General features: G+C 38.7%; 2 protein-coding genes across 4 annotated transcripts; both read left to right on the top strand.

The window, feature by feature from the left end:
• The first annotated feature begins 11,197 nt into the window (after positions 1–11,197).
• TBC1D8B (TBC1 domain family member 8B) lies at positions 11,198–87,325 on the top strand. 3 transcript variants are annotated; one of them, XM_042242586.2, is made up of 21 exons: positions 11,198–11,455; positions 30,103–30,213; positions 33,543–33,661; positions 34,807–35,032; positions 35,721–35,961; positions 39,442–39,601; positions 40,252–40,419; positions 52,703–52,852; positions 53,373–53,523; positions 56,923–57,137; positions 67,412–67,529; positions 68,571–68,856; positions 69,744–69,873; positions 70,411–70,509; positions 76,416–76,484; positions 76,650–76,890; positions 77,619–77,684; positions 79,171–79,254; positions 80,327–80,383; positions 81,818–81,915; positions 84,136–87,325. In XM_042242586.2, exons 1-21 carry the CDS (start codon positions 11,326–11,328, stop codon positions 84,529–84,531), a joined length of 3,315 nt encoding a protein of 1,104 aa, XP_042098520.1. In that variant the 5' UTR covers positions 11,198–11,325; the 3' UTR covers positions 84,532–87,325. The 3 variants fall into 3 exon arrangements, with proteins under 3 accessions (XP_042098520.1, XP_011962995.2, XP_042098521.1); XM_012107605.5 differs by having other exon boundaries at positions 39,394–39,601; XM_042242587.2 differs by lacking the exons at positions 81,818–81,915; positions 84,136–87,325 and having other exon boundaries at positions 39,394–39,601; positions 80,311–80,382.
• Positions 33,816–34,433, top strand: LOC105610402 (large ribosomal subunit protein uL22). The gene has a single exon (XM_015105112.4). It carries the CDS (start codon positions 33,851–33,853, stop codon positions 34,403–34,405), a length of 555 nt encoding a protein of 184 aa, XP_014960598.1. The 5' UTR covers positions 33,816–33,850; the 3' UTR covers positions 34,406–34,433.
• Positions 87,326–113,156: the final 25,831 nt, after the last annotated feature.

Here is a 113,156-nt window from a genome sequence, read left to right as displayed (position 1 = left end):
TATGTATTAGACTATCCATATTGTGGCTATTGATAAAATTTCATCCTGTGTAATAGCTGAGTAATCATCTTACTAAAGATATATAAGCCTACATTTCTGCTAATAAAGCACCCTTGCTCCATCAGAGCTTGGGTCCCCATGTCTTTCCTTCTCTTTTTCTTTCTTTCTCTCTCTCTCTTTCTCTCTTTTACTTTCTTATTATCGACTCTGGACCACCAGGTTCCGGTCCATTAAAGGACCACAACAAGTGGCCCCCAGAACAGGGACCTGGTATATGTGGCATTTCAGACGGAGTGACTCAGGGCCTGTTGAGGTCGGTAAGTACTCAGACATGGATTAAACGGCTGAAAAGCCCCACCATTTCTCTACTTTACTTCACCATTTGTTTAAAGCTCAGGGACTTTTGGTTTCATGCAAACTAATAGAGGCTTGCCTTCAAACAGTGGTTGAGTGTAATCCTTGGTTCCCTGATAAAAGCAGTTTTGATTTAGAAATTTGGCACTGGGTCAAAGAAAATGTTGAATGAGCCACCAGACGGATAAAAAATATTCCAATTGATTTCTGGCCCTTACAAGCTCTCATTAAAGCTGCAATTCTGCCATTTCAAGGTAATTCTAGCCCTCATGATATTCGACAACAGACATAAAATTTGTTACATAAATATGAATTAGATGATGAAACTTTACAAAAGGCCCAATTAGAACAACATAAAATATTTCAGAACTTTCCTACAAATCCTTCCCCGGCTGCTCCAAATGTTCCTCCTCTGCCAGCAGACACAAATCCAAAAGTCTCTCCTTTGCTAGACTTACTGGCTCTCCTTGAAATTCTCCTATTTTTGTTATAAAAAAGAAATCTAACAAATGACGTCTCTTGACAGACCTTAGAAAAGTTAATGAAAGGAGATCCTAATTTAAAGAGCCCTCATTCACTTTCTCAAGAGACACAAGAGGAACTCTATTTAGTGCAAAATAAACTAGAAAAACAGTTTCTTACTCGCATCAGACTAGATTTACCTCTAAAATTATTTGTACTCCCTCTCTTCATTCTCCCATGGGACTTCCTGACCCAACAGCTCCAACCTTGATACAACAAAAACATGCCTAGGTAAAAACATGCCTAGGTAAAAGCTTATATCTTATCACATTATTGAAATAGACAACCCACTTCGCCTGAGATGTCAGCCTTAGACAGATGAGTACAACTTCAAGCCAGAAAAAAAAGTGGGAGACAAACAGACCTTTTAAATCTTAAAGCAGAAAACTATGAGATCTCTGTCTGTCTAGATATGTATGTATGTCTTTACCTCTGGATAATATTGCTGAGGTTAATTTATAAATGAGCTAAACAACAGTTCATGGTTTCTAAAAAAAAGGTACAATACATATTTTCAGTAAAAAAAAGGTATAAGAAATGAAACTACATTTTATTAAGAAAACAAAGAAGTATGGCTTATAGATGGCTATTCTATGAATGGACAAATAAAGTGATGAATACAGAAAGTGTAAAAAAGGTTTGTGGAAAATGTAACCCAGAAAGAAAGTTCTATATGAGAAAAAAAATGTACAGATAAATACAAAAAGTATACAAAAGGTTTATGACAAGTAGAAAAGTGTTTTATGCATGATACGGGTTTCTTAAGACATGATTTTACTAATAAGTGCTAACTATAGCTATATTATTTTCTATGTCACTTGTTTCAGAAGAATTTCTTACGTTAACAAATGTATGACTGAGCCTGTGATATAATGCTGATATGCAGTTCCATATGACATCAATGATTGTAACAATGTAACTCTAGATATGGGAAAAAACAACAAGAGAAAATATTTTCCTGGACCGAGAGGCTAGTAAGACAGTGGTCTAGAGACTTTTGCTACTTGCAAAGCCTGGTCCAATAACAGCACACTGAGTGGCCTATCAATGGAATCTTCCCTAAACCTGGGAATGAGCTTTCCCAACACCGTGAGACACAATGGCCATAAAATGCCCCCCAAACACGGTCAAATATGTGGCTATGAAGGGACCCTACTGACTGAAAGTTGATACTCACCAGCTGCCTCTACAAAGATTACATCATGACCACTGCAAGCTGCTGACCTTCAACACCCCCTGAAAGGAGTTCAGGGCAGAAATCAAAAATAAGACACTCTATGCTCTGGGAAAAAAAAAAAAAAAAAAAAAAACAGAAAAACCAGCTTTCAGACAGTCAGATGTTTTCAGATAAAGATTTTATGAGCCCAAATTCTTGCATCTTCTCATACCTAGAGAAACATTAATGTCATGAACCCAATGTCTGGTCCTAGTTCTCCTGGTAGCCCCTAAACAGCTTTTCTACTTCTCTTAATCTTTGGGCCATATACCTTTAACTTTCTTGTTAAGTGTTTCTTCCAGAATACAACAAATTTCCAAATGGTAGTATGACAAAAATATTCCCTGACCAACACCTAGACAATGCTGAAAAAAGTCACCTTATCATTCCATGGACTCTCATCTCCCTCTGTTAATACACCCTGACAGAAAACAGGCAAAGGAAACTCAAAACCCCATGATGCCCCTGTACAGCCTGAAAAAGCCAGAGTGGTCATCACCCCCTTTCCCCTGAGACTGGATTCCCAAATGCCTAAAAAGGAAAATAGGTAGACAGTTAGACATGAACAGGATATCAAAAGGGACCAAAATCCAAAATCAAGAAAATTAATGTTTATGGCTAATCATACAATTGTCGATTGGAGACCCCATGGTATGTGGTTATCTAACTGCTCAGATGATATTAACAGTACTATGTATGACTGTGCTACTCAAGTAACATAAAAAGTTACTAATACTATGATAAAACATTACCATGACAAAGGACTTCTTGGCTGGCTTGACGATAAAATGACACCCCCCTCATCCTCGAATTGTCGTCGATAAACAGATTGGGCCTGAACAATGAGACATCTGAAAACTTGCTGTGAACACCAAAGAACTTAGAACTTAGACTGGACATTTCACAGAGAGTAATTATAGTCATAGTAACTATTTCTTTCATTATAATCAATCATATTTCATACAAGCTTGTATTCCCCTTCCTTTTGTTACAATTATATTTGTTGTTTACCATTGCCTTTATGCAAAAATTGTTAAAACTAAACAACCTCAATTAGTCAAGACCCTTTTAACAAATATAATAAATAAGGGTAAGTTGTCAGGGAACATTTAACAGGAGGATTCCTGCATGCTGTTTTCTATTTCTCAAGGATTCTCTGTTCCTTATCAGTTCCTGTTCTGAGAACGAGTAGAGCTGTGTGCAAGTCTCAGGACTGAGGTCGTGGGAAAGGGTATCTGCTTGGATTCCTTTCAGTAACTCCCTTCAGTGACTCTTTTCAGCGTCAGCGAGCTTGTATGTATTAGACTATCCATATTGTGGCTATTGATAAATTTCATCCTGTGTAATAGCTGAGTAATCATCTTACTAAAGATATATAAGCCTACATTTCTGCTAATAAAGCACGCTTGCTCCATCAGAGCTTGGGTCCCCATGTCTTTCTCTCTCTTTCTCTCTTTCATTTTCTTATCGTCAACTCCAGACCGCCAAGTTCTGTTCCATTAAAGGACCACAACATAGAACAAATAATTTTACAATTTGTATGGAAACACAGTTTAGTTCAGTTCAGTTGCTCAGTCGTGTCCGACTCTTTGCAACCCCATGAATCACAGCACGCCAGGCCTCTCTGTCCATCACCATCTCCCGGAGATTACTCAGACTCATGTCCATCGAGTCCGTGATGCCATCCAGCCATCTCATCCTCGGTCGTCCCCTTCTCCTCCTGCCCCCAATCCCTCCCCAGCATCACAGTCTTTTCCAATGAGTCAACTCTTCGCATGAGGTGGCCAAAGTACTGGAGCTTCAGCTTTAGCATCATTCCTTCCAAAGAAATCCCAGGGCTGATCTCCTTCAGAATGGACTGGTTGGGTCTCCTTGCAGTCCAAGGGACTCTCAAGAGTCTTCTCCAACACCACAGTTCAAAAGCATTAATTCTTCAGCACTCAGCCTTCTTCACAGTCCAACTCTCACATCCATACATGACCACAGGAAAAACCATAGCCTTGACTAGACGGACCCTAGTCGGCAAAGTAATGTCTCTGCTTTTGAATATACTATCTATGTTGGTCATAACTTTTCTTCCAAGGAGTAAGTGTCTTTTAATTCCATGGCAGCAGTCACCATCTGCAGTGATTTCGGAGCCCCCCAAAATAAAGTCTGACACTGTTTCTACTGTTTCCCCATCTATTTCCCATGAAGTGATGGGACCAGATGCCATGATCTTCGTTTTCTGAATGTTGAGCTTTAAGCCAACTTTTTCACTCTCCTCTTTCACTTTCATCAAGAGGCTTTTTAGCGCCTCTTCACTTTCTGCCAAAAAAGTGGTGTCATCTGCATATCTGAGGTTATTGATATTTCTCCCAGCAATCTTGATTCCAGTTTGTGCTTCTTCCAGCCCAGGGTTTCTCATGATGTACTCTGCATAGAAGTTAAATAAACAGGGTGACAATATACAGCCTTGATGTACTCCTTTTCCTATTTGGAACCAGTCTGTTGTTCCATGTCCAGTTCTAACTGTTGCTTCCTGGCCTGCATACAGATTTCTCAAGAGGCATGTTAGGTGGTCTAGTATTCCCATCTCTTTCAGAATTTTCCACAGTTTATTGTGATCCACACAGTCAAAGGCTTTGGCATAATCAATAAAGCAGAAATAGATGTTTTTCTGGAACTCTGCTTTTTCCATGATCCAGCAGATGTTGGCAATTTGATTTCTGGTTCCTCTGCCTTTTCTAAAACCAGCTTGAACATCTGGAAGGTCACAGTTCACGTATTGCTGAAGCCTGGCTTGGAGAATTTTGAGCATTACTTTACTAGCATGTGAGATGAGTGCAATTGTGCAGTAGTTTGGGCATTCTTTGGCATTGCCTTTTTTTGGGATTGGAATGAAAACTGACCTTTTCCAGTCCTCTGGCCACTGCTGAGTTTTCCAAATTTGCTGGCATATTGAGTGCAGCACTTTCACAGCATCATCTTTCAGGATTTGAAACAGCTCAACTGGAATTCCATCACCTCCACTAGCTTTGTTCGTAGTGATGCTTTCTAAGGCCCACTTGACTTCACATTCCAAGATGTCTGGCTCTAGATTAGTGATCACATCATCATGATTACCTGGGTCGTGAAGATCTTTTTTGTACAGTTCTTCTGTGTATTCTTGCAACTTCTTAATATCTTCTGCTTCTGTTAGATCCATACCATTTTTGTCCTTTATCAAGCTCATCTTTGCATGAAATGTTCCCTTGGTATCTCTAATTTTCTTGAAGAGATCTCTAGTCTTTCCCATTCTGTTCTTTTCCTCTATTTCTTTGCATTGATCGCTGAAGAAGGCTTTCTTATCTCTTCTTGCTATTCTTTGGAACTCTGCATTCAGATGCTTATATCTTTCCTTTTCTCCTTTGCTTTTCACCTCTCTTCTTTTCACAGCTATTTGTAAGGCCTCCCCAGACAGCCATTTTGCTTTTTTGCATTTCTTTTCCATGGGGATGGTCTTGATCCCTGTCTCCTGTACAATGTCACAAACCTCTTTCCATAGTTCATCAGGCACTCTATCTATCAGATCTAGGCCCTTAAAACTATTTCTCACTTCCACTGTATAATCATAAGGGATTGATTTAGGTCATACCTGAATGGTCTAGCGGTTTTCCCTGCTTTCTTCAATTTGAGTCTGAATTTGGTAATAAGGAGTTCATGATCTGAGCCACAGTCAGCTCCAGGTCTTGTTTTTGTTGCCAGTATAGAGCTTCTCCATCTTTGGCTGCAAAGAATATAATCAAACTGATTTCAGTGTTGACCATCTGGTGATGTTCATGTGTAGAGTCTTCTCTTGTGTTGTTGGAAGAGGGTGTTTACCCTGACCAGTGCATTTTCTTGGCAAAACTCTATTAGTCTTTGCCCTGCTTCATTCCGCATTCCAAGGCCAAATTTGCCTGTTACTCCAGGTGTTTCTTGACTTCCTACTTTTGCATTCCAGTCCCCTATAATGGAAAGGACATCTTTTGGGGGTGTTAGTTCTAAAAGGTCTTGTAGGTCTTCATAAAACCATTCAGCTTCTTCAGCGTTATTGGTTGGGGCATAGACTTGGATAACTGTGATATTGAATGGTTTGCCTTGGAGACGAACAGAGATCATTCTGTCGTTTTTGAGATTGCATCCACGTACTGCATTTTGGACTCTTTTGTTGACCATGATGGCTACTCCATTTCTTCTGAGGGATTTCTGCCCGCAGTAGTAGATATAATGGCCGTCTGAATTAAATTCACCCATTCCAGTCCATTTTTGTTCGCTGATTCCTAGAATGTCGACATTCACCCTTGCCATCTCTTGTTTGACCACTTCCAATTTGCCTTGATTCATGGACCTGACATTCCAGGTTCCTATGCAATATTGCTCTTTACAGCATCAGATCTTGCTTCTATCACCAGTCACATCCACAGCTGGGTATTGTTTTTGCTTTGGCTCCATCCCTTCATTCTTTCTGGAGTTATTTCCCCACTGATCTCTAGTAGCATATTGGGCACCTAATGACCTGGGGAGTTCCTCTTTTGGTATCCTATCATTTTGCCTTTTCATACTGTTCATGGGGTTCTCAAGGCAAGAATATTGAAGTGGCTTGCCATTCCTTCTCCAGTGGACCACATTCTGTCAGACCTCTCCACCATGACCCGCGGGCATGGCTTGGTTTCATTGAGTTAGACAAGGCTGTGGTCCTAGTGTGATTAGATCGACTTGTTTTCTGTGAGTATGGTGTCAGTGTGTCTGCCTTCTGATGCCCTCTTGCAACACCTACCATCTTACTTGGGTTTCTCTTACCTTGGGCGTGGGGTATCTCTTACCTTGGGCATGGGGTATCTCTTCACGGCTACTCCAGCAAAGCACAGCTGCTGCTCCTTACCTTGGATGAGGGGTATCTCCTTACCGCCACTGTTCCTGACCTTCAATGTGGGATAGCTCCTCTAGGCCCTCCTGTGCCTGCGCAGCCACCACTCAATTAGAGAATCTAAAACTTTAATATTCCTACAAATTACCAGGATCTTGTTAAAATGCACGCTCTCATTCTAAGGCCTGGAATGGGTTCTGAGATTCTGAATTTCTTTCACTTTTGCACCAACCTAGTAGCAAGCTCCCTGGTAATGCAGATTTTGGTGGTCCAGGGTCTGTACTTTGAGTACTAAAGTTTTAGATGGCTCTCCTCTAGCAATGCTCCACCTGTTTTGAATCTTACTGCTTCTAAACCTGCTTCAGACTGTAAAATATCAACTAAGCTTGTGAAATTCACTTCAAATAAGAATCCAGTGGAATCTTGAGTGACAGCCTAAGCCTTTGCATGGCACAGGGTTTGGAAATGCTATTTGGTGTTTCCCAGTACCTTTCACATAGGTGTTTGAGACTCTGATTTAGAAGGCTGAGTCAGCTGGGAGACTGAATTTTGGATAAATGGGGTATTCAGCCCTGCATTGTATAACATTGTGTCCATAAATATGTGGCTTGGATAAATCAGAAAACGAGCATGGTAGTAGACAAATGAGTTGGGAGACTATTACAGTGCAGCAGAAAAGTGATGTGAGGCTTATCTGAAGTGATAATAGGAGGGTGGAATGGACTTTTGAAAAGAAAAAGAGTAGTGTGTGTGTGTAACAGTGCAGGTGGTGAGAGTAGGAAGTTTAAGACTATTCTCAGTGCACCCCTTACATGCACCCCAGTGTTCATAGCAACACTATTCATAATAACCAAGATGTAGAAACAACCTAAATGCCCATCAAGAAATGAATGGATAGAGAAGATGTGGTATACATATATATATAAATAAACACACATGAGAGAATATTACTCAGTCATAAAAAAGGAATGGAGTAATACCATCTGTAGTAACATGGATGGACCTATAAAATATCGTACTAAGTGAAGTAAACCAGACATAGAAAGACAAATATAGGATAACAATAAAAATGAATCTATTTACAAAACAAATAGAGTCACAGATACAGAAAACACTTTTCTCCAAAAAGAAAGGGGGATAGATAAATTAGGAGTATGGGACTAACAGATCCACACTATTATATATAAAATAGACAAGCAATAAGTATTTATTGTATAACACAGGGAACAAGGTTCAATATCTTATAGTAATCTATAATGGAAAATAATCTTATGTATATAAAACTGAATCACCTTGCTGTACACCTGAAACTAACACCTCATTTTTTTAAATGTAAAAAAGGTGGGGGGAGGGAAGACTATTCCAAGGTTCTTAGCTTGAGCATCTTGGTAAACAGTGGTGCTTGGAACTATGAGAATGTAGTAGAAGAGACAACTTTGGGGAGGGAGGATACTAGAGAAAAAAATTACGCTTTGGACATATTGTCTTTGAGGTATCTATAAACCATATTATCAGACATATTGTACTCAGACAAACCCAGGTTCAAACCCTAGCTCCACCATTTATTTAGTTATCTGATTTTAGGCAAGTTAATTTCTTTGAGCCTCCTGTTCATCTGCAAACTAAGGATGTTAAAATGTACAAGTTTATTAATGAGGGTCAAATGACTATCTGTGCATCCAGTCATAGATAGATATAGATATTACCAGCACAGTACCAGCAGTGATATCCATGGCAGTTTGTAATTCTTGTCCTTCTTCTCTAAAAAATAATGTACACTAATATACACAATTGAATAGTGACATGGTCTATTTTTAAAGTCATTTTAAGAAAAATACTTCTATTTGCAAAGGCTTGAAATATAGTAGATGATCAAGACAAAATGTTATATTCCAGGAGTAATTTAAACGTGTTTTATTTTATTCACAACAGCGGGAGCTCTCTAAATGCCCTGCTTCAAGCCAAAAGTGGGTCCACTTCTGTAACAGGGAGCATGTGGGTTTATCTGAATAGAGTTGCCCAGTAAAGAGACAGAAGAATCATCCAGCTCTGCACAGCCCTTGCCACAACTCTTATAGTTTAAGGGTGTTGGAAAAGAATGTGGCTTGATGAGGAAGTAAAAAGGAGAAGGAAAGGTAAAAAATAAAGGATACTTCACACCTCTTTTTATTTGCCACATTTACTGATCTTTCACCAGGAAGATTTAAGAAATTATCTTCCTTAATACATATCCAAATTAGGATGGCTTTCCCCAAGGATACATTGCAGTTCCGGCTCTGGGAAGATTGCTGTCCACTGCCACCACTCCCCCCACACCGACCACCCCTGCCCCCCGCCTCCAAAAAGCTGCCTTGGGACTAATAACTGCATTTTAGAAAAAAAGAATCCCAAATTGGCCTTTTTTTCACTTTCAAGAAAAATCCCTGCTTGTAGTACACACCTGCTTTCTTTGAACTGGCCCACGTTTTGTGAGGGTTAAGCCACAGATGCTGCTCTGAGGCAGAGTTTTATGGCTCCTTGGCATCTGGGTGTGCCCCACCCCATTTTTTTTAAGTCATATTTTTGAGGCTTCATTCTCAATATAGCTTGCCAAGAGACCCCCCCTTTTTTTTGTACGCTGCCTCTCAACTCTTTCCTTCCTATAAACGTTTTCACTTTCAGTTGTTGTGTGTTAGTCGCTCAGTCTTATCTGACTCTGCGACCCCATGGACTGTAGCCTCTGTCCATGGAATTCTCCAAGCAAGAATACTGGAGTGGGTTGCCATTTTCTTCTCCAGAGGATCTTCCAGACCCAGGGATTGAACCCAGGTCTCTGCATTGCAGACAGATTCTTTCCCATCTGAGCCACCAGAGAAGCCTCTTTAATTCTGGTGGGCTTAGTGACAGCAGTAAATAAAAATGTCCCTCAAATAATTTCTCATAATGATGTTTCACAAAGTACCGACTTCAAAGTGTTTAGGCAGCTGCATATCATTAACAAGGTACAGGCTGCCCTGAAAGGGATTCTTAAAGAACTGAAGAAAAAAATTGCTCAAAAATTATTATATCCAGTAAAGCAAAGTTGGACGACATTTTCTGTGGCTGATTACAATATTTAGAACAAATCTGGGAAGGAAGGAGCACACGGTGTGAAAAACACTATATGGTTTCTGGAGATTTTATATTTTTATTGTATGGGCAGAAAATTCAAGAAAGATTTTTCAATCAGACAATGAATAGTATCAGGCTCCACTTTCTGTGTAACTCTGGCTAAGTCACTCCAGACTGCACATTTGTTTATGTACAGAGTGGGGAATGAGATATACATTGTGAGACTTCTGTAAGGATTATGTCAGACATTGTAAGTGAAATCGCTTTAGTACACGGTAAGAGAAGGCAATGGCAACCCACTCCAGTACTCTTGCCTGGAAAATCCCATGGACGGAGGAGCCTGGTGGGCAGTCCATGGGGTCGCTAAGAGTCGGGCAGGACTGAGCGACTTCACTTTCTCCTTTCACTTTCATGTATTGGAGCAGGAAATGGCAACCCACTCCAGTGTTCTTGCCTGGGGAATCCCAGCGACGGGGGAGCCTGGTGGGCTTCCGTCTATGGGGTCGCACAGAGTCGGACACGACTGAAGCGACTTAGCAGCAGCAGCAGCAGCAGCAGCAGCAGCAAGAGCTCATTAAACGTTAGTTCTGGAGAAGGAAATGGCAACCCACTCCAGTATTCTTGCCTGGAGAATTCCATGGACAGAGTAGCCTGGTTGGTGGGCTACAGTCAATGGGGTCGCAAAGAGTTGGACACGACTGAGCTACTGAACAACAACAAAACGTTAATTACTGCTACAGCTCCTTCCCAGAATGGCCGTTCGTTACTCCCAAATTCCAGAAACTATTTACTACAGTTTAACACCCTCAGCTGTAAAAGGATGAGAAGAAACAACACCTCTCTACCCGGGCCTCACTTATTCGCTCCAAAAACCGCTTTAAACTTTCGATTGGCAAAAGCCACTTAACTGGTGCCTGGACTCGCTTTGAAAGGACGCGCACCCAGTTCTCACCCCAATGGATTGTGGGAAGTGTAGTCCCGTGCTCCAGGTGCTTGAGTACAGAAAAGCGGAAAGCAAACTACAATTCCCAGAAGGGAAAGGAACAGGACTATTTCCCAGTCGGGCGTTAGCGCTGTGGGAGGGAATTGGCAATCTCGCTGCCTACGTGGGAGAGAAGGGAGGGTTGGGGGAAGTGTGGAAAACCAGAACTCCAGCGGCTGCCGCCTGAGGCAGATTTAGTGGGAGGAGAAGTAGAGGGGAGGAAAAGAGTGGAGGGGTGAGGTGAGGAGGGTATCTGGGTGGCTGCTCCAGGGCGGCATAAAGTTCTTCGCGATGTGGCTGAAGCCCGAGGAAGTGCTCCTGAAAAATGCGCTGAAGCTGTGGATGATGGAAAGGTCCAATGACTACTTCGTGCTGCAGCGGCGTCGGGGCTACGGGGAGGAAGGCGGCGGGGGACTCACAGGTAAGCTGTGGCCGTTACCCCCACCGTCGCTGGTACTTAAAGGAGGTGAGGGACAGTTACTCGTCGCCGCCCGCCGCCTGGTTCTCAGCCCTGGGCGGGGAGGGTGGGGGTGGGTGGGACTCGGATTCTTCTCCCCCTGCCACCACCTTTGCGTCGCCCTCACTGAGTCCTAAGAACGCCTCCCTGGACCAGCAGTCGCTCTTTGGGTGGGACGGCGAAAGGGAGCAGGGGGTTCTTTCTAAAGCCAAGGAAGAATCTGAGGTAAAGGAGGGGCTCTTGCAGAGGCAGAGTACCCATGCGGGAGGGGGCTGGTGACAAGCGTTAGACGTGGGCAGATCGCTTTCAGGCTAGTGATCAGGGCCAGTTCGCAGTTGTGCACTTAACTTTTTCCCACAACCTCCCCTCCTCCCCCATCTTTAGCCACCATCCTGGGGGTTGAGGTGGCGGGGGGGTAATTGTGTGGGAAGACGGATGAGGAGAAAGGGAGGAACTCCAATCACATCTAAGGGGATCGGCGTCAAAAGAGAGATTCGGGAGTCGGGGTTGAGCTGGGGGGTGGGTGGAGAGAGTCTGAGTGCGGGGGGAAGGTGAGGAGTAGGTCTCAGAATTGCTAATTCCTCCCCATTTAGCGTTTTTCACTTTGTCTCCAAGTTTTCGATCCTTGGGATCCCCTCCCAAAGTAAGTAACTGTTCTCTCTTGAGTGTTTGGCGCTGGCTGCCCTTTCTTTCAGAGCCAAGGTTGTAAAGCAAACCGATTGAACTAACGGAAGTTTCTCTTCCCGCCTAATTCATCCTGCCTTCACTTCTTTGATTTACTAATCAAGAACTCTATTTATGTCTAGTCTGGGTACTTTGCTTTGAGACCAGCCTTCTTGGGCAGGTGCAAACTTTTGGTGCAAACTTTTGGTCACTGGAGAGACCAGAGCTTATTTTCGTGACAACTTCTAGTTCGATATTGTGGCCTTGAAGTGATGGTCCAGGATTAATTCAGCAGCGAGATGGAATGAGAAGGAAGTGTCTCAAAACCTGCTTGTTAGTCCCATCATAGTCTCCTGTTGAATGATGTTCAACAAATTCTTTCATTCATTCAACCTTAAGAGCCTACTGTGTGCCATATGGAATGCTAGTATACAAAGATAATTAATATTCAGATCCCTGTCTTTGAAGTGATCATAATCGAGATAAGTGGCAGAGGGTCGGGTTTGAGGGAAATAATCAGCAAACCAGGCAAATTATAATTATGACCTGTAACTGCTAAACCAGGCAAATTGTAATTAGAACCGAATAACTGAAGGCATTGCTTTTTTTCTTCTGTTAAATGGTGTCTACCTCAGAGTTGAGAGGATGAAATGAAAGATTATAGGCACCAAATCAATGTGTATTGTTGAGATGGTGATGAACATGTGCTATTATTTCCTTTTTTTTCAAGATCTGGCTAGTGTGGTGAGAATTGAGGTCCTATGGGACATTTAAAAAAATATCTTGCAGGACCTATTCGTCCTATTCAGCTGCTAAAAGAGCCCTCTTGAAAATACCACCACAAAAATTGCCTGATTAAACTTCATGTTTTGCCACTTTATAATTTTCAAAAATTAGAAGTGTTATTTTGCAGAGGAGTCTTTCCATTTAATAGATTTATATATTTTCCAGATTAAAATTTGAGAATCAGTGTTCATAATTACCCAGTGATGTAATTTGCCCATTTGAGTCCATTGAAAACAGATCAGAATATATTTAAAATATATTTTCCAGCCCAGTGTTACAGCATAAAATTTTGTTTCCCCATAATTTTATTTGACCAGAAATTTTCTGTTGCTCCTGTTATGTCACTTTGTTACAACTACTGTATTCCTGAAAAGTAATAGGTAAATCAGATTTTTGAGAATCAAATCACTATTATGTAGTAGTAAATATGTTTTTACTTGTTGCAAATTTTCTTTATATAATCACTCTTTGTTTTATTTGGGTTTTCATTTGACACTGTAGTGTTTGTTTGTTTGTTTGTTGCCGCGTGACTTGTGGGATTTTAGTTTCTTGACCAGGGATTGAACCCAGGCCCCTTGGCATCTAGAGCCCGGGAGTCATAACCACTGGACCACCAGGGAATTCCTTTGACGTGCTTTTTCTTAAAGCATGCATCAATTGCACCAATTTCTTATCTGTCTCCCACCCATTCGCATTTACTCTAGCCCCATCTCTGTAAAAGAAGAGAGGGTTTGTCTGAAGAAATAAACCAAGATTTCTGCCATACCTGTATGATGAGAACAGATATAGCCCCATTTTTGTGATCAGTTCATATCTGAGCATATTTGTCTTTATCTGTGGTGTGGTAGAATGGTTGAAATTACCACATGAGAGCTAACACTATTATATTTCATGTAAATTAAAATGGATCAGAATGGAGCAAGGAGTTGTTTTTAAGGTTTATTTGGTTCTTTTTGGTCCAGAGCAAAAGTGTGTGCTGATTTCCATGGCTGCTCAATTACTGTATTCTTAAAATTGTGAACCCAACAGCTTTGCTGTGCTTTACCACAAATACACATTTGGATTCACTCTCATAGGAGATTGATTCTGTGCCAGTATAAGCTTGCCTTTGTCCATTTTGTTTGCTAAAATCCAATGCTACATGTTCCCCCTTTAAGAGTTTCATTTATACATTTTATTTTAATGAAGAAAATGAACACCTAGAGATGCTGATATTGTACTTTTTTTTAAGATTTCATTTCTTGGCCATGTGATAATTGGCAATAAGCACCACCAATGTAATGAATTTAGCTGTGGATTTGGAGAAGTTAGTTGGCTCTTTTTAAAAAAATTCTAGTAATGGAATTGGATCAATAGAGAACCCTAGGATGGTTTTAGCAGGTGACTAACTTGGAAGTTAGAATTCTGAAGTCCTTTTCTAAATTTTCTGAAACACTTCTAGTGGATATCTTAGCATTTGGTAAGATTACTTGCCATTGTATCATACTTAATTGTCCTAGTTCCCAGCAGGGTAGAATATCTTGTGAAAAATTTTTTATACATAAGATTATTTTTCAGATAAAGTGATTTTCATTTAGAGAAGTAATTCACCCTTCTAGATTTTTGCAGTTACCTTGCAGTATTCCTTGTTCCTCCTGGATGATAAGGGTAATGACTTTTCTCTGGCACTTACCACTTGGCTTGATGTAATTAAAAATAATTTATGCATATTTGGCTTATTAAGCACAAATCAACAATTTGCTTGTCAGATGGTAGCTACTACATGAGTGAAATTATGGGGTTACATTCTATTAAGTACTCTAGTATGGGACCTAGGAAGGTCTGCCAATTAGGAAGCTTTAATTTATATAGTTTGTTGAGAGTATTTTACTCTTTTTTAAAAATTTTTATTTATTTGGCTGCACTGGGTCTTAGTGGCAGCATGTGGGATCTAGTTCCCTGACCAGGGTTTGAACCCTGGCTCCCTGCATTGGGAGCTCAGAGTCTTAGTCACTGGACCACCAGGGAAGACCCAGTATTTTACTCTTGAATTTTCCATATCTGAATAGTGTGAGCAGGTTCTTGTGTGTTGACTGACAGTCTCCTTCAGTAGACCTTACTTTTTTGTGATGTAGAATTAGACTAAGAAATAAAACATGAAAATGGAGGATGTTTCCTTATCCCTTTTTGCATCTTGGCACCACTACTTTGAAATTAAACCATCTGTAAACACTAGAACATGATAATATTTGAAATGAGCTTCCCATTTTATGATATTTATATAAACTTAATAAGTCACTATGTGAGTTATCATAAATAAACACACACATAAAAATCAATTAGGTAGCCTTTAAAAAAGTTCTTCATGACCATCCCTCAAAAATACAAGGTTTTTCTCTCCCTTTTCCCTATTCCCAACTCAAGGACCCAACTCTGAAAATGTTCTCAAGTTTTCCTTAGCAAAATATTCCTGCATTCCATACTCACAAAGGAACCAGCTGATAAAATTTTGGCCTTCCAGATATCTCATTATTGGGACCTGGGTGCTAAATAGTGGCCTTGACATTTCATTTTACATAAGGAAAGATCAACCCTCCCACCCAGTCCACCGCCCCCGCCCCACCACAGTGTAAATTGATAAATATCATTTTGGCTTATTAAAGAGAAAAATCCCGTGGGGCAACCCCTAGGGAGGCAAATCACACTGTATGCTCCCCTCTCGTCTTCCCTTCCTGGAACGTGTATCCATGTGAAATCCAGCAAACAGTTGCCTTTAAAGATCTCGTAGAATGATGAAGGACAGCTTTGCAGGAGGTTTTGAGACATAAAGGATTGTCAGTGTCATCACTTTTTCTAGGTAGTAATGGAAGGATTATTGAGTGCATACCTGTGAGCTTCAGGCCTTTCTTCACATACCTGTTAATATACTGCTCTCTTGCCCTTTTCCCTCCTCTGCTTGCTGCTAGGATCTTTCCTCCCTTAAGCATAGCCTGGGAACCACCACTCCAGTTCACCTTAGGGTCATGAATCCTCAATCCTCAAGAGTTAAAGTGATAATGATGTGGATTGTGTGCAAAGAGGTTGATTTCTTTTCTTTTTTTTGGTTAAGATATTGGAGGTTTATAATGTAAGTGGGAAATTAATATTTAATGTCAAGTAGATTTTGTTCTAATGAAAACAGAATACTAAGAAATGATGACACTGACCAACCTTCATTTTTTAAAACCTACAGACCTGTTTGTTCTTGTCATATCATCCAAAGAAATCTTTGAAGGTAATTTTTACTTAATTTCACCTGTATCAAAATGTCCTAGAAAGGGAAGTGAGCACAGTGTGATTTGCCCTCCCCACGGGTTACCCTCATGAGATTTTTCTTTTAAGTAAGTCAACTACAAGCCAAAATCCATAAAGGCATGAATGCACCACCTAGTCCGGTGATTCCATGTACCCCATTAACCCTATTTCCTTTATCTTTCCTGATTCTTTAATATTTTTATGTGTCTGTTTAGTTGTGATTGTTTTATAAAAGCTTTGTCACGTGTAAACTGGGAACAGAACTTATCTTCAGTATCTCATGGCACTGTTAGGTGAGTCAATTGCGTTTTGAAACGTGAGCAACTGATAAAAAATTTGACACTCATTTATCTGTTGATAAAGGAATGATTTGTTTAGTGACATTTTTTAATTAATTAATTTAAATTGGAGGATAATTTATTTACAATATTGTGGTGTTTTTTGCCTTACTTCAACATGAATCACCCATGAGTGCACATGTGCCCGCCGAATCCCCCTCTCTCCCTACTCCATCCCTCTAGGCTGTCCAGAGCACTGGCTTTGAGTGCCCTGATTCATGCATCAAACTTACACTCTCCGTCTATTTCACATATGGTAATGTACATGTTTCAGTGCTATTCTCTCAAATCATCCCACACTCCCCTTCTTCCACATAGTCCAAAAATCTGTTCTTTACACTTGTGTCTCTTTTGCTGCCTTGCATATAGGATCATTGTTACCATCTTTCTAAATTCCACATATATGTATTAATATACTGTATTGGTGTTTCTCTTTCTGGCTTACTTCACTCTGTATCATAGGCTCCAGTTTCATCCACCTCATTAGAACTGACTCAAATGCATTGTTTTTTATAGCTGAGTAATACTCCATTGTGTATATGTACCACAACTTCCTTATCCATTCATCTGCCGATGGACATCTAGGTTGCGTCCAGGTCCTAGCTATTGTAAACAGTGCTGCAGTGAACATTGGGGTACATGTGTCTCTTTCAATTCTGGTTTCCTTGGTGTGTATGTCCAGCAGTGGGATTGCTCGGTCATATGGCAGTTCTGTTTCCAGGTTTTTAAGGAATCTCCACACTGTTCTGCACAGTGGCTGTACTAGTTTGCATTCCCACCAGCAGTGTAATAGGGTTCCCTTTTCTCCACACCCTCTCCTGCATTTACTGTTTGTAGACTTTTTGATGGCAGCCATTCTGACCAGTGTGTGATGATACCTCATTGTGGTTTTGATTTGTATTTCTCTAACAATGAGTGATATTGAGCATCTTTTCATGTGTTTTTTTTTTTTTTCATGTGTTTATTAGCCATCTGTATGTCTTTGGAGAAATGTCTGTTTAGTTCTTTGGCCCACTTTTTGATTGGGTTTTTCGATTTTCTGGTATTGAGCTGCATGAACTGCTTGTATATTTTGAACATTAATTCTTTGTCAGTTGCTTCGTTTGCTATTATTTTCTCCCATTCTGAAGGCTGCCTTTTCACCTTGCTTATAGTTTCCTTCATTGTGCAAAAGCTTTTGAGCTTAATAAGGTCCCATTTGTTTATTTTTGTTTTTTTATATAAATTTATTTATTTTAATTGGAGGTTAATTACTTTACAATATTGTATTGGTTTTCCCATACATCAACATGAATCCGCCACAGGTATACACGTGTTCCCCATCCTGAACCCCCCTCCCTCATCTCTCCCCATACCATCCCTCGGTCATCCCAGTGCACCAGCCCCAAGCATCCTGTATCATGCATCGAACCTGGACTGGAGATTCGTTTCATATATGATATTATACATGTTTCAGTGCCATTCTCCCAAGTCATCCCACCCTCTCCCTCTCCCACAGAGTCCAAAAGACTGTTCTATACATCTGTGTCTCTTTTGCTGTCTCACATACAGGGTTATTGTTACCATCTTTCTAAATTCCATATATATGCGTTAGTATACTGTATTCGTGTTTTTCTTTCTGGCTTACTTCACTCTGTATGATAGGCTCCAGTTTCATCCAACTCATTAGAACTGACTCAGATGTATTCTTTTTAATGGCTAAGTAATACTCCATTGTGTATATGTACCACTGCTTTCTTATCCATTCATCTGCTGATGGACATCTAGGTTGCTTCCATGTCCTGGATATTATAAACAGTGCTGCGATGAACATTGGGGTACACGTGTCTCTTTCAATTCTGGTTTCCTCGGTGTGTATGCCCAGCAGTGGGATTGCTGGGTCATAAGGCAGTTCTATTTCCAGTTTTTAAGGAATCTCCACACTGTTCTCCATAGTGGCTGTACTAGTTTGCATTCCCACCAACAGTGTAAGAGGGTTCCCTTTCCTCCACACCCTCTCCAGCATTTATTGCTTGTAGACTTTTGGATCACAGCCATTCTGACTGGTGTGAAATGGTACCTCATTGTGGTTTTGATTTGCATTTCTCTGATAATGAGTGATGTTAGCATCTTTCATGTGTTTGTTAGCCATCCGTATGTCTTCTTTGGAGAAATGTCTATTTAGTTCTTTGGCCCATTTTTTGATTCGGTCATTTACTTTTCTGGAATTGAGCTGCATAAGTTGCTTGTATATTTTTGAGGTTAGTTGTCTGTCAGTTGCTTCATTTCCTATTACTTTCTCCCATTCTGAAGGCTGTCTTTTCACCTTGCTTATAGTTTCCTTTGTTGTGCAGAAGCTTTTAATTTTAATTAGATCCCATTTGTTTGTTTTTGCTTTTATTTCCAATATTCTGGGAGGTGGATCATAGAGGATCCTGCTGTGATTTATGTCAGTGTTTTGCCTATGTTCTCCTCTAGGAGTTTTCTAGTTTCTGGTCTGACGTTTAGATCTTTATTCCATTTTGAGTTTATTTTTGTGTATGGTGTTAGAAAGTGTTCTAGTTTCATTCTTTTACAAGTGGTTGACCAGTTTTCCCAGCACCACTTGTTAAAGAGATTGTCTTTTCTCCTTTGTATATTCTTGCCTCCTTTGTCAAAGATAAGGTGTCCATAGGTGTGTGGATTTATCTCTGGGCTTTCTATTTTGTTCCATTGATCCATTGATTTCTGTCTTTGTGCCAGTACCATACTGTCTTGATGACTGTGGCTTTGTAGTAGAGCCTGAAGTCAGGCAGGTTGATTCCTCCAGTTCCATTCTTCTTTCTCAAGATTGCCTTGGCTGTTCGAGGTTTTTTGTATTTCCATACAAATTGTGAAATTATTTGTTCTAGCTCTGTGAAAAATACCATTGGTAGCTTGATAGGGATTGCATTGAATCTATAGATTGTTTTGGGTAGTATACTCATTTTCAGTATATTGATTCTTCTGATCCATGAACATGGTATATTTCTCCATCTATTAGTGTCCTCTTTGATTTCTTTTACCAGTGTTTTATAGTTTTCTATATATATGTCTTTAGTTTCTTTTGGGAGGTGGGTCCTAGAGAATCTTGCTGTGATTTATGTCAGAGAGTGTTCTGCCTGTGTTTTCCTCTAAGAGTTTTATAGTTTCTAGTCTTACATTTAGAACTTTAATCCATTTTGAGTTTATCTTTGTGTATAGTGTTAGAAAGTGTTCTAGTTTCATTCTTTTGCATGTGGTTGACCAGTTTTCCCAGCACCACTTGTTAAAGAGATTGTCTTTTCTCCATTGTATTTTTGCCTCCTTTATCAAAGATAAGGTGTCCATAGGTATATGGATTTATCTCTGAGCTTTCTATGTTGTTCCATTGATCTATATTTCTGTCTTTGTTAGTGCCATTTTTTTTACCCGAAGAGCAAATAAAGATCTATATTTGTACCATTTTTTTCTCGTAATTACTTTTCCCATGTTGTATCCGACAAAGGTTTGTATAGTCAAAGCTATGGTTTCTCTAGTAGTCATGTACGGATGTGAGAGTTGGACCATAAAGAAGGTTTGAAAGTGAAAGTCACTCAGTGGTATCTGACTCTTTGCAACCCCATGGGCTGTATAGTCCATGGAATTCTCCAGGCCAGAATACTGGAGTGGGTAGCCTTTCCCTACTCCAGGGGATCTTCTCAACCCAGGAATCAAACCAGGGTCTCCTGCATTACAGGCAGATTCTTTACCAACTGAGCTATGAGGGAAGCCCTTAGTGCTGAACTGTGGTGCTGGAGAAGACTCTTGGGAGTCCCTTGGATAGCAAGGAGATCAAACCAGTTAATCCTAAAGGAAATCAACCCTGAATATGCATTGGAAAGACTGATGCTGAAGCTCCAATACTTTGGCCACCTGATATGAAGAGCTGATTCACTGGAAAAGACTGTGATGTTGAGAAAGATTGAGTGCAGGAGGAGAAGGGGGTGACAGAGAATGAGATGGTTGGATGGCATCATTGGTTCAATGGATATGAGTTTGAGCGAACTCTGGGAGATGGTGAAGGACAGAGAAGCCTGGCACGCTGTAGTCCATAGGGTCACAAAGAATCAGGCATGACTTCATGACTGAACAACAACTTATAGAAATTGATTTGGAGTAGTTTTCGTTCAGTCACTCAGTCATATCCAACTCTTTGCAACCCCATCTGCACCATCTCCTGGAGTTTGCTCAAACTCAGGTCCATTGAGCCAATGATGCCATCCAAACATCTCACCCTTTGTCACTCCCTTCTCCTCCTGCCTTCAATCTTTCTCAGCATCATGGTCTTTTCCAGTGAGTCACCTTTTCATATCAGGTGGCCAGAGTATTGGAGCTTCAGCATCAGTCCTTCCAATGAATATTCGTGACTAATTTCCTTTAGGATTAACTGGTTTGATTTCCTTGTTGTCCAAGGGACTCTCAAGAGTCTTCTCCAACACCACAGTTCGAAAGCATCAATCCTTTGGTGCTCAGCCTTCTTTATAGTCCTACTCTCACATCCATACATGACTACTGGGTGAGCAATAGCTTTGACTAGACGGACCTTTGTCGGCAAAGTGATGTCTCTGCTCTTTAATATGCTGTCTAGGTTTGTCATAGCTTTTCTTTGATGGAGCAGGAATCTTTGAATTTTGTGGCTGCAGCCAATGATTTTGGAGCCCCCAAGAAAATGAAATCTGCCACTGTTTCCACTTTTCCCCCCTCTATTTGCCATGAAGTGATGTGACTGGATGCCATGATCTATACAATATGCAGTGATAACACTGCAAAATCAAAACAGTGATATTTAACAGGACTTAGACTAAAATAGCAGGACAGCGTTTCTTTTTGATCTGTTATTGCCCCAAACCCAGAAGTCCTCAAACAGTCCTTATGTAGATACAAGCATCACTTGTCTTTCTGAGTGGTGTCAAAGAGTGTGTGTAACTCTAGTTGTCTTTGTTATATTTTTCAAAACATAATACTTGAAGAAGAAATAACCATTCAGCTGGTGAAAGGCCATGCTTCTGGTGGGCAGCTGTGGAAGGAGTATGGATGTAAAATAAGCTAAAAATTAATAAAATAAAGGGGACTATACTGTTTCCCATGTTGCTGTACAGCTATGACATGGATTTTATATTACTTTTATGTTAGAAAATCTGCCCAGTTTTCCTTCTTTTGCTGCTGCTATATGAGCACCACAGATAAGAGTGAATCCTAAATATGATATTACAAGATGCATTCACTCAACAGATAATTATCAAGTGACTTCTAAAAATCAAGCCCTGTTTTAGGTGCTACAGATAACAGCAGTGAGCAAAACAAAATCCCCGTTTTCATGGGGCTAACATTTTAGTTGAGGGAGGCAAATTAATAATGGCTGGTAGCAGTAAACGCTATAAAAAAAATAAAGTAAGGTATAGTAATAGAGAGGGGAGAGGATTGATAGTTTAGATAATTGTGGTTTAGGAATGCTTCCTTAAGGTGACCTATGAGTAGAAACCAGAGGGACTAGAGTACATGAGCCAAGCCGATAATTTAAAACAGACTGAATATACATAATTCTGTCTAGGAATTTCACTGTGAAAAGAAGCAGAGAAATGGATGGTAGCTGGCTACTGGTTTGGATGTTGGGTATACAGTGGTGAATAAAACAAAAATAGTTTATACCCCCGCAGACTTTATAATCTGGTAGGACAGACACATAATAAGTAAGCAAGCAAATATATAATTATTGGGATAGTCAGTAATAATATCTGCCTGATGTGAGTGGCTTATGAATAGTCATGCATGCCGAGTATTTGAAACTCCCAAAGCAATTTTCCAGGGCCAGATCTGGTGTAAAGTATGCTTTATCTAATTTCCTGTTAAATGATACAAAGATTTCCTAAAAGCAGTGATTAATAACAATAGGTGGTATTTTGGTAGCAGAATTCCAGCATGACATCTGTGGAGCAACTTGTCAAAAGCCAGTTTGGATTGTTTTTTAAAATTAAATCAGGGAACGCATGTAAGAATTAAAGATTTTAAAATTAAAAAATAAATAAATAAATTAAAAAAAAATTAAATCAGCCATCTCTCAGCACTAACAAGATCTGGGATGTGGCTTGGTAGAGAGGAATAATATGCTAGTGCAGAAGCAAAAGATGGCAGTTGTTGGGGATACAGAAAGTACTCCAGATTCACTTATTTGTGGCTGAAAATAGGAAACTCAAGATATATTGCCCTTAGCAACCAGACGGGTCTGTTGAAGAGCAATGTCCTCATCTATAGAAGAGGAAAACCTGGAAAACTGGAGATAGAAAATCAAAAGGACTTGAGAATGAAACCTTTGTTGTTTTTTGTCTCCACTGCCCTTTGGATTCAGTCTAGATAGTTTTGTTTTTTCTTTCACTCCAGTATAAAAAAGTGAACTTTTAAAACAAGAGGTAATCACATTTGTTGATTTTTATCCTTAAATTAGTTGCCCTCTTGTTTTAAACTGACCAAAATCATAGCCAGCTTTAGATCTTCTAAACAATGTTTTTAAAATACTGTACTATATATGAGTTTCCATTTGCTGCCACACTTGCTTTTTGCTTTGCCCCTAGGAATTCAGATGTTGTTATTTTCTTTAATTTTCTGAGGGTGATTCTTTTTGCGCCTTGATGCATAAGTTTTGAAGTGTATTAAGGTGCTGTAAATAAAGATGGTAACAATTCTCATATTTCTCTGATTTAGTCTTTAGAAGTATAACTGTTTTTAATGGATAGTTCTTATATTCTTTTTTTCCCTATGACATTATAATCTGCCATTTATGCTCAGTTACTTACCTTTACAAAATTCTAAATCCTTTAATGAAACAAAGCTTTATTTTCAGTTAGGGAAGGAAATGAGTGCTTATGTATATCTAGTTTTCAAGTAAATGTCTGTAAAAAATGCAAGGAGAGGGAAAATAAGGCAAGATAATTATTTTTATTAACTTTTCTAAAGCTTTTAGTGTAAAGTTGACAGCTTTCAAAATGTCAACTATGTCTGTTGGATTACTGTAAAAGAAGAGTTCACAATCTTGTTTTAAGGACTTAGAACTGGCAGCAAAAGCAGTAGAAAGAGGAAGACCTATGGCCTTTACTGAGAACATTACTTTCTCCTATTTGAATGTATTTCCTACTAAGTTTACCAGTTAGTTTGTTCATCAACATTTAATGAACCCGAGATTATAAAAAATTCAGTAAAGGTGTACTTGTTTGACTTTGTAAACCTGGCAACTGAAGACAAGATACAGAATCCATTATAAAGTTTCAACAGTCATTTCTATGGCCAAAGTTTATAATTGAGTGTTTTACTTAGAATGGAAATTAAATGTTCTTTGTATTAGGAAGTGCATTTTAATAACTTCTGCAGCTGGAGCAGTGTTGCCTTACACAATGTCCTCAATCTAGTGTACAGGCAGAAAAAGCCACTTGTCAAATGAAAGTGTACTAAACTAGCACATTGATAATGAGTGCCAAGCTTTGGCTATTTTATAGCGTCCCTTCCTCCAACACTCAGCCTACTTGTTCATATTATTATTAACCTAATATAAGAAAAAAAATGTTTATCAAATTTGCAGGTGGCTGAAAATTGAAAGTAACAGTTAATACCATAGATCAGTTTTCTCAGTACTGACTGCATGTTAGATTCAATTGAGAACCTTTTTAAACAAACTAAATGACACTGGAGTATTTATGGGTAAAATGATATGATATTTGGGATTTACTTTAAAATACTCTAGGAGGGAATAATGATAGAAGATTGGCAAACTGTTGGTAATTATTGAAGTTATGTCATGGGCACCTAGAAGTTTTAGTTTATTATTCTCTTTTTGAAAGTTTTTATAAAACACAGTTAAGGAAAAATAGAATGCCTGGGCCCTACCCCAGATGAATTAAATTAGAATCTTCAGGCTTTAGTGGTTTTAAAAGTTGAGCTTGAGTAGTTTGTAAAACTCCTCCAGGGCTTATCTGGTGCCTCAGTGGTAAAGAATCTGCCTGCCAGTGCAGGAGACATGGGTTCAATCCCTGATCGGGGAAGATCTCACATGCCCCAGAGCAACTAAGCCCCTGTGCCACAACTATTAAGCCTGTGCTCTAGAGCTACTGCTGCTGCTAAGTCCTTCAGTTGTGTCCGACTCTGTGCGACCCCATAAACGGCAGCCCACCAGGCTCCCCCGTCGCTGGGATTCTCCAGGCAAGAACATTGGAGTGGGTTGCCATTTCCTTCTCCAATGCATGAAAGTGAAAGGTGAAAGTGAAGTCACTCAGTCGTGTCCAACTCTTCGAGCTAGGGAGCTGCAACTACTGAGCCCACGCACACTAGAGCTTATGCTCCGCAACAAGAGAAGCCACCACAATTAGAAACCCTCAAACCACAACTAGAGAGTAGCCCCCACTTGCCGCCACTAGAGAAAAGCCTGTGGAGTGATGAACACCCAGCACAGCCAAAAATAAAATACATTAAAATAAATAAATCTTAAAAAAAAACCCTCCCCCAAATGATTCAAACTTGCAGTTATAGTTGAGAATCACTATCATGGAAAATAAAGTCAAGATTCAGATATATCTGGACAAGTTAAAAGCTCAGTTGAAATCAATGAGATGAAATTTAACATAGGTAAATGTAAACTGTATTTATGTTGTTTTTTTTTTTTTAATCAACTGTAGAGGACAGAGAATACCTAGGTTGGTGCTTGTGTTTGTGAAAAAGGTCGAAGTAGGTTGATTTATCACAAGGGTAGTATGATAATATGACATCATGACTAGAAAGCTAGTATGATCTTTGACAGCATTAATAGAACCATGTAGCCTACAGTATAAAAAACCTCCGTTTGTTCAGATCTTATCTCATATTCAGATTTGAAAGACACATTTTATGAGACTTTGACGAATAGGTATGTTAAGAGAAATAATAAGAGACTCAGACAATCTCTTACAACAAACAGATGAAAGAACTAGGTATATTTTAAGCCAGGAGATGAGAAGAATAAGCACAGGGAGACAAGAGAACTATAATCATATTAATAATATTTGAAGGCCTACCGTATTGAATAGAGCATATATTTTGTATGGCTCCAAAGTTGCAAAAGTAGTATTTACCCTAAGGAAGACCATCATTTTCTATTTTTTTTAAAGTGTGTAAGAAATACTTTCATTTTTCTATCTTAAAGGTTAAAAAAATGTTCATTTCAGAAAATATGTATAGGTGTGAAAAAGAAAATAATGACCACCTATCATCCTGCTGCCCAGAGATAACCAGTCTGGGCTCAGTGCAAAATGATAACAGGGGGAAGAACAAGGAAAATGTACAGGGCTCTATGTTAAAAAGTATTAAAGCAAGCATGGGGCCCTTCTGGCATGAGGCCCTATGGATAGGTCATAAGCTCATGAAGCCAGCTTTAATTATATAACATCTAGAAATTTACAGTTCACCCCTGAACAACATGGAGTTTCAACTGAATGGGTCCACTTTATGTGGCCTTTTTCCCCAATAAATACAACAGTATTATGCAGTCTTCAGTTTGTTGAATCTGCGGATGTGGAGCTGCAGACATGGAGGGCTGACTATGAAGTTATATGCAGTTTTGACTTGCGTGGGGGTCGATACCTCTAACCTCTGCGTTGTTCATGGGTCAATTGTAAAAATATGTCAGAAATAAGTTTCTAATTAGTAGAAATTCCCACCAATGCAATAGGCTGCCTTGGGATAACTCTGGAGTTAAAAAGGGAAAAGCTAGGCTTCCAATCAGGGATACTATAGAATAGATGAATGTGTCAGTGGTTGGACTATATGTATGACATGCTAGGATATTTTTTCATCTCTGATATCAATCATGCTCTATCTCTATCCATCCAAAAATAATTGGTTCATGAACAGTTCATTACCCGCAAGTTGTCTGTTTTTTAAAATCATAGAACTTTGCTTTTTGTTATCTTGCTGTATCATTTAATAAAAATATTTCATATCAACTATGGTGATGGTTTCTTTCAGAAGTTTGTTGCTATTTATCTGGCAGAGTGCTATAAACTGCACAGACCTTTAACAGGGTGTAGAACATTACCTTAATCAGCTATAGACATTCAAAAAATGATTTGACTTTCTTGATATTTTTAACTCTCTTGTTCTGTCCTGCAGCTGCAGTATTCTTTTCCCAATTTACTATTGCTGTGCATGCGTGCTAAGTCACTTCAGTCATGTCCAGCTGTCTGTGACACTATGGACTGTAGCTCACTAGGCTCCTCTGTCCATAGGATCCTCCAGGCAAGAAGACTGGAGTAGGTTGCCATGCCCTCCTCCAGGGGATCTTCCCACCCAGGAATTGAACCCATGTCTCCTGAGGCTCCTGCATTGCAGGCAGATTCTTTACCTCTGAGCCATCAAGGAAGCCCGTTTCTATTGCTATAGATCTTCCCATATGTAGGCTGATTCATGACCTTGGATGTTCAGGCTGTCAGATGATAAACCTCTGTTTATATGGAAAAGCAACCCAAAGTTCTCTGCTTATTTTCTTGTACTTCTAGAACCCAGACATTGGTACATATTAATTCCTGAATGACTTGCAGGGACTTGATGATGATTATAGCTTAATAAGCTGGAAGACTTCCCCAAGTGACTTAAAATTTATTGCACTAGCTTCCTAATTATTTGTTGCATGGTTTTGCACTAGCTGCCAGATTTAAAGCACTTACCAAAACTGACCAGTTTCCTTTCTGCATAGTGTAAAGCACTTATAATCTTGCAAACATTTCTGTTGCAAAAACAGTGACCTTTCATGCCAGTGATTTTGACTACTTTGTTCCCAGTCTCAAACTTTCTGTCGAAAAACTAATTTTTCTTATGTTACTCAGAAATAATGATCTGTAGTCTCTCCTTTCCTTTCTGCCTCCTCATACATCCACACTCCCATGCTAACTTTCAGCTGAGCCAAGCTTTTCTTTACCTCTTTGTTCTTTTCCCCATTCTTCTAATACTGCTTTTTCTAGTATATATGAAGAAGGAAATAGACTTTGAGCTCCTTTTCTTTGAAATGTGGCAGAATGTGCAATAAATATTTTCCTTGCAAATTTGCAAAAACTTTTTTGAAAGCTTTTTTAGAAATTAAATTCATGGGAGCCAAATCCAGAAGCTTAAATAGTGCTGTTTTTAATGAATGCTTTTATTTGAACTCCTTGTTTTGACAATTTTGTTAAGTCATTGCATGTTTATTTATATAAACAGGCATTCATATACTTGACTCCACTTTTTCAACCTGAAGATAGCTTCCTCTTTTGGTTTTCTTTCACTGCCTCTTTTTAGTATTTTTACTTTCCCATCTTCAAAATGAAAACATCCTCCTTTTTTTTCTATTTCCGGAATAATTTCAGTTATGTTGCTCTGAAGAGGCTATCTCCCACTTTTCTTTCTCACCAGCTCCCACTTTTCTTACTTTATCCTAATCTCTTAGCCAGATCTCCAATTTCTCACAGTCACTTTTTCATACTGAGAGTGATAGACTTATTTTTCCTTTTATCTCCAACCCTTCAGTAATTCCCTCATTAGTTGACATAGAATCACTTCCTATATCTCGCGTCTTCATTCCTATTCTCTCTTCCCCCATACCGTCTCTTTCATAATATTTGTTTGGGTGTTCATATTTTTTTTTCTTAGTCTTCAATTGATAGTATAACTTTTTCATATCAGATAATTGCTTTTTTCTATAATCTGCACATGTTATGATTGCCAAAATCTTCTTTCTAAGGCTGCTAATTAATATGCTGCATTTGTGACCCCTGTTTTTACTTTTTACCAATTCCTACATCTCTCTCCCACCCTTTCCTTTCACCTGAGCCAAGTTTCTCTTTATTTCTTTGTTTTATCTTCTACTCTTCTAATTTACTTCCCTCTATGCTTATAATAACTCCCTACCTCACATCTGCCAATGTACCTATATTCTCATTCAAATCTTGCTTGAAATCTTAACTCCTCTTAAGTGGGTAAAGATAGGAAAATAGCCAAAGGCCTGTTTTATAATTGAGTTATTTTTTTCTCAAGTCTGTATGCTAAATCAAAGAGGAATGCCTCATAAAGTAAAACCAACACTCAACCAGTCAAAGCTTCCAGAAAAGAAAGATTGATTTATGTTTCTCAGCCATCTCACTGATTTGCTTCTGAAAGTTAGGGATAGAAACTTAGAGGTAGAAGACATGGTTTTTGTCCTCAGAGAACTAATAATCTAGGTAAGGAGACAAAATTAATATACATGAAGTACTTAGAAAGTAGTTGTAATAACTAACCTAATAATCAGAATGCTGGGTTGTATCATACAGACTTTAAGTGCTGTGTATAATCAGAGACAAGGGAAGGCATAATTGCTTGGGGTTGCCAATGAAGATTTCATAGGGGAATTGGGTCTTGAAGAAAACATAGAATTTGGATTAGCCACACTGGGCTACAAGACTTGCATTAACATTTCTAGGTAAAAAAGACTTGCTTAGCAGAGACTTTTTAAGTTTTTATTGATTTACTTATTTTGGGCTGTATTGGATCTTTGTTGCTTTGCGTGGGCCTTTTTTCTAGTTGCAGAGAGCCCAGGCTGCTTTCTGGTTGCAGTGCCCAGGCTTATTTTGTTGCTGAGCACAGACTCTGGGGCACATGGGCTCAGCAGTTGTGGCTCTCTGGCTCTAGAGCACTGGCTTAATTGTTGTCTCACGAGCTTAGACGCTCTATGGCACGTGGATCTTCTGGCACCAGGGATAAAACTGGGGTCTCCTGCACTGGCAGGTGGATTTTTTACCACTGAGCCACCGGGGAAGCCCAGACTTGCTATGCAAAGACTTTATGGGAGAAATTAAGAAAACAGGAAACTTACTGTAGGAGGAGTAGGAAATATCAAATAACTAAATTGAAGCTAAATAATCAAAACCTTGAATTTGAAATTGAGGAATTAAATGTTAAAAAGAAAAAAAATCCCCTTTAAGCATTTTAATTAATCAAGATTTTTATCTTGTTAAAATCCATTGTTTTTCTTATAATATTAGCTAACATTGAGTCTTTTACTATGTGCTAAGCATTGTGCTAAGTGTTTTATGTGTAATAATAACTCATTTTATCTTTCCAACAACCTTTTGTGGTAGGCTCCAGTTTTACCCCCCTTATTTTACAAATGAGGATGAAGAAAAGGTAAGTACAACTGGGTCAAGTTGACACAAGTTAGTACTAGGATTCAAACCTAGGAAATCTCTGTTACTAGAATCTACATTCTTATCTGCTCTAAACATAACCTTGTAAAGGAGGTAAATAAGTGCTGCAAATATATCATGAGGTTTAGACAAATGAATCTGACTTATTTTATTGAAAGATAATTTTTTAAAGTACTACTGACATTGGAACACTGTAGTCTCTTCATCCCGATTGTATTTTTTTCTTTAAGAAAAATCTCTGTAAGGAAGCTTTGAGTTAGAAATTAAAAAAAAAAAAATCCATTGGTTGTTAGTCGTGTGAAGCAATATTGATTTTATCTCTTGTAAGATCCTTGTTTCAATGGTCTCTCTATTACAACAGGACTTTTGGTTGGGACTCTTGATTCAGTCTTAGACTCTACTGCAAAAGTAGCTCCATTTCGCATCCTACATCAGACACCAGATTCTCAAGTTTACCTGTCAATTGCATGTGGTGAGTATGAATTTTTTTTTCTTTTTTCTTTTTTTTTGAGTATGAATTTTAAAACATAGAATTCAAACAAATAAGGATCTTAAGAAACTGAATATTTAAATTTATTTATACTCCCCAGTTTTTAAAAATTAATTTTTATTGGAGTATAGTTGATTTACAAATAGAGTCACAGATGTAGGAAAAAATGAGGTATATGGGAGGGTGAAGGATAAATTAGGAGATTGGGATTGACATATACACACTACTATAAAATAGATAACTAATAAGAACCTACTGTATAACACAGGGAACTCTACTCAATACTTTGTAATGACCTATATGGGAATAGAATCTCCCCAGTTGTTTTGATTTAGAATTGAGGTAAATGTGCAGCTCTGCTTTGAGAGACTAGAAAAATATCTATTTAAGAAAGATTACAGACTTTTTAAAAATCCATTAATATGTGAGACCTGAAGCATGTGTTCTGGCAGTGTTGATTCTGAGCAAATTTTGATCAGTGCTACTGCTAATCTGACTCCTTTCTTCAACTCACCTTTCCGGCTTAACCCAACTGCTAGGAAGATGAGAACCTCCCCCATGAAGTTCTTTGTTTCATCTCTAATAATTCAGATGAGGAGAATCAAGCCCAAAACTTAAAGGCTGATCTCTAAGAAAATATAAGCCTGAAAACCTGAACAAAGCATCATATCCTTGAAATATGAAGGGATAATTTACACGTAGTGCAACATATTCATCCATGAATATGTTCAAATGCGTCCTTCAGGGGGTTCAGATTCTTCAACATGTATCTATTGTGGTAGAAAAGGAATTAGGATGATTCTTAACATAGCAACTCAAAATTAAGAAAAAATACAGTGATAGTTGTTACTTCTTTAATGATGCCATTACAATGTTGGTCTAAATTAGAATCTGAGATTTATGGGTTTTTTAATGTTGAAAGGTTGCCTTTTTCTGATTCTTTCTCTCTTCTCCCCCTCTCTTTTTTAAGTAGATATACTTAAAAAATACAAAAGCATGTGAACTTCTGGACAGTTCATGTGTGTGAACATATAGCATACAATTAATTTTTAAAACTGTGTGGCTTGTTTTTTGCATCTCCCTCTCAATTTCCTTTAGTGTTTCTGATGAGTGTTTTCTCTTGACTCTTTCAAATTGAATACCATTTAAACTAAATATGGAAGATATTATACTTGCTGATATCATGAGATGTCTATAACCTCAACTCTAAGTTGAGTTGGTAGAAATTATATCCTCATTTCTTAAACAAAAAGGATGATCATACAACTTACTTCCCAAATTAACTTGATGCAGAAACAGTGCATGCGTGTTCAGTTGCTCAGTCATGTCTGACTCTCTGTGACCCTATGGACTGTGGCCTGCCAGGCTCCTCTGTCCATGGGATTCTCCAGGCAAGAATATGGGAGTGGATTACCATTCCCTCCTCCAGGAGAGCTTCCTGATCGAGGAATTGAACCTGCATCTCCTGCATTGGCAGGCAGATTCTTTACCTCTGAGCCACCTGGGAAATGCACAGAAATATGGTACTTACCTATTAGTGAAGCTTCTTTTTACCTAAAGGGCCACAATAAAGGCCTTAAAATTTCCCCATGGCTTTTATTTGTGGTTCATTAAAGAAAGTTATTACACATGGTGTGATGACTTGAGTAACATGAATACAGTTCTAACTGATCTGTAGGAAATAGGCAGTTTTGAAGTGTCAATACTTTTTAAAAAATTATTTTTGGCTGCCACTGGGTCTTTGTTGCTACTTATGGGCTTTCTCTAGTTGCAGTGAGCAGGGGCTACTCTTCATTGCAGTGCAGACTTTTCGTTGTGGTGACTTCTGTTGTTGTGGAGCACAGGCTCTAGGTGTGCAGTCTCAGTAGTTGCAGTGCATGTGCTCAGTAGTTGTGAGGCATGAGGTTAGTTGCTCCACCGTATGTGGTATCTTCCCCGACCAATGATAGAACCCATGTTCCCTGAACTGGCAGGTGGATGAATTCTTAACCACTAGACCATCAGGGAAGGCCATCAATACATTTTTTAGTGTATCACTCTCCATATGTCATAAAACATACTTAGAAGTCAGAATATTTCTTTTGAGTGAGATTTGTATAATCTACAGTGCTGGGGAGATCTTAAACGTATGTTGGTTATAGGGCAGAATTGATAGATATTAAAATGTTCTTCAAACCAAAGCAACCCAGAGTTAAGCATAATACTGACCGTCAGTGCAAGTACTCTGACCCTCAGTAAACCACCTAACCTTGATTCAGCAGATCACAAGGATTTAACCTTGCTATAGGATTTCTAATCTCTTTCATAAAATTTCTGTAAGTTGACTAGGCTTTTTAATGAAAGAGTTGACTGAGAGAAAGCTTCCTACTCCTGAGGGATGCCACAGATGAGATCCATGTTTATGCAGTGTGCATAGGATTGTCATATGCATGCTGCTTTCAGTCATACAGTATTATTAGAAGACTGTATTATTTGAAGAACAAAGATTAAATTATGTATATTTATATTCTAGTACCCTGTATATTTGGGCTTCCCTGGTGGCACAGATGGTAAAGAATCCGCCTGCCATGTGGGGAACCCAGGTTCAATCCCTTGATTGGGAAGATCCCCTGGAGAAGAGAATGGCAACCCACTCCAGTACTCCTGCCTAGAGATTCCCATGGACAGAGGAGCCTAACAGGCTACAGTCCACGGGGTCGCAAAGAGTCAGACACGACTGAGCGACTAACAAATACACACATACTCTATATATCATGGCTTCCCTGGTGGCTCAGCAGTTAAGAATCTGCCTGCAGTGCAGGAGCTGCAGGAGATGCAGATTCGATCCCTGAGTTGGGAAGATCCCCCGGAGGAGGGCATGGCAATCCACTCCAGTATTCTTGCCTAGAAAATCCCATGAACAGAGGAGCCTGCGGGCTACAGTCTGTGGGGTCACAAAGAGTCAGATATGCCTGAGCAACTGAGCACACACTCGATATATTCTCTTAAAAGAACTGGTTACTATAGGTACCAGTTACTGGCACCTTGTTTTCAAAATTTTATATCCTTTCTCATGAGTTGTATTTACTTTTCTCCACTTTCATTAAATATTTTATTCTTTCTATTTATAACGAAAACTAGTGTTCATATTCACATTTAAGGATGACATGGAGAGTAAACATTGTATCCTGTTCCTTTATGATGATCATTTTTTAAAAGAGCAAATATTATTTTATAGCTTTTTAAACTAAGCTTATAAATATCAAGAGCAGTTTTTTTTTGTGTGTGTGAAGTTTTCTTTGAGTCTCTCTTTCTCTTTTATTATTAATCAGGAGCCGACAGAGAAGAAATAACCAAACATTGGGAGTGGTTAGAAGAAAATATCATGAAGACCTTATCTGTGTTCGATTCAAATGAAGATATTACTAATTTTGTACAAGGAAAGATAAGAGTAAGTGGCATGGATATAGTTTGTAGATGGAATACTAAACTCTTTGACCCATTTATTTGAGGATGAAAGTTGCATGGAAGCTCATTGTTTTATTGGCACCTTTCAGGACTGGCAGAAGCACACATAGAAATATCAGAATCAGAACTAAAGAGAGCTTTTCCGGTAAGCGGCCTGAGGTGACTCCTAAAAATGGTGCGCTATTCACTTGACCCAGAAAACCCCACAAAATCATGCAAATCAAGAGGTTCAAATCTTCGTGTACACTTTAAGAACACTCGTGAAACCGCCCAGGCCATAAAGGGTATGCATATCCGAAAAGCCACCAAGTATCTGAAGGACGTCACGTTAAAGAAGCAGTGTGTGCCCTTCCGCCGCTACAACGGTGGAGTTGGCAGGTGTGCACAGGCCAAACAGTGGGGCTGGACTCAGGGTAGATGGCCCAAAAAGAGTGCTGAATTTTTACTACACATGCTCAAAAATGCAGAGAGTAATGCTGAACTTAAGGGCTTAGATGTAGATTCTCTGGTCATTGAGCACATCCAAGTGAACAAAGCCCCCAAGATGCGACGCAGGACTTACAGAGCTCACGGTCGGATCAACCCCTACATGAGCTCTCCCTGCCACATTGAGATGATCCTTACTGAAAAAGAACAGATTGTTCCTAAACCAGAAGAGGAGGTTGCACAGAAGAAAAAGATATCCCAGAAGAAACTGAAGAAACAAAAACTTATGGCCCGGGAATAAATGCCGCAAAAAATAAATGCAAATAAAAGTAAAAAAAAAAAAAAAAGAACTAAAGAGAGTTGTAAACGTAGTGGTTATTCTTTGGTGCCCTTGTGAGTGCAGTTAGGGATATTTTCATTTCAGAATCTCTTTGAAAGAACCCTTCACTCAATCAAAATAATATTTAGCACCTGTATTTTTGGTAGGTTCTTTTGAGGCATTAGGAAAAGATTAAATGATAAAATTGCAAATTTAAAGAAATTGAATTACAAAATTAAAGATCTGCTCACTACTGTCGTAAGAGATGTAGGTATGTGTGTATGTGTATACACAGTTTTATTCAAGGAACTGTTTAAACATGTGAGGTATATTTTTGTTGATGGGTAATTATTAATTTTCAGAAATTATTTTGTCTCCTTTAGGGATTAATTGCTGAAGAGGGAAAACATTCTTTTGCAAAAGAAGATGATCCTGAAAAATTTCGAGAAGCCCTTTTGAAATTTGAAAAATGTTTTGGTTTGCCAGAGCAGGAAAAGTTAGTTACCTATTACTCGTGCAGTTATTGGAAAGGACGAGTTCCTTGTCAAGGTTGGCTATATCTTAGCACCAATTTTCTGAGCTTCTATTCTTTTTTGTTAGGATCAGAAAGTAAGTGGTTTCTGTTGTTTACTATGACTTTGAATTTACAAACTTACCTATCAACTTTGTGATGGTATTAGGTTGCATGTAAAGTAATAGAATAGATATTAAAGGTAATTAAACTATACATTTAAAAGTTCACTTCATCTGGGGAAGAATACTTTTAAGACTGGTTGTTTAACATAACCATTTGAATTGTATATAGATGCCTTGCCTGTTGTGGGAAGCAAATGAATATTAAACGATGATGGTGATCTGACTTCAATCTATATTTAAATAATTGTTTTAAATATGCAATACACATATGTGTAGTAATCATAGTACCTAATGTCCTACAGCTACAAAGAAGAATCAAGCAGTACTGTTCATAGCACATGTATAGCTTTTACACCAATAGTTATATAATTGTATAAATTGAAATACCAAATTTAATATCAGGTTTAAATATTAAATCAGAAAAAAAGATTAGAAATTATTTAAAATTAGGGACTTCCCTGGTGAATTATATATCTGTTCCTAAAATCAGTTGTATGTTCATTGTTATGCTTCAAAATTTAAACTAATCTTGAACTCAAAAGCATTTTAATTGTTCATAGCATTTTTTAAGTGACTGTTGTTTGTTTTGAAAGACCTGATTAATAAACATTAATCAACATTGAGAAACTTAATCATATCTACTTATAACTCTAATTTGCAGTAAAACTCATTATCTCCTGGGATGCAGTCTCAAAACTTGAAAAGACTTCAAATGTCATACTGACAGAGAGTATTCATGTGTGTTCCCAAGGAGAGAATCACTACTTTTCGATGTTTTTGCATATTAACCAAACATACCTTCTTATGGAACAACTGGCAAACTATGCTATAAGAAGAATTTTTGATAAAGAGACATTTGATAATGACCCAGTCCTTGATGATCCTCTACAAATCACTAAAAGGTATTCAAAGCTTAATTAATATTTATTTTTTAAAGTATTGTTTGACCAAAGAACGGTGGCATTGAATAACATTAAAAGACGAATGGATAAAAAAGTTCTGATACATATACACAATGGAATATTACTCAGCTATTAAAAAGAACACATTTGAGTCAGTTCTAATGAGGTGGATGCAACTGGAACCTATTATACAGAGTGAAGTAAGTCAGAAACAAAAACACCAATGCAGTATATTAATGCATATATATGGAATTTAGAAAGATGGTAACAACGACCATATACGTGAGACAGAAAAAGAGACACAGATATAAACAGACTTTTGGACTTTGTGGGAAAAGGTGAGGATGGGATGATTTGAGAGAATAGCATTGAAACATGTATATTGCCATATGTGAAATAGATGACCAGTCCAAGTTTGATGCATGAAACAGGGCACTCAGAGCCGGTACACTGGGACAACCCAGAGGGATGGGATGGGGAGGGAGGTGGGAGGGGGGTTTGGGATGAGGGACGCACGTACCCCCATGGCTGAGTCATGTCAATGTATGGCAAAAACCACCACAATATTGTAAAGTAATTAGCCTCCAGTTAAATAAATTAATTTTTAAAAAGTTAACTGTTCTATGTTATATGATAGTTTTTCTTTGGAGTAATCATTGATGTGTGAGTTTTTAAAGTTTATTCATTTGCATTTCACAGATAGTATCCTCTGTGAGAAATTTAATGTTAAGAAGTAATAGAAGTTAGATTTGAAAATTATTTCTTAAGATCTCAGTAGGATTTGCTCTGGAGTGTTTTTAGAAACAGAAGTTTTTGTGTGCATGGTTAGCCTGAGGAGTAGCCTAGATAGATTTAAGGCTGAAATTGTTAAATGTATTGTTTATTTTTAAACACATTTTATAGGTAGGTTCATTTTTTCTTTGTTTACAAAATTTTATTGATATATAGTTGATTTACAATGTTGTGTTAATTTCTGCTATATAGCAAAGTGACTCAGTTGGCTATACATATATTCTTTTTCATATTCTTTTCCTTTATGGTTTATCAGAGGATATTGAATATAGTTCCCTGTGCTATACAGAATGATCTTGTTTATCCATCCTATATGTAATAGCTTGCATCTACTAATCCCAAACTCCCAATTTTTCCCTCTCCCAACTCTCTCCCCCTGAGAGTTTCACATTTTAGTATAAGGATAATTTAGTAGAATCAATGGAACATGAGCTTTAGAATAAGATTAGAGCAACCCTGGGAAAAGTTGTAACCTCTCAGGACCTCAGTTTTCTCATCTGTTGTTTGTACCTCAGAGAGCACTTGTAAGGAATGAGCAATGTAACTTGTGAAAGCACTTTGTAAAATATTAAGCACTAGATAAATAGTTACCATTATTAGTGCCTGCATCAGAAGTATCTGTCTTATAGCTGTTTGCCACTATATTTGGTTTGCTGAAACCGACCAGAGCCCTTTCATCCTGCTCAACACTCAGAACAGTTGACTGAAATGAGTATGCCAAAGGGGAGAGAATCCAGAAATAGCTAGTGAGAACCGCTTCTGGCAAGAAGGATGAGGGTATAGACTGTATGGGGAAGTGTAAATAAGAGAAAGCTAAGCTGCAGTCCTGTGGATAGACCAGAACTAGTAACCTGGATGCTGTGTGTTACATAGCCCTAACCTGGGTACAGTTGTTCCTCTTACCTATTCTTAAACCATTCCTAAAATCTATATACATAAGGGTTCCCTTTGTGAGCCTGCTTACTTTTCTGGAAATAGATCGGCAAGGTGAATTTGTTTTACACCTTACTATCAAAATTAGGTCCCAGTGTGCATGATTTATCAGTAGAACTCCATAAGGATTAAGAATATAATTTAGCATTTGTTTATATAGGTTGTTTTGATTAGCCACCCTAAGCATAAACATTTTAGCTATTTTATTTCCCTTAAAATATCCTAAAAGGCCACTTATAAATAAGTTATTCATTACCAAGTCTGTATTTAAATGAGGTATAGTAGATTCATTTTTGTCTATGTGCATGTTTAAAAGAACCTATTGAAAATTAGGGCTTCCCCTGCAACTCCGCAGTAAAGAATCTACCTTCAATGCAGGAGACATGTGGGTTTGATCCCTGGGTCTGGAAGATCCCCTGGAGGAGGAAATAGCAACCCACTCCAGTATTCTTGCTGGGAAAATCCCATGGACAAAGGAGCATGGTGGGCTGGTAGTCTATCGTGTGACAGAGAATCGGACATGACTGAAGTGGCTAAGCACATGCATTGAAAATCATATATATCTAAATCCTTTTCCCTAGTACATTAAAAAAATAGATTATTTAGACTTCGTCTCCAAATGACATTTTAAAAATGGAATATCTATTGCTTTGGTTTACTGTTTTTACAAATATGTATTATAGTAGCTAAATTCAGTATATATCCTTCCAGACCTTTTAATGCATGAATTAAAAAAATATTTGCCAAAAGCATGAATGGGATTAAACATCACATATTATGCTACAGTCTACTTCTCCTCTTAAAATAATATATCACAGACATCTTTTCATTCATATAAAAAGATCTTATGTTTTTCAATAATAGTGGAAAAACCCACCAAATTGCAATTTAAGTGAGGTAAAAATTGTGAGTCTCTGTTCATATTTATCAGAATTACTTTTAAAAGACATGGTGAACTGCCACATGTTCAAACAGTATATGCTGGAAGGATAAATTTAGTTTTAACTTTTTTGGCTTAGAATTAGAACTTGCATAATTTACTCACTACCCCAGATGGCTTTGCTGCTTAGCACAAGTGTTTAATGCCTCTAGAAAAATTGTGCTACTTTAAGCAATTGTTTTTTATTTATATATTTATGTGTCAGTTAACAAGTCATCTGTATTTATTGACACCCATCCTGTGCCCAAAACTGTGCAAGCACTGTTGTTTTATTGTGTCTCTACTTTGAATTTTTTAAACATTCATTTAGATTTTTGCTTCATTTGATTTTAATGTTATTTTTATGTACTGGTCTTCCCATCTAAATTTTGATACTGTAAACTTTCATCATTTTGTTTGAACTGGGTAACTCTCTTGATTTTCCTGATAACCAAGTGTAAAAATTATTGTCTTCCAAGATTGGTTTTAGCCATATTCACATATGAATATAATAATAGAATAGTCTCCTAGCAAATCACCCTTTAACAGATGGTTTGAAGACCTACATCATCTCTAACCATTGTGTACTGGAATCTAATAATACAAAACTGGAAAAGAGAACAAACAAATTGATTAGGAATCAATGTGTTTCTTCCATTCCATAATTTGTTGAAGAGCATAACATGTAGTGTTTAATCGTTCTGTTTTACAGTGCACTTAATGAGTGTAGACATGTGTACACTTTAGAAGGCATCATTTGAGCCCCTTCTTTTTTTTCTTTCCTATAGAGGTCTGGAAAACCGAGCCCACAGTGAGCAATTTAATGCTTTTTTTAGGCTGCCCAAAGAAGAGACTTTGAAAGAAGTACATGAATGTTTCTTATGGGTACCATTCAGCCACTTCAACACTCATGGAAAAATGTGCATATCGGAAAACTATATCTGCTTTGCTAGCCACGATGGCAATCTGTGTAGTGTAATCATTCCATTACGAGAGGTAAAGTAAGTTTAGTTGCATATCAGTTTTTAGTTCAAAAATGTGATCATTCACAGAGTAAAATACCCTTTAATTTTGTAAATTATTAAAAACAATGTGCAACATCTTTTTAGTAATTTTTAAATAATCTTTTTTAAGTTCCATAATATTCTCCAGGATAAAAGTACCATTCCTAAGGATGAGAGTACTAGGATAAGAACCTTATAGCTCTTATTGAAAATGAAAACAACTAAAAGTTTATGTACAACATAAGGGTTTGGGGTGATGCAACATGGAGTGTAATCACTCAGACATTTATGACATGAATACCAAAACTTACACTATCACATTTGATATATATACATGGTCAGAAAGAATAGAATTGATAGCTTTTCTGTAAGTCAAAATCAGTTATCAGTATTGCAGCATTGAATTTTTACATTTGTCATTTTTAAAGGTTACATGTTAACCTTTTCCTAAAGAAGTGAAATAACTTGCGCTGAGATTGCTTGTATCAGTGATACTACTAGTACCCAGTCTATTCCCTACTAAGTCCTACCACAGACCAAAACTTGTTGCCACAAAAAACAGATAATAATAAGCTAAGCCATTTTGCCTGACTTTGTCAAAAATGAGAAAAAAAGTGATTCACTTATGTTTTCATCCCCCAGGTCTTAGCTATAGATAAGACAAATGATTCCAGCAAATCTGTCATCATTAGCGTCAAAGGAAAAACAGCTTTTCGCTTCAGTGAAGTAAAAGAATTTGAGCAGTTGGTGGCAAAACTCAGGCTCAAGTGTGGGACAACTTCAACTCAATATCACGATATTAGCACAGAGGTAATTATATACCAATCAAATCATTTTGAAAAAAAGATTTATGTTTGTGTGGTCCCCTCTTTAAAAGGAACTCACAGTACCTTTCCTATTATTCTTATGTTTAGTTTTTATAAGATGAATACCAAAGAAATTGTATTCTCTAAGTCACATCATAAAGCAGAAGTGAAAATTAGGGACGTTATCACTTTTTAAGAATTCAGACTTTTAAAAAATTATCTTGTTATTTTTCTTGACTATATTTGTTGTTTAATCATATATACATACCTTGTACTTTGCATAGCATGGCTTTTAACAACTCAAACTATGAGAATTCAATGGGGCATTAAAAAAGGACTCTTATTGCTGTAGGGAGATGGTCTGATAATCTTTTTATTTAACATCAAGCAGGTGACCTTATTTATATAATCTGGGCCAAAACAAAATAGTGACATATCTATTTACTTGTAAAATATTAGACAAAGCAAATATTCTTGGCAAAAGATAATTAAAAGCCTGATTTTGATGTTTATCTTTTATGGAAATGTAGTTTCAATTCAAATTAGTTTTTCTTTTTCAATCTCATATTTTAATAGATTGATAAAACATTACAACTACTTTTATTTTAATTAAAAATTTAAAGAAAAAATCAACATTGGCTTCACTGGCTATATTATTTTACTTAGATTGGATTATAGAGGCTTTTACTTCTTCCCCTAGAGCAGAGACTGAAAATATTATGCTAAGTCAATTTGAATGCAGAATTGACAAGACTGACTCTCTACTTGATAAGAGAAAAGTGCAGTGAAAGCATATAATTTAAAAATATTTATATATTTCAGTTTAAGAGTTGGACATGACTTAGCGACAGAACAACAACAATCTCTATTCCAGACACAGAACCTTCATGTTGGCCATTAAGAGTTTTTGTGCTCCAACTTGCTAATCTTTCATTCTTGTCAAATATATATACCCACAGTATACCACAGTTTGATGTGAGGACATAAGTAAACTGATCAGTCTTGCTCACATATTCTTGCTTATCTCACTTTTGTTTTTCAGTCCTAAGTCCATTTCAGATTCAGTCTCTGTGTTGGATGTAATGCTCTGCTTATCTTTCCCTTTCCTTTATCTGTTTCTCTTAAACCTGAATACCTGGAATTTTTTTCCCTTGAAAATTCTCAGATGCATCTTAATAGTTGGATATGCTCAATTGTCAAGAAAGGATTTTGTTTTAAAATGAGTTTGCCGTCTTTTCAGATGTATGTCAAAGTTCTAAGGTTTTCTAGTTTCTCTTAGCCATTTTTAAAGGTTTTAACAAAGATATGTACAAAATACCAGTAAGTAAACTGGCTTGCTTGGAAATTTTTTTTAATTGACATAACATTCTATTTTCACTTAAGATTTTTATCTTCACAATGAGGAGGAATATTAACTTGTTTACTATAATCTGTATATGTCTAGCTTTATTTTTATACTACATTTTTAAAAATAGTAAAGAGAGCTTTTTAAAGAGGAGCTGGTTCCATTTGATTTCTAAATGACAGACATTGTAGTTATTTTATAGCTACACCTAGCATACTGAAACAAAGAAAAAATTATATTAAAAAATTATACACAAACAACAAGACTTTTTATTCTAAATCTCAAGGAAGTCTAAATCAACAAATCTAAATATGAATACAGGAAGAACTAGGAAATTTTTCCCATGAGTATATAAAACGGTGAAACAAAGAACAAATGCTCCCAGAAACAACTGGGAGTATGGGTAAGTATCAGTTCTGTCTAAATTTTTAAATATGTCAATTAAAATTCTCCACATTTTGTTAAGTTAAAATCCCGGTACATACACAGGTTTTGAAATTTTCCAATCAAATGCTTAGAAAACACATTAATCTTTTATTTTTTATTAACATGTATACTCAAGAAATATTACCAGATACGATAATTTTTCAGAACTATAATAAGTGAAAGAAAAATGGGCCCTTTTAGGTTAGTTTTAAGCAAAGTGACTTAAGAGGGAAAGTACTGCTAAAGATCCTTTACTTGATGCTTTGCAACTACATTGTAAGTGGATCATAGGAACTATAGAATGTCAAGAAGAGGTAGAAATTGAGCTATGCATTGGAATGTTTAAAAGAGCAAAATCTACAGATTATTGAAGTGTTTATAAATATACTTGTTTCATTAGTTTTCATAACCAACCCTATCTAACGGCTTCCTTATCCTCCATGATAATGCAGAGAAGAATAATACTTTAGGGCTTCCCTGGTGGCTCAGTGGTAAAGAATCTACCTGCCAATGCAGGAGACAAGGGTTCAATCCCTGATCCAGGAAGATCCCACATGCTGTGGAACAACTAAGCCTGAGCTTCATGACTTTTGAGCCTGTGCTCTAGAGCCTGGGAGTTCTAGAACCCATGCTCTGCAACAGGAGAAACCACTGTAATGAGAAGCCCAAGCACTGCAACTAGAGAAAAGTCCATGCAGCAATGAAGACACACCACAGCCAAAAATAAATAATTTCTTAAAAAAGAATAATCTAACCCACACAACTGATGTTTTCTTTGCCTTGTCAGAATAAAGTAATATATTTTCTGTAGCTATAATGTAAATTAGAGATGCTTAAGCTGTGTGGAGTAGCTTTATTTCAACATTTCTTGTTGTTCATCTGCTAAGTCATGTCTGACTCTTTGTGACCACATGGAATGCTGTATGTTAGGCTTCCCTGTCCTTCATTATCTCCCAGGGTTTGCTTAAACTCATGTCCATTGAATGCCATCCAACCATCTCATCCTCTGTCATCCCCTTCTCCTGCCTTAAATCTTTCCCAGCTTCAGGGTCTTTTCTAATGAGTCGGCTCTTCGCACCAGGTGGCCAAAGTATTGGAGCTTCAGTATCAATCCTTCAATGAATAATCAGGGTTGATTTTCTTTAGGATTGACTGGTTTGATCTCCTTGCTGTCTCAGGAGCCTTCTCCAGCACCACAATTCAAAAGCATCAATTCTTCGACACTCAGCCTTCTTTATGGTCCAACTCTCAAATCTGTATATTACTACTGGGAAAACCATAGCTTTGACTATACGGACCTTTGTTGGCAAAATGTTGTCTCTGCTTTTTGATATGCTGTCTAGGTTGGTCATAGCTTTTCTTCCAGGAATAAGCTTCTTAATTTCATGGCTGCAGTCACCATCCACAGTGATTTTGGAGCCCAAGAAAATGAAGTCTGTCACTGTGTTCATTGTTTCCCCATTTATTTGCCATGAAGTGATAGGACCGGATGCCATGATCTTGCTTTTGAATGTTAAATTTTAAGCCAGCTTTTGCACTCTCCTCTTTCACCCTCAGCAAGAGGCTCTTTAGTTGCTCTTTGCCTTCTGCTATTAGTATTATCTGCATATCAGAGGTTGTTGATATTTCTGCAGGCAATCTTGATTCCAGGGTTGTGATTCATCCAGCCTGGCATTTTGTGTGATGTACTCTGCATATAAGTTAAATAAGCAGGATGACAATACAGGCTTGACGAACTCCTTTCACAATTTGGAACCAGTCTGTTGCTTTATGTCTAGTTCTAACTGTTGCTTCTTGACCTGCATACAGTTTTCTCAGGAAGCAGAGGTAAGGTGGTCTGGTATTCCCATCTCTTAAAGAATTTTCCACACTTTGTTGTGATCCACAAAGTCAAAGGCTTTAGCATAGTCAATGAAGCAGAAGTAGATATTTTTCTGGAATTCCCTTCCTTTTTCTATGATCCAATGGATATTGGCAATTTGATCTCTGGTTCCTCTGCCTTTTCTAAATACACCTTGTACATCTGGGAGTCCTTGGTTCACATACTGTTGAAGCCTAGCTTGAAGGATTTTGAGCATTATCTTGCTGTCTTGTGAAATGAGAGCAGTTGTGTAATAATTTGAAAACATTCTTTGGCATTACCCTTCTTTGGGATTGGAATTTCAACATTAGGAAATCAGAAGTTTTATTAAAAATAAAATTAACACTAATTTAAAGTTATGTACAATGTACAGTCAAACCAGTCAATTCTAAAGGAAATCAATCCTGAATATATTCATTAGAAGGACTGATGCTGAAGCTGAAGCTCCAATACTTTGGCCACCTTGTGTGAAGAGCCAACTCATTAGAAAAGACCCTGAAGCTGGGAAAGATAGAAGGCAGGAGGAGAAGGGGGCAACAGAGAACGAGATGTTGGATGGCATCACCAACTCAATGGTCATGAGTTTGAGCAACCTCTGGGAGATAGTGAAGACAAGGAAGCCTAGTGTGCTGCAGACCATGGGGTTTCTAAGAATCAGACACGACGGAGTGACTGAACAACAACAATGTACAGGAGCATATTTTAAGATAAGCTTGTGATATCTAAGGGAAGTATTTCTTTGTATTTTGGTTGTAGTTTTTGAATTTACAGATCAACTGTGGCCCCCAGTTGTCATTATTATACTGAGTTTAATGAGATATTTTAATTTAAATCTAATTGTGGAAAAGTTAAAGTTACATATACAGAAATATTTGTCTTTCCTCTGCCTTTTCTTCACTTTTAGAAGCCATATGCTGTTTCTAAAGTCAATAGCAGATACCAGAAACCAAACCAGTCTAAGAATACCCTTTATAAAGTCAGCAACCTACGTAGCTTCTTCATGTGATTGGATTTTGCTCAGGCACTAAATGTCTGAAGAGTGCCAAATTTATAATCATCACAAGTGTGAGTGTATATTTATATACAGCATATTCTACATATCTATATAGCTATATGGATATATAGAATTGTTATGGCCTTGGCGTAAAATCCTCCCATTCAAAGTGCCAGAACAAAAATAAAAGTTAAGAAATTTAAGCTTATCTTCCTAATTTTTTATTATGCTCTTCAAACCAAATATTAAATTGATTTTTAAACAAACATCTTTGAAGGTAAATATGAAATACGAGATGCAGGTTCAATCCCTGGGTTGGGAAGATCCCCTGGAGAAGGGAATGGCAACCCACTCCTATATTCTTGGCTGGAGAATCCCATGGACAGAGGAGCCTGGCAGGCTACAGTCCACAGGGTTACTAAGAGTTGGGCACAACTGAAGCAGCTGAGCAGCAGCAGTATGTTAATGTGACTTTTGTGAATACTTAAAAGGTAATGATGGAGAGAAGCAGCACACTTGCTGTCTGTTTTATATGTTGATATTTGGCATTTTATAAGGGTTATTTTTATTTTCCTTCTTGGCTACTTTTACTATAGTTTAGATATACAACTAATAGATAAGCTGGAGTCTCAGTCATATGTCCTAAATTAAGAGAATGCACTTTACTTTGAGATCCAGACTACAACCACGACTTTTTGAGTTGGCTTTGGAAAAACATAATCTCTAATTAGAACATCAAAATTTAGCATTAATAGTAAAGTATACTTGTCAAGTAGAGAGGGAGATGGCAACCCACTCCAGTATTCTTGCTTGGCAAATGCCATGGACAGAGGAGCCTGGCCAGCTGTATTCCATGGGATCGTAGAGTCAGATCCATACTTGTCAAAACAAGCTTTTTTAAAAAAGAAAGTGTTGTAACACAGGACATATACTCACTAATGTTTTTTTTTTCCCCTTTCTAAGATTCTTCTGTCCTACCCTTATATTCAGACGTTGTTTTGAATAGTCCTTTTAAACTTTCCCTGAATCCTCTTTAACTTTCAACCCTTCTGTGTTGTGTGTTCAGTTGCTTAGTTGTGTCCAACATTCAGACCCCATGGGCTGCAGCATGCCAGGTTTCCCTGTCCTTCACCATCTCCTGGGGCTTGCTCAAATGGATGTCCACTGAGTGCCTGGCCCCTTCTCCTCCTGCCTTCAATCTTTCCCAACATCAGGGTCTCTTCTCATGAGTTGGCTCTTTGCATCAGGTGGCCAAAGTATTGGAGCTTCAGCTTCAGCATCAATCCTTCCAATGAATATTCAGGGTTGATTTCCGTTAGGATTGACTGGTTTGATCTCTTGCAGTCTGAGGGACTCTCGAGTCTTATCCAGCACCACAGTTTGAAAGCATTCGTTGGCGCTCAGCCTTCTTTATGGTCCATCTCTCACATCCATACATGACTACTGGAAAAACCATAGCTTTGACCATGTGAACTTTTGTCAGCAAAGTATTGTCTCTCCTTTTTAATATGCTGTCTAGGTTTGTCATAGCTTTTCTTCCAAAGAGCAAGTGTCTTTTAATTTCATGCTGCAGTCACCATCCACTGTGATTCTGGGGCCCAAGAAAATAAAGTCTTTCACTCTTTCTATTGTTTCCCCATCTATTTGCCATGAAGTGATGGGACCAGCTGCCATGATCCTAGTTTTATGAATGAAGGGTTGCCTTTTCCAAAATTTTATATAACATATGTATTCTTTTCAGAGTGACTCCTTGGCAGTATGCATTTAAGGTTCCTCCATATCTTTTTGTGGTTTGATATCTCATTTTTTAAATTAAAAAAAATTCAACAGATACTTGTTAAACTTCAACAATTTATGTAAGGAACTGCTAGGTTCTTTCCCCGCTCCCCTCCAGATTTATTGTGATAATTGACAAATTGTGTAAGAGATATATGATGTGATGATTTGATACACAGATATATTAAAATGGGCCTTAATATATCTGTGTATCAAATCATCACATCATACATCTCAAACTTATACAATTTATATATCAATTAAATGATTATCACAGTAAAGTTCTTTCACTTACCACCCACTCATGTAATTACAATTTTGTAGTTATAGTGAAAACATTTAAATTCTACTCTCATAGCAACTTTCAGATATACATTATCAATAACTATAGTCATCATGCTGTACATTAGATTCCTAGAACATTAGATTCCTAGAGTTTATTTCTCATATAAACTAGAAGTATGTACACATTAACCAACATCTCTTCATTTCCCCCTTTCCTAGCCCCTGCAAACCCCCATTCTACTCTGCTTCTGTAAAGCTGGCTATTTTAGATTCCACATATAAGTGAGATCATACAGTATTTGTTTTTCTCTGTCCGATTTATTTCACTTAGTGTAGCGCCCTTAATGTCTGTCAATATTGTTGCACATTGCAAAACTTCCTTTTTATGGCTGAATAATATTTTGTTTATCTGTATACCGCATTTTCTTTGTTGATTAATCTGTCAATAGTTAGGTTTGTCTTAGCTTTTGTGAACAATGCTGCAGTGAACATATGGGGTGCAGTTATCAACTGAAGATAGTGACGTCATTTCCTTTGAATATATACTGAGAAAAGGCTCTAGAGGACAGGCTCAGTAGTTGCTCTGCAGCATGCAGAATCTTCTCGGACCAGGGATCAAACCTGTGTCCCCTTCCTATGTTAAGACAGGCAGATTCTTAACCACTGTACCATCAGGGAAGTCCCCAAGTGGTAGTTCTAGTTTTAATTTTTTTGAGGAACCTTCATACATGTTTTCCATAGTGCAGCACCAATTTGCATCATCACAAACTGTGCTTGTGCTCTCTTTTTTTCCATATTCTTGCCAAGACTTAACTCTTGTCTTTTGATAAAAGCCATTCTAACAAGTGTGTAGTTATATCTCATTTGTTTTTCTTGCTTAGTTTCTCTGGCCCGGATGTATGGTACTTTGTTAAATAGTAGTAGTGACAGTGGGCACCCTTTTCTTGTTCTTAATCTTAGAAAGCTTTTAACCTTTCACCATGGAGTATGATGTTTGCTTTGGGCTTGTCACACATAGCCTTTATTATATTGAGGTATGTTTCTCTGTATACAGTTTATTGAAAGTTTTTATTGTGAGAGGATGTTGAATATGTGTCAAATAATTTTTCTGCATCTATTGAAATGATCATATGGTTTTTGTCTTTTATTCTAATTCATTTTATTGATTTGTATATTTTGAACCATCCTTGCCTTCCAGAGATCATAGTTGATCATGGTGTATGATCCTTCTAATGTGCTGTTGAATTCAGTTTGCCAGTATTTTGTTGAGAATTTTTGCATCTGTATTCATCATGAATTTTTGGCCTGTAGTTTTCTTTTCTCGTAGTGTTCCCATCTGGCTTTGGTTTCAGGGGACTGCTGGCCTTGTAAAAGAAGTTTGGGAGTGTTGACTCCTATTTAATTTTTTGGAGGAGTTTGAGGATTAGCATTAATTCTTCTTTACATATTTGACAGATTTCACCCATGAAGCCAGGGATTTTTATTGTTATTGTTGGGAGATTTTGTATTGGATTCAGTTTCCTTACATATCATTGGTTAAGTTCAGATTTCCTATTTTTTATGATTATATCTTGGTAGATTGTATGTCTCTTGGAATTTGTGTGTTTCTTCAATGTCATCCCATTTATTGGCATATAATCAGTCATAGTAGTCCTTATGATCATTTTAATTTCTGTGTCATCAGACAAAGTCTCTTTCATTTCTAATTTTGCTTGAATTCTCTTTTTTTCTTGGTAAATCTAGCTAAAGGTTTATCAGTTTTGTTTCTCTTTAAAAAAAAACCAGCTCTTAGTTGTGATGATTGTTCCTGTCTTTTTATTGCTGAAAAGTATTCCTTTTTTGGATATATTTGGATATATATAATATATGTATAATATATGTATAATAGCAGTGTTTATCCATTCACCTATTGAAGGATACCTTAGTTGCTTCCAGGTTTTGGCAGTTATGAATAAAGCTGCTATAAACATTCATGTGCAGATTTTTGTGTGGATGTAAGTTTTCAGCTTATTTGGATATGTCCCTTGGAGCACAGTTGCTGAATCATAAGGTAACCCTATGTTTAGCTCTATAAGAAACTGTCACACCATCTCTTAAAGTACTGTACTGCTTTGTATTCCCATCAGCAATGAGTTCTTGTTCCACATCTTCAGTAGCCCTTGGTGTTACCAGTATCCTGGATTTTAGCCATTTTAATAGGTATGAAATGGTATCTCACTCTTTAACTTTGCAGTTACCTAAAGATATTAAGGGGCTTCCCTGGTGACTCAGAGGTTAAAGCATCTGCCTCCAATGCGGGAGACCTGGGTTTGATCCCTGGGTCGGGAAGATCCCCTGGAGAAGGAAATGGCAACCCACTCCAGTATTCTTGCCTGGAGAATCCCATGGACTGAGGAGCCTGGTGGGTTGCAGTCATGGGGTCACAAAGAGTCAGACACGACTGAGTGACTTTACTTACTTACTTACTAAAGATATTAAAAGACGCTTGCTCCTTGGAAGAAAAGTTATGACCAACCTAGATAGCATTTTGAAAAGCAGAGACATTACTTTGCCAACAAAGGTCCATCTAGTCAAGGCTATGGTTTTTCCAGTGGTCATGTATGGATGTGAGAGTTGGACTGTGAAGAAGGCTGAGCGCCGAAGAATTGATGCTTTTGAACTGTGGTGTTGGAGAAGACTCTTGACTTGACCCTTGCACTGCAAGGAGATCCAACCAGTACATCCTAAAGGAGATCGGTCTTGGATGTTCATTGGAAGGACTGATACTGAAGCTGAAACTCCAGTATTTGGCCACCTGATGCAAAGAGCTGACTCATCGGAAAAGACTCTGATGCTGGGAGGGATTGGGGCAGGAGGAAAAGAGGACAACAGAGGATGAGATGGTTGGATGGCATCACTGACTCAATGGACGTGAGTTTGAGTGAACTCCGGGAGTTGGTGATGGACAAGGAGACCTGGCATGCTATGATTCATGGGGTCGCCAAGAGTCGGACATGGCTGAGCGACTGAACTGAACTAAACTGAAAGGTATATGATATTGAGCATCTTTTCATATGATTGTCATCTTTATATATATATATATATATATATATATATATATATATATATATATATATATATATATATATAGGTGAGGTCTCTGCTTAGGTCTTTTACCTACTTTTTAACTGAGTCCTTTATTTGTTTTTTAAACAGTTTCCTTTAGTTCTTTGAATATATGTATAATAGCTGGTTTCTATTCTTAGTTTAAAAAAGTCTAAGAAGTGAGGCCCTTCAGGGACATTTGTTGGTTGTTGTTTTTCGAAAAATAATTCTTGTTTGTATTTTAAGAAATAATTTAATTAATTTTTTTTTTTTTTGGCTGTGCTAGGTCTTCGTTGCTGCAAGGGCTTTTCTCTAGTTGTGGCGTGCAGGGGCTGCTCTCTAATTGCAGTGTGTGGGTTTCTCATTGTGGCACAGACTCAATAGTTGTGGTGTACAGGCTTAGTTGCTCCACATTATGTGGGATCTTCTTGGATCAGGGATCAAACCCGTGTCTCCTGCATTGTCTTCTGTTTCTCCTTTACCACTGAGCTACCAGGGAAGCCCCTTGTGTGTATTTTTAAGCCTGGCTTCTTCAGATCACCCCCTCAGTCATTATAAATGAGTGGTCAGCCAATGATGGGTCAGAGATGTCCTTAAATGCCTTGAACCATTAGGTTCTCCACCTTCTACCAAGGGGATCTTTGTGTAAAGGTATTCCTCATACTTTAGGCAGTTTATAGTCAGCCTTAGTTTTCATTTCTTATTTCCAAGATCAGCCTGAGTTGAGTAACTGGGGCCTTCTCCTGTCCCATCTTGTTCCTGGGCAGGTTCACAGTCTTGTATACTCATGCATACTTTCAGATTCCCAATAATATGTTGGAATCTTTCAAAGTTCCCTTATGGCCATCTGGTTTTCAAAGCCTTTCTTTAACATTTTAGCCAGGCTCTTGTTTGCTCCAAATTGATATCATAGCCTTAGGCAGCTGTGACATTATCAGCAGATTGCCCTGAGGAAAGTACTTTTTACAAAGAGCTGAGCTCTGAATATGCAGGTAAGGAACAACAGACTGGTTCCAAATAGGAAAAGGAATACATCAAGGCTATATATCATCACCCTGCTTATGTAACTTATATGCAGAGTACATCATGAGAAACGCTGGGCTGGAAGAAGCACAAGCTGGAATCAAAATTGCCAGGAGAAATATCAATAACCTCAGATATGCAGATGACACCACCCTTATGGCAGAAATTGAAGAGGAACTAAAAAGCCTCTTGATGAAAGTCAAAGAAGAGAGTGAAAAAGTTGGCCTAAAGCTCAACATTCAGAAAACGAATATCATGGCATCTGGTCACATCACTTCATGGGAAATAGATAGGGAAACAGTGGAAACAGTGTCAGACTTTATTTTTTGGGCTCCAAAATCACTGCAGATGGTTACTGCAGCCATGAAATTAAAAGACGCTTACTCCTTGGAAGAAAAGTTATGACCAACCTAGATAGCATATTGAAAAGCAGAGACATTACTTTGCCAACTAAGGTCCATCTAGTCAAGGCTATGGTTTTTCCTGTGGTCATGTATAGATGTGAGAGTTGGACTGTGAAGAAGGCTGAGCACCGAAGAATTGATGCTTTTGAACTGTGGTGTTGGAGAAGACTCTTGAAAGTCCCTTGGACTGCAAGGAGATCCCACCAGTCCATTCTGAAGGAGATCAGCCCTGGGTGTTCTTCGGAAGGAATGATGCTAAAGCTGAAACTCCAGTACTTTGGCCACCTGATGCAAAGAGTTGACTCATTAGAAAAGACTCTGATGCTGGGAGGGATTGGGGGCAGGAGGAGAAGGGGACAACAGAGGATGAGATGGCTGGATGGCATCACTGACTCGATGGACGTGGGTTTGGGTGAACTCTGGGAGTTGGTGATGGACAGGGAGGCCTGGCGTGCTGCGATTCATGGGGTCGCAAAGAGTCGGACATGACTGAGCAACTGAACTGTACTGAACTGAGCTCTGAGTCAAATCCAATGGTAACAACACCCTGGGAATGGAGTTTTCTGGGTAGCTACTAATTCGGTGAAAATATTAACTGTGTTCTGGGGATGGGGCTTTTAATGAACCTCCAAGAGATCCATTGGCTGTGATAGTGCTGACTTTCATGACTACCATACCTTTGAACTTGGAAGGGAGGGAGGATGGGAATAACCTCCAGTTAAAACTTAACAGACTGGTGTTCTTACTGAGGTTCAATAATTTTTTTTTAATTGATACTTTTCAGTTCATTCTGTACCTTTGGTTAATTTCCAGTGTTCTGAACAGTTTTTGCTCTTTAATATTTTGCTAGTATTTTATTGCCCATATAGAGGAATTGATTCACTAAGGTCCTAAGTTTGATGTTCTTGACATTGGTTTGTTGACATCTCTAATTTTGATAGAAAAACAATGTTCTTCTGAGACATTGCATTAATACTTATTATGTATATAAATCATGGTTCTTAAATGACAGATAGAACATTAGCACTTTTTCCTCTTGCAGAAACTTTTAGGCATACATTTGGAACAATTATATTCTTTCTTTTCCAGGTTCCTGTTAGTTCTGATTCTATAGACCCATCTGATGATACTGACGTACAGTCTTTGACATGTCAGAGAGAATGCAGCAAAACTGTGAACACTGAAGCTTTAATGACAGTATTTCACCCTCAGAATTTGGAGACTCTTGATTCCAAAATGGTAGGAAAACAAAATATTTAAATCTATGGATTGAAACAATTGATTAAAAGTAAAAATATTAGACTAGAAGGTATTGCAACTGAAAATTCTTCTTTTAGGGCTGGAAAAGATTTTCTAGCAGATACAAAATATGACTATTGTCTAGAATTAAGATGGAAGTTGAATCTTGGGTATATTTGCATTGATTTCTGACAGTCAATCCTAATTGGAGTGATTGGTGAGAATGATGGTTCAAAGTTTTACCTCCTAAGTGTCCTGATTTTCCCATTTTAACGTGAGTTTAGCTAAGAACTAAAATAGTAAATTAAAGCTGTTATGCTCACATGGGTTTAGAAGATTTTTGTGATGACAGTATTCCAGTGGTTAGCCCATCTGTGAATACCGATTTTGACTTTCTATGTTCTTATTTTTCATAGGTGTTGTTTCTTGGTGAAGAAAGTTGTCAAGTTATTTGAAACTTAATTTCAAATTAAGTTGATTTCTCACCATGTTTAATTGCTTTGATTTTTTTTTTTAATAGTTGAAAGAAAAGATGAAGGAACAGTCCTGGAACATTCTATTTTCAGAATGTGGACGTGGTGTTAGCATGTTTCGGACCAAAAAGACTCGAGATCTGGTTGTAAGAGGGATTCCAGAGACCTTAAGAGGAGAGCTCTGGATGCTTTTTTCAGGTATTACACTTACTTACTTTATTCATTTAACAGACATTAACTATGCCCCAATAAAAATAATTACAAAGGTAGCTAGAACAAAGTCTTACTCGTCATCCCATCATGAGTTCAGACTAGTCAAACAGAGTACAATAGTTATGTGTACTTACCTTTATATACACACATCCAGTGCCTGAGCAGATTAGTTTATGAGGCAATATATAGCTAACTGGAAGGGATGGAATGGGAACCTCTAGTGTCAGAGGAAAGTTAAGGGGAAATGACATTTCATGAAAATGTTACTCTTTTGGATAAGATTGGTGTCCTGATGTTAGAGGTTTTAGTGTGAAGCTTTTCCTTTTTTTTTTTAAATTTATTTTTTGTTGAAGGATAATTGCTTTACAGAATTTTGCTGTTTTCTGTCAAACCTCAACATGAATCAGCCATAGGTATACATATATCCCCTTCCTTTTGAAACTCCCTCCCATCTCCCTCCCCATCTCACCCCGCTAGGTTGATACAGAGCCCCTGTTTGTGTTTCCTGTGCCATACAGCAAATTCCCATTGGCTATCTATTTTATATATGGTAATGTAAGTTTCCATGTTACTCTTTCCATACATTTCACCCTCTCCTCCCCTCTCCCTATGTCCATTAGACCATTCTCTATGTCTCTTTCTCCATTGTTGCCCTGTAAATAAATTCTTAAATACTGTTTTTCTAGATTCCATATATATATGTTACAATATGGTATTTATCTTTCTCTTTCTGACTCACTTCACTCTGTATAATAGGTTCTAAGTTCATCTACCTCATTAGAACTGACTCAAATGTGTTCCTTTTAATGGCTGAGTAATATTCCATTGTGAATATGTACCACAGCTTCTTTATCCGTTCATTTGTTGATGGACATCTAGGTTGCTTCCATGTTCTAGCTATTGTAGATAGTGCTGCAGTGAACAATGGGATACATGTGTCTCTTTCAATTTTGGTTTCCTCACAGTATAGGCCTAGAAGTGGGATTGCTGGGTCATATGGTGGTTTTATTCCTAGTTTTTAAAGGAATCTCCATACCATCTTCCATAGTGGCTTTATCAATTTACATTCCCATCAACAGTGCAAGAGCATTCCCTTTTTCTCCACACCCTCTCCAGCATTTATTACTTGTAGACTTTTTGGTGATGGCCGTTCTGACCAGTGTGAGGTAATATCTCATTGTAGTTTTCATTTGCATTTCTCTAATAATGAGCGATGTTGAGCATCTTTTCATGTATTAGCCATCTGTATGTCTTCTTCGGAGAAATGTCTGTTTAGGTCTTTTTCTCACTTTTTTATTATGTTGTTTGTTTTTCTGGCATTGAGTTGTATGAGTTGTTTGTATATTTTAGAAATTAATCCTTTATCAGTTGTTTCATTTGCTATTATTTTCTCCCATTCTGAGAGTTGTCTTTTCACCTTGCTTATAGATTCCTTTGCTATGCAAAAGCTTTTAAGTTTGAACAGGTCCCATTTGTTTACTTTTGTTTTTATTTTCATTACTCTAGGAGGTGTGTTATAGAGGATCTTGCTTTGATTTATGTCATCAAGTGTTCTGCCTATGTTTTCCTCTAAGAGTTTTATGGTTTCTGATCTTACATTTAGGTCTTGAATCCATTTTGAGTTTATCTTTGTGTATGGTGTTAAGAGGTATTCTAATTTCATTCTTTTACATGTAGCTGTCCAGTTTTCCCAGCACCATTTATTGAAGAGGCTGTCTTTGCCCCATTGTATATTCTTGCCTCCTTTGTCAAAAATAAGGTGCATGGGTTTATTTCTGGGCTTTCTATCTTGTTCCATTGGTCTGTGTTTCTGTTTTTGTGCCAGTACCATACTGTCTTGATGACTGTAGCTTTGTAATATAATCTGAAGTCAGGAAGGTTGATTATTCCAACTCCATTCTTCTTTCTCAAGACTGCTTTGGCTATTTGGGGTCTCCATATGAATTGTGTTTCCATATGAATTATGAAATTTTTTGTTCTATTTCTGTGAAAAATGCCATTGATAATTTGATAGGAATCACATTGCATCTGTAGATTGCATTTGGTAGTATAGTCGTTTTCACAATATTGATTCTTCCTACCTGGGAACATGGAATATCTGTCCGACTCTTTGCGACCCCATGAATTGCAGCACACCAGGCCTCCCTGTCCGTCACCAGCTCCCGGAGTTCACTCAAACTCACAGCCATCTCATCGGTGATGCCACCCAGCCATCTCATCCTCTGTCATCTTCTCCTCCTGTCCCCAATCCCTCCTAGCATCAGAGTCTTTTCCAATGAGACAACTCTTCACATGAGTGAGGTGGCCAAAGTACTGGAGTTTCAGCTTTAGCATCATTCCTTCCAGAGAAATCCCAGGGCTGATCTCCTTCAGAATGCACTGGTTGGATCTCTTTGCAGTCCAAGGGACTCTCAAGAGTGTTCTCCAACAGCACAGTTCAAAAGCATCAATTCTTCGGCGCCCAGCTTTCTTCACAGTCCAACTCTCACATCCATACATGACCACTAGAAAAACCATAGCCTTGACTAGATGGACCTTTGTTGGCAAAGTAATGTCTCTGCTTTTGAATATGCTATCTAGGTTGATCATAACTTTTCTTCCAAGGAGTAAGCATCTTTTAATTTCATGGCTGCAGTCACCATCTGCCATGATTTTGGAGCCCCAAAAAATAAAGTCTGACACTGTTTCCACTGTTTCCCCATCTATTTCCCATGAAGTGATGTGACCAGATGCCATGATCTTAGTTTTCTGAATGTTGAACTTTAAGCCAACTTTTTCACTCTCCTCTTTCACTTTCATCAAGAGGCTTTTTAGTTCCTCTTCGCCTTCTGCCATAAGGGTGGTGTCATCTGCATATCTGAGGCTATTGATATTTCTCCCGGCAATCTTGATTCCAGCTTGTGTTTCTTCCAGTCCAGCATTTCTCATGATGTACTCTGCATATAAGTTAGGCAAATTTATTCCTAGCTATTTTGTTTTTGTTGCAGTGGTGAATTGGATTGATTCCCTCTTTCTGATTTTTTATTGTTAGTATATAGAAATGCAAGTGATGTCTGTGTATTGATTCTGTATCCTGAAACATTGTTAATTTCACCGATTAGCTCTAGTAATGTTCTGATACTATCTTTAGGGTTTTCTATGTACAGTATCATGTCATCTGCAAACAGTGAGAGCTTTACTTCTTCTTTTCTGATCTGGATTCCTTTCATTTCTTTTTCTTCTATGATTGCTGTATACTGTGAAGCTTTTCATTTTATTTGTACTCAGATAACAGTTGAGCATAGAGCTAAATTTAAAAGCAATCCAGTTCTTCATGTATATATGCAAATAGTAGTTTTTTTTATATTACTCTTCTTTTGTGTGTCAATGTAATCATCTATACAGGTGCTGTTAATGACATGGCTGCTAATCCTGGCTATTATGCTGAAGTGGTTGAGCAGTCCTTAGGGACCTACAACTTGGCTACTGAAGAAATTGAGCGTGATTTGCGTCGCTCCTTGCCTGAGCATCCAGCTTTTCAGAGTGACACTGGTATATCTGCTCTGAGGCGGGTACTTACTGCTTATGCATTCAGAAATCCCAAAATTGGATACTGCCAGGTATGCTGTCATTATGAACTCAACTATTTACATGTTCCAAATGATAAAATCACATCAAATCCAACTCTACTAATAAGAACAGAGGTTGGGCTGCGATTGATAGTGGATATTATTAATCTAAAAATGGTAGTAGAAATATTTAGAATTGATATTCCATGAATTCATTTTTCTTTTATATTTAACAAATATTTATTGAATTCCTGCTCTCTGAAAGATACTGTGCTGGGTACTCAGGACTACATAAAGCTGAATCAGATAAGAATCCTCCCCTTAGAAATATTTGGACTGGCAGGTATTAAAACAGATTCATTGGCAAATGAAAAACAAATGAGACAGTTTATTAGAGAATATTAAGTCTCACCAGGATTCATAAAAGGAATAAGTTGGAGGAACAGAAAAGACTTCATGGAAGAAGTGGCATTTGTAGGTCTTGAAATCCGTGAATTTTGGATATATGGAGAAGGAATGAAAGACCATTCTAGATGAAGGGATCAGTATAACCAGGCGCAGATAGAGGTAAATATGGAATATATGTAGGACCATATTCTGTTTTGGAGGAAGAAATGGCAAACCACTCCAGTATCCTTGCCTGGAAAATCCCATGGACCGAGGAGCCTGGTGGGCTGCAGTCCATGGGGTCACAAAGAGTTGGGCACGACAGTGACTAACAGACAGATGTTCTCTTTAGTAGAAGTGTAGAGTTAATGAAACGAAGTAACTGGGCAATTGGCCGGTGGAGGAGGGATCAATAAGGTAGATTGAGATAAGTCAGGAGTTTGATTTTACTTTGTAGACAGTGGGGGAATCATTGAAAAAAATCCTTTAGGAGGACACTAAAGGGTATTCTTGACTGCTAACAAATAATTTCAAACAGATAATAGCTCAAACACAGAAGTTTACTTAAAGGAATAAACAATTCCTTTAACAGAGCAAGTTTTCAGGTCAGTAGGTAGCTCTACTCCATGTGATTATTCAGAGGTATAGGATGACAGCAGGCTCTGTCATCTTCAAAACATGCCTTCCACGGTGCTCTTTCATTGCCATTACTACTCACAGGAAGAAGGGAGAAAGCATAGAGAAACAATTATGGGAAATTATTTTGACCAGGCCTGGAAGTTGTATACATCACTTCACCCACATATTATTGGAGGATCTTGGCCTCAGGCAACACATATTTATAAAGAAGTCTGCAAAAATCCAGCATGATTACACGCACGTACATCCAGATACTATGGGAGAAAGGGAGACTGGATTATGGTGACTAGCTAGCACTCTTAGCCACACATTTATTTATAATGAAGGCTCATCCAATACTCATCACAATGAATGGGAATGGACCAAGTTATATCTCTGTGAAATTTGAGAATTCCAAAAGTGAAGAAAAAATCTTTAAACTTCCCAGAGAAGGGAGAAATACATCACCAGAAAGGAAATAAAATTAGAATGTCACCAGACTCCTCAGCAGTAACTCTTAAGGTAGTAAACAGTGAAACGATGCCTTTAAATCTTGAGGAAAAAAAATCTTTAACTTGGTATTCTATATTTAATCAAATGGTCAATTAGATGTCAAATGCAAGCATTTAAAACATTTTTCTTCCATGTGTCCTTTCTTAAGAAGCTACTGGAATGTATGATTTTATAAAATAAGTTGTGTGCCTGCGTGTGTACTCAGTTGTGTCTGACTCTTTGCAACCCCATGGATTGTAGCCCAGCAGGCTCCTCTGTCCATGGAATTCTCCAGGCAAGAATACTGGAGTGAGTTGCCCCAGGGGATCTTCCTGACCCAGAGGTTGAACACATGTCTCCAGTGTCTCCTGCATTGGCAGGTGGATTCTTTACCACTGAGTCCACCTGAAGAAGCCCACAAAATAAGCTGAGGAGGATGAAAAAAGGAAGAGATGATTCTCAGAAAGAGGACATCAACCTAGGAAAGGAACTGAAGGAAACATGCCTTGAGAGCAGCTACTAAAGACTGAAGCAAGAGGCTAGATAGTTCTGTGAAGAAACCAAAAGAAAACTTGAATCAGTACATACTTGTATGTTCAGATATTTGAAAATTACAGGCCTTTTACAGAGTTAATTACAGTGTTTTACAGTTTCTGGTGGCTCAGTGGTCAAGAATCCACCTGCCAGTGTGTAAGACATAAGTTCAATCCTTGGATTGGGAGGACCCCCTGAAAAAGGAAATGGCATCCTACTCCTGTATTTTTGCCTGGGAAATCCCACAGATACAGGAGCATGGTGGGCTATAGAACATGGGGGTCTAAAAGAGCTGGACACAACTTATCAACTAAACAACAACAACAACAAACCATTATGACTACATATAAATCCTATCTATCCATTGAAACTTATCAATAGAGAGGAAAGTTTGAAAAGTAATTTAAGTGAATGGATCATCTAAATGATAAGTATTTAGCCTGTTTTAGAAGGCAATGGCAAGCCACTCCAGTACTCTTGCCTAGAAAATCTCATGGACTGAGGAGCTTGGTAGGCTGCAGTCCATGGGGTCGCTACTAGTCAGACACAACTGAGCGACTTCACTTTCACTCATTGGAGAAGGAAATGGCAACCCACTCCAGTATTCTTGCCTGGAGAGTCCCAGGGTCGGGGGAGCCTGGTGGGCTGCTGTCTCTGGGGTCGCACAGAGTCGGACACGACTGAAGCGACTTAACGGCAGCAGGGTCTCTGAAAGGTAAAAAAGAAGCATAATGCTTCTTTTCTCAAAGAGCTTACACTCACAAAGCCTGAGATATTATCTGTATGCAGTAGTTTAGAGGCAGCTTCAAAGTAGGCATTACTCAATTTTTTACTTCTAAAAAATGAAAGCAAAGTTAGAAACTTGGAGGGCCAGAGGAAAGTTACTGAGTTAGGTAACACTATGAGCACTATCATTCAGGTGAAAATAAGTCGGCCATGGAGTTCAGACTGACTAGGTTCATGCTGGACTCAAGAAGTAAGTAAGTTTGTGTGAAGCAAGATCGTGGTGAATCTTTTAAGTTTGGGGAAAGTTTGAATTTAATATGGTAAGCAGGTTTTATCGCTTGTTATCAAAAACCCAGGTGAACAATACTGACTCATTATGGCTGGCTGACTGGCTTTACCTCTTCTTTATCATCTTAAATTTTGTTTGTTATTGTTGAGTTGTAATGATTCTTTATATATTTTAGATACTAATCCTTTATCAAATATAGTAGTTGCAATTTTTTCTTCTATTCCATGAATTGCCTTTTCATTTTCTTAATGGTACCCTTTGAAGCACAAAAGTTTTAATATTTATTTTTATGTTTTCCTTTTGTTGTGTGTGCTTTTGATGTCATATCTAAGAAGCCATTGCCTAAGCCAAGGTTAAAAAGATTTATTCCTATGTTTTTTCCTAAGGGTTTTATAGTTTTAATGCTTAAATTTCGGTTTCTGGACGCTTTTGTGTTAATTTTCATGTGTAGTGTATGAAAAAGGTTCAGCTTCATTCTTTTACTTGTGAATAGCCAGTTGTCCCAGTGTCATTTGTTGAAAAAAACCAATCTTTTACTCACTGAATTGCCTTGACACCCTGCTGAAAATCAATTGACTATAAATGTTAGGGCTTACTTCTTGACTCAAAATTCTGTTCTATTATGTTTCTGTTCTTATGCCAATATCACACTGTCTTTTTTACTGCAGCTTTGTAGTAAGTTTTGAAATTGGGAAATTTGAGTCCTTTAACTATTTTTCCAAAAATTATTTTGGCTTTTTTAGATCTCTTGCGTTTCCATACGAATTTTAGTATCTGTTTGATAATTTCTGGAGAAAGCAAGAAAAAGCCTGGTCTTCTAATCCATGAACACAGGATTTTTTTCTTTTTCCATTTAATTCTTTTTTAGATTTTATTCAAGGTTGTTTTGTAGTTTCCTATGTGGAAAGCTCTAGATTCTTACTTCCTTTGTTAATTTTATTTCTAACTTTTTTATCTTTTTGACATTACAATAAATGGAATTTTTTTCTTGATTTTATTTTTGGATTGCTCATTTGCTACTATATAGAAATACAGTTGATTTTTGTATATATTGATTTTGTATCCTATAATCTTGCTGAGCTTATTAGTTCTAGTGGAGTGTTGTTGTTGTTTTTTTTTTCTTTTGTGGATTCCTTACTTAGGATTTTCTGTAGACAAGATCATGGAATCTGAATAGTGAATATTTTTACTTCTTCCATTCCAACCTGGATGTCTTTTTCCCCTCTTTTTTTTTTGCCTGGTTGACTTGGCTATAACCTTCAGGTACAATGTTGAAGAAAAGTGGTGAGAATGCATATTCCTTTCTTGTTATTTATCTTAAAAGGAAGCAATCAATCTTGCATCATTAAGTAGATGTTAGATGTGGGCGTTTTATAGATTCTGTTTATCATGTTGTGGAAGTTCCCTTATATTCCTAGTTCATTAAGTCTCTTTATCATGAAAGGGTAGTGGATTTTAAGTAATTTTTTCTGTCTGTTGAGATAATCATGTGACTTTTTCCCTTTATTTTAGTAATATCATTGTTGACCTGAAACAAATAGACCACCAGATATTTCTTCAGCAAAGATGGATTTATTTAGAATGAGCAGAGAATTGGCAGTTTGGTGTCTACAACCATGGTGAGCCATAGGCAAGTCCCCTCATGGCAAGGGGAGGAGAAAACTTTTATAGAGAAGAAAAGGAAGTTGGAAGGGCTATAGTAAACTAAGAGTCCATAGCTTTGCATTGGCCTTGCCAGGAAAGAAAACTCTTATTCCTGTTAGTCTCTGCTGTAGTTGCAGGGCATGAGAGCACCCCCTGCTGGTCTCCAAACTCTTTAAGTGAAGTTTCCATTTGTTAATTTTTTACATCATGTATTACTTTTGTTGTCATATTTCACCACACTTGTATTGCCAGGATAAATCTTACTGCGTCATTATGTGTAATCCTTTTTTATAGGCTATTGTGTTCAATTTTCTAGTATTTTGTTGGAGATTTTTGCATTTATATTCATAAAATGTATTGATAATAATTTTCTTGTGATGTCTTTGTCTGGTTTTAGTGTCAGGGTGTGTCAGGGTGTCAAAAGAATTGTGCTTCCCAGGTGGCGGCTAGTGGTAAAGAACCAACCTGCCAATGCAGGGGACATAAGAGATGGCAGGTTTGATCCCAGGGTCAGGAAGATCCCCTGGAGAAAAGATTGGCAACCCACTCCAAAATTCTTGCCTGGAGAATGGCCGTGGACAGAGGAACCTGACAGGCTGTAGTCCATCGGGTTGCAAAGAGTCAAACATGACTGAAGTGACTTAGCACGCATGTACGCACGTCAAAGAATGAGCTTGGTAATGTTTCTTGCCCTCCCATTTGGTGTTAATTCTTCTTTAAATTGTGATAGAATTGGCCAATGAAACTATCTGTTCCTAGAGTTTTTTTTGTAGAAAGTTTTTTAAATTATTATTAGTTCAATATCTTTACTTATAATAAGTGTTGTCAGATTTTTCTGTTTCTTCTTAAGTTGGTCTTGGTTTTTCTAGGACATTGTCCATTTTATCTAGGTTGTCTAATTTGTTAGCAGAGTTATTCCTTGTATTCCCTTAATAATCCTTTTTATTTCTGTTAACATTGGTAGTAATGTTCTCTATTTCTTGATTTTAATTTGAGTCAGTCTCTCTTTCTATTTTTTGTCCTTTTGGTTAGGTTACCTAAAGGTGTTTCAGGTTTTTAAATCTTTCTAAAGAATCAGCTTTTGATTTTGTTGAGTTTTCCATATTTTTTTCTATTCTCTATCACTTCCTGTTTGTGCAGAGCCTCAAGATTAGCCAGAGATAAGAGCTTAGGGCTTTTTCTGTTCTTTCCTGAATGTGCCTACAACTCTGGGCAGGCAAAAAGCCATATCATGCACTTGGCCTTCTAGATTCCAGGAATAAATTAGAGCTTTCCAAAGCCCCCCATGGATGTCTCATTCTGCAGCTTTTCATTTTCACCCCTTATTAGCCTGTTGTTTGGCCCAGTTGTTATCCATTACCTCAGGAAGCCACATGTTCAACAACTGCTTCTGATTGTTTAAAGGAAAGGCTCTTTGCCTTGGGTAAGCTCTGTGTTGGGTCAAATAAAGACAGCCTTGTGAGTGCAGTTTTCTAGGGAATGACCAAATAGGTCATATAATGACAGTTCACTGGGAATGTGATGTTGGAGGCACTTCAGCCCCATTCTGTTTCCTCCCATGGCTGCTAGGTGCTGCTTTTCACCATGATTCCTGAGTGTTGGTTTTTCAGGCTTCTGTGAAGCTCAGGAGGGGTGGGACTTGGACAGTTTAAAATGCCACAGGGTTCACTGTTTTTACTGAGATTCAGCCATTTTATTAACTAATGCTTCCTGACTTGCTGTAAGCTTTTGGTGAACTTTCAAAGTTCTGAAAAATTGATTTTGATGATTTTTGCTTGTGTTCTTATTGCTTTTACTGAGGAAAGCTTTTTTCAGAGGGCCTTACTCTGCCATTTTCACTTATGCTGCTCCCATTATGGCTTCTTGAACAGGAAAGTGATGGAGTGAAAACTGAACTTGAAATCAGATATTACTCCAGATCTGACAAAGATTGATATACTTAATATACAAATCTATAAGAAAAGTATTGAGTTATAAAAATGAGCAATGGACATGAAAAGATTAGTCACAGAAAGAAAATATAGATAATAAAGTTTTAAAAAGAAGGCTCAACCTCAAAGAAAGTCAAATTCAAACCATGACATACTATTTTCACTATCAAATCAGCAAAGACAATTATAATTGTCACAGTTCTTAGTATTGGCAAAGGCACTGGGAAGTAAACATTCAAATACTATAAGTCAGGAATATAAATTGGTACAGTCTTTCTGGAATACAATTGGCAGTAATATCAAGTCATTTAAAAGTATTAATTGACCAAATAATTTAATTTCTATGTATCTTTACTGAGAAAATAGTAAACCACTTGGATGAAGATTTACATACAGAGATATTCATTAACAGTGTTATATATAATACTGAAATGCTAAAATCAGCCTAGATGTCCAATAATAGTAGAATAGCTAAATCATTTATAGTATATTACACTTATTAGATTTTTTACAGTCATTAAAATACTATTTTAAAAGAGCTATTTGATGATTTGATGGCATGGAAAATGTATAATATAATGTTAAGTGAAAAAAAACAAACTTTAATATAGTTTGGTCTAAATTTTAGAAGGGGAAAAAGTAAAATAAAAACAAAAACAAAAAAAAGTACATCAACTCATTAACAGTGGTGATCTCTGGCTAGGTAAGATGCAAGAGGTTTGATTTTCTTCACACCTTTCCATTCTTTCCAGATTCTATACATTATATTACCTTTATAAAAGGGGCTATGACCAAATGTTATACAAAAGTAATGATCTGACATTAGTATGGAAGATAGGTTAGAAGAAGGAGAAATTTAGGGAGAATGGAGAGGTTGAAGCAAATCTAAAAGACATTTTAGGAATTCCCTGGTTGTCCAGTGGTTAGGGCTCTGCAGTCTCACTGCAGGGGGCACAGGTTCAATACCTGATGGGGGAAGTAAGATCCCACATGCTGTGCAGTACAGCCAGAAAAATAAATACATAAAAATAAAAGACTTCTTATAAGAAGAAACTCTAGGATGTGAAGACAAATTGGATGTGGTAGATAAAGGGTTTCTAGCATGATCAAATTAAGGTAGCATAGAAAATGCTATTTAATAGAAGAAATAAAATTTAGTTTTAGACACAATAGAGAATGACATTTAAGGGATGTTACCCTGTGGGTAGATGAAAATACAGATGAGGTTTGTTTTTCCAATCTTAATATGTCCTCAGTTCAGTTCAGTTCAGTTGCTCAGTCATGTCCAACTCTTAGCAGCCCCATGAATTGCAACACACCAGGCCTCCCTGTCCATCACCAACTCCTAGAGTTTACTCAAACTCATGTCCATTGAGTCAGTGATGCCATCCAACCATCTCATCCTCTGTTGTGCCCTTCTCCTGCCTTCAATCTTTCCTAGCATCAGGGTCTTTTCAAATGAGTCAGTTCTTCGCATCAGGTAGCCAAAGTATTGGAGTTTCGGCTTCAACATCAGCCCTTCCAATGAATATTCAGGACTGATTTCCTTTAGGATGAACTGGTTGGATCTCCTTGCAGTCCAAGGGACACTCAAGAGTCTTATCCTACTTATATGCAGAGTTCAAAACATCAATACTTCAACCCTCAGCATTCTTTATAGTCCAACTCTCACATCCATACATGACTACTGGAAAAACCATAGCCTTGACTAGATGGACCTTTGTTGGCAAAGTAATGTCTCTGCTTTTTAATATGCTGTCTAGGTTGGTCATAACTTTTCTCCCAAGGAGTAAGCATCTTTTAATTTCATGGCTGCAGTCACCATCTGCAGTGATTTTGGAGCTCAAGAAAATAGTCTGTCACTGTTTCCATTGCTTCCCCATCTATTTGCCATGAAGTGATGGGACCAGATGCCATGATCTTTGTTTTTTGAATGTTGAGTTTTAAGCCAACTTTTTCACTTTTCTCTTTCATTTTCATCAAGAGGCTCTTTAGTTCTTCACTTTCTGCCATAAGGGTGGTATCATCTGCATATCTGAGGTTATTGATATTTCTCCCAGCAATCTTGATTCCAGCTTGTGCTTCATCCAGCCCAGTGTTTCTCATGATGTACTCTGCATATAAGTTAAATAAGCAGGGTGACAATATACAGCCTTGACGTACTCCTTTTCCTGTTTGGAACCAGTCTGTTGTTCCATGTCCAGTTCTAACTGTTGCTTCCTGACCTGCATACAGATTTCTCAAGAGGCAGGTCAGGTGAAGAATTTTGAAGAATTTACTTGAAAAATGTTCCACAGTTTGTTGTAATCCACATAGTCAGAGGCTTTAGCATAGTCAATAAAGCAGAAGTAGATGTTTTTCTGAAATTCCCTTCCCTTTTCTATGATCCAATGGATAGTGGCAATTTGATCTCTGGTTCTTCTGCTTTTGCTAAATCCAGCTTGAACATCTAGAAGTTCACGGTTCACACACTGTTGAAGCCTGGCTTGGAGAATTTTGAGCATTACTTTGCTAGCATGTGAGATGAGTGCAATTGTGCTATAGTTTGAGCATTCTTTGGCATTGTCTTTCTTTGGGATTGGAATGAAAACTGACCTTTTCCAGTCCTGTGGCCACTGCTGAGTTTTCCAAATTTGCTGGCATATTGAATGCAGCACTTTCACAGCATCATCTTCTAGGATTTGAAATAGCTCAACTGGAATTCCATCATCTCCATTAGCTTTGTTTGTAATGATGCTTCCTAAGGCCCACTTGACTTCGCATTCCAGGATGTCTGATTCTAGGTGAGTGATCATACCATCATGATTATCTGGGTCATGAAGATCTTTTTTGTATAGTTCTTCTGTGTATTCTTGCCACCTCTTCTTAATATCTTCTTGCTTCTGTTAGGTCCATACCATTTCTGTCCTTTATTGTACCCATCTTTGCATGAAATATTCCCTTGGTATCTCTAATTTTCTTGAAGAGATCTCTAGCCTTTCCCATTCTATTGTTTTCCTCTATTTCTTTGCATTGGTCACTGAGGAAGGCTTTCTTATCTCTCCTTGCTATTCTTTGGAACTCTGCATTCAAATGGGTATATCTTTCCTTTTCTCCTTTGCTTTTTGTTTCTCTTCTTTTCACAGCTATTTGTAAGGCCTCCTCAGGCAACCATTTTGCTTTTTTGAATTTCTTTTTCTTGGGGATGGTCTTGATCCCTGTCTCCTGAACAATATCATGAATCTCCATCCATAGTTCTTCAGGCACTCTGTCTATCAGATCTAATCCCTTGAATCTATTTCTCACTTCCACTATAACTGTAAGGGATTTGATTTAGGTCATACCTGAATGGTCTAGTGGTTTTCCCTACTTTCTTCAATTTAAGTCTGAATTTGGCAATAATCTGAGAAAGTATGTAGTTTTTCAGACTTGTGATAATTTATACTTCTTACTCATTGAAATTAGTCTAAATTAGAGAGGTTTTACTTAACTGTGTTCTATGTTCATGATATTACTGTTTCATTTTCCTGTGTTTACCATGTAAAATAACTGATTATCAAATCATAGACTGACTTCAACTTGTTTCGCTTTGGACTGGCTCAGAGTTCTCATGTTTCCGTTATGATTACTCTCATAGTTGTTATTGCTGAAAACTACTATATTTGAAGAAGAGATGTAATTATTACCCAAGCAACATTTATGTTTTATTTTTCTATGAATTTTAGGCAATGAATATTTTGACTTCAGTGTTGCTTCTGTATGCAAAAGAGGAAGAGGCTTTTTGGCTTCTGGTTGCTGTATGTGAACGAATGTTACCTGATTATTTTAATCGTCGAATCATTGGTAAAAAAAGCACACACACATGTATACATATACAAACATATATTTCTTTTCTAAAGAATTTATAGGCCTCTTGTCTATCCAGTTACCTATCAAATGGAAGAACTGATCAATTAAGTTTTTGAAATACCACATTCACTGACATCCTCAAGAGAAGAGCTTTTTGCACTCGACATATGATTAGAAAGATTGCTTAATATATTGCTTTTTAAAAAGAAAGTACCTGGCCTGTTTCTTTATACAATCAATGTTTTAAGTTTACTTGAACGAGATTTTAATCAGCTTAAAATCTCCACATTTTTATTAATTGTATAGATATATGAAAGCTTGGAAAGAAGGATCAAGTTCTTAGTTAATTATATAATATTTTCTTCAGTCATCAAATATTTATAGATCTGTTATCCCTTACTTTAAAACCGTAAGTGGTCTTTCCTTTGTACCTTCATAAGCCTTCTATTTGCTTCCCTTGTGACTCAACTTGTAAAGAATCCGCCTGCAATTCAGGAGACTGGGTTTCGATCCCTGGGATGGAAAGATCCCCTGGAGAATGGAAAGGCTACCCACTCCAGTATTTTGGCCTAGAGAATTCCACGGACTGTATAGTCCATGGGTCGCAAAGTCAAACACAACTGAGCAACTTTGACTAAGCCTTCTGTATCATGGCTAGGTCACTGATTATATTATCTTGTGTTATAGTTATTTGTATATTTATCTTAATTTCTATTAGAGATTAAACTCTCTGAGGATGAGAACATTTTAATTAATTGGTATATCTCTTATAGCACCTAGTACAGGTTTCTGGACATAATAAAGATTCTATAAGTAACTGTCAAATGAATATAAATTGAGTTTCTCAAGTGCTTCTTTATGCATGATACTGCTATCAGATAAAGAGTTGTGTGATATATAGAAAAGGCACTGAAGAAGTTCATAATTTAAGGAAGAGAAATGAGATAGATCAGCCTACTAATAGTAGTGGGAAGGTATTGAAAACAAGTCCTTTTGAAAGGTGTTCATTTTTAAATTTCTTTTTATGTTCTCCAGGTGCCTTGGTGGATCAGGCAGTCTTTGAAGAACTTATCAGAGATCACCTTCCCCAGCTGACTGAACATATGACTGATATGACATTCTTTTCCTCAATTTCTCTCTCATGGTTCCTCACACTTTTTATTAGTGTGCTACCTATTGAAAGTGCAGTGAATGTGGTGGACTGTTTCTTCTATGATGGAATAAAGGCCATTTTACAACTGGGATTGGCAATACTTGACTATAACTTAGACAAACTGCTGGCATGTAAAGATGATGCTGAAGCCGTGACAGCTTTAAATAGGTAATGCGAGAACCATAACATAGAAATCTGGAGAGCCCCTTAGAGATTATGTTGCTCAAGCCCTTCTTTTATAGGTGAAGAAACTGATCCCTAGAAACATTAAATAATTGGCCCAAAGTCACAAAGCTAGCTAGTTGAATGAAAAAGCTAGTCCTAAAGTCCACTCCTCTGTTTCCAAATAGAATATAACAAAAATCAGTTTGAAGGAAACTGCTAGGTTATATACACATTTACACTAATATTGTTGATTCAATATGCTGAGACTTTCATAGTCCCTGTTTGAGCTATAAAGTCTGTAAGAGTAATTTGAGGGGGGAAAGTTGGTTGATAATATTAAATATACAGTGGGGGAAATTGTTCTGGTTTTTTAGGTATTTTCAATTGCATAGGCTGAGCTTTATTTTCCTGGTGCCTTTTCTGTGAATTCTATTTTGTATTAAAGCACATATATGGATATGTGTGTGTGTGTGTATACACTATGTATATGTTAAATGAATGAATATATGAATATTTGGGTAACTGTTGTAATGATGCATCAGATCCCATTTATGTACAGAATAAAGTATAAACACCTCACTCTGGCATTTAGAACTCTCAATGTTAAGGCTTCAATGTATCTTTCTTAAATTATTTCTCCTTACATGCTTCTACATGCCCTAAATTCCATCCTAGTAAGTCTACCTCTGAAGTCTTCATCACCATCCCATCTCTCACTCCCATGTCCTCCTAATTCCCAACTATCTTTAAATTCTACTTCTTCATCAAACTGTCCCTTGTCCTCTCAGTTGAAATTAACCTTTGACTAACTAGGGAGAAATTAGTTGTCATTTTCTCTGCATTTCTCTGCATACTTCTACTAATTCTGTATTATTGTCACTTTTGGATAGGTTCTTCAACAATGTCACTAATAAGGATAGCCCGCTGCCTTCAAGTGTGCAGCAGGGTTCAAATGTAAGTGATGAAAAAAGCAGTCATATTAGAGTGGATATTACAGATTTGATTAGAGAATCTAATGAGGTAAGTTTTTCTTATTCCATAAATATAATTAAATAGCATATTTAAAATGATAGATACTATAGCTATATCTCTAGAGTAGTATATTGAGAGTAAGATAATAATACAAGTAAAGTAGTAATTTAAAATCTGACTTTACTTTAAAAATGAGTTCTGTGAACTGTTCCTCAGTTATGTAGCTTCCTCTGCTTCAGTTTGCTTTTCATTAAATGAAATTACTCATATGATTTCACAAATAATGACCACTCTTAAATATTCATCACTATGTTTAAAGGTGAAAAATATTCTCTTCTTAGAGCCTAAGAATTTTACCAATGTTCTTGTACTTAGTCTAGGCCCATAGTAGATGGAATGCTCCCCTGTGAATATATAGAAAAACTGAAATGTGGGAGGTGGAAATTTGCATAATCACTGAACAAGTTGGGAAAATAACTAGAAATAGAACCAAAGCCTCTGAGAACTGAATCTGATGAAATTCAACTGTAAGAGAAGTGGGTATTTATTATGAATGAGTATCCACTGAAATCATATTTCTTACAGAAATATGGTAATATTTGCTATGAAAATATACACAGCATGCGCTGTCGAAACAGGTTGTATGTGATACAGACCCTAGAGGAAACGACAAAGCAGAATGTGGTAAGTATCCACCAAATGGGGGAAACCAATTGGAATAACATTTTTTTTTCCTCAACTTCTTTTAAAAAATTATCATTTCATGTGAAGAAAATAGAATAACTATACACTTGAGCTAGAGTCTGGTCACAGCTTAGCTTACTGTAAATTTTTTGAGAGGAAATAAGTGATTTTCTTCTGGTTGAAACGCATTGGTTTCTCCAACATGTTTTGTATTATTTGACCTTTAATATTGAATGCTATGATGCTGGCATTTAAGCATAACATATTTGTGATGTACTTTATCAAGAAGAACAGCTGACCTACATAATAGTCTAGGTTGCTAATATATATTATTATCCTTGGATACTCAAGATAAAGTATAAAAGGTATAAAACAATGTGTTTTAAGTACTCTTTTTTAACATTTGGATGACTACATTAGAAGCTGTTAATATTGATTGCTTCTAGTGAGTGGGATTAATAGATTGCTGGTTGAAAGAGGGAGCGTTTTACTTTGTTGAAAGAATTCTTCTGGAGTAGGACATGGCAACCCACTCCGGTATTCTTGCCTGGAAAATTCCATGGACAGAGGAGTCTGGCGGGTTACAGACCATGGGGTCACAAAGAGTTGGACATGGCTTAGCAACTGAATACGCACACACATGAATGAGAGGAGCCTGGTGGGCTACAGTCCATGAGATTGCAGGGAGTCAGTCATGCCTTAGCAACTCAACATGCACACATGCACGTGAATCTTCTGTATTGTTCGAGCTTTTATCATGAGAATATATTGTTTTTGTAAACCTACTTGCTTAAAGGTTAAGTCATCAGATATATAAATCTGGGAAAATTCACATTTCTGAATACATACTCATTATGAATAATTCAAATGTAAAGAAATGTAAAAAAGTAGAACTTACCTACTCTAGGAGTAATCAACATTTAAAATGATTTGGCATGTATCCTTCCAGATCTTTTTTCTAAATATCTATAGACATGCATGTCTATGTGTGTAAGGAAGGGGTGAGAGGGACAATATAGCTTTCTAAATGAGATCATACCATTTAGTTACATGTTCTGTAACTTACTTTTTTCACTCAGAAATATATCACAGTCATTGCATATCATTGTACAACTCACTTTTCTTAATGTGCTGAATAATATACCACAGTATGGATATGCTATACTTAACTATTTCTTGTTGATATGCATGTAGTATGTATACCCTCCTTTCATTTTATTTTATTCTTTGCTCTTACAAGTAATACCTTATTTAAATCACATGGATTTGAACTGTGCAGATTCACCTACATGTGGATTTTTTTCAATGAACATGTACTTTGGTACTACAGGATCCATGCTTGGTTGAATCTGCAGATACGGAATCATGGATATGAAGGGCCAACTATAAAGTTATATGCAGATTTTTTAAAATTTATTCATTCTTGACTCTGCCAGGTCTTTGTTGCTGTGTGTGAGCTTTTTCTAGTTGTGGTATGTGGGCTTTTCATTGCAGTGGCTTCTCTTGTGGAGCATGGGCTCTAGGGCTTTCAGGTTTTAGTAGTTGTGGCACATGGGCTAAGAAGTTGCAGTTACTGGGCTCTAGAGCACAGGCTAAGTAGTTGTGGCACACGGGCCTAGTTGTTCTGAACATGTGGGATCTCCCCGGATCAGGGATCAAACCTGTGTCTCCTGCATTGGCAGGTGTATTCCTTACCACCGAGCCACCTGGGAAGCTCTATGTGCAGATTTTTGACTGTGTGGAAGGTCAGCACCCTTAACCCCCATGTTGTTCAAGGGTCAACTGTATTTCTAATCTTACACATTTGTAAATATATTTCTATAAGGTGGATTCTTAGAAGTGGCAGCTGGGTCAAAGGGTGTGCCCATTTAAAAATTGACAAATCCTGCTAAGTTGTCTTCTAAAGGATTTGTATCAAATTATAATCCCACTGACAGTATGTAAAAATGCCCTTTTCCCCACATTCCCACTAGTGTTACTTACTAAAAAATGTTAGTGGTGTTAATTCTTTGTCAGTTATATTTGTGGCTAATATTTCCCCCCAATCTTGTTTCTTTAATTTTTTATGATGTATTTCAGGGTGTGTAAGTTTCAAAATTTTATGTAGTCAAATCTTTTTCTTCTTACATATTGTGTGGGTTTCATGTCAAACTTAGCAAGGCCTTCCCCATATAAAATTATATAATTTATAAACACAGTTTCTCATACTAGCTTTTAATACTGGCATTGCTTTTTTTTTTAAACATTTAGATCTTTAATACACCTAAAATATATATTTTGTTAATAGTGTGATACAGGATTCTAATAGTATTTTTTCCAGCTGAAATAATCGATTTTTTGAATACCATTTATTAAATAGTCCATCCTTTCTATACTCTGCCTTTTTCATATGCTAAATACTTATATACATACATGGATTTATTTCTGGAGTTTCTTTTTTTCCCTATAACACCACACTGCTAATTATTGTGGCTTTATAATCCATTTTGAAATCTGGTAGTGTGCTTAGTCACTCAGTCATGTTTGACTCTTTGTGGCCCCACGGACTGTAGACCCCAGGCTCCTCTGCCCATGGAATTTTGCAGGCAAGAATACTGGAGTGGGTTGCCATTTCCTATTCCAGGGGATCTTCTTGACCCAGGGATAGAACTCGTGTCTCTTGCATCTCCTACATTGGCAGGCAGATTCTTCTCCAGTGAGCCACCAGGGAAGTCCTTTTTAAAATCCATTTGAATTACGTCTTTTTAAATGTCCTTTAGTATAAAATTTTATTGTTTTCATCATATAGATCTTACACATATATTGTTGGGTTTGTCTCCTGTGTAGTTTACGGTTTTGTTACTAATATGAATGAGATCTTTTTTTCCTTTATATTTTCTAATTCATTTATTATCTTATATATAAAACCTATTGATTGGTACATGTTGCTTTTTTAATGACTGTGTTACTGACTCTCACTAATTCTGATTTTTTTCAGTTGAATTTCTGAATAGTCAGGCATATCTTTTCTAGGCTTAAGAGTTTTGACCCTTCCTAATATGTATACCTCTTTTAGATTTTTATTTGTATTATTGTAGTGGGTAGAATCTTCAGAGAAGTATTAAATAATAACAGTAGAAGCAAGCTTCCTTATCTCATTCTGGAATTTAATAGAAGTGCTTCTACTATTTTATTAAGATGATGTTTGCTGTTAATTTTTGAAGGACTCTTTTTAATCAAATTTAGTAGTTTCATTTAATTTCTAGGTTAAGAGATTTGGGACATTTTAAAAAATCAATATTGAGTGTTAACTTTGATCAAATAATTTTTCTATTTCTTGAGATTATATATTTTTCTACATTAATAATATAGTAAAGTACATTAAAGAATTCCTAGATTGAACTTCTGTTTAATTCTTGAGATGAATCCTATTTGTTCATGTTGTGTTATTCTTTTAATATTCTGCTTTGATAGTTTTCCTGAATAGTTTAGCTAGGTTCTTTACATATGTTAAAGTGACATTGACTTACAGTGTGTGTGTGCTAACTTTATTTTTTCATATTAGAATTGTACTCTTGTCATAGAATGGAGTTTTGAACTAATCATATTTTTCTATGTGCTGGGATAGTTTAAACCACATAGAAATTACCTGAAAGTTTGAGATGAACCTGTGAAACCATCTGGATCTGCTGCCTTTGGTGGGCACTTGATTACTTTTTCAGTTCTGTCTATTCAGAACTTGTTCTTCCTGAGTTAATTTTAGTCATTTATATTTTTATAGAGATTACCCATTTCATCTAGATTTTCAGATATGTTTTACAGCTTGTGGAATTCATTGAACAGATAATTAATGTTACTTTCTATATGCTAGACACAATAATTTATATGTCTATATTTATAGTATTCTTTTACTTCTCAATGATATTTATTCATGATTTCTTTTATCAAACCTGCCAGATATTTATTTTACTTTTTTGGTTTAACAAACTGTTTTATTTATGAAGTATACTTTTTTTAAAAATTTACTCCTGTTTCATTAATTCTAGCCTTTATCTTTACCCTTGCTTTAAAATGTCTTAAATACCAAAATCATTGTACCATAAGTGCTTATTCTTCCTGGAGTAGAATGATATTGCATATTTTCTGAGATTATTCATTCTTGGGTTATGTTTTTTTGACACAGAGAGGGAATGTACATCTCCCAGTGCCTTTGAAGTCTTTAATGACAACCCCACAGGGTGACTTGACAAATTGCCTATGTAGTAAGACAGGAATATATGGAAAAAGACATAGAATACTGTGGCTTATATTTCAGTTAATTCAGTTCAGTTGCGTCCGACTCTTTGTGACCCCATGAACTGCAGCACGCCATGCCTCCCTGTCCATCAACTCCTGGAGTTTACTCAGACTCATGTCCATTGAGTCAGTGATGCCATCTAACCAGCTCATCCTCTGTTGTCCCCTTCTCTTGCCATCAATCTTTCCCAACATCAGGGTCTTTTCAAACGAGTCAGCTCTTCACATCAGGTGGCCAAAATATTGGAGTTTTGGCTTCAGTATCAGTCCTTCCAATGAACACCCAGGACTGATTTCCTTTAGGATGGACTGGTTGGATCTCCTTGCAGTCCAAGAAACTCTCAAGAGTCTTCTCCAATACCACAGTTCAAAAGCATCAATTCTTCGGTGCTCAGCTTTCTTTATAGTCCAACTCTCACATCCATACATGACTACTGGAAAAAGCATAGCTTTAACTAGATGGACCTTTGTTGGCAAAGTAATGTCTTTACTTTTTAATATGCTGTCTAGGTTGGTCATAACTTTCCTTCCAAGGAGTAAGCGTCTTTTAATTTCATGGCTGCAGTCACCATCTGCCAGGATTTTGGAGCCCAGAAAAATAAAGTCAGCCACTGTTTCCCCATCTATTTGCCATGAAGTGATGGGACCGGATGCCATGATCTTAATTTTCTGAATGTTGAGCTTTAGGCCAACTTTTTCACTCTCCTCTTTCACTTTCATCAAGAGGCTCTTTAGTTCCTCTTCACTTTCTGCCATCAGGGTGATGTCATCTGCATGTCTGAGGTTACTGATATTTCTCCTGGCAAACTTGGTTCCAGCTTGTGCTTCCTCTAGCCCAGCGTTTCTCATGATGTACTCTGCATATAAGTTAAATAAGCAGGATGACAATATACAGCCTTGACGTACTCCTTTTCCTATTTGGAACCAGTCTGCTGTTCCATGTCCAGTTCTAACTGTTGCTTCCTGACCTGCATACAGGTTTCTCAAGAGGCAGGTCAGGTGGTCTAGTATTCCCATCTCTTGAAGAATTTTCCACAGTTTATTGTGATCCACACAGTCAAAGGCTTTGACATAGTCAATAAAGCAGAAATAGATGTTTTTCTGGAATTCTCTTACTTTTTCAATGATACAAGGGATTATATTTACACTTATTAACTGGCTCTCCTCTGGTGGCTATCTCTGTGTATGAAGAGACAAAGGTCAAATTACATATCAGAGTAGAATTGAACTGTACTCTATGCACAGTTTTTTAAAGGACAAAATAGGTACATTTACCTTTTGTTACTCCTAAAAGTTTAAAATGACATGCTTCCCTGATGGCTCAGATGGTAAAGCGTCTGCCTGCAATGCGGGAGACCTGGGTTCGATTCCTGGGTCGGGAAGATCCCCTGGATAAGGAAATGGCAATCCACTCCAGCACTCTTGCCTGGAAAATCCCATGGACGGAGGAGCCTGATAGGCTACATACAGTCTATGGGGTCGCAAAGAGTCAGATGTGACTGAGCAACTTCACTTTCAAAGTTTTAAAAAGTATTTAAAAGTATTCTGGCAGAGGGAGTTTTCTAAATGGGTTCAAAGAGAATTTCTATACCCAAGTGTTAAATTCTAAATTGCTTTTAATCTTTTTAAAGTTGCGTGTTGTATCACAAGACGTGAAGTTGAGCCTGCATGAACTGGATGAACTTTATGTCATCTTTAAGGTACTCTTTTCCTTCTTTAAACGAAAAATAATATTCTTAGCAGAATTTTATCACAGCCACCCAACTATTTTATCTTTAATTATTTTAGTATACAGGTTTAAAAAATGTTATGAAGTTACTTTTTCTGATTTAATGACTTTTGTCTTTTTTCCATTTTTTAAATAGAAAGAGTTATTTTTTTCTTATTATTGGTGTTTGAGTTCTCCAGTATTGAAGCACCATGATCCCAGTCTGCCATATTTGGAGCAGTATCAGATTGACTGCCAGCAGTTCAGAGTGTTGTATCACTTGTTGAGTCCCTGGGCTCATTCTGCAAATAGAGATTCACTAGCTTTATGGACATTCAGATTGTTGGATGAAAACTCCGACTGCCTTATCAACTTCAAAGAATTCTCCTCTGCAATTGGTAGGATGATGTCCAATAACTTTTCTTTTTAAAGCAGAAAAATAAAGGTACCACTTAGTACTGCCTGTCATTGCCAATTTAGTCAGATTTTATCAGCCTGATTTACACTATTCCAGCTTTAGCAATAACTGGACCATTTTCTTTGTTTGTTACTGAATCTAAATATTTCATCTCATCTTGCCCCAACCCTCCCAGAAAAAACAAGTTGTTAGATGTGGTTGTTTTAGTGGTTAACATGAAGGAAGATAATGTCCTGATTTCCCCACCTTCAGGCATATAGATTCTTCAGGAGGATGTTCTACCTCAGCAAAAATGCAACCGCATAGCCTAGAAAAGTGGTAAAGAAATAGTCAACAAACATTTTGTGCCTGTAAATAGTCCGCCAGTTATATCGTTCCTTTGCTTTTCCAGGCACCCTAATGTGCTTTCTTATCAGGGATTGCCCCTTGAAGAGGAGTTCTCTCCTCTGATGAAGCGTTCAAAAGAAAAAGTAAATTTTAGATTGGGGTTGGGGAGAGAGTTCAGTAGGAGAGCATTTTATTTATCCCTTTATTTTGCTTATATACTTCAAGGAGAGAATCTGGCCTACTGTGTTTTGGTTAACTGATAGTTTAAGTAACAGAAGGTTTCTGAATCCTGGCTCATATCTGTGTCAATTAATCTGTGTTGCTGTAATTGATTGAATGTTCTTTGGCTGTGATTATTTGCAATTTAATTTTATTGAACAGATATAATGTACAATGGAAGTTTTACTGAGAAGCTTAAGCTGCTTTTTAAGCTGCATATTTCTCCAGGTAAGAGTTTAATAGTTGTTAGTGATGTATAGAAGTTGATTCTATACATCAATTATACTTTTTAACAAGTATAATTACAGATATCATTCCATTTTAACGAATAATATAATTTTCCATATGATATAAAGTCGTTGCTTAAATGTGGCCTATGGATCATGTTAGCAATATTTTTGCTAATATATAGTTACACTGAAATCTGTAGAGGAGATTCTGTGCAACAGATAGGTTCATAGGTTTCCTTCCTGTTAGTGGTCAGTCAATTTAATAAGTAGTTTATGTGTAAGAACTGTCTATCATTTGAATATTGGCATAATGTTGAATTTTTATTGTTGTTGTCATTAGACAGTAGAATTTAACTTTAGACAAACCGCCAAACTTGTGAAATACTACAAATTATTCAGAAAAGTGAGACTGGGCAGCAAGGGATATTAAACATTTGGAGGAGGAAACAAAAACTACCATTTATTGAGCACTTGTTCTGTTCAGGCATTTATATGCGTTCTTTTATTTAATTCTCATGATATCCTTGAAAGGTGGTATTATCTGTCCAATTTTGGCGATATGGAAACTGAGAGAAAGATTAAATTTTCTGAAGACAGCATATCTAATAAATTGCTTAGCTGAAATTCAGACTAAGGTATGACTCCAAAACGCAGGTTTCTTTCTGTTCTACCATACTGCCTTACTGTTACCACATCGGTTCTACTTAAGTGTTTCCCTCTGAGCTCAAGAGGCTGCATTTGCCAGCCTGATCCATAATTGGGAATCTAGTCTTAAACTTTAAAGGAACATTGCAAAAGTACCTTTTAGCTTAAATAGGGTGATTCACCAAAGAAAAAAAAAAAGCACCTCATAATTTGTCTAAAGCTACACCTGAGGTCTCTTTTAAAGTCTTCCCAGGATAGCTGGGAACCATTCTTTACCACACCAAAAATCTAAAACTCATGTTTAACCTTCACAAACTAAAATCACAAACACAGTGTTAAAAACCAAAGACAAATCAAATAATAATTTAACCATGAAGGACTTTACATTGTCAAGTCAAATTGTCATTAGATTGTCTAATATTGTAATGGAATGAATATGATTTTCCATAGAAGGATCAAAAATAGAAAAAACACTGTATATCTGTTAGAGCACTCAGTTTCATGTTTTCCTTATTATTAATGATGTTTTTAAATGACTGTGGTCACATTTTCAGAGATTCCCAAGTGTCATATTTTTAAATTTCAATTTGTAATGGCTCTTGGAAAACTGTTAAAAAGCAAGTAATTTGGAGAAATAAGAGAATTCAAAGTGATCAAATACTTCTTGTTAAAATATTTGCTATACAGTAGAGTAGTACTACTTCCATACTTCTTCACATAGGTCTTTCTTTTACAGGGACCCTTTGTTTAATTCTCTGTCCCCAGATTTAATTGATCCATTATAGGACCTGTTTCTGTCTCTCATTGTTACAAATATGATCTGGGTTATCTATTTTCAGCTTATACTGAAGTGCAGTATAAAGACCCTTCAAAGGGAGATGAACTTTCCAAGGAAGAATTGCTGTACTTCAGTCAACTCCATGGTAAATATCTGTTTTGAATATATCTGTTTCGTTGATTAATCTCTTAGAGATCTTTCTGGTTTAAACATTCTTTACCCAGCTACTACTAGTAAAATATGAGTTAATTATACCTTACACTTCTTTTGTGCTGCCTAGCACTTAGCATAGTCCTAAATGCATGGTAAGTATTCCATAAATATTTGACTGATTAACTAAACTACATTTTGGATTTTGATTTATGGAATTTCTTGTTTACTGGGGAATTTGAAAGAAAATGCATTTTGTTTCTACTTTTGTAGCAGAAATTTCTAAAATGTATCAGACTTTTTTAATGCCTTGTTAAAATGCAATGAAGACAATAGAATCTTTGATGATAGAAGGTCATAGCTATTATTCAAACAGTGAATACTTATTATAAATCACTGGTGTAGGTGTAGGAGATAGGGATGAGTCTGTCTCTGAGACAAAATTTGGAAGTATTATGGGCTTATTGTTGTGTCTTTTGCTGCTTTTTCATAAATAGAAGTATCTTAGAGAGAAGTCCTTATGTAACCTTGTGTATGCTTACTGTATGATGGTATTTGAACATTAAGTTTGAAGCAACCTTACAAATCATCTAGTCAAATCCCTTAATTATATAGAGGGCACTGAGGCCTAGAAGGGAGAAGTGACTCGTGTGAGATTTTTCAATGAGGTTTTACCACAGTTAGGACTAGTAGCTCAGTCTTTTTCTTTTGGTTTTTTTTTTTTTGGCTTAGTCTTTTGGCTCTCAATATGTTTTTTTCCTAATAAAAGAAGTAATACTATTCAATTTGAAGAAAATCACAAGGAAAGAAATATCACATACCACCCAGAAATAAATTAATAATTTGTATATTTCTATCTTAAGATTTTTTAATGTGGATTTTCCACCCAGTGTTCTTTTTAAAGTTCTTGAATACTTTGTCTTCTCGTGATAGGAGGTCAGATTAGCTATAGTTGGTTTGTTGAATTGAAGAAAATAATGTGTGCTTATAAGTGTATCAAAATACTATTTTACTTTTAAAAGGTATTTTTTAAATATTTTACAAAATGCAGTTGTCCTCTTCTCTAGTTTCCAAGCCTGCAGAGGAGAAGGAAGCAAAGTCAGCAAAAGACAGCCCTGAAAAAGGTATATGATTTAGGAGTATCATTTAGTTTAAGTTATTGTTTTTGTAAATAAGGTTAACTACACAAGGGGGAGGCATGGATTCCTTTTAAAATCTTTTGATTTATCCTTAGAGCCTTTTCAGTTCCTTTGTGTAAGTCGAACAATTTATTCTTCTCTGGATACTTCAGTCTCAGAAGTTATAGAAAATGTAACAGTAAATGAGCCATATTTATTTATTATTTTAAAAATATTTATTTTAATTGTATAAGTAATAATTCATGTAAAAGAAATTTAAATGGCAAATGCTCATATCCCCACCCAACCCCACCCTGAAGTAGATATGATCTTGTATTGTCATTTATTTCAGTAACTAGCTCAATATTGATGAACACTTAGGTTATTTCCAATTAATTATATTGCAAACTATGCTCCAACAAACATTTTTATACTTACCTTTAATGATACTTTGGGGCATATTTCTTTAAGATAGGATAAATTCATAGAGGTATGAGAATGCTGGGTCACAAAGAATATGCACATTTAGTATTTTGATAGAGACTGTCAATGGCACCCCACTCCAGGACTCTTGCCTGGAAAATCCCATGCATGGACGGAGGAGCCTGGTGGGCTGCAGTCCATGGGGTCGCTAAGAGTCAGACACGACTGAGCGACTTCCCTTTCACTTTTCACTTTCATGCATTGGAGAAGGAAATGGCAACCCACTCCAGTGTTCTTGCCTGGAGAATCCCAGGGACGGCAGAGCCTGGCGGGCTGCCGTCTATGGGGTCGCACAGAGTTGGACACAACTGAAGCGACTTAGCAGCAGCAGCAGTAGCAGAGACTGTCAAATTGTTCTGCAAAAGTCCATCATTCTTTTTATGTTTTTGAGTAACAGCTAAAAAATAATTTTTGAAGATCTGCTTAGATATGACCACTTCACCAGGTTGTTCAGTATATCCTAGTTTTCCAATAGATCTGAATAATTATTGATAAAGTCACATTAACATCATTGTGGTTAAACTCTTCAAAGGAATGAATGAATAAGTACTGTTTTGAATTTTTCAAAGAGTCACCATAGACCACTTTGGTATCTGCATATTAAGAACATCATATAGAAGCTATTTTAAACTTAGTGGTATACATGAGAACATCTACATGAAATTTACATCATCAAATCAGGGTGTACTGTTTAATCTAAAAGGCATTCTTCTTCCCCTCACCTTATATCTTCTCTAGTCCCCAACCTTTTCAAAGTAAAAATTTTAGTTTAATGGAAATGGAGAATATTTTGAGAACCAGTAAGTGAAAGAAAAGGTATAGTCAGATCAATTTCTGGAGAAAAAAGTGGAATCTTATGTTTCAATGAAATATCTTTCAATAATAATTGTTCTTTTGAGGATTTGGGAAAATATAGTGGGCTGTTCATTATGAAATGATTTTATTCCCCTCATTTAGAAAAAGAAAAAGTCAATATTCAAGCATATCTAAGTCAATGGCAAGATGAGCTTCTAAAAAAAGAAGAAAACATTAAAGATTTACCAAGAATGAATCAGGTATTCAGTTCATAAATTCTGGTTTTCTTATGTGTTTTATTAAAATGAATGTGGGTGTTTCCAAATCTAAAATAGCTAACATGCTATTACAAAAATAATCTCTGCATCATCTCTGTAAGTTTCAGATGAGTATAGAAGAGTGGGAGTAAATTTTTAAATGATTTTCTACTTTAAACACTTAAATGCATCTAGAGTTTCAGTACAGTCCTCTGCTGTGACATTTGTACCTATAGAAAAGATGTGTTTATAACATATATTTCAGTGTTTTCTACTTCTAGCTTTATTAGAAATGTTCATTTATTCAGTAAATATTTTTTAGTGACTACTAGATGACATGCCCAATACTAGGTAGTAGGAATAAGAAATAACTAAAATAGGTTATACCCTGGTTCCTAATCATCTTGAATCTGCTCAGATAGTACTAACAACTACTGTTAACACAACTTTTGTTTTTTGGCCATGCCATGTAGCATGTGGGATCTTAGTCAGGGATCAAACCCGCACTCTGCTATTGAAGCACAGAGTCTTAAGCTGTGGACCATCAGGGAATTCCCTATTGACACAATTATAAATCCATCTCTTTCTTGCACACTATTCAGTCATTGTATGTTCTTATATTTTTTAAATAAATTCTTTTGGTACAGATACTGAGGATTCTCAGAACTTAACCAAAATGAGAAATATGAAATAACTTCATTTTTCTCAGTGGAGTAGGTAATTTGATAGTTAAATAAGTACTTCTTAAAATTAATATATTAATACTAAAATTTTAATAGTGTTACAGACTAAGAAAGAAAAATAAAGCTTAAAGTTTGGTATAATAAATTTTTATAAAGTGTATCTTTTAGGGGGACTTCCCTGACAGTCCTGGGGCTTCCCTGATAGCTCAGTTGGTAAAGAATCCGCCTGCAATGCAGGAGACCCCGGTTCAATTCCTAGGTCAGGAAGATCTGCTGGAGAAGGGATAGGCTACCCACTCCAGTATTCTTGGATTTCCCTTGTGGCTCAACTGGGAAAGACTCTGCCTGCAATGCGAGAGACCTGGGTTCAATCCTGGGTTGGGAAGATGGAGAAGGGAAAGGCTACCCACTCCAGTATTCTGGCCTGGAGAATTCTATGAACTTTCTAGTCCATGGGGTCGCAGAGTCAGACATGACTGAGCTACTTTCACTTCCTCTTTCCCTGGCAGTACAGTAGTTAAGAATCCATGCTTCCACTGCAGGGGGCATAGGTTGGATCCCTTGTTGGGGAACTAAGATCCTGCATGCCATACAGTGCAGCCCCCACCCAAAGTATATCTTTTCTATTTGGTTTTTATTTACAGATAAACTTTTCTAGAAGGATGATTGACTTATAGGACTTTTGTGTTGGAAAAAATTTTCTATATTGGCAAGGATCTTCTAGGAATGTCTATGGATTGTCTAGGGACAGTTAGCAAACAATCCAGTTTATTTCTTTACTAGGGCCCCTCCTTAGTCTTTAAAAAGAAACATGTCCACATGACCTCCTTGTATTACTGGATTGATTCCAAAACATTCTTCCTTAAATTTGAGTCATCCTAGTCTGTTCATTAAGATTGATTAATAAGTGAATTATTTGTATGTAGGCAAATATGGGACTTTGTCTAATTAAAAGTATCACCTAACATTGAAGGAATGCTGGCAGATACTGTCCAGGAATTATTGTATATATAAAATATGTACATATATATTGTTTGGGGGGCTTCCCTGGTGGCTCAGATGGTAAAGAATCTACTTGCAGTGCAGGAGACCCAAGTTCAATTCCAAGGTCAGGAAGATCCTCTGGAGAAGGGAATAGCAACCCACTCCAGTATTCTTGCCTGGAAAATCGCACGGACTGGCGGGCTATAGTCCATGAGGTCACAAAGAGTCAGACATGACTGAGTGACTAATGCTACACACTACATACATACATACATACATATATATATATATATATATATATATATATATATATATATATAAAATTTACTGTCATTAGGCAACAGATGAGAAAACTTAAGTGGAATTTTCTTTCATAATTCATACCCGTTTTTCTAGAACCAAAATTTACTTGGGGATTGATCATCAGTTCTTAGAACTTCTATGGTGAAGGTTATGTGGTGCAGATTCTCAATAGAAAACTATTCACTTCTAAGTTCTTGTTATATATTTGCTAAGTCTAATATCAAATGTGATATTTCTAACTTGTGTCTTCTAGTCACAATTTATCCAGTTTTCAAAGACACTATATAACTTATTTCATGGGGACCCTGAAGAAGAGTCGTTATATCAAGCCATTGCTGTTGTAACCAGCCTTTTGCTCAGGATGGAAGAGGTTGGAAGGAAACTCCATAGCCCTACATCTGCAATGAAAGGACTGTCTGGTGCAGTCTGTGTTTCTGGAGTACCCAGTGAGGGGCAGGCAGAGAAACCCTTGGAAAAAGAACCCTCCTCGCCCAGGGAAGAACCTCAGTGGTCATTTGCGTTTGAACAGATTCTTGCCTCTTTGTTGAATGAACCAGCATTGGTGAAGTTTTTTGAGAAATCCATAGATCTAAAAGCCAAACTAGAAAATGCGAAAACCTCTCAGTTAAGTTCTAGAACCAAGAAGTAAAGCTCTTAACAGGCATTTTACCAAGATTTCTTATAACCGTCAACTTGATTCCTGGAAATGGGGATCAGGGATTTATCTTGTCACCAATGTATTTTAAGGTTAAAAAAAAGATATTGTAAGCACAATGATTTATTCCTTTGGGGTAATATCTAATTTTGATATTCTGTAATTCGAATATACTTTTTATATTTCGCAAGACATGCAGTATCGGGGGGAGTATGCTAAATGTCACCACCAGAGGGCACCACCATATCACTTTTAGTAAGGAAATAACTAGTTTGTGCTGCTATTTACATATGAATGAGTAATGATTTTTGAAAATGTGGTGTTATGTTTGAGTATTAGTGATGCTGACATGCCATAATGATAAATCTTACTTTCCAAATTGCCTCAGTCCTATTACAGTGCTTTAGAAAATCAGACTCTTAGATCTGTAGCCTTAATTATCTGTAAGATTACCACATGGGAACCTCATTTTCAAGTTATCTAACTGAAATAATATTAACTTCTTAAAGTTAATCTCATTCAGTCTTCTAGTATTACGTGTTTTTTTTTTAAGTAAATTCTACCTTCTTCCTAACCTGAGCAGTTCAGAAGCTACTGACACACTTCCAGCTCTGTTACTGACAAAAATAAAAAACTCAAATACTGGGCTGATATGAGGAAAAACTATATTGGATTTGGATTTGAGCTGGTTAAAATGAGCCAATTCAGAAGGGTAAATAAATATACAGTTAACTGTGTACAGGTCTCTCATTGGACTGAGAAGTTACTTGAAATTCCAAGCATTGCTCTTTGTGGTATTTTTCTCAGAGTAGTTTGGTTCTAATTTTAGATTTTGGATTTTCACCAGTCATATTTTAAGTTATAGTAGATAGCTTGAATTATTGTATTAGTCTGACGAGTTCATAAAGTATACAAGCATACCTTGATTTATTGCACTTTGCTTGACTGTGCTCAACAGATACTACAGTTTTTGTCTTTTTTTTTTTTCTGCCACTACATGATTTGTGACTGGTGGGCTTGTGGGATCCAGGCTTACAGGATGGTAGTTCCCCACAGGGATTGAACCCAGGCCCTTGGCAGTAAAAGTGCAGAGTCCTAACCACTGGATCACCAGAAAGTTCCCACAGATACTATATTGAAAATGAAGGCTTGTGGCAACACTGCATTGAGCAAGTCTAATCAGTGCCATTTTTCCAACAGCATTTGCTCAGTGTCTCTGTCACGTTTTGGTGATTCTCACAATATTTGGAACTTTTTCATTATTATTATGTTTGTCATGGTGATCCGTGATCAGTGATCTTTAATGTTACTAATGCAACTCACTGAAGGCTCATATGATGGTAGCATTTTTTAGTGGTAAAATAGTTTTAATTAAAGTTTGTTCCTTTTTTACACACAATGCTATTATTGTACACTTAATAGACTACACTATAGTGTAAACATAACTCTTGTATGCCCTGGGAAACCAAAAAATTCATGTGACTCGCTTTATTGCAATATTTGCTTCTATCCCAGTGACCTGGAACCAAACCTGCAACATCCAAGGTATGCCTGTACTTGTGCATAAGGATTGTTAAGATAATGTATAGAATTTTGGCATCTATCTAAAAAGCTGTAATTTATCTGATTTAAATGTGTAATTTCTATATACTTTATGCTGCTTATATTTCAGTCATTACAGTGAAAGTTCATTTAGAGATAATGGGCTTTGTTAGCACTTTAAAGAGAAAAAAAAAACATAGCTGTCTGATATTCTGTGCTGTTTCTGATAAAAACAATTTATAAATCAGTTGATTTGGAAAACTCAGAAGAAGGCATCCATTGGAACTTCTTTCTTCACAAAAGACTTTGGTTTTAAACCTTTTGACTTTTCAGATTTGAAATCATGAGAAGGCAGACATCCTTTAAGAATGACCCAAGACGTCTCCCTTTGTGGAAAAGAATTGGTATAATCAGCTTTTGGCAAGAATCCACTGTGAACAAGGCTTAACCCAGAGGGTTTCATCACCACAAAATGTGTTATTTTCAGAGGGATTCAAGAATTTTCAAGTTGACCCCTTGAAAATTTTTGTAAATTGGACTTGGCCAAACACTTACTAGTAATGTCTTTAAAATGATTTTGTCAGCTTTGTCTTTTCAAGGAAATTACCACTTAAAGAGATAATTGCTAAATAAACATCTGTGCCTTTTCTCAGAAATGATTTGCCTGAAATGTGTCCAAATTTTAGAATTCAGTTAATAGTTTGTATGTGAACTATCACACATCTGCTTTTAAGCAATGATTGTTATACTGTAGTAGCTCTATAAGACACAAGGCTCTATGCTTATATTCAAATGCACTGTTGCACATTGTTCAATATTTTGTCAGTCGTATTTACAAAAAAAGATACTTTCTTAAGAGCATATGTTATTGATATTTGATATGATTTTAAAATCAGAATATTGAAGATTACTTAGTATTGTATTTTAGCCTAGATTAGTTAGAATCGAGTACCTAAAGAGATTTTTGAGTTGCAAAAAGATTATAAATGCAAGTTAAAAAGACAAACATTTATTTTCTGAGTCTGCAGGAGAAATAAACTGAACACATAGTTTTGTAGTCACTACCTTGTTGAACAAATGGGTTTTTCTTACGTAGTTGTGTCACACTGAACCAGTGCATTGTACCTTATACATTAAATTAGGTGTTATAAGGTGGGCTTTACTTGTCTTTATAAAAATAAATGTTATAAATCTATAAAAATAAATGTTATAAATCTATTAAATAAATATGAAAATGGCTTACTTAGAGATCTTACTATTATTTATTATGATTGAATAATAATAATATTATTATTCACTTGAGGACTTCCCTCCTATATTAGTTAAGGTTCAGTTGCAGAGAACAGAATTCACTCCAATTAGTTTAGGCAGGAAAAGATTTATTACCGGACATTAAGTGACTTACAGAATTATCAAGAGGACTGACTCTAAATTGAGCATTCAAGAACAACTTCCAAAGCTATACCACAGCATCAGGTCACCAAGGGAGTTGCTAATTCTTCTCCGATTAGGAAACTGCCACTTCGTACTCCATGATGAAAAGCCAGCTGTATGGCTCCTGTCCCCAGAACCACACCCCACCTACTACTATTTACACCAGCGAAATTGATGCCAAGCATCCTGCCTCTCAGCACCCACAAGCTAGTGACTAAATTGCGGTAGAACAACCAAACAGCTGCAAAACCATGTTTACCAGCAGAAATGGCAGAAGCATAGCTTCCACCTCCCTTCTGCCAGTTGTCTCACACGTGTGTATCTGACTGCCCTGTAATATGTCCAGAGTCCTGGTTATGAGGGAATCTGGGAAATGTCCTTAGTTTCTTAGCCCCGGCAGTACAGAAAGGCACACTTAGAGGCTGGAATGGACACTGAGCACTGTGTTTCCTTTCTCTTGCTGGGTACCAAATTATCTCAATACACATTATTTCACCATTGCAATGAGTCAGGACTCCAGGCTCAGCTTAGCTGGGTTCTCTGCTTAGGATCTGACAAGCTGCAAAACCAAGGTTTTTTCCAAGGTGGTTCTCATTATAGAGGCTTAACTGGGGAAGAATCCACTTCCAGCCTAACTCAGACTGTTGACAGGAGTTATTTCCATATGGTTATAGGTCTGGAGGCCCCAGCTTCTTGCAGGTGGTGGACTGGAAGTCACCCTCAGCTCCTAGAGGCTTTACTCAGTTCCCAGAAACTGCTTCTTCAGGCTTCCTGACCTTGCCTTGTGGGCTTCACTCAGATGGCCACTTACTTCATCGATACAGCAAGGAGAGTCTCTGAAGCAAGTCTGCTAGCAAGACAGTGTCTTATATAATGTCACATGATCTCACAGTGTGACATTTCCACTTTGCCATATTCTGTTGGTTAATTAAAGGTAAGCCACAGGTTCTGTCCACTCTAAAGGGGGGAAGATTACACACGAACATCAGGAAGCAAAGGTTCTAGGGAGTGTACTGTGGATTCTGTTCACCACAAGAATCCATGTTACCCACCTCTTTTCCCACATAGCCATACCCTTCTCATACTTCTGCAGAAGAGCTAATAGCATCTGACTGTCGCAACAGAAATCCTCATAGCAAAAAATGCACTAATCCTCTCTTCTAAGGGAAAATCCAGGTTTTTAGTCTTAATTCAATCTCCATCCCATCTTACATGTGAACTACAAAAAGTTAGCTACCATCAACTCACCTTATATAAAGTAGAGAAGTAGGGAAAGAAATTTAAGTATATAATTCAGTTCAGTTCAGTCCCTCAGTCATATCAGACTCTTTGTGACTCCATGGACTGCAGCTCACCAGGCTTCCCTGTCACCAACTCCTGCAGCTTGCTCAAACTCATGTCCATTGAGTCGGTGATGCCATCCAACCATCTCGTCCTCTGTTGCCCCCTTCTCCTGCCTTCAGTCTTTCCCAGCATCAGGGTCTTTTCCAATGAGTCAGTTCTTCACATCAGGTGGCCAAAGTACTGGAATTTCAGCTTCAGCATCAGTCCTTCCAATGAACAACCAGGACTGATTTCCTTTAGGATGGACTGGTTGGATCTCCTTGCAGTCCAAGGGACTCTCAAGAGTCTTCTCCAACACCACAGTTCAAAAGCATCAATTCTTCAGTGCTCAGCATTCTTTATAGTCCAACTTTCACATCCATACATGACTACTAGAAAAACCATAGATTTGACTAGATGGACCTTTGTCAGAAAAGTAATGTCTCTGCTTTTAAATATGCTGTCTGGGTTGGTCACAGCCTTTTTTCCAAGGAGCAGGTGCCTTTCATGGCTACAGTCACCATCTCCAGTGATTTTGGAGCCCCCCAAAATAAAGTCTCTCACTGTTTCCATTTTCCCCCCATCTATTTGCCATGAAGTGATGGGACTGGATGCCATGATCTTAGTTTCTGAATGTTGAATTTCAAGGCAGCTTTTCCACTCTCCTCTTTCACCTTCATCAGTAAGCTTTTTAGTTCTTCACTTGCTGCCATAAGGGTGGTGTCATCTGCGTATCTGAGGTTATTGATATTTCTCCTGGCAATCTTGATTCCAGCTTGTGCTTCATCTAGCCCAGCATTTCTCATGATGTACCCTGTATATAAGTTAAATAATCAGGGTGACAATATACAGCTTTGATGTACTTACTCCTTTCCCGATTTGGAACCAGTCTGTTGTTCCATGTCTTGGTCTAACTGTTGCCCCTTGACCTGCATACAGATTTCTCTGGAGGCAGGTCAGGTGATCTGGTATTCCCATCTCTTGAATTTTCCACAGTTTGTTGTGACCCATACCGACAAAGGTTTTGGCATAGTCAGTAAGCAGAAGTAGATGTTTTTCTGGAACTCTCTTGCTTTTTCCATGATCAAATGGATGTTGGCAATTTAATTTCTGGTTCCTCTGCCTTTTCTAAATCCAGCTCGAACACCTGAAAGTTCTCGGTTCATGGACTGTTGAAGCCTAGCTTGGAGAGTTTTGAGCATTTGCTAGCGTGTGAGATGAGTGCAATCGTGTGGTAGTTTGAACATTCTTTGGCATTGCCTTTCTTTGGAATTGGAATGAAAATTGACCTTTCCCAGTCCTGTGGCCACTGCTGAGTTTTCCAAATTTGCTGACATATTGAGTGCAGCACTTTCACGGCATCATCTTTTAGGATTTGAAATAGCTCAACTGGAATTCCATCACCTCCACTAGCTTTGTTTATAGTGATGCTTCCTAAATCCCTCTTGACTTTGCACTCCAGGATGTCTGGCTTAGGTGAGTGATCACACCATCGTGGTTATCTGGATCATGAAGATCTTTTTGTATAGTTCTTCTGTGTATTCTTGCCACCTCTTCTTAATATCTTCTGCTTCTGTTAGGTTCATACCATTTCTGTCCTTTATTGAGCCCATCTTTGCATGAAATGTTCCCTTGGTATCTCTAATTTTCTTGATGAGATCTCTAATCTTTCTCATTCTATTGTTTTCCTCTATTTCTTTGCATCGATCAGTGAGGAAGGCTTTCTTATCTCTCCTTGCTATTCTTTGGAACTCTGCATTCAAATGGGTATATCTTTCCTTTTCTCCTTTGCCTTTCACTTCTCTACTTTTCTCAGCTATTTGTAAGGCCTCCCCAGACAGCCATTTTGCCTTTTTGCATTTCTTTTTCTTGGGGATGGTCTTGATCACTGTCTCCTGTATATAATTACGTACCTAAAAAAGAACGGCAGACACTATGGATAGGTACAGTAGTCATTCCTACAACACAACCATAGTTATGTTTCATTTTTGTTTTTGTTTTTTTAATTATCATACAATAAATTAGCTTTTTTTTTGAGGTACACCTCTACGATTTTTTTTTTTTTTTGGCGGTGCAGGGTCTTTGTTGCCCCACATGGGCTTTTCTCTAGTTGCAAGGAGCAGCAGCTACTCTTTGTTGTGTTGCACAGGCTTCTCATTATGGTGGCTTCTCTTTGTGGAGGGCAGGCTCTAGGCGCACAGGCTTCAGTAGTTGCAACGCATGGGTTCAGTAGTTGTGGCTCGTGGGCTCAGCAGCTATGGCACACGGGCTTCGTTGCTCTGTGGCATGTGGGATCTTCCTGGACCAGAGATAGAACCTGTGTCCCCTGCATTGGCAGGCAGATTCTTATCCGCTGTACCATCAGGGAAGTCCCACTTATATGAATTTTTAACACAGATATGTGTTCCTGTAACCATCACCACAATTAGAATACAGAACACAATTAGAATTCCATCACCCCCAAAACTCCCTGAAGCAGTCTGTCTTTTCATAGTCACATTCTCTCCCCACCCCTAATAACCACTTATCATCAGGGTTTTCCCCAACATATTAAAGACCAGATGTTTGCTGACCCCAAATCCCTACCCCTTGTAGCCATGTGACAAAGAACTGGTTAATGACATGCTTCTGCTTGAATTTCTCAGTCCATAGCAGAGCAGGAGAGAAAGTAGAGAAGACACTCTGGTGGCGGTAGTGGCATCTTCACATCAACACCCTGGTTCTGAAGTAGGACTTCAAGTGCTTATGGATGCACAGACTTTATCCCCCCTTTTTGAGGGAGAGAAGCTTCTTAGTGCATCTCTTGCAGGGCCCAAGAATGGGCTCTTGTTTGACCTTGGAAATGAATTAGCCAAGGAGACACACATGCTGACAAAGCAAAAACGTTATCGAGAAGGAGCACCCAGGGAAAGAGCAGCAGAGTAAGGGAACCCAGGAGAACTGCTCTACTACATGGCTCACAGTCTCAGATTTATGGTGATAGGGTTAGTTTCTGAGTTTTCTCTGGCCATTCTGCCTCAGGCACCTTGCTGGTGGCATATCGCTCAACCAAGATGGATTCAAAGGAGAAGGACTCTTGGAAGTTGGTAAGACATAGGAACTAGCATCTCCTCTCTCCTTTTGACCTTTCCTGAATTCTTCCAGTTGACGGTGGCTTGTTAGTTCCATGTTCCTTACCAGGATCTCCTGTTGTAATTCACGCAAGTGGTTACTGTGGTGCCTGGCCAGGGTGGGTGGTTTCAGTCAGCAATTCCCCTAACACATCTGTCATCCCAATAAAGTTCAATAAAGTCTTTCTCCTTTTGCCAGCCAGAATTCATTTCATTGGCTATCTAAGGTAAGGTTGATACATGTGACCCTGGGAGCCCTATTGCACCATCTCCCTTGAGGCCAGGCAAACAAATTATCCTGGTAGCTACATTCCCAGGCTTACACTCACTGGCAGAAGGGCATTTAACCCTTAATCTTACAATTTACTGCAGCATCCATTTCTGTTATCAGAACTACAGTTTTTCCCCCATCCCCAAAGCGCCAAGCAGTAGATTTCCTATTCTCTTAATTCTACTTGTCTTCCTTTGAGAGTAATGTCTTTTCTTTATGGCTGCTTTTAAGATCTTGGTGTTGCCAATGTTCTGCAGTTTCTTATGATTTATCTACCTTTTTAAAAAGTGATGTTTGACATTATTAAATTTTGATTATCAACCATAATTCTCCTAGACCTGCATGCTTTTTGCACAAGCCAAACAGGCAAATTAAATGAGGATGTAATAGAAATCACCTCCCATACATACATACATCCTTCAGATATTTGGTGGGCACTCAGCTGTGTGATTTCCCTGGGGGTGAGGTACTGACAGATACAGTGAATTCTACTTGGCCATTTCTACTATAAATAGCCCTTACTACACTGGTCAGGGAACAACTGTGGTAGGTCTGCCAGTTATTGAGTATTACTACTTCAAATATTCATTCATAAACTAAGAATCATATGATATATTTGCAGATCTACTGGATCCATTGTAGATGGATTTAGGATAAAATTTTATTTCTGGACTCCCTAAGCCCTGACTCTGACCAATCAATGACCATCGTGTTGTAAACTCTCCCCCCACCCCACCCCCACATTGGTCCTGGATGAAAGTGAATTCATAATCACTGTTCAAAACACTGAAAAGTGTGAGTGTTTCTGTTACTGAGTTCAAGCTCACTCTGCTTGCGGCACGACAGGCCAATGAATCAGGAGACGAGGTGTTGAGGCAAGGAATAATGACTTTATTTGGAAAGCTGGCAGACTGAGAAGATGGCAGAGTAGTGTCTCCAAAAAAAGCATCTTATTGGAGTCTGGATACTAGTTTCTTTTATAGAACAGAGAGGGAGAGAAGGTGAGGAAATAAAAGGCCATTTATCTTGCAAAATAGGAGGGGATGTGTTCATCTTTTCTTCAGCCACTCACAGGGTGGCAGGGTCAGTTTTGTCTCCTGTGAGCTGAACAAAGCCACTTTAACATTCAGGCAGAGGGGCAGGGTTCCCTGAGGCAGGCCGTTATGTATGATTATAATAACAAAACCAATGAAAAGCAAAGGTTAAAGTCAAATAGATCCAACATGGAGTCAGAATTAGTTCTTCCCTGTTACATTTCCAATTTCCTAGTGCATGGCTACCCTGGTAAATGACCAAAGGCCCCTCTGGCTAGAAAGAAAGAGGAAAGCTAGGGAGAAAATCTACAACACATGCTTATGGTATTGCTGAATCCTTCTTCAAGGGGGACCTGGCTTTCCCTTCCAGGGCCTCTAAGTGTGTGAACTGACTCAGATCTGCAAATAAGTGAAATTGATACCAAGCAGGACCCTGTGGGGCTCCTGGGCACAGAAGTCTTTTTGTGTCCCCCATTTCTTGATTACAGGAAATAGGCTTCATTTGGCCTCCAAGACCTTCCCTGAGATCCAAGGAGCAGGTCCAAACATTTGCTAATTGGGGAAGGAAAAGGATGCAGAGACAAGACAGTCAAAAGAAACAATAGTGCAGCCTTGGGGCAGAGTCCTGGTTCCCCCTCAAGGATACATGTAGCACTATCTTTGAGCTGTTTTGCAGACACTGAAACCCCCTACCAGGTGGGAGAGGTTAACAGTATGCTGCCCACACACACGTAGACCTCAGACCAGTTGAAACCAGAAGGTTGATGATGTTCTTTCCCACTTAGCTCACCACCAACCAGTCAGAGGAATGTCCATGAACTTATTATGCCCTCTTTTAATCATTACTATAAAACTCCTCACTACCCACTCAAGACACACAGTTTTGAGGGTATTAGCCCACTGTGGCCCCTTTTGCCTGGCAAAGAGATAAAGCTATTCTTTTCCACATCACCCAAAACTCTGTCTCTGAGAATTAATTCGGTATTGGGGTACAAAGGCTGGATTTGACTTCAAGAGGCCATGTATCTCCATCATAATAACTCAAATTAGATCTTTATTCACCAGGTAGAACTGTTTCTGCTATGCAGATCAAGTAGGAATTAGTAGATTGCTCATCTATTTCCATCTGAAGAATAATTAGCCATCACCAAACTTCTCTGCAGGTCAGAACATTCAGATTACTTCTCTAGCTATCATGTTAACCATGCTCACCCTATCTCTGGTCATTAAGTGCTGCCACTTGATCTCTGCTATTCTAAGATCTCATTATTCCCATTGAAATTAGCAAGTTACCTTCAGTGGCAGCATCTCTCAACTCTGTCTCTGGCCTACTGAAGACTTCCACTGTACCATGTTCCAAGAGTGATAAGGCTCCTCTTGTCAATGTATTTTTCAGTGTCTTGTGGAAAAGAACATCCCCCTAGGTCCTATCGGGGGACATGGTTAGGATGTAGGTGAGTGGATCATGTATCATAAATGTATTCCAATGTTTTGATTTCCTTAAGCCTTTGGAGAACTTCCTTTACATTATGCCAAGGATATCTGGCATATCAGCTTCATTTAATACAGTCTAATTTTCAGCCTTGACTTCAGTCAACCAAGCAAATAGAACCACTTTCAAGTGGGCAAGCTAGTAATTGAATCCAGAATCTCTGATAAGTGGCCCAATTAAAATTACATTCCTTCCTCCAAGTCATAGTATCCTTAAAATACATTCCCACACATATTCTCCAAATTTCTGCTATTATAAATTAGCAAAATTTCATAATTTCCTCCTTCGAGTTCAGACTTATATTTGTATTCTTAGAACATCAGTTCAGTTCAGTCACTTGGTCCTGTCCAACTTTTTGTGACCCCATGGACTGCAGCACACCAGGCCTCCCTGTCCATCATCAGCTCCTGGAGCTCTCTCAAATTCATGTCCATCTGCCATCCAACCATCTCATCCTCTGTTGTCCCCTTCTCCTCTTGCCCTCAGATTTTCCCAGGATCAGGGTCTTTTCCAGTGAGTCAGTTCTTCGCATCAAGTGGCCAAAGTATTGGAGTTTCAGTTTCAGCATCTGTCCTTCCAATGAATACTTACAGTTAATTTCTCTTAGGATTGACTGGGTTGATCTCCTTGCTGTCCAAAGGACTCTCAAGAGTCACCTTGAGCAAGACAGTTTCAAAACCTCAGTTCTTTGGCACTCAGCATTCTTTATAGTCAAACTCTCACATCCAGACATTGGGTCATGTCAGTTCAGTTCATTATCTCAGTCGTGTCTGTTTGTGACCACATGGACCACAGGACTCCAGGCCTCCCTGTCCATCACCAACTCCCGGAGTCCACCCAAACTCATGCCCATTGAGTCTGCGATGTGATCCATCCATCTCATTCTCTGTCATCCCCTTATCCTCCTGCCCTCAATCTTTCCCAGCATCAGGGTCTTTTCCAATGAGTCAGTTCTTCGCATCAGGTGTCCAAAGTATTGGAGTTTCAGCTTCAGCATCAGTCCTTCCAGTGAATATTCAGGACTGATTTCCTTTAGGATGGACTGGTTGGACCTCCTTGCAGTCCAAGGGACTCTCAAGAGTCTTCTCCAACACCACAGTTCAAAAGCATCAATTTTTCGGCACTCAGATTTCTTTATAGTCCAGCTCTCACATCCATTCTTGACTATATTGTGATCTAACTCTAGTTGTAGGTCTGGAAGCAATGAGAGGTGGTAGGAACGGTACATGAGGAAAATTGGCATTCCCTTGCAAGTAACTTGAGGATGCTGAAGCAAGGCAGGGCCAGCTTCATCAACTAGGGATGGCTTTTAGGACAAAGAAGTCCAATTGATGAGGTACTTAGAATCATCTGAATTCACCCAAATATCTTCATTTCTATTCTAGGAGATCTCATCTAATCAAACAAATGCCCTTAGTTTCCCCAAAGTGACACATGACAATGCTGTGAGTTCATTATATATTGTAACTCAAACACCTATAGGAATAAGACTAATTTTCAACTATGTGAAGCTGAATCTGGCCTGTGTACCCTGACATTGAATTAATTCTTAGAGATGGAGTTTTGGGTGAAGTAGAAAAGTATAGCTTTATTGCTTTGCCAGGTGAAGGAGGCCACAGTGGGCCAATGCCCTCAAAACTGTGTGTTGCAACCTGGAGAGGGTAGTGAGAAATTCTTTTAATAATGGTTCAAAAAGGGCATGATCGGCTTGTGGACATTCTGCTGATTGGTAGGTAGTAAAGTAAGTGGGACTCAGCATCAACAACCTTCTGGTTCCAATCGGTCTGTGATCTATATCAACAAAGAGATAATAGAAGTTTACATCCTCTGTTTCTTAAGCTGGCAATTTAAATCTTAAGATTGCCATTTTCTTTAAAAAAAATTAATTTTTGCTGTGCTGGGTCGTCATTGCTGTGTGCAGGTTTTTTCTAGTTTCGCAGGGAGGAGGCTACTTTTTACTTATGGTTTGTGAGCTTCTCGTTGTGGTGGCTTCTCTTGTGGTAGAGCATAGGCTTTGGGGCATTCAGGCTTCAGTAGTTGCTGCATGAGGGCTCAGTAGTTGTGGCTTGCAGGCTCCAGAGTGCAGGCTCAATAGTTGTGGCACATGGGCCTAATTGTCCCTCGGCATATGGGATCTGCATACGGCACAATTGCACTCATATCACAAGCTAACAAAGTAATACTTAAAATTCTCCAAGTGAGGCTTCAACAGTATGTGAACCATGAACTTCCAGATGTTCAAGCTGGATTTAGGAAAGGCAGAGGAACCAGAGACCAAATTGCCAACATCCCTCGGATCATAGAAAAAGCAACAGAATTCCAGAAAAATATCTACTTCTGCTTTGCTGACTATGCCAAAGCCTTTGATGGTGTGGGTCACAACAAACTGTGGAAAATTCATCAAGAGATGGGACTACCAGACCACCTGACCTGCCTCTTGAGTAATCTGTATGCAGGTCAAGAAGCAGCAGTTAGAACTGGACATGGAACAATAGACTGGCTCCAGATTGGGAAAGGAGTACATCAGGGCTGTATATTGTCACCCTGCTTATTTAACTTATATGCAGAGTACATCATGTGAAATGCTGGGCTGGATGAAACACAAGCTGGAATCAGGCTTGCTGGGAGAAATATCAATAACCTCAGATACACAGATGACACCACTCTTATGGCAGAAAGCAAAGAAGAGCTGAAGAGCCTCTTGATGAAGGTGAAAGAGGAGAGTGAAAAAGCTGGGTTGAAACTCAGCATTCAAAAAATGAAGATCATGGCATCTGGTCCCATCACTTCATGGCAAATAGATGGGGAAACAATGGAAACAGTGAGAGAATTTACTTTTTGGAGCTCCAAAGTCACTGCAGTTGGTAGTCACCAATGAAATTAAAAGACATTTGCTCCTTGAAAGAAAAGTTGTGACCAACCTAGACAGCATATTAAAAAGTAGAGACATTACTTTGCCAACAAAAGTCCGTCTAGTCAAAGCCATAGTTTTTCTAGTAGCCATGTATGGATGTGAAAGTTGGACTATAAAGAAAGCTGAACACCAGAGAATTGGTGCTTTTGAACTGTGGTGTTGGAGAAGACTCTTGAGAGTCCCTTGGATTGTAAGGAAATCCAACCAGTCAATCCTAAAAGATCAGTCTTGACTATTCATTGGAAGGACTGATGCTGAAGCTGAAGCTCCAATACTTTGGCCACCTGATGCGAAGAACTGACTCTTTGGAAAAGACCCTGAGGCTGGGAAAGATTGAAGGCAGGAGAAGGGGAGATGAGATGGTTGGATGGCATCACCAGCTCGATAGACATGAGTTTGACTAAGCTCCAGGACAGGGAAGTCTGTCATGCTGCAGTCCATGGGGGTCACAAAGAGTCACACATGACTGAGTGACTGAACTGAGAACACAGTTAGAAGTCATCCCACTCCATAGTTCTTGGGTTCATCATTACTGCCCAAATAATCTGTAGTAGCAGCTACTCAGACCATCAAGCCTTGCATTCAGGAGGCACTTCATTGTAGATGCCTACTGGTCATGATTTGATTGGTTTGCATTTTGTGTCATGAGATACCAGCATCTCCTCTTCTGAATACTAATAGAAATAGCACTACTTTCAAATCCAATCAAGCTATCTAATCAATTCCAATTTCCCATTTTTCTGAAACACTTTTGGACCTCAAACAAAGCTGGTGGAGGTGGTGGAATTCCAGCTAAGCTATTTCAGATTTTAAAGGATGATGCTGTTAAAGTGTTGCACTCAATATGCCAGCAAATTTGGAAAACTCAGCAGTGGCCACAGGATTGGAAAAGGTCAGTTTTCATTCCAATCCCAAAGAAGGGCCATGCCAAAGAATGTTCAAACTACTGCACAATTACACTCATTTCACATGCTAGCAAGGTAATGCTCAAAATCTTTCAAGCTAGGTTTCAACAGTATGTGAACTGATAACTTCCAAAGGTAAAAGCTGGATTTAGAAAAGGCAGAGGGAGCAGAGATCAAATTTAGAGCATTAGCTGGTTCATAGAAAACACAGGGAATTCCAGAAAAACATCTACTTCTGCTTCATGGACTATGCTAAAGCCTTTGATTGTACAGATCACAACAAGCTAGAAAATTCTTAAAGAGATAGGAATACCAGATCACCTTACCTGCCTCCTGAGAAACTGTATGCAGGTCAAGAAGCAACAGTTAGAACTGGACATGGAACAGACTGGTTCCAAATCAGGAAAGGAGTATGTCAAGGCCATATATTGTTAGCCTGTTTGTACATTGTCAGCCTGTTTGTACATCTTGTGAAATGCTGGACTGGATGAAGCTCAAGCTGGAATCAAGACTGCCAGGAGAAATATCAATAACCTTGGATATGTAGATGACACCACCCTAATGGTGGAAAGTGAAGAAGAACTGAAGAGCCTCTCGATGATGGTGAAAGAGAGTGAAAAAGCTGCCTTAAAAGTCAATGTTCAGAAAACTAAGATCATGGCATCGGGTCCCATAGCTTCATGGCAAATAGATGGGGAAACAATAGAAACAGTGACAGACTTTACTTTCTTGGGCTCCAAAATCAGTGTGGATGGTGACTGCAGCCATGAAATTAAAAGATGCTTACTCCTTAGAATACAAGCTATGACAAACCTAGACAGCATGTTTAAAAGCATGAGACGTCACTTTGCCAAGAAAGATCTGTACGGTTGTTATACCCAAGTCGCGAAATCTCCAGTGACCACCAGGGAGCCGATATCCTATGCAAAAGCAAGAGAGTTTTTATTACCAAGCTCAAGCTGGGGCTCCCACCGTTACCGACGCAGCAGCTAAGGAGAGGAGCCCTGAACTCTGGGTTACATTGCTTATATAGGGTATTCTCACACAAAAAAATTCGAAAAACGGCAGTTTCTGGGTTGGGAGATGTCTAATTGGTTACCTTCTGTGGAAGGGTTAGGTGTTGGGTTCTGATTGGTTTTCATTTCCTGGGCTTAATTCGAATTTCCCGGGCAGGTCATAAGTCCTGAAGGTAAAGTCAGGAGATCCTGATCTGGGATCTGATTGGCTCGCAGGTGGTGGGGGTGAGGTCAGGGGATTTCCAAAGACTCTTTCCTCAGAATTCTAAAATGGAGTCTTTTTTTTGGGGGGGGGGCGGGGGCAAAATGGAGTGGCTTAGGCTCTTCACAGTCAAAGTTATAGTCTTTCCAGTAGTCATGTACGGATGTGATAGTTGTACCATAAAGAAGGCTGAGTGCCTAAGAACTGATGCTTTCAAACTGTGGTGCTGAAAAAGTCTCTTGAGAGTCCCTTGGACTGCAAGGCGATCAAGCCAATCAATCCTAAATGAAATCAACCCTGAATATTCATTGGAAGGACTGATGCTGAAGTTGAAGCTCCAAAACTTCGGCCATCTGATGCAAAGAGCCAACTCATTGGAAAAGCCCCTTATGCTAGGAAAGATTGAAGGCAGGAGGAGAAGTGGGTGACAGAGGATGAGATGACTGGATGGCATCACCAACTCAATGAACACGAGTTTGAGCAAACTCCCAGAGATAGTAAAGATCAGAGAAATGTGGGGTGCTGCAGTCCATGGGGTCACAAAGAGTCAGACAACACTGAGCAGCTAAACAACAGCAAGAACCCCATGGAGCGTTGTGGGGGAGGGAGCTGTGAGGAGACAGGCCTTCCTCCATATCCTCTGCTTTAGTTCCTCTCCAAAATATCTAGATATTAGTATTTGATGCACATTTTCTGAGTTGTTTTGCAGATGTAAAAAACCTTCTCCTGTCCAACAATGGAAGATGTTAACTACTTGACAGAGTCCCAGGCCTCCTGGAGCCTGCTGCTAAGTCACTTCAGTCGTGTCCGACTCTGTGCAACCCCAGAGATGGCAGCCCACCAGGCCCCCCCATCCCTGGGATTCTCCAGGCAAGAACACTGGAGTGGGTTGCCATTTCCTTCTCCAATGCCTGAAAGTGAAAAGTGAAAGTGAAGTTGCTCAGTTGTGTCCAACCCTCATCGACTCCATGGACTGCAGCCTTCCAGCCTCCTCCATCCATGGGATTTTCCAGGCAAGAGTACTGGAGTGGGGTGCCATTGCCTTCTCCGTCCTGGAGCCTAGGGACTGATAATGTCAACCCCTGTGATACCACCCTGCTGCCTCACCATCAGCCAGTCAGAGAAATGCGCACAAGCTGATCTCAGACCCTACGCCCCTCTCCCTCACCTGGCTTATATTTTTAAAAGCTTTTTATTTTGTATTGGGGTATGTGCGTGCATGCTAAGTCACTTCAGTCATGTCCGACTCTTTGAGACCCTATGGACCATAGCCTACCATGCTCCTCTGTCCATGGGATTCTCCAGGCAAGAATACTGCAGTGGATTGCTGTGCCCTCCTCCAGGGGATCTTCCTGACCCAGGGATCGAACCCGTGTCTCCTACATCTCCTGCATTGGCAGACGTGTTCTTTACCACTAGCACCACCTGGGAAGCTCATATTGAGGTATAGCCAATTAACAAACAATATTGTGATAGTTTCAGGTGGAGGGCAAAGGGACCCAGCCATCCGTATACATGTATCCATTCTCCCCCAAACTCCCCTCCCATCTAAGCTGCCATATGACATTGAGCAGAGTTCCCTGTGCTGTAGAGTGGGACCTTAGTGCTTTGCTGAAACCCTTTGGGGAGTTCCAGGATTTAGAGCCTGAGCCACCTGTCTGCTTGCATAGCCCTGCAATAAACCTTTCTCTTCTCCAAACTCCAACGTCTCAGTTTGTTTGGCCTCACTGTGCATTGGGCACTCAAACTTGCATTGACACTATCGCCTTTGAGTACTCGTGGTACTACACCCTTCATTGGTCAGAGTTCAGTTGCAGAGATCAGAAGCTACTCTAGCTAGTTTAAGGAGGAAGCATTGTAGGGAGAATCTTTACTGGCTGAGCCATCAGGGAAGCCTATGCATATGATTAGCTGAACCTAAATCATTCAGAATCTCAGCTGAAAGGAAGTCCAGAAAGTGTGTGTGTGTCTTTTTATACTCTCCATCAACTGCATGACACACTAGGATGGGGGGTGGAATGGAGCTGAACACCAAGCTACCATACCTATCCTAACCCTCATCAAAGATTTAGTATATTTGGCTTGAATCCCAATTCCAGGATAACAGGAAACTCAGACTTCTTTCAATTTTCTTCTGTTTCTCTGAATCATTTTCTGCTTCTATGTGCACACAGACTTTCTGGTGCCTCTAATCAGAACCTGGCCAAAAACTTTAGCCCTCTCACCATCTTCTAAAAGAAATCAAAATGTTAGGGGAAACACTGACTGAAACCACCCTCCCGGGCCAGGCACCACAGTAACCATTTGCATGAGTTATTTTATGACAGGAGGTCCTGGTAAGGAACACAGAACTAACAAACCACCATGACTGGAAGAATTCGGGAAAGGTCAAAAGGAGAGAGGCGATGCCAGTCCACGTGTCCCACCACCTCCCAGAATCCTCCTCACTGGAATCTATCTTGGCCGAGCAACACCAGGAAGGGCCCTGAGTCAGAATGATTGGCCAGAGACAGCCCGGAAATTAACCACATCACCACAAAACCTGAGGCTGTGAGCCACGTGGCAGAGCAGTCCTCTTGGGTTGCCTTACCTTGCAGCTCTCTGCCCTGGCACTCCTTCCTAATAAAGTCTCTTGCTTTTTCAGCATGTGTGTCTCCTTGGACAATTCATTTCTGAGTGTTAAACACAAGCCCACTCTCGGGCCCTGGAAGGGGTCTCCTTTCCTGCAACAAAAACACAGTAAGTACTTGATGATTTTTGTATTTTTCCTGAAGTTTTGTGATATTATGAGAGAAAGACTATGTCAAGGAACACGTGGCCATCTGCCATCTCATTGCATTCCTGACTGGTTCCATTTTTTCCTCACTTACTTTTGAAATTGATCCCTCAAGTTCATGTTCTTCCATGAATCCAAACTCTTTGTATATGGCTTTTCCTGTGATACTTTCAATAATTTTATTTTTATTCCCATTACTCTCCTTTTATCTTACTTTTTATGTTTCAGCAAATGTTTTGGTCAGTTGAGATGTCTCCTACCATTTTTACTGTTGTTCTTATGCCAATTCTTTTATAGATTATTTTTAAGTTTTCCCATCATTTTAGAGAACTTTTTTAAAAATATAAATTTATTTATTTTAATTGGAGGTTAATTACTTTACAATATTGTATTGGTTTCGCCATACATCAACATGAATCTGCCACAGGTATACATGTGTTCCCCATCCTGAACCCCCCTCCCTTGTCCTTCCCTGTACCATCCCTCTGGGTCGTCTCAGTGCACCAGCCCCGAGCATCCAGTATCCTGCATCGAACCTGGCCTGGCTATTCGTTTCATATATGATATTAGACATGTTTCAATGTCATTCTCCCAAATCATCCCACCCTCTCCATCTCCCACAGAGTCCAAAAGACTGTTCTATACATCTGTGTCTCTTTTGCTATCTCGCATACAGGGTTATTGGTACCATATTTCTAAATTCCATATATATGTGTTAGTATACTGTATTGGTGTTTTTCTTTCTGGCTTGCTTCACTCTGTATAATAGGCTCCAGTTTCATCCACCTCATTAGAACTGACTCAGAGGTATTCTTTTTAATGGCTGAGTAATACTCCATTGTGTATATGTACCACAGCTTTCTTATCCATTCATCTGCCGATGGACATCTAGGTTGCTTCCATATCCTGGCTAGTATAAACAGTGCTGTGATGAACATTGGAGTACATGTGTCTCTTTCAATTCTGCCTTTCCTCAGTATGTAAAAATTTCAGTATCTTTTTGGAATTTGAATAGTGTGAGTCCTTAAAATGGCTTCTAGGAAAAAAAAAATCCATTTTCCTAACAAACACACTGTTCATACTGTTTTCATACTGTTCATACTGTTCATGGGGTTCTCAAGGCAAGAAGACTGAAGTGGCTTGCCATTCCCTTCTCCAGTGGACCACATTCTGTCAGACCTCTCCACCATGACCTGCCTGTCTTGGGTTGGCCCACAGGCATGGCTTGGTTTCATTGAGTTAGACAAGGCTGTGGTCCTAGTGTGATTAGATTGACTAGTTTTCTATGAGTACGGTTTCAGTGTGTCTGCCCTCTGATGCCCTCTTGCAACACCTACCATCTTACTTGGGTTTCTCTTACCTTGGGCGTGACTAAGGTCTGTCTAGTCAAGGCTATGGTTTTTCCTGTGGTCATGTATGGATGTGAGAGTTGGACTGTGAAGAAGGCTGAGCGCCGAAGAATTGATGCTTTTGAACTGTGGTGTTGGAGAAGACTCTTGAGAGTCTCTTGGACTGCAAGGAGATCCAACCGGTCCATTCCGAAGGAGATCAACCCTGGGATTTCTTTGGAAGGAATGATGCTAAAGCTGAAGCTCCAGTACTTTGGCCACCTCATGCGAAGAGTTGACTCATTGGAAAAGACTCTGATGATGGGAGGGATTGGGGGCAGGAGGAGAAGGGGATGACCGAGGATGAGATGGCTGGATGGCATCGCAGACTTGATGGACGTGAGTCTGAGTGAACTCTGGGAGTTGGTGATGGACAGGGAGGCCTGGTGTGCTGTGATTCATGGGGTCGCAAAGAGTCGGACACGACTGAGCAACTGAACTGAACTGAACAAACACACTGACTACATTTGGGGTGGTATAATATGTTCATTTTACTCAAACGTGAAGGCAGCCTAGATTTGCAGAAATAGTATGAACTGAGGATTTTGTAAGCCCTTGCCAATGGCAACTACCAAAAGTCACCATTCCCAGTAACTCAAGCGAAACTACTGTTCTGCTCCCATATTCACAGGTTTGTACACAGAGCCTCTTGGACAGATTTCCCAAGTTGACCAGGAGATGGAGTTTCCAGGAAAGTTGGACAGGACATAAAAATGGCAATATTTCAGCTACCTCTAGGAGTAAAGCCATGAGCTTCAGCTCCTCCGACAATTTACCTGATGGTTTTTATGCCAGATCTCCAAGGGTTTCTCCTAGAAATTTCTGGGGCTTGTGCCTGCATTTTGAAAGGCAGACTATTATTATACTGAAGTTTCCTTCACAGTGCTTATTAAAATACAACTCTATATAAATTTTTTACAATTTTCAGAGTGATTTCATTATATCATCACCCACCTAAACCTCATTTCCAACAAACCCAAAGAAGTTGATAGGCTAAGGACTGGCCCCCCTTTTAGAGATAAGGAAACTAAGTCAATAGTCCAACATATTACAGATAATAAATGAGAGAACCTGAACAAGTACCTCAGTCAAGCCTCCTACTCACAGTGCTCCCCCACCTCGGAGAATATTTGCGATAATAAAGTCTGATAGGAACTTCACTGGTGGTCTGGTGCCTAAGATTCCACCTTCCAGTGCAGAGGTCATGGGTTCGATCCCTGATTGGGGAACTAAGAAGAACTAAGATCCCACATGTCATGTGGTGCAGGACAACAAATGGCACTTGAATACCTCTATACAAAAAACAGCAACAACTGATCATACCTTGCACCATACACAAAGATTAACTCAAAATGGATCATAGACCTCAATGTAAAACCAGAAGAAAAGAAGAAAAATGTCTGATAAGTTTGCACACAATGGATTTTTATTTTAAACTTTTCTTACCTGTGGAACTTGTCATCAATTTTCCAAAGGTTCTTTGATAATTAAACAGGTTTCCTTGGATCTTTTTGAGCAGGGGACATTTTCACTGTTAGCCCAAGGTAAAACCACTACTCCCAGGCTCACAATCTCACAACATAGTCCTGTGACTCCTGGGTGTCCATGAAAGAGTTACACACATCTACAGACTCGATATGAAATTTGAATTTAAATTGAATTTGCTCCCCCACATCCTCAGAGATCATGAGAAGGTGAGGAAATGGAACAAGTACCTCCTTTCTGTCCAGTGTAGACATCGGCTAGGACAAGACGCTGACCTTAGACCAACCTTCCTAGGTTTCATTGGTTCAAGGAGGAGTTTTCATGCCCGAATCCCACCACTCACCCTTCTTCTCTTCAAAGTTTTCTGCTGAGGTACTGCTGAACCTATTTACAGGGAAGAAATGGAGACACAGACATAGAGAACGGACTTGTGAACACAGCAGGGGAAGGAGAGGGTGGGATAAATGGAGAGAGTAGCATGGACACATATACACTCCCATGTGTAAAACAGACAGCTAGTGGAAAGCTGCTGCATAACAGGGAGCCCAACCTTGTGCTCTGTGACAGCCCAGAGGGCTGGGATAGGGCGTGAGTGGGAGGAAGGCTCAAGAGGGAGGGGATATATGTATACTTATAGATGATTCACATTGCTGCAGGAAACCAACACAACATTGTAAAGCAATTGTCCTCCAATTAAAAAAATAAAACTAATAGTGAAAAAAAAGGTTTCCACTGAGAAAGCGATAGGCACACAGAGTGATTAGAACAGCAAGCGAAGTGTCTTTTATTAATAAAAGCTTGATATGAGAATTCAGATACACTTGGTAATCCCTCCTCCCCTCATTTTCTCTGTTTTAGAGTTCTCTGGTTTCACAAATTAATCAGAAAACACAACTTAAGCTACTCCTCCTCTGAATCTGAGAATCTAAGGTGGTCAGAACAAATGTGGCCTGACCTGATAGCTCAGTTGGTAAAGAATCCGCCTGCAATGCAGGAGACCCTGGTTCGATTCCTGGGTCAGGAAGATTCGCTGGAGAAGGGATAGGCTACCCATTCCAGTATTCTTGGGCTTCCCTTGTGGCTCAGCTGGTAAATAATCCACCTGCAATGCGGGAGAACTGGGTTCGATCCCTAGGTTGGAGAAGGGAAAGTCTACGTACTCCACTATTCTGGCCTGGAGAATTCCATGGACCAAAGAGTCGGACAAGACCGAGTGACTTTTACTTAACTTAAATCATTCTGAGTAGGTGGAACCAACAATATGGTCTATAGATGTATAGATCACTTTCCACTGTGATGACCCTGCTCACCAGTGAGATGTAGCGTAATGATCTCAGGCCCACCAGATTTGCAGCTTCTATGCGGGAGGAGCTCAGAAAGAGGTATAGCAAACGTCAGGTTGTAGGTAACAGAATTTGCTCTCCACCATGGACCAAAGCTGAAGCATGGAGAGGAGGCTTAAAAATGTTCCCTTTCCTGATATGAGAGAGAATACCCTCACTGTTCCACATATGTTTGGTGGGGAGGAGTTGATTTTGATGTTGGCTCCCTCTCAGGTTGTCATGGTGATGACAGGGAGAAGAGTAAGTGACAGCATGAAGAGAAATCCAGTGTCATCCAGAGATGCAGTGTTCCAGGAGGAAGTAACAAGATTCCCCTCACAGTAGAACCAAACTTGCTGGAGCTTCCAAGTAACATAGGGACTGAGGAAGAAGCCTATGGGCTCAAAGACCTCTTATCTCCGCAGGGCTTGTGCTGCTACCAACGTGTCAGAATGAGAGGATCCCAGCCTTGATACTGACACTCAAAGCTGTGTTCGTGTCAAATGACACCGAGGGCTATTATAATATTGCTTCCCTTAGTGCCTGCAAACAGGTACTACCAATCAGGACCCACACTGATGACACACATCAGCACCTCCCAATGTTTGTACTGACTCAGGGCAGATTTGCCCTTCTGAGGCCACAATGGTTCAGTCCAACACAAGTGGCTAACTAAGTTGGCTGTGAATACAGGACAGGAGTTAGTTTCTCCCACAGGTTGGCAGGGGAGATAATGTTCTTCTCACCTCAAACCTGTCATCTGACATTTAATTGCATTCTTGGCATGTGTTGGAGATGTGGCTATCTTGGGTAACCAGTCCTGGGAAGTTGCTGTCATTTCTTTTAGGAAAATAATATGGTTTGACAGTTTACGCAGATGCAGTCCTGGCCTTAGAAACAGGAAACCTTTTGTCAGAGTGCAGTGATGTGGCTTCCACACAATAAGGCTGTATCCTGGATTATAGATGCTTCATGTTTAGCCAGAGCTCAGAACGATTGCAAGGATTAGTGAGAAAACCCTGGAATCAACATAAGATTTAGGGGTCCAGTCTTGGCTCCTGTACTGACTTGTGGGGCAACCTTGAACCAATCGCTTCTCTCATCATCTTCAATTTCCTCATTGAAAGATGGGAATATCTCATGGGGAGTAGTAAGAGACTCAAATGAGACCATGGATGCCAAGCTGCTCTGAAGTGCAGAAAGAGCCCAGCCTGTGTGTAAAGCCAGCTTACTAACATCACAGGATAGTGAAGGACAAAGATCTACAGTCCAAGGTACTTGAAAGTATCCATGGAGGAAAAACAAATGTTTTAACCCATTTCTTGCCCATAAGCCTTGGGTAAGTGTTGACAGTGCCTCCCTTCGGGGGAGACAGCGAGCTTGGAGGCACCAGGGACCTAATAGAGCCAAATAGGGAAAGACAGGGAAACCTGGCGTGCTGCACTTCATGGGGTTGCAAAGAATCGAACATGACTTAGCAACTGAACAACAAGGGAAGTCAAGGAGAGCCCAGGATGTGATTACTGAAATGATACCATGATGGGGCTTCCCTGGTGGCTCAGATGGTAAAGAATCTGCCTGCAATGTGGGAGACCTGAGCTCGATCCCTGGGTCAGGAAGATCCCTTGGAACAGGAAATGGCTATCCACTCCAGCATTCTCGCCTGGAAATCCCATGGACAGAGGAGTTTGGCAGGCTACGGTCTATGGGGTTGCAAAGAGTAGGACACAACTGAGCCCTGAAGTGTGTGTCCAAAAAGAAAAATGATTATATGTATGCACACATTTTATAAATCTATATCTATCTATCTCCACACACACACACAACACACACGACACACAACACACGACACACTGAGTCTCAGACCTGTAACACGTCAAGTACTCTGCTAAATATTTTACATGTATTATCTAATGCAATCCTTAAAATTACCCTGTAAAAGTATTATCATACCTGTCTTATCAAGGAACTGAGGCTTACAGACTAATTTGCTATTTTGGCTGTCATCATTTAGCTAGCAAAGAACCTGTATTTGCAATCCAGGTGTAGTGTGTGTAGTGTGACTCCACAGCCTGCTCATATAACCACCCGGCACTAAATTGTTGGCCATAGAATCTCCTGGGTGCCTGGACCTCCTTATCCCTCACCCAGTGCTAAAGGTCTAGGGTCAGTTTAGAACTCAGCCACCAGAAGGCGCTGCCTCCCATGCTGTTAATGGGCTGCGGTTGAATTGCTGGGGACTTGTGCATGCTGCATGCTAAGTCGCTTCGGTCGTGTCCCCACTCTGTGCGACCCTATGGACTGGAGCCCGCCAGGCTCCTCTGTCCATGGGATTCTCCCAGCAAGAATACTAGAGTGAGTTGGCATGCTCTCACCTAAGGGATCTTCCCGACCCAGGGAATGAAGCTGGGTCTCCTGCGTTGCAAGCAGATTCTTTACCATCTGAGCTGCCAGGGAAGCCAAAGCTGGCTATTCTCTCTCAGGGAGGGAAGAATTCTGGAAGAACCCAGAGCCTGACTCCAGGTTTTTCTTGAGTTCTCGCTCAACCCCTTTTAATTCACACTTAGCCCCAGGGCCCAGGTTTTCCCAGTGGTGGGGATAGAAATGCCTTGCACATCAGTTTATATGCTTCTCTTCCATGTAGGCCCATGGATGGAAGAGTCTGGTTGGCTACAGTCCATGGGGTTGCAAAGAGTCCAGACATGACTGAGCAACTTCACTTTCTTTCTTTCTTTTCCATATAGGCCACAGGAGACCAGGCGAGGCGCCTGCCTTCTTGGGACTCCGAAGGGAAATGAGTAGAAGGAGCCGAGTGGTTAAGAGCCAGAGCTCTGTGACTACACTGTCTGGGTCTCCCTCAGGTTCCCCACTTTCTGTCCTTGCTGAGGTCATTTCAACTCTCTGAGCCCCCTTTTCCTATCTGTAAACATGAGGATAATACCTCCCCAACCCTCCCTGCTGGGATTTGGTGAGCCTTGTTCAGGATAAAGCATGTGGGGTTCTGAGCTCAGTGCCTGGTGCATCTCAGGAGAGCTGGGCTATTGAAAGTTTCTCCTTCTGGGCCCAGACCCTTCAGCCAGAAGGAAGTTCGCCCAGCCAGGATGGAGTCCACACAGAAGTTGCACAGTGCTGAAGGGTGGGAACAGAAGTCCCTCATCCAGCCCTGGCCTCTGGTAGCCCTGTGCTCCAAAGAGCCCAGGCTCTGTGAAAGGCTACCACTGCCCAGCAGGAGGCCCTCAAATATCCGTCTCTTGGTGACACCTTTCAGCAGCTCTTCCTGGCTCAGAATTGTTCCTGATCTCTGACTTACTTCCCTCTAACTGGAGTTGAAACGTTTTCTCTCTTGCCCTCTCACAAATTGAATCCTTCACCAAGCTCTGTAGACTCTACTTCCTGAAAGCACTGGGGCTCTGCCATGAGGCAGACCGGAAGCCTGGTTCTGCTGCTTATTACTGGTGTAACCTGGGCAAGTGCTCTAATCATTCAAATCTGGGCTCAGCCATTGATTCATGGTGTGACCTTAAGCAGATTCCTTAAACTCTCCAAACCTCAGTTTGTTCATCTCTAAATTGAGGATAATAACAGTACTTATGTTTCAGAGTTGTGGTAAGGATTAAATGAAGTAATAGGGTAAAGTGCCTCATCCTAAGAAGTGGCCATGCTCGTAGTAACCTCCACACAAACACACAGACCCAGGGACAAAATCCTTACTAACCTTAAGTTTCTCATTCATAAACGGGCATAACAGTGGTGTCTCTCTCAGGATTGTTGTGATTATAGTAGCATAGGAGATCATGGCAGCTAATGTGAGCAGCAAGTGCCTTGGAGAACGTGTGACTACCACTTCCTAAAGACTCGCTCTTTGCCAGGTTTTCTACCTGGGTTTGTGTGTTTACCTGGAGGTTGCTACAAGTCTTGCCAGCTGGGGAGTAAACCCAAAACATAGTAACCAACACCAGGCCCCTGAGAGGTCCAAACAGTGAACTCAGGCCACCTAACAACTTTGCTTGGGAGGAGGATTGGCCACCATTTTACAACAAGGGCCTGGGTCAAAGAGGAGACCAACTGCCCGCTAGATAACCACACAGGTACAGTCCGGGAGAAGAGGAGAGAGGTGGAATTGGTAACAACCACTGGGGTTGGAGAGAGGGCTTTCCTTGCCCAGAAACAGAGGAGAAAATAGGCAACTCTTAATGAGCACATGCAGCGTGTATGACTTTGTTTTTTAAGTCGCAGATCTTTCTGGGAATCTATAGCTTCTCTACTCTGCTGCTGCTGCTGCTAAGTCACTTCAGTCGTGTCCAACTCTGTGTGAATTCTCCAGGCAAGAACACTGGAGTGGGTTGCCATTTCCTTCTCCAATGCATGAAAGTGAAAAGTGAAAGGGAAGTCGCTCAGTCGCGTCCAACTCTTCGCGACCCCATGGACTGCAGCCCACCAGGCTCCTGCATCCATGGGATTTTCCAAGTGTACAAGGACTACAGAGATGTAGTGAAAAGGCTGAGCATAGAGAACTGGCCTCGACACCTGAGGGGAGTGGGCCTATGGATGTAACCAGCAGTGTCAGATATGGGATTTGAACCGAGGTACATCTGCCTCCAAAGCTCATGCTCTTAATCCCTATAGTATTAATGCCTGGCATGGAGGAGGTACTCAATAAATATTCACTTAATGAAGGAATTCACACAGCTGCCTCTTTGTGGAAAGTTTTCTCTCTCCATCTCTACCTGGGCCCATTGTTCAAGGCCCAGCTCAAATGAAGACTTGCGCTCAACCGAAGTACCCTGTTCTCATTGCTATGGGGAAAACAGGAGGAATAGTGCTGGGATGAGGACGTATGAGCAGCTAGGATGGGCCAGCTAGGTGGAGCCAGAGGAAAGACTCAGTTTTGCAAAGATTCCCCCCACCCCAAGTCTGTGCACTGGATTTGACATTGCTACAATGACTGGATACATCCATGACAACAAAGCAACTCACACTGTACTCTGATTACTCAGAACAGTGACTTCCAATCACTTGGCAACTGTCAGGGGAAGAGGATTGGAAGCCATTTCAGGGCAACGGACTGGGAGGAAAATGAGACAAAATGGCTGCCACTGACCAATGGCACATGCTCAGAAAGGGGGAGGAGAGAGGGAAGTGAGAGGAGTTCATTGAGTTAAGAATTACTGCCCCAAGGGTTTTAGGGTCTTTAAGCCCCTGGGGATTTAGGGATTTGTAATTCTATGCTGCATAATACCCTAAAACCAAAGATATTGGGATTCCAAAGATTTTAAACTCCTACTACCTATGGTACAAGGACTTGAGCAATTTTTGAGCTATGAAATGCTCAAATGAAATGAAATGCTGGGAGCCTAGGACCCAAAACAAGGATTTTAATCAGAACACTGAACATGTTAAAAATACTAATCCCTCTTCAACTTCAAATCAACCTTGGTTTAACTCTTGGGATAGTGGTTTCAAATAGTCTTTCACACCATCTAGTGACCTCTGATAGTACCTCACAAAAATGGGGTGAAGAGAGTTTGTTTACATAGAGAGGACACCAAAGTAGGAATCTTGTGTCTCCCATTATAACTCCCAGGGCAGCTCCATCTTTGTCTGGCTTGTATGTTGGCCCTCTGCATTCAATTCAAAAGAAGGGTGTTCCTGCTGAAGCTCAGAAAATAAGTTGAAGCCACATTTGGCCTCTGTTTCCTTTTGTTTGTTTGCTTAATGGGGGACAAACAATACATCCTGTGATTGGCAAACCATCAAATGGTGCCAGGGAGATCAGGTGGAGATGGCTGATAAATCGATCTTTAGTTGAATAAATCCAGTCATTAGCTGACTCTAGCCAACTAGCTGATATCTATCATAAAATTAATAATAACCACTGCTACAACTATAATTACTATGAATACCACTACTTATTGTGTGCTTTTACTATGTGCCAGAAGTTGTGCTAAGTACTTTACATATATTATCTCACTGAATCCTTACAACAACCCTGAGAGGAAGTATCATGACTTTTCCCATTTTACAGATAAGGAGACTGGGGTTCAGAGTGGATAAGTAACTAGCCCAAGGTTATACAGCTAGAAGACTGGTAAATTCCACTTTACCTACAAGCAGAAACAGAATGGCCTAAAAGAATTAACGTGATCAAAGGTCAACTGCCTGGCAGCCTTAATTAAAGAATGAAGTTAAATTTTGACCAATAGATGGCACCAGTGTGTGTTTGGTGGGCTGCTCAAGGCTGTGTCCAATTAAGGGAAGTCCCAGTGAGGGCTCAGAACTGAAGCAACCTGTCTTAAGTTGAGAGAGGAGAGAAAGAAAGATGGGCAGTGTTCTGCTCCTGAATCAGATAATGCTACCTTGTCCTGTCTGTAGCTCAGCAAAGACATGCGAAGCCAGCAAGTGAGG

The sequence above is a fragment of the Ovis aries genome, chromosome X (assembly GCF_016772045.2).
Source record: "Ovis aries strain OAR_USU_Benz2616 breed Rambouillet chromosome X, ARS-UI_Ramb_v3.0, whole genome shotgun sequence".
NCBI lineage: Eukaryota > Metazoa > Chordata > Mammalia > Artiodactyla > Bovidae > Ovis > Ovis aries.
This window is presented reverse-complemented; position numbering and strand designations above follow the sequence as displayed.

Bases quoted from the DNA above. Each gene is read 5' to 3' on its own strand.
- TBC1D8B (XM_012107605.5), top strand. From the start codon at position 11,326: ATGTGGCTGAAGCCCGAGGAAGTGCTCCTGAAAAATGCGCTGAAGCTG. The intron at 35,962-39,393 runs GTATTCAAAGCT...TCTTTCCTATAG, and splicing joins CCTCTACAAATCACTAAAAG to AGGTCTGGAAAACCGAGCCC. The intron at 77,685-79,170 runs GTAAGAGTTTAA...ATCTATTTTCAG, and splicing joins TAAGCTGCATATTTCTCCAG to CTTATACTGAAGTGCAGTAT.
- LOC105610402 (XM_015105112.4), top strand. From the start codon at position 33,851: ATGGTGCGCTATTCACTTGACCCAGAAAACCCCACAAAATCATGCAAA.